Source organism: Panthera tigris, chromosome B1 (genome assembly GCF_018350195.1).
Source record: "Panthera tigris isolate Pti1 chromosome B1, P.tigris_Pti1_mat1.1, whole genome shotgun sequence".
In the NCBI taxonomy this organism is placed as follows: Eukaryota; Metazoa; Chordata; class Mammalia; order Carnivora; family Felidae; genus Panthera; species Panthera tigris.
Genome location: NC_056663.1, coordinates 162,733,422 through 162,855,317, shown reverse-complemented (window position 1 = coordinate 162,855,317; position 121,896 = coordinate 162,733,422). Strand labels below are relative to the sequence as shown.

Genomic DNA, 121,896 nt, shown 5'->3' with positions numbered 1-121,896 from the left:
AAACTCCTCTGAGGAATCTAGCTATGGAAAGAGAAGAAGGTGGTATTTTGAGGGAGCCATAGGTAGGGTTTTGTTTTTTTTTTTTTTTTTTTTTTTTTTTTTTTTTTTTTTTACTTTTACTTTACTTGGGCATGCTTTAGCCAATGGGAAGAAGCCATTAGATAAGGAAAGCTTGGAAGTGAAAGAATGGGAAGTATGAATGGATCCATGCCCAGGACTGTAACAAGAGCTAAACCTTGACCACAGAATGCTCACTTCTTCGGTGGACCAAGGAGTGAGTGTGAATGTGGATAGTAAATGTGTACTGCTATGGGGTAAGGAATGAGGAAGTTTCTTCCTGACAGCCTAAATTTTCTCAGTGAAAGTTCAAGGACAGGGAAATTTCAAAATAGCAATTGTGAACAACAGGGGATAAATTGATCCAGGACCAATGAAGACCTCAAAAGTTTGCTAAGATAAATGAGTAAATGATTGGTCTAAATGATGTAAACCTGAATGCAGGATGAAGTTATAATGTCATCAGATAAAGTTGGAAAGTTAGGAGGTGTCTATGGAATTTGGTGTTTATATAGGCAGAAGGGAGCATGGGAAGTTCTTTGTTTTGTTTTAGTAATCTCTACACCTAACGTGGGGCTTGAACTCACAGCTCTGAGATCAAGAGTCTCATGCTGTACTGACTGAGCCAGCTAGGTGCCTTCATCAAAGATTTTTGAGTAATGGAGAGATGAAGAGAACATAAGACTTTTGGGGGAGTAAGTGGGGGCATGGAGAAGTACCAATGGTCACAAAAATAATAATCTACGTGATAGATAGGGATGTGCCTTATTTTGAGGGTAGAGATTACAAAACTAAGAGTCGCTGAGGAGCTAGATCCTATAAGACTAGTGGTGATGCCAACAGGTGAATTAAGGGATGGTTAGTTCCTTTCCCCAAACTCACTCACCTCCCATCCTAATCACCCTAAATATACACTCTAAGTTAAAACAGGGTGCTTTCTATGCAAATACTGGTTTGACATAAACTGCCTCGTCCTATCCAGACTTAAAACGCCACACTTAAACGTCTCCTTGTATAGACATACGCTGCATACACTCCCACTGCATAGAGCTTAGAGGCTACTCAGATCTAGGAAATAAAAGACAGAGAGTCTGAGATAAGTCAAGAAATTTTAACTGGCTTTACTGGGTGGATGTTGTGATGCTATTGACCAAGAAAGAGAATGTGAGAGACCATGTTTGTGAAGGAAAATGATGAATTTTAGGTCCCAGGATGATCTATGTGGATTTGGGCCATTGGGGTTGAGAATGTGAGTCTGAAGCTTGGGAGGTGGGGCTGGGCCTCATTGTACAGATGCAGGCGCCATCTGTATGGATCTGTTGTGAAACAGCGGGGTCCCAGGAGAGTGGTGTGTAAGAAAAACTGGGAAGAGATCCTTGAGGAATGCTCTTTGAGAGGGCATGCAGAGGTGGGAAGGAGTGTCAGAAAGGAAAAGGAGAAAATGCCAGAGAAGTGGAGAATGAACAGAAGACCACAGCTCCTGACAGCCCAGATTGGACAGTCACACTAAGGAAGAAATAGTTGAAGATAATGGCAGAGGATCTTTTCCTTGTACAAAACATATCACGTCTCTTCTTGAAGACTGATTTTTAATTTACTGTTTGGTCTACAAAATGGTCCCTCTTTTAACATAACTTATGGGAAAAAAAAAAAACAATTTAGAGTTACTCTGAATCCCCCCCAACTTTGTAGTTTCATGATCGACCTCTCAAAAGCTGTGATGACTTTTGTGCAGAGCCGTTCTGTCCGGTGCTTCGGTCTATACTAAAATGCTATTTGAGTTCTGTTTGACTTTCAAATGTCCTGGTCTCTGTCGTAGTAGAGCTGGTCCTCACACAGAGAGCCAACTCCCAACAGGTTGTTCTGGGTCTGCATTTGAGTAGAGACGTTACAGTGCTCCTTTTCTGACTGCGACACATTCTGTGAATATGTACCCCAGTCTCTATCACCAAAGGGCTCCTGTGCTCCTACTGAACTGGTTTCATTTGGAGGCTCTTGTAACAACGGCCCCTGGCTCCTGGAACTGTTTTCAGTATAATCCCTCTCTTCTCTTTCACACTGAAGAGCTGGCTCGTCACCACAGGACTGTAACAATAGAGTTTGGCTTATAACCTTCCTGGAATCATAGTCCTCAAGAGGACGGATCAACCCCTCATTTGCATCAGTGTCTATCGGGTGGGAATTCATGTTGACCCCTTCAGGATTTTGTGGTGAGGGTCTTAAGTTTTCACCTGTAGTGACCTTGAGAGGAGTATCATTTTGAGCTGTGTTTCTCCCCTGAATGCAAGGTTCGTATTTGTAAATATCTGAGTCTCTTTCATGACAGTCACTCTTATCAGAATCTGAGGGAGCTTCAGGAGAACATGATGGTTTTTGTGGTAAGACACCTACACTGAAAAATTCTAAGTCTCTAAGTGAGCACTGCCACTCTACTGCCTCAGATTGGAGAGCTGTGGCATAATCATAAGTGACCTTGCCTGCGATCTCGTCCCTGAGGGGACTATTGCCTGGTGATCCAGGCAAGGTCAAGGCATCCTCAACTGTACGAGTGTTAGAGGCACTTTCCAGATGAGTCTCGTATAAACCAGAGTCTGGTCCAAAAATGAGAGGTTTTTCAAAACGATCCTCCTGATTCTCACATTTCCCCAGAATCTTCTGGAAAGTGCTGTAGGCCTCAGGATCCTCTAATGATGTAACATTGTCCTTCCTCACCCCTGAGTCCTTGTCCTCTGGGGGCCCGCTGGCCCTGTGGCTCTCTTCGCCATGTGCCTCTTCTTCGGTCACATTTCTTTCATCATCTGAACTTGAACTGAGGGTAAATAAAGACCCTTCATCAGAATCGTAGTTGCTGTCCAGCTCGCACCGAGGGTCACAAGGAGCATGTTTCTGCTCTGGTTCCGTGTTAGCGGGCGTGACACGCAGGTCACGGCCCCATCCCGGAGGAAGGACTGGTGGGGATGGGTTCATCTCTCCTGGGTCACTGAGTGTGACCTCGCTGGAGCAGGCGGGAAGCCCCTCCTCAGCACTGGCCCTCGTGAGCCTCTGCTGCTGTGTGTCCAGCAGATTCGTGTAAACGCTCACTTGCATTTCCTCCGAAAACTCCGAAGGTAACCATTCGGTGTCCCCTCTTTTCTCGTTCTCTGCAGTCCTCTGTGCTTTCGTACATGCTTGCATTTTAGAGAGAGAAGCTGTCATTCCTTGTGAGAGTGGTGCGTTGAATTCATCCGAATCACTATGAATTGATCCAGAGACAGTTAGCAATCTGCCAGCTGCCGCAGGAACACCCACTGAGTGCTCGCTGAGAGAATCTTCCTGGGCCACCGTCGCATAATTTATTTCTCCAAAAACATCTTTCTGGTAGATGTGATCCTGTCCTGCAGGAGTTGGTTCCTTATGATCGGCATTTGTCTGTCCTCGGAGAGTGGAGCAGGCCTCGCTGTCACTCAGAAGTACGTCATCCTTTCCACTCCCAGGGCCACTGTGGTCCCCGCACGGTCCCCTGCTCTGCCGGCTGCCAGAAAGAATTCTGTCGGGGAGGGCAGCAGCATCGGGGCCTGCAGGGGTCTGCTTCTCACGGAGGGGCAGGTCTGTCCTCAGGCCCTGGGTGTTGCCTGCAGCTTCGATGTCCATACAGAAGCCCTCGTTGGAGTACGCGTTATCTGAACTGGGCCTTTTGTGTCCGCACCTCTGTTGCCACAGTCTGTCCAGGAAAGGCCTGGCAAAAGCCCCCAGGCAGAAAGCCACGAAGAACGTGATGAACACCGCCAGGCACACCGCCAGGGTGAGGTCCTGGGAAGCCTCCTCCTTTACGGGGCTCCTGACCCATCTCGGCAGCCGGCTCCGCTTCTCACTGGGGTGGGTGCCGGCAGGGTCCTTGCTCCCCGGGGTGGAAAAGTGCTCGGATGGTCCCTCCTGGGGCCGCTCGGCTCTGCCTGCTATGAGGCTTTTCATATGATTCATAGTAACGAGAGGAAGGCGGGTGTCCCTGGAAATTCTTTGGGGAGTCCACCGGTAGGCCTCCTCGTTCCCTGCAAGTGGGGTGGGGGAAACGCACAGTGAGTGGACACTGAAGGAGGGCTCTGGTGGCTTCAGAAGCTTGCGTGAGTCCTCCTCAGTGCCCTATCTAACTACATCTGAAGCGTATAAGCAGCCTTACTGATGGATCAGGCAACTGTCTAATGCCAATAGGATGTCTGCGGCTCCCTGCGCTTGTGCACGTGGCTGTCTGGCTTAGGTCTGCTACTCGTAGGCCCAGGAGGCTGGGTGTTTCTTAGACTTCTTGCCCGACTGCTGCCCAGGGGAGGAAAGAAGCCAGACTTGAGGGGACAGCTGCGTCGCTCCTCCTTCCTCCGCATCCTCCCCTGCCACACATTTCCGAGAACGTTCCATCAGGGCCCTGCAAGGCCTGCCCTGGCTCTGCCCACGTGCACCATTATCTTTCCCACGGCTAACGTTAAGACTTCTCTGTGGTCTTCGTGGATTTCTTCTAAACCTGGTAAGCACGGCCTTGCTTGTCCTTTAGTGCAGCCGTGAACAGAACAGAGCCCAGGGCTCACTGAAAAACACTTCCCATCCCACAACCAGGAGGGGTTTGGGATCTTTAGCCAAGATAGTTAATGGCAAAAAAAGGTTTTCAGAATGCTCAACTCTAGTAATGTGGTCTAGCATTTGGGGAAAGTGTCAGGGAACAAATCAAAGAAAAGTATATTTTTGAAATATGTATGTTTTGTTTATCTATAGGAATATCTTTTCAGAGGGTTAGGAAGTATTTTATTTTATTTTATTTTATTTTATTTTAATTCCGGTATAGTTAACATACAGTGTTATTTTCAGGGGCAAGCACTTTAAATAATCATGTTTCACATTTTAAAAGTTCGTTCTTTGATCAAATATTTGTTAAGAATTGGGATAAAAATGCGACATTTTGGGGCTTTCTCTTCTGGTGAAATTTCTGTTTTTGACCAAATCTAATTGTTTCTGAGCTATTTAAACTAGGTTTCTTTGACCCTGTGAAGAAAATTATTCATGAAGTGAGAGAAATAGGTAGCAGTGATGATTCTGTGACACAGTGTGTGGCTGACTTAATGCCATAATCAACATTTTTGCTTTAGGGAGACTGTCACCGTTTCAAATGAGACTAAATTTTTCATGGACTTTTTTTTTTTTTTTTTTTTTTTCAGTTCGGCTGGAACATTTCAGGAAAAAGAGGCACCACTGACTTACCTACAGACTGGCTGCAAATTATATTCCATGTTTTCCTCCAGGATTCAGAAATGAAATTTTGGAAGGCTGCCACACTATGGTCACACTGCCATCGATTATCAGCCAAGTCCACCTCCAGATGGGGAAATTCTAGAGCAATGAGCATCATTGGCAGGATGGTGGTGAGAACATTGTTGCTGAGGTCTACAACCTGCTTGAGAAGGAACAAATTTAGAACAGTCTGTGAATAAAAGACATTTGGAGACAAAATAAACAATACAGATATTGCGTACATTGGTATGGAGACAATATGAATTTTGTACTGATGTGAGAGTTAGAGAATACTGGGTTTAAATTTCTGTTCTGCCCCTAGCAACTCTATCAGCCTCAGCAAACTGTTCACTTTTTAGGAACCTACCCCCTAGGGTTGTTGTAAGGATTAAATGAATGTGAAAGCTTTAAGTATTGTGCCTACCTATATTAGATGCCTAATCATTTTCCCTTTCTTCTCTACTATGATTTGAACTATTAGATAAAACTTAGACTTCCTGTTGTTATCAAGGTCTAGAATTAGATACTAGATCTAGAATTTCTAGAAGCACTGTGATCTTGAAAGTGACAGAAGATGCTGGATGATGAGTGCATAGAACACAGAACTGTGGTTGACCAGAAGTAGCAAAGAGATCTTTTGCATCAACTATTATCTCAAGGGTAGTAGTACATTTCCCTGCATCCATGGATACCTAGTATACACAAGATGACTAATTTTTCTAGTTTGATCAGAAATGAAGGGGAGAGACGCCGGGGTGGCTCAGTCGGTTAAGCGTCTGACTCTTGATTTTGGCTCAGGCCGTGATATCACAGTTTGTGAGACAGAGCCCCACGTCGGGCTCTGTGCTGTGAGCACAGAGCCTGCTTGGGATCCTCTCTCCCAATCTCTCTGCCCCTCCCCTGCTCCCACGTGTTCTCTCTCAAAATAAATAAACATTAAAAAAAAAAAAGAAAAGAAAAGAAATGAAGGGGAACCTGGGAAACAAAAAGGATTCGGTGGCTCTAGAAACACAGAGCCAGATCTGCTGAAGTTGGATATGGCCGTGACACGATACGGCAGGAAGAGCAGTTGGGTGTAGCTCTAGCTACTATTGGCCGAGTGCTGCTGGGTACCAGGCCTTCCATCAGGCGCTTCACATGCATTATCTCCAATCCTCCCCAAAGCTTCCTCAGAGGAGGAAACTGGGCTAGGTCACACAGTACTTACCACCTAGCCCCTGCTACTAGGGCCTGGTACATGGCAGGTACTCAGTAAATAATGGAGAAAGCAATGAATGAATGAAATGGCAGAGTTGAGAGCTGATCTAGCCCCACAGCCGTGCGCCTTCCACTCTGGAAACGCTCTCTCAGAGCCTGATCTCCCACTGCACTGGAGTGCAGGGCTGGGTGGGTGGGGGGAGGCAGCGGGAGGCAGAGGTGGGGCTTGAGGAGGCGCAGGTAGTCATTAGAAGAACAGAAAATCGTAAAAGAGAAAATGCAAACCTTGCTGGAAGGAAAAAAAAAAAAAAAAGGAAAGTGGGCCATGGATGAAAGCCAGAGAGACTGAATGTTATCCAGGTCAATTGTTTTCTAAACATCAGGGGAAAAAAACAGCACTGATATCTTGGGCTATATAAATTCCTAAGACCACTACAGGTAGAATCGGAATTCTCCCTGAACTTAGGTAGTGAGGGCAACCTTTCCAGTGTTGAGTAACCAAGCAGTCTTGACTCCCAAGGGAAGGTTGCCAAAAATAGGAAGTAGGAGACCAGGAGGGGGATAGGGAGAAAATTAAACCACTTTGCTTGGCCCGGCCTGGCCTGGGACCAATAGCTTTCTTCTGTACCCCTCCTCAGCAACAGAGTGAAATCCTCTGATGGTTTTCAGCTGGTTACTTTCTTTTTAGTGCATTATCTACATTTTTGTCACCCTAGCATCTTATTATATTACAAATCATGGGACTGAAAACAAAACTGAAGCAAGGACAGAAAACGAATCAAATGATTCAGGAGGAGTAATTTCTGAGAAAAGATGAAAGCAGAACAGTCCAATTTGGCTAAAGAAAGAAGCCATCCACCAACATCTGAAAGGGGTGTACGTTACAGAAAGATTGGGAGGCACCTAATATAGCTCCACAAATCACTGCATCTAGGAAGAACGGGAAAGATACAGAATGCTAATCTGAAATGTCAGTTTACATAGATCTCATTCTATCTAAACACGATGATGACTGTATGCTTTGAAAAATCTATCTGGCTTCTGGAAAGATGCCCTCACGGGAAAACACATAGCATAGTGCAAGTATTAAATACATCTCCTGAAAAAGAAGAAAACATCTATTTTAATATTCAGCTTTCTGGTACCAAATATATCCATCGAGTTCCAAAATCAGTTTTTAGAGTTCTTGCCAAACACGGAGAAGGGATAATGGAGAAGGAGAAATTGTATGATTCTGGGCAGGTCAGGTGAAGCAAGAATTACAGAGGATTGAAAACATTTCTGGGGCTGGTTTTTAGTTGGCCTGTAGCATCTGTTGCATGCGAGCTACGGAACACTAATGAAGCACAGCAAAAATGCACAGGAGATAAAAACAGACATAGGGCAATTACATACACAAATACACTTATAATCAGTATCCAGTGTGTTAAACGAGGTTCCCAGGCAATCTGGCAACCTATTTGTGGTGAATCGGGGAGCACTTTCTCATCTGCTCTGATCAATACTGTGGCAAAGATGGTCCCCAGCGATCGTGCCTCCTGGTATTCACACCCTTGAGTGGTCTCCTCCCCTAGAGCGTGGGCAGGGCCTGTAACTTGGTTCTAAGCAACAGAATATGGCAAAAGCAATGTGATGTCACTCCCATAATCACATTGTATTAGATTGTAATGTTTTTCTTGCTGGCAGGCTCTGTCCTTCAGGCTCTAAAGCAAGTTGCTATGCTGTGAACTGCTCTATGGAGAGGCCCCCATGGCATGGAACTGAGGGGAGGCTTCGGCTGACAGCCGGTAAGGAATTGTTCAACAGCTCACAGGAACTGAGTCTTGTCAACAACCACATGAGCTTGGAAGTGAATTCATCTCCAGCTGGACCTTCAGGTGAGCTTCCAACCCTAGCCAACACCTTGACTGCAGCCTCTTGAAGTAGCCTTAGCAAAGGACAAGGGACCCTGCCTGGCTTCCTGACCCCGCAAGTTATGAGATAATGTGGGGTTTGGGACTGCTAAATTGGTAGTAATTGTTACACAGCAATAGGTAACTAATACACCTGTTCATGATCATCTACTTATTCATTGCTTTGCTCGACAAGTGTTTTAAAATATGTGTTGTGAATTAGACATATGCAAAGCACTAGAAAACAAAATAGATTATGGCGTATGTCCTCAAGGAGCGTAAGGATTATGGGGAGGTAGGCATTAACAACTAACCATCCCTAAAACTAAATGATGATTTCTGTTGTGATGAATGCAATAAGGAAAAAGCATAGCATATTATAAGTGTATATAAATGGGCAACTAATTCAATCTGGAGGCCCCGGGAAGGCTTCCTTGAGGAAGTGACATTGGAGGGATTCATAAGAGTTAGCTCTTCCAAAGGATCAGCAAGTGGGGAGGCCTTAGTGTGAAGACAGAAGGAGTGCAGTGAGCAAGGGGAGAGTGGTTTGCAATGAGGCTGGAGAGGCAGGCGGGGGCTAAGCTCTTGTTGCGAAAGCTTAGGAGGGGTTCTAACAAGAAGTGGCACAAGCAGATTTGTATGTTAAACTAGTGGGATACCGTGGCCACTTTAGAATTTCTATATGTAGTCTATGATTATAAAGAGCTTGGGGCGCCTGGATGGCTCAGTCGGCCAAGCATCTGACTCTTGATTTTGGCTCAGGTCGCTATCTCGTGGTTCGTAAGATCAAGCCCCGCATCAGGCTCTGCACTGACAGTGCGGAGCCTGCTTGGGGTTTTCCCTCTCTCTCTCTCAAAATAAATAAATAAACATTAAAAAAGAGAGCTTGCTATATTCCAAATACTGTTCAAAGCACTTTATGTGCATTCAAACATTTAATTCTCACAACATTCTATGAGAAAGGAATGAAGTCATCTCTGTTTTTTCAAATGAGAAAACTGAGGCACGGAGACATTGGGTCACTTGCCTAAGATTGTGGGGCTGCAAAGTGGCAGAGCTTCGGTTTCAACTCAGGCAGCTGACCCCAGGGTCCACTCACCTCACCACCACTTTACTGGTCTCCCTTCAATAGTGGAGGGACTTGGGGGACCCTGGTTGAAAGGGGGCAGTTGGAAATTTGTCTTGCAGCAATACTTGAATAACACTTGTCATAAAATTGAGAAAAATCAGCTATGGTGCTGCTGTCTAATCTGACGGCCACTAACCACCCATGTGGCTTTAGAGCACTGACCTGTGACTAGTTAAATTGGGATATGGGTGTGAATAATATACACCAGGGTTTAACAATGTGAAATAGCTCATTAATAATTTTTATATTGATTACATAACTTTATATTTGTAAAAAATAATATTTGGGTATACCGGGTTAAAAAATATTTTACCAGGGGCACCTGGGTGGCTCAGTCAGTTGAGCGTCCAGCTTCGGCTCAGGTCACGATCTCGCGGTTCGTGGGTTCGAGCCCCGCGTCGGGTGCTGTGCTGACAGCTCAGAGCCTGGAGCCTGTTTTGGATTTTGTGTCTCCGTCTCTCTGCCCCTCCCCCACTCACGCTCTGTCTCTCTCTCAAAAATAAACATAAAAAAAATTTTTTTTAAATAATAAAAATATGCATTACCAAACGAAATTCACCTACTTATTTTTACCTTCTGAATCTAGTGACTAGAGCCTCTAAAACTGCATACCTGGCTCACAGTGTGTTTCTCTCGAACGATGCTGGCCTACATGAAGAGTGAGGGTGACAGAGGATACGGGGCACTAAGTCTCTTCCTGAGACATCGCTAGATGTCACACTGGAGGCCCCTCAGCCTCTCTAAAGGAGTACTGTGGGAGGATTTTACAATATCCCTCAGAGAAGAGGGAGGTGGAGGACAGTGCTTGGGGAAGGGACGGAAGCTGCCGGGCCCAGAGCAGGGCTTTGGGATGCTTCCCCCTCCCAGCTGTCAGTTCTTCAGTGAGATTCATTGCAAAGTGCCTGAGAGACAGGTGTTCTGGCTCCAAAATGTGACGTAGAGACTCCAGGATGGATGGGTCTAACGTGCAGAACAGTATGTGGCATGTGGTAAGTAATGTACAAGCATGAGCTGTTGTTACTATCATTTTTGTATTTAGTGCCTAGCTTGGGTTTGGAAGCAACAGTGTCACAGGCCTTCAGGGCCCCATGTCATCCTGGGTTGCTGACATCTCAGCATTGACCAGCGTGGCTCAGGGGAACCTCCCCAAGTGCTCCAGATTGCACAAGACCCCAGTGGCCTTTGACCCACCTTGCAGCTCAGGGAGGGGGCCTCGATTATAACTCCAATTTAATTTCTTGCCAGCTGGTAAGTGGTAACTTGGAACTGGGTTTAGTTTGATTTAGAAAAATAATGTGCCAATTCTTGGTGCTGGGTAATATGTTTGAATAACACTCATGTCCATGACTGAGGCATTTGATTTAAAAAAAAAATGTTTTAAATTAATCTTTAATCTTTATTTTTGAGGGAGAGAGAGACAGAGTGAGAGCAGAGGAGGAACAGAGAGAGGGAGATGCAGAATCCGAAACAGGCTCCAGGCTCCGAGCTCCCAACGTGGGGCTCGAACCCACAAACCGTGAGATCATGATCTGAGCCGAAGTCAGATGCTTAAATAGACTTATCCTTTTTGACTAACAGCCAGTACTCCTGGGTATGGGGAATATTTCAATAGAAATATTCTTCTAATGTAATTGCCCATATGGCTACATATTGGAATACTCTAAAAGTCATTTTATAACCTGTAACTTCTTGAGGTCCTTGAAGGCTCCTGGATGAATTCTGAATATTTTGTTGCTCTTTAAGTTGAGGTTCTCCAGCCGTAGGCAGTTACGAAAGTCAGACAAACCTATCTGTGATATCCCATTGAACGACAGGTCCAAACTCTGTAATGACTTCAGTTTCCACAGTCCTGTTAAAAATAAAAAGCAAATTAAAATATAAATGGGTGATATTTACTGTCGCATTGTTTATCATGGTGAAAAAGTGGAGTCACCCTACGTGGTTCTCAGTGGAGAGGTGGCTGGACAAAGCACGGTACAACTGTACCCCAACATACTGTTCCGTCTGAAAGAGAAGGGGGGACCGAGGGAGCGGGAGGGGAAAGGTCAAGTTGCAGAGCAGCAGAGAGTAGGATTCCAACATTCTTGGGGAAAAAGCCACATGCAAACCAGATACATATGTTCTGAGCAAGCAGAGAAAAAGCCCAGGAAGGAGATGAACCAAACGATCAGTACTAGGAACACTCCAGAGGTATTGTTGATACTATGAACATTACTAGGCATTCATGTATGTTTCATAGGTAGTAAGTTGTAGCTAGATTTTGTTTTCTGACAAAATAATCTAACTGGGTTTTGGTCTCTGTCTTTGTATTTCACTTGACTCCAGAGAGTAACCAGGAGGCCCATTTGGTCCAGAAAATAAAGGCGGAGAAGGAGGTGCCTGTCCTCGCAGACTTCCAAATTCGATTACTCGTCTGAGTCTCATAAGGCAGCCCTTCATTTTTACGTTTCCTTCCACTCTGTTCTCACATGTACTTTGAGTCTTTAACCAACCACTACCTAATAGAGCAGGCTGGTTCAATTCCAGAAGGGTTTGTTCCTCTGTACTGTCTGCAAGGACCTCGTAATCAGACTGACCATGCAGAGAGAGGATGACCTACTTCAAATAGCTGTCCATCCATGTTATCATATGTTCACATCAGCCATACAGGTGAAATAAGAGATCAGGAGGACAGCTCAATCAAAACATTAAGAGCAAGGCACATAGTGCTGAGGACAAATAGAGCATAGAGCCCTTGTGTCTGACTGAGTGATAAGACATACAAGAAAAAGTTTCCAGTTATACAGGCAGCTACATCCTCACCATCCTACTATAAAAGTAACTGTTATTTGTCCATCAGCCTCTCCATTAGGTGACCAGTCCCTTCAGGGCAGAATTCACATCTTTGTGAACTCCTGCCATGCCTGGAATATAATATGTATTCAATAAGCCAGAGATTACGGTGTTTGACCTCAGAGATTTAAAAATTATTGAACTAACAATAAAGATGCAATACAAAAATTTGCATTTCTAGCTTCTCTTGAAAAAGCTGAAGTTCCAACTGGCACAAGACAGTGTTTGGTGAGAGCCAAATGAGGGCTGCCTGCTTTAGATGGGGCAGACACTTACAGAAGATGATTTCTTTGTACTCATGCCTCTATTAAAACCGGGAAAACAAAGGATAGGTCAAGAAGCTGCCTGTTTAAAAAAAAAAAAACAAATGGGAGAGAACCAAGGCTGATATTCAGCTGGCAGATGCTACTAAGAAGTGCTTCCATATTGGTTTGTAAATAATGATTGCAGAGCTCTCCTGTGATGCCACATGACCCTAGGCACCTCAGTGAGTCCCCTCCCCTGCAATGTCCACCCCCCACCAAAGCAGGACTCTGCTCCATCACGATGGCCAGGAGGCATGCAACTGGAAAGCCCAGGCTACAGTCCAGTTGTTAAGTATTTTGAATATAACCCCTGGAAAAAAATAAGTTTCTTCGTGGAGTGAAGAATATTCCTACACATTTTCATTTACAAACATATGGGTCTGCGAGAAAAAAAAATGCAGCATAAGACACCAATATGAAAGCAACTATAGTTTCCTTAACATTGTCATGACGCTTACCTGGCCTATATATGGATGTGAGCCCATAGTTCCCTATAGTAACTCACTGCTTAACTGAATTGAACGTGTACCCTAGGAGTCCAGTGGAGGGAAGAAATCATTGTAAAACTCCTATGTAATTGTACACTCTCTTTATGCCCTAAGCATGTCACAAACATGTCCTTTTGAGCCTCATAAAGCCCTGGGAGCTGTTACCGTCTTGTAAATGACAAAACCTAGGCGCAGTGAAGTTAGGAACTTGCCTAATGTCATAGTAGGTGGAGCTGTGGAGCTCGGATTGAAACTCAGATCTCGTAACCATTACTGTTTAACCATGGACACTTCATAAAAAAAAAAAAAAAAAAAAAAAGACACGGGCAGGCCCATGTTTAAAGAAAAAATATGTAGTGGCAAATGAATGGCAATACTAGCACAAAGATCAGGGGAAATTAAATGAAAGAATACTGTTGTAAGTTTCTTGTGTTATAGGCAAGTGGTATAATACCACATAAAAAACAGACTGTGATGTTAGGATGTATATCAAAAACCCCAAAGCAACCCCTAAAACAGCACAGCAACAGCAAAGAATTATGGCTAGAAAGCAGATAAAGAGGATTAATTTCAAAAATACACCATTAATGCAAAATAGGCAAAGGGAAAAGGGGGAACTAAGAATAGAAGGAACAAATGGAAAAAAATATAAATATGATAGGCATAAATAATAGTCTAAAAACACCAATTAAAAGGCAGAGATACTCCGTTTGGATAAAAATTCAAGGGTCAACTGTATGATTCCTACAAGAAACCCACTTTAACTATGAAAACATGAATAGGATACATGTTAAAGGATGGAAAAAATAGTCTTTCCTGCAAATGGCACTGGAATAATTGCATATCTTTAAAACTTCTATATGCTATTCATACTATGTACAAAAATTAACCCAGACTATTTTAAAACTATCATAAACCTAGCTGTGAAACCTATATTTAAACCTACATGTAAATAGATCATAAACTTAAAATGTAAAAAAGTAAAGTTATAAAACTTCTAGAAGAAAATATAGGGGAAATATCTTTGTGACTTTGGATTAGGCAAAGATATCTTAGATATGACACCAAAACACAATTTATATGCTAACAGATGAACTGTACTTCCCCCAAATTAAAAATTCTGCTCTTTGAAAGACATTGTTAAAATAATAAATACTCAAGCCACAGACTGGGAGAAAATATTTGCAAATCACGTATCTGTGAAAAGTCTTATATCCAGTATATATAAAGAACACTAAAAGCTTAATAGTTAATTAGTATGGCTGAAATTAAAAAGATTGACCATACTTCGTGTGGGTAAGGATGTAGGACAACTGAAATTCTTACATAATGCTAGTGGGAATTTAAAATGACACTGTGACTTCATACAACACTGGCAATTTCTTCAAAAGTTAAACATCTACTTAACATACAAATCAGCCATTCTATGCCTAGGTTATTTTCCCAAGAGAAATGAAAGCATATATTGGCCACAAAGACTTTGTTTCATTATTCTTTTAACATCAATAGAAACAGTAGTGATGATCCCTCTTTTACGTCTGAGACTGGCCATTTGTGTCTTATTTTTTTTCTTGGTTAGCTTGGCTAGAGGATTATCAATTTTATTTATCTTTTCAAAGAAACACATTTTGGTTTTGTGGATTTTAACTGTTTTAAATTTCATTGATTTCTGCTGCAATTTCTATTATTTCTTTTCTTCTGCTTGCTTTAGGTTTACATTGATCTCATTTCTTTAATTTCCCTAGGTGGAAAGTCACATTATTGATTTTAGACTTTTCTTCCAATGGGTGGTTTTAATGCTATAAATTTCCCTCTAGCCACTGCTTTTGCCACATCCCACATATTTTGATAAGTGCATTTTCATTTCACTTAGCTTAAAATATTTTCAAATCCTTCTTGAGACTTCTTCTGTGATACATGTCTTATCTAGAAATGTGTTGTTTAGTTTCCAGAGATTTGAGGGTTTTGCAGCTTTCTGTTACTGATTTCTAGTTTAATTCCATTGTAATCTGAGAGTATATTTTGCAAAGTATACACATACACAAACACACTCTATATAGAGTAACACTATACACACACACACACACACACACACACATACACAATGGACAATTATTCAGACATCAAAAAGAATGAAATCTTGCCATTTTCAATGACATGGATGGAACTAGAGTGTATTATGCTAAGCAAAATAAGTCAGTCAGAGAAAGACAAATACCATATGATTTCACTTAATATGTGGAGTTTAGGAAGTACGATTTCTGTTTATTCAAGTTTGTTACGATGGGTTTTATGGACCAGAATATGGTCTGTCTTGGTAAATGTTTCGTAGAAGCTTGAAAAAAATGTGTATTCTACTGTTGTTGGAGGGAGTATTGTATACATGTCAATTAGATCAAGTTGATTGGTGGTGATATTCAAGTCAACTGCATCCTCATTGATTACTTGCCTGCTTAATCTATCAATTGACAGGCGAGTGTTGGAAGTCTCCAGCTACAGCAGATTTGTCTATTTTTCTTTTCAGTTGTCAGTTTTTTCCTCATATATTTGATTCTCTGTTAGGTGCATTCATGTTTAAAGTTATTATGTCTTCTTCAAAAATTGGCCCCTTTATCCCCTTTATGTAGTGCTTGATCCCTGATAATTTTCCTTATGCTCAAGTCTCCTTTGTCTAAAATTAATGTACCTCCTCTACTTTTCTTTTGACTAGTGTTTATCTAATGCTTTATCTTTCTCCAACCCTTTAGCTAGCATCTTTATTTATAATAGCTAACAAAGATAGCCTAAGTGTCCACTGACCGGTAAACGCATATCCACACAATGGAATTCTGTCACTGAAAAGGAATGAACTTTTAATACATACAACACCATGGATGAATCTCAAAATAATTATGCTGAATGCAAGAAGCTATACCCAAAATAAAAGTACATATCATAGGATTGCATTAATATAAAATTCTAGAAAATGTAAACAAATCTATAGTGTGAGAAAGGGGATCAGTGGCTACTTGGGCAGAGGAGAGAGGATGAGTAGGAAAGATAGATTATGAAGAGACACGAGGAAACTTTTGGGTGTGATGGATAATTCCTTATCTTGATAGTGGTGATGGTCTCGCAGATCAGGGTGGTTCAGAAAGTCAGAGGACGGATCAAAAGAGTGCTCAGAACATGGAGAAGCAGGAGGCTCCAACAATGTCTAGACTTACAGAAGCCTGAGCAGCGGGGACAAGATTGTTGATGAGTGCTCTGAACTTCACATAAACTCTGAACTTTTGCAGAAAGAGAAGGGAAATCACCCTCAGTTACCCATTGTGCCTCAAATCACAGAAGTGACCATCATAGCAAAGACTGGGATGGGAAATAGAATTAGAGCCTCAAGGTGATCAAAAGGCACTAGAGGGGTACTGCCATTTTTGAGCACCTATTGTGTCCCAGGGACTGAGAAATATTTTACATACACCATCACTCTGTGTGTTCAAGTATTTACAAACACCATCTCTAACCCTCGCATCCTCCCTGTATATGCCATTATCTTCAGTTAAAAATAAGAACCAAGCAGTTTTTCATAGCTTAAGTGACTTGTTTAAGGTCAATTAACAGAAGTCTAATACTTATGTTAATTAATACAAGAAGTATAGAAGCATAGAAGAGTATAAGAGTAAATAAGAAGGGTGGGACCAGAACATCCTAAGCATAAGGGGGGGGTGTGGGGATTTTGAAGGCAGAGAGTTACGAGGATACCCCCTTATTTGATTCCCTTCATAATATCAAGCTAAGATCCCCAAGAGGAAGGAAAACTTCTGTAGATGGGAATTAAGACTGTTGAGTTCAGTTATGCCTCCTACGTGAAGAATTTCCACCTACTTCCAATTTTAGAGAATTAAGGTTTAATTTTATGGAAAGAACTAGTGCGGGTCCTATAAATGACTTTGTTTGTTTAGGGTCTCCCAAGACAGAGTTGGGAAATTTGAGTAAACTCCAAGATACTTGGCTGTGAAATTATGGAAAGAGCCTAAAATGCCCATCAACTGATGAATGGATAAAGGTGTGGCTTATATATACAATGAAATACTACTTGGCAACAAGAAAGAATGAAATCATGCCATTTGCAGCAACATGGATGGAACTGGAGGGTATTATGCTGAGTGAAATAAGTCAGTCAGCAAAAGATAGATACCATATGTTTTCACTCATATATGGATCTTGAGAAACTTGACAAAAGACCATGGGGGAAGGGAAAGGGGAAAAATAGTTACAAACAGAGAGGGAGGCAAACCATAAGAGACTCTTAAATACAGAAAGCAAACTGAGGGTTGATGGGGGGTGGGGAAGAGGGGAAAGTAGGTGATGGGCATTGAGGAGGGCATTTGTTGGGATGAGCACTAGGTGTTGTATGTAAGCCAATTTGACAATAAATTATATTAAAAAAATAAGATACTTGTCTGTGTTTCTTGATGGGGGAAAATATGTTCTTTTAAAAATTTAGCATGTGAATCAATGTTGAGGGGATGCTCAGGTGAATGAAAGAGGCTGAGAAGTACATTCATGGCTGGGGCTTGGACATCAGAGGGTAGATTCCATGTTTCAGGAGGCTAGAGTCAAACACTGGGAAGAAAATATGGAGGCACTTTTGTGGGGATGGAATTATTTATTGAACTGCTTTCTGATGATCACATAAGCCATGGGAGCCAGGAATCTGATTAGCCTTTGCATTTAAGAAGCCAGAGGTGTTTTATTATTTCTAAGAAATTATTTCAGTGTCTATTAGAAGCAAGACCACAGAAGGTATGCCCAGACATTAAATTGCCTTAGAAACATTCCTTTGGACTATCAACCTCTTTAAATGCTCTCCTAAGAGTGATAACTTGATAATGTAAAACAATGATATTCAGGGGTTATTGCTTTGAGTTCAAAGAGTATTAAGAATTGGAAGAGTCTGGAATGGTCCTAGACAGGTACTGATTTATAAGGTCAGCCCTCAATGTGGTCTATTTTATATACATGAGCCAAAGACCTTGCCCTCTTAGCTTAATGAGATACATTTCATTTTGTTATTTTAGAACCCGACTTGGTTTTGAGAATACAGCTTGTTGGTATTTCCATAATCCAATAACAATCAGCAGGCAATATTCAATTCCCTAAAAATTAAAAGAGTACTAGGGTTGCTTGGGTGGCTCAGTAGGTTAAGCATCTGACTTCAGCTCAGGTTACAATCTCACGATTCATGAGTTCGAGCCCCTTGTCAGGATCTGTGCTGACAGCTCAGAGTCTGGAGCCTGCTTCGGATTCTGTTTCTTCCTCTCTCTCTGCCCTTCTCTCAGTCAGGCTCTCTCTGTCTCTCAAAACTAAACAAACATTTAAAAAAATTTAAAAGAATACAACATACTTTTGTTTTTACCAAACAAATTTTTAGTGTGTTAATGTCAGGCTGTCAAATCTGGTCAACCTAATTGGAATCCCAGTAAAATGTTGGCCCTTAGACATTTCCAGGCACTCCAGTCACGTGATGAAGGTGGGATAGTATAACTGGAGATTGATTCCACTGTTGTAAATGTTTTAAAACTGATTTTTCTGTTATTAATGCTGCATTCCAAAAATATAGGAGGAAGGTGGCATCATTAGTAAGGTTAAAGTCACGGCTAGCTACTGTTTTGTAAATTGCATTGGCTGGCACCTCCTCTGGGTGTTTTTCCCAACATGAAGCTTGTGGGTGACATCACATGTGATTCTGAAGATAGGCGATCAGTTGACACTGGGTTAGTCAGTGTCCGAAGGTGGGCTTTCCTGAAAGCAACTTTTCATTGGTTCTATAAACTGTCACCATTTTAAGTCGTGAGGCATGATTTATAAAAGTACGCATGTGTTACAGGCCAGTTGCTTGATTGCTACTTTCTGAGAACCTCTAATTTATTATTCTTTTAGATGAGTGCAAGCACTTATATAAATAGTTAAACACAAATGATTCTCTGCTTGTGAATTATAGTGGGCTAGGGGTTCCATCTACTACAATAGTTATTTAACATTTCAAAAGATAGCTTGAGATTTAGACAAAACGGAATTTATAATTACAATTTGTTTCTAAATAGACTGCTATTCTCAACTTGTGCCAAGAGAGTAAAAATAACTAATATTTGCAAAGCACTTTACAAGTATACAAAGGACTTTTCACACACTTTAATAGCTACCATTTATTATGCCAAATACCATGTTAAGTTAGGTTCTGGAAATACATTTTTTCCTTTACTAATCCTCACAACAATTCTATGAGTAAATTACATTATCCAGATGTTACCTTTAAAAAAAGTTTTTTTTTTTTTTTTTTTTTTTTTAACGTAGGGCTCAAACTTACAACCCCAGGATCAAGAGCAGCATGCTCTACTGAGTCAGCCAGGCACCCCCAAATGTTACCTTTAAATAGGGTTAAACAAAGGAATAAAAAAAAAGGGGAGGTCAGAAATAGAATGGTACTCTAGGAAGCACCTCTCATTTACCAGCTTTTTCTCCCCAAGATAGGATTTCAAAATCAGAGTCAGTAAACCACAGTTACAGAATCCCAGAACAGCAAAAGGATGTTACAGGGGACTCAACTGAAATGTATGATGATTATGGGAAAATAATTCAAATCACACAATGCTATGGATAAAAGAACTCTGAATTATATCCAGTTAGATTCAGGGCTTACATTGGTCTTCCATCATCTATTGGTTTCATTAATCTCTCTATGGTTGCATTTGCTAGACTTCTAATAGAAACTCAGATACAGGATTTGCTCATTTCACATTTTTCCCTCCTTTGCAAGTTTAATATTTTTCCTGGTATTTTGGGAGGCAGAAATTGAACTTGGAAAACAAAGATGGGCTGTATGTGCATCTTACAGGGGTGTTGGGTCCTAAATGGAATTGTATTCCCTCCAACCTCTAATTAGCTCTGGGGAATTTGTCCGCCTTAAGGAGATATGTTCAGTGGTGGGGTAATATTTTGAGATATTAATCTTTTATCTCTATTTCTCTCTTTCCATTTCTCCCCATTCAAGCAGAAGGTAGGTTCTGACCCCAGGGAGTCACAGTGGGGGGCAGAAAGTAGAGGAGTCTACAAGTCTTCCTGGTTTTTGTTTTCTAAAGGCCTAAACCTTTAGAGGAAAAGAATTTCTAGATCTAGATAGAGGTTGTTGAGTGTGTGTGTTTTTTTAAGTCTATTTATTTATTTATTTTGAGAGAGAGTGAGAGCGGGGAGGGGCAGAGAGAGGGACAGAGAATCCCAAGCAGGCTCCATGCTGTCAGTACAGAGCCTGATGCAGGGCTTGAACTCACAAACTGTGAGGTCATGACCTGAACTGAAATCAAGAGTTGGACGTTCAACCGACTGAGCCACCCAGGTGCCCCTAGACAGAGGGTTTAAAAAAAATAAAAAGTGGGAAGAATCTTCTCCAAACTGAAAAATTTTAATGTTCTCTGCCTGACAGGAGTAAGGGATACACACATACACACACACACACATACACACTCATGTACACACACACACACATATGCACAAACACACACACAGATACTTTGATGCCTTGTCTGAGTAGAAGATTCTAGATAGAGCTGTGGTACAAATTTGGAGAAAGGCAGAGGAAAGCCCATGAAAGACTGATGTCAAGTGCAAGTATCTCTATATCCCACCCTCAACTGAATGGGGGCTCAGAATCAGAAATTATGTTGACTTATAGACAATAGAAGGTTAGTACAATTGAATTTGTGGGGTTGAAATTCACATATACCATACTAGCTAAAAAATATGCTATATCATATGGATATATGTAGCTATAATGATGATCAAAGAGTTATAGCAAGCAAAATGGAAATAGTCTAAATATTGTTTGATCGATCCAATTATAACATATGTACATATAAAAGCTATTCAGTTATTTAAAATATTATTTTTGAGATTCCTTAATTATATAAAGATGTTCAAAATATACTGTGATATGAAAATATGAATTATTAAATATTATGCAAAGTATGATCCAACTTTGAAAGCAAAATATCTATAGACACATAAAGAAAGACCTTAATATATACAGTTGGCCCTTGAACTATACAGGATTTAGGGGTATTGACCCCCAGCACAGTAAAAAGTTTATATATAACTTTGACTCCCCCCAAACTACTAAAAGCCTGTCATTGACTGGAAGCCTTACCCATAAAAGAAAGTCAAATAGGGGTGCCTGGGTGGCTCGTCGGTTAAGCATCAGACTTCAGCTCAGGTCATGATCTCACAGTTTGTGGGTTCAAGCACCGCGTCGGGCTCTGTGTTGACAGCTCAGAGCCTGGAGCCTGCTTCGGATTCTGTGTCTCCCTCTCTCTCTGCCCCTCCCCACTCACACTCTGTCTCTCTCTCGGTCTCAAAAATAAAACATTAAAAAAATTTTTTTTTAAAGTCAAATAATATTTTGTATATGTATTATATACTATATTCCTACAATAAAGTAATATTGAGAAAACGTTATTAAGAAAGCCATAAAAAAGAAAAGATATACAGTACTCTACTGTATTTATATATTTAAAAAATCCATGTATAGGTGGGCCTGCATACTTCAAACTGCATTGTTCAAGGATCAACTGTGTTACACGAGGGTCTTCAGTTTAAAAAATTTTTAATTCCTAATGCTCTACAAATAATAGGTTTTTTAAAAATAATAATACAAAAAATTATAAAATAAGGTGCAATTAGTTTATACTTTACACTGAAAATCCTGCAAATTGTTTTTATGGAAAAGCTTAGGGAAAGGAGACTCCTTCCCCTTCTTACACAATTCTGTTGATATGGTGCCTGGGATAATCATTCCTTCACTTGCCAGGCTATTATTTTCAAAATGATGCTTAAAACAGACCAGAAGCTGGAGAAAGAGCAAATCAATGAAATATGAAAGAATTGAAAATAAGAAAAATTAAATATGCATAATTTGGGATGGAGGAAAAAAATGACAATATCCTTACACTTTCTTTTTTAGTATAGCGTCTCATATAAAGTAAGTACTTAGCAAACAGTGACCAAGCCTAAAAACAAACAAGGAAAGGAAATTGTTTTAGCACTCTTGAATATAAAAAATGGCAAAGGAAGCTAGGGATTATGAATCTGACACATTTTCTTATTAAAACATTGGTGATTCCTTAAAGAGCTCCAATGTGTAGACTACTGAATGTCAGAATGGATGAAAATTTATTATAACAGCAGGATATGTGGAGTATCCTGTTAGAAACCAGGATGAAGAATTCTGATTTTGATCTGAATCAGAAACTGTACATATTGATTATATAACATCAGCATATTTCTAGTCTACATTTGGAGGGCAACTAGACAAGCAGAAAATGTATTCTAAGAAAAGAAAAATTATAAATATGGCAACATACTTAATTTGAATTGTGCTAAATATTGAAAGTATATGAACTAGTTATTCCTTAGTGCTTTTCTATATTAAGTAACATGTATATGATAAAGTAATTTAAAAACCTGATTATTTAGCACTTAAATAGTTCCTAGTATCTCTCGACAAATCTACATCACATTAATGTAAGTTATAATAATGGGAGATTAAATTGCATTCACTATGAATTCCACATATTATAACTTGAAATTCCACTAAGGAACTCATTTATTTGTTCTGATAAAATTGGTTTACTTTCAGCTATTTCCTCAAATCTGAAAACCACCATGGAATTCCAATGGGCATAAAACATGAACTCTCCACATACTCATTGTTTCTTGGGCTAGTCCATCTTTTAAAATTGTACTTACCCTTGGGAATGTCACGGAGTTTGTTTCTTCGAAGAATTAACAGCTGTAGAAATGCAAGCCCACGTCTCAAGCTGCGTCTGCGGCGTTTCTGCCGTGGTGACTTAGGACTGGGTACATCCAACCAGACGGAGCAGAGGGAACTGTTGCTGAGGTTTAGTATTTCCAAAGCATGGAAGTGTGCAAGGGGGCTTATGGTTATTTTTGAAAAGAGATTGTTACTGAGGTCCAGATGTTTTATATTGCAGTCTCCTTTTTTCATGGGGGACTGTAAGAGAGCCCTAAAGAAACGGGCACTTGTATCCCCTGTGGCCGCTGTCTGTGGTCTGTCCACAGGTGTATCATGCACTCCAGTAAAAGAACAATTTGTCAGAATATATCCCTTCCGTTGGCACTCAGAATTGAATGAAATACTGCTTTTCCTTGATGGGTTTGCCATTGTTCCAGTAAAATAAAGACCTATTAGCATTGTTATGGCTCTGAAATGCAGGTTTTTCATAATGCCTAGAGAAGGGAAAATGAATTGACTTATTCAAAATAACGTATGTAAAAATTAACAGTGAATAAACAGAAAATTCAATTTTCAATTTAAGATTTAGGAAAATTATCTTGCCTTGATTGCCAATTTAAGTGAAGGATTTCTTAGAAATTGGGGCATTAAAAAGACAGCTAAAAACATGTTATAGTTATAGTCTACAATTACATTTATGTGACATCTTAAAGTAAGAACTCCCCTGATTTTTCAGAAAATACATATTCACTTGGGCCTCACCTCTGTGTCTGCTTTTCCAGGAACATTCAGCCTGCGGTTTTCTTCGGAGTGAGGGAAACCTACCAAGATTAAAGACTTCTGTTTTCTTGTTGGTCATTAGTACTGAGCAAAGTCTATTACGCTTATCTACAACCTGTAATCAGCTATGTGGTTTATTATGTGAGTAACAAGCCATCCGGTTACACTAAACTGTGAACTGTATGGATGGAAAGTTCAACTCACAAAGGAGACTCTTGATTTTTTATTTTTTTGATATGAAATTTATTGTCAAGCTGGTTTCCATACAACACCCAGTGTTCATCCCAACAGGTGCCTTCCTCAATACCCATCACCCACTTTCCCCTCCCTCCCACCTATCAACCCTCAGTTTATTCTCAGTTTTTAAGAGTCTCTTATGGTTTGCTTCCCTCCCTTTTTTTCCCCCTTCCCCTCCCCATGGTCTTCTGTTAAGTTTCTCAGGATCCACATAGACTCTTGATTTTTTAGCATTAAATTTTTTATAACTTTTCAAATTCTTTTGAAATTATTTAGATGCAACATAAACAAAATGGGTTATAAAAAGGATGTTCTGCATCAGAACCACGAAGATGTAATAAGATATAGAAACATACGTATCTTTTTCACCAAAGATTGAGAAGAAACTGAAAATTTCAAAATAAGCCTCTACAAATTACAATGGCCAAATGTATGCACAAAAATATTTTAAAGAAAATGGGATAGTAAACTCCTCAAAAGACTGTATGCTCCCAGAAGGTCCATGTTTCTTTCTCTCTCTCTCCCTCTCTCAATTCACAAAAGAAACTCTTGCTTGATTTTTTTAAGGACTAGAAGAACTACATATATAAATCTCTCCCTGCTGTCCCCCAAGTTTTATATTTTCAATAGTCTGTCATCTGTCACTATGTTGTTTGGATGAGTAAGTGCATGGAGTGAAATTTAACATGTAACTTTTAAACTTTAGTTTTATACAAGGTCAATTCTCCTACTTTTGAAGGGCACCTATATCCAGGTACACATGGCCACGAAGCGTAAAGGTGCCCTACAGCATGGAGGAGTGATTTATTTTTATAACGTGCCTCTCAGACAATACCAGAACTTGAATTAATCTGTACAGCCAGAAAGATATTTCTGTATTCAAAGCTGCAGTCATTGTAAATACAATTGTATACCAAGTTAATGTAACAATATGAACAATAAAAAAAATTTAGTCATTATTCACAGGCACATTACTTGAGAAACATGTGATTGAAAAATACTTATGGGGGCGTAAGTTAGATTTTCATTGACCTGGTTCCTTCAAAGTTGAAGAGATTTATATACTAATAGATTTGAATTCAAAAAAAAAGCTAGATAAGGATAATTTTAGGTCTTAAAGTGAAAGATGCTAATTTATAAAGAAAAATTATATATACTACAAACTTCTATGTATTAGGTAAGGAACCACAGTGAACTCCAGAAAAACTTTCCGACGAAACTGGACACAATTAGGTAAAATGTCAGTCTTTAAATGGACACATTCAAGGCTAAGTATGAGGAAGCAGTTAGAGATACTGGGTGTGTCAGAGGGTGAGAGAGGGAGAAGACAGTAGAAGAAACAAAGTACAACAGAAACCAAAGAGGCAATTCTTAAAAAAAGAAGTGAAAACAATTAAAAGACAAAAGCAGAAGGTAGTTGTAGGAGGAAGGTGTAGGAGGAAGGCAACAACGGTAACAGTTTCTAAGGCATACCTTGTGGTTCTTAGGTAGTGTGCCAACAGTCTTCTATCTGGATCTAGCCAGGTGGGGATTTAGACCTGAGCCTTTGAGGCTCCACCCATCTGCCTTTGGAGCCTGTCTGCCCACCCCGTGGCAAACCTTCGCCCTTTCATCCTTCAGGCTCTGGCCTCTTGCCACAGTGACAGGGCACATATTCCCCTGGAACACTGAGGGAGGAGCCACTCGAGAGACATTCTGCAATGCACAGAGGGTAGGACTGTCCAGACAGGAACTGGACAGCTTCGAACTGTAAGCTCCGGGATTCCAGAGAGATTATACAAATACCAATGTATTTAAGTATTATCAAGCTATAATTAAATCCATCATGTTTGAACGATTAAGTAGGAACCTTAATTTAAACCATTAAAAAAATCAACAGCAAACAATTTAGAGTCTTTATTGTAAACAGAGATCATTAATAGTTATTACAAACTGAATTGACTGAAACTCAGGTTAGCAATCCAAAACAGAGTTACAGGGTTATCTTTGTATGGCATAATTTGTAGTCTTTGCCCCCTCAACACTTCTTAAAAGACTACTAAAATTATCAGCATTTCAATGGTTTCTTTTCTGTCAAGTTTAGCACTGTAACATTCTCATCCTTTAAAAAAAAAATTCACTCAAAACTAGGCAGAACTTCCACCTTTCATCAAAACTATCGCACAAAATTTGTTTTCTCATAATGCAAAAACAATACAAATATTTTTAAATCTTGCAGCCCATAAATAGGCAGTCCCTCCTTGTGTTGTTTTACATTTTCCTAACTGCCCTTTGGACGGTTTCTGAAGTACTCTGCTTTCGTTTCATCTGTCCCTGTTGTCACTGTAACCTACCTCCGGTTAGGTTAAACAAGCACGTATCCACGCCCCTTCTCCTGGGGTCCTGTCTCCGTCTACCTTGCCGGAGTCTGCTGCTTGTCATGTCCGTGCTCAATGCAGGGGAGGTACAACCAGCAGAAATAGGCAAAGCTAACGTTTCAGTTTATAGGAAAATACCATCTGGTGGTGAGAATGCGTAGCTAAAGCTTTGCCATTGTGCAAAACAGATCACAGGTAAAATGGACGGTTTGTTCTTAATCTCCTTTCCGGTGAATTTTCCAGGACTACATCTCAAGGAAAAGGCAAGGGTTACCTGCAAAATGTCCTAAAAAATATGTTACCTGTTACCTTAACAATCACTTCTATAAAAACATCAAAATATCCTCTCATTAAAAGCACTTAATGGAGATGTATCAAAAACACAAGTATTTCTCAAAGAGGAATAAAAATAGATTGTTTCATGAATTATATTCAATAAATAATACTCTGTAACATAGTGTTTTGTAGTTTTTGTAAAAATATTTAAAGAAACCTTCAAAACCTAAATAAAGCAGACAAATAAAGAATGTAAAATTAAAAATATACTCAGCATCTGAATGAAAATTCCAATGGATTTTTCTGAGTATCACTCAAATATTAAATGACACTGAATATATTCAAATAGGATTTGAATATCGTAACACTCAGAGGTCATAAAGTTCAATTTTTTCCCCTTCCTTTAAAAACTGCACTCAGTATTACATAGTAAGTCAATCTATTTTAAATACTTTAATGACTGTTCATAATCTCTAAGGCATTTGGTTGTCCTATCAGAGGGAACTGTGATTGTAGTGAATGCAAATTGCTTTTTGTATTGATTTTCTTATCTACATAGTTCAAAGACCATGACAGAATACTGTTGTACTTGAATGCAGAGTGGGGCTTACAATTCATCTCTACTGCTTATTTTACAGTAAACTGTTTTTGAAAACTCCATCCCTGGTGTTGTGTGTCTGATGAATACCAGAGAGTCCCTTTTAAGTCAAATATAAAATACCTTAAAAATCAACTGGCTTGAGGGTTGATCATGATGATGGGATTGTAATATGAGGAGCAGAGATCAAGTCTCATACTTACTCAAAAATTACTTAAAAATTATTTCCTGTATCAACACCCTTAACTCCAGCGTTTCCCAACTTTGTTCAAGGCATGGCGCACACTGCAAAGGGGACTATTTGTAGGGCTTGTGGCTGTGGCAACCTTCCCAGCCATCCCCAGCCACCAGGACTTGCCTGGGGCCACGTCCTCTCCCTTCTCACTGAGCTCCCCTGAGGGCTGAGTGTATAAGTTAGCAATCCTTTTAGCCAATTCAGGTTCTCCAAAGTGCCAAGGCCCATCAGTTAGGAAACTGGGGTAACCCACCCCTACACTAATTTGACTTCTCTAAATTATAATTTTGGAATTGGCTTAAGCTAGTTTAAAACCTGATAGCTGTTGGCCATTTTATTTATTTATTTTTAAACCTGAGTAAGCATAACTGTTTTGTTTGATTCTTATCTACTTAGGTAAGTTTGAGTTACTCTTCATTCATTTTTCTGGAGTTTTAAATAAGTAAGACTTCAGTGCAGATAGTGAACAGAACATGGGAGTTGGAAGCAGGTACATTTTCATTTGAATCCCATGTGAATTCCAATCTCAACCCTGCTCTTTTCCATGTGACATCAGGCAAGCTTCTTAACTGTTCTGATCCTCAGTTTCCTAATGGGTAAAACTGGAATAGTAACACCTACACGCAGAGCTGTGGTGAGAATTAGAGATTGCACACACAAGATGCCTGGGACAGTGCCTCGGGTGTGTAAGATGCACAGATGACCGCTATCATCGTTTGCTATTTAAAGCTGAGATGGTGTTTCAATTTCTACCACACTGTGAACACGACTTATCAGTATTTAACAAGTAAACATTCTATTACAGAGTATTTTCATCCTTTCAAAACTAAGGAACCATAGTTTCATGCCAGATCACATATGTGAAGTTCTTTAATGACTTCACTTGCATTGAGAATATAGCTGAAAATTAATGCATCAAAAATCTGTCTTTTCTCTCGGAAGCCAAAAGACAGAGCATGTGACATTTATTAATGGTGGCCCTTTCAACCATCTTAAGTGGGTATATCCCCGTTAGTTACCAAAAGCTTTCTTATAGTGAGTGGCCTAAAGAGTTATCCTTTAGACCAGGAAGAGTGGAGTTTTAAAAACACTTCTTTAGAGATTAATTTTGCTTCTATTCACTTCTGGTAATTATTTTAGAGAATTGCCATTTGAAGATCAGTGCAACTTAATGAAATGTGCTAAAATTTAGGCTCTCTGAGAATCTTTTCAATATGGAGGTCATATAATAGATACAATAGTGCTCTGTGGATAAAATAAGAGTTATTGCAAACTCTCTAAAAACATGATTTGCATGCACACTCTTAAAAAAAGGTCAAGTCAAGATATGAACATATTGGTGGCCTCGCGGGTTCTTCTAATGAGTGTTTCCACAGGGATTGTCTGAGATCTGGCAGCCCATGTTCTGGCCTGTTACTTGTACTTTGAAGAGAGTTCCATCTGCACACATACAGAGCTTGTAGCGTACCCAGTCACCGGTACCAAACTGGTCCCCACTGGAGGAACTAGGTAGGCGAGTTGTGCTAACCATCACGGTTCCATTTAGGATGATGCTGTTCTCCTAGGAGAAGAATAGTAATACAATTTGTTTACCTCCACAAGTGGTGACAGAACAAAGTTAATAAACAAAACTTAGAATATTAACAAGAAAAATATGTAGTAAGAAACAGTAAAGTCATGACCAAATCAACAACAAAGAAAACAAAACCAATGTCAAGATTCAACTAGTGACCTCTTAGTAATAGTTCACAATGTAGATCAAATACAGTTATAACACTCTTAAAATTATATCAAAATTCCTAAGTATATGGGACTGATACTGATAAAGTCTCAGATCATTTTCATTTGTTACTTCCTAAGAGAGTTTTTACAAATTTACTAATGATTGGTAAGTTCCTGATGATAAGAAAAAAGGCTTGTTTTTCTCTCACAGAAAATTAATTTTGATTTCTAATATTTATGCAATGCCACAAATGAAGTTTCAAACCAAATAATTCTGAAGACCAGGCATTCAAAGAAAACTGCCTGGAGGTTCTCCAGGCTGTTTCAGGAACGTTTAGGTCTTTTCTTTTTGGGAACTCCTAAGCCTCTCCCTCCTTTCTTTCTTCTTTTCATTCATCCAGCACATAATTATTAAATGTCTACCATGCGTTAGACACCATTCTAGGTGCCGTCTACAGCAGTCAAGAGACAGGTGAGCCCAAGTTCTCACACAGTTGACATTTTAATGGGGGAGGGGCAGACAATAAATACATGAACAGGTAAAACAAATAAAACATCAGTGGAGAAAAATAACTCAAGGTAAGCAGAGAGAGAGAGTGACCAGTCAGGAGCTGTGTTTACACAGGATGGTCAGGAAAGGCCTCTCTGATAAGGTCACAGTGCAGTGCAAACTGGGTGATATGAAGGAGAAAGCCATATGGGAAACTGGGGAAGGGCACTGCAGGCAGAGGAAACAATCCATGCAAAGGCCCCGGTGTGAAGATGTGCTTGGTGTTCTAGAGCAGGTGGAAGCCAGTGGGGCTAAAGCAGAGAGCAGGTGGGAGTCGACTGGTAGGAGATGAGTCAAAGAAATAACTAGGGGCCAGACATGTTAGGAAAGGGAATGGACTTTTGGGTTTTATCCTGAATTCTATGGGAAGCTGCTTGGAGGGATCTGAATACGGAAGTGACGTGATCTCTGAGAAAGGGTCATTCTGGCTGCCATACAGGGAACGGACTACAGGGGCGAAAGTGGAAGCAGCCAACAGTGCAGCAGGAAGCGGTGGGTTTATACCATGAGGGGTGTTGTTGCTGGTGGTGGTGGAGGCAGTGAGAAGCGGCCAGACTCTATCTTTCGAAGGCAGAGCCAGGAGGCTTTGCTGATGGGCTGACGGGCGCCATTTCACAAGAGGGGGACACTGAAAAAAGAAAGGCATGTTTGGGGAAGGAGGGAGGATACGAAGATTTTAGACTTGTTGAATCTGAGATGTGTATTATGTCCTGGAGTGGAGAGGTAAGAAGGCAGCTGGTGGGTGTGCGAGTCTTAGTTCAGAGGAGAGATTAGAGTAGGAGTTCCAAATGTGAGAGTTATCAGGTTACAGAAGGTATTTAAAGCAATAAGACAAAGTTGGTTATGAAGTCACGGAAGCGGCTATGGACTAGTGATAGTTATGCACAGGATATAAATACAATCCATATGTGATGAATTTTGAAATTTTGTTCCAATGTTGCCATCTTGTGGTCATTTAATTTTCCTTTCTTCTAACTGCTAAAGCAGTTACTTCTTTAAAAGCAGTTTGATATTCTTTTTTTTTGATAAAATTTTTTCTTTTTTATAATTAGCTATACACTTAAAAACTAACCACTGATGTTAACTGAATTATAAAGCTAATTATCTTTTTAATACTGGATTTTTTTTTCTAACTGTGGAGAAACTGGTATGTGTTTATGTGCATTTCAAAGTATTTTAATATTTCTCATACTAACAACAGTTAGAATTTTCAGATAGGAAACAAGGAGTTAGCTGGCTTGCTAATGGTTATATACATATCTCTCACACCTCTTGCTTCTTTGAGTTTCATAGCCCCCTGTGACCATTCTTCACCATTACTCTCTTAGAGGAATAGCTTCTTACTACAATATGTGCAAAAAATACTCAGTATTGCTATTGAGTTTCTAGCAAGAAACACATTTTATGTTCATCTTTCTTTCTTTTTTTTTTTTTTTTAGAAATTGGAATATGTGCTTTCAGGGAGAAAAGCTATTTATGAAAATGGAAGAACTTAATTTTTCAAAGCTTATTTTTTCTAGAACTATGAAATTAAACTTAAATAAAAGGAAAAGAATTATTTTATAAGTCCTGGGGTTCAAGCTCACTTTTGCCATATTTTATGCTTGGTAAAATAAATTTAATTAGTTTCAGTTAAGTTGCATATAGCAGGTGGCCAAAGACATTTTGAAGAAATATGCTTTGATCAGAACTATAAGCAGGTAAGCCATTTTTTTTTTAACGTTTATTTATTTTTGAGACAGAGAGAGAGCATGAACAGGGGAGGGTCAGAGAGAGGGAGACACAGAATCCGAAACAGGCTCCAGGCTCTGAGCTGTCAGCACAGAGCCCGACGTGGGGCTCAAACTCACAGACTGTGAGATCACGACCTGAGCCGAAGTCAGCCGCTTAATTGACTGAGCCACCCAGGCGCCCCAGCAGGTAAGCCATTTTTGGACTTCTGGCTCCCTTATATGAGATATGTTACTTACTGAAGTTCAGATATAATCTGTGAAGTACAAAATTTCACTTTTCAATAGCTATAATAAAGGCAAAATCTTTTTCCTTTCTAGTTAATAATAGATGGGTGAATAAAATACATTTTGTACACTTGCTAATTGATTTTCACATCATTAGATACAAAACTCATGAAAGGATATGAACAACCTTTAACTAAAAAGTAAAACCCCAACAACTTCAGAGAACGGATACTTCGAGAATTCCCACTTGGAGAATTCTTTCAGAATTTTAAAAGATTACTTTTGTCTTTTAAAATAATAGAGGAATCATTATGTAAAAATTTTTTTTTTTTAGAAAACAGCAGGCAGGCAGAAAGATAAATAAAATTAAAATTAGCTGTTAGCCTGCTACCCATAGCCAGCCACTGTTGACATTCTGGCATAGTTTTCCAGGTTTTTATAAACGCATATATGTTTTGCAAAATAAAAATGAGATATTTCACAAACTGTAACTTTCTTTCACTTCAAAGTCCATTTTGAACATCTTTCCATATCAAAAAATATACAACTACATTATTGTTTTTAATAATGGTATACTGTTCCACATATGGATTTATGTACCCAAGAATCTAATAATTCTCTAAAACTCTTAATACTCACTGCCTTTAACTCCATATTACCACCCATGTGAAATTCAATGGTTTTGCCCATAATGAATACACCTTCATTTCCACGCACAATAGCACGCCCGTCAACTTTTATGTTTAAATCACTAGTAGCATTGCTGGTAATCTGAAAATTAAAAAAAGAAAGCAATAAACAGCGTTTCTAAATTAAAGTGAGAATTATTATCAGAGACAGAGGAACAGGAGTTTCAACCATGGAATATGAAAGGCAAGTATTTTTGGTCACGTTTTATAGGTGTTGAGATAGACGTGACTTGATAATGATCAGGTGACAAATCTAGAACAAATCGACCCTTCCCATTGTTCCAGAATTTATCCTTTCACATCACTATAAAACAGCAAAACTCCCCTCCCGCTTTGTAAATTCAGACAGTAATTCTCTTCCATTAAGAAAGCAAACAAAATAAATCATACCCTTTCAGTAGATGCTTTTTGAACATTCAAACTTTTCACTCCACTTGGCAAATGAAACTCATGAGTTTCATAGTCTGTGCTGAATAAGATATTCTGAGTCCTCGGGTCAAAAAACTGCATACCAATGTCACTTGTAATAGAAGTTTTGTTCTTTTCTACACTGAGCTTTGTTGTCCCTTGCTGAAAAACAATCTTCAGAAAAACACTTTATCATAAATATGTTTTCAAAGGAGACTGCATCCAAAACTCATCAAGAACATTATCAAAAACACTTTATAATAACAGCCTAACTTCAAGTAATTTTAACTGCATCTGTCTGTCCCCTCTCTATCCACTTGGGAAAAGAGGGCTTTAGAATGAGGGCTTATGTGCTTGTTTGCTTACGCTGCTCTGCACAAATCCATGGGTCACAGGGCATATAGACCTAGGCCTAAGATGGGCGGGGGGTGGTAAGAATACCTCCTTGAGGTTCTATTCCATCAAAAACCTATGTTATAGCAGCCACTTGGCATGGGCTGCCACAGACTAGACTGGCATATTCTCTTCCAGCCTCCAGAAAGAAGAGGGTATTCCAACCTGGGAAGGTGCTTCGTGTGCTGGTTACCTCGTGTGGAGGAGAGAGAGTACATTCTGTATTCTCATAGTAATTAATCTACCACAAAAAAGGATACCACATTCAGATATTAAGAAAGCATGTTACATTAATAGATTGTAAGACCAACAATATTATTAAATAGGCTTATGGACAGTCTCTCAAGGAAAATACCCATTTCCAAAAATCAACACTGGGTTTTTACTAAGAATTTTTCTCTAATGTCCCTCAACCAATGTGGTAACTTACAGGCTGGTTGTTGCCCGTGATGACCAAGTTTTCATTCCGCCTTCCTCCTACTGTGCTCTTATAAAGAGGATGTATGACTCCCATGTCAGATACTTGCTTAAACCGAAGCAGGCCACTTTCGTGGAACTCCATGCTGTCACAGCCGTTTGGTCCGATGCGGATCACAGCCCAGATAACAAGTGTTATCTAAAAAAGGAAACAAGCCCCTTGTTGATAGGTCACGTACATTTAACATAACTGGAAAAAAACAGAAAAGATCATTGCCAAAATGTCTCATCAGTGATACGAACACATCAATTGGTTTTCCACCTATCAACGAAACCAACTTCATTTTTATCAAGGCAAATAGCCAAGAGTCAAAAAAAAAAAAAATGTGCTAAAAGAACAGTTTCTTATTTCTTCTGCTCCCTCCACATCTCGTCCAGGGACAACCACTTTCAGCAATTTTAGGTATTTCATCTAGAATTTATTTCGTATTTTTAAGTAATATGAGTATATTATTTCTTCACTCATCATTTTTAGGTTTTATCTATTCATTTCCTACTTTACCAGATGAGAATTTATCTCATTTCTTCTCCCCCAATCTCAAGTCTTGGCTAGATCCATGTTCAGAATTGTCAGGATTACGAACATGTAAGTATTTTTCAATCCTAAACCAAATACTGTAACTAAGAGAGCAGTTCGTTTCTTGTACTCTGTGTCTCCTGGAGTTTCATATTTCTCTTTCTTTAGCATCAGACCAAGGTTGGTGAGTTTCTTTGGAAGCCTGACTGAATCTTTTCAAAACCTCTGATGTTTCTGTAAAATGTCACTCAGTAAAATGTTCTGAAAGCCCAAACCTCTCAGATAGTTTATTCTACTGGGTCTAGTTTTCTGTCTCAGGAAATCTTGCCGGAACTCTTATATTCTTGGTCCAGTCTGTTAGCCCTGGGTCTGTTACACAACTGTAACCATGAATTTTTCCTTCACTTTCATGCTGGAACTTCCTTGTCTTTCTCCAGTGCTAGATACCCAGTTTGCTGTGCCCTTTCCTTCAGCTTTCTGGGAGTTAATGACTTCTTTTGGTGAGCACCTCCTCCAGTGGCCTCCTTAGAAAGAATCTATGTGAAGGAAATTTTGAGAGTGTGCATGGTTAAAAAATGTCTCTGTAAGCCCTCACATTTGGTGGATAGTCTAGCTTGATATATACATTCCTAGGTTTGGTGTTATTTTCTCTCTAAATTTTGAAGGCCCCTGCTTTCTGGTTTCCAGGGCTGCATTTGAGGGGTCCGATGCCTGTGATTTTGTATTCTTCATGCATAACCTGTTTTTATTTTTCCTGTGGAATATTGTAGGATCTTCTCTTTATCCCTGTTTTCTTAAATTTTACAGTAATTGCCTTGGTGTGCATCTTTTTTATGCATGACACTGGACCCAGAATGGTAGTTTTCGATCTGTTTTAGGAAATTTTCTTGATTTGTTTGGTAACATTCTCCCCAGTGTTCTTTCTTCTCTCTTTCTGAAACTCCTATTAACAGAATGTTACACTTCCTCGATTGATTCTTTAATTTTGTTGAACTTTCTGGAAGGGTTCCTTTTATCTTCCAATCTTTCTCTCTCTCCATCCACCCATCCATCCATCCCTGTGTATTTCTACAAGTTCTTCCTTATTCTTTAATCACTCCTTTTTAATGGCATGCTATTCTTGTTCCATGGATGTAATATACTCTCATTTCTCTGAAGATACTGATTTTAATTTTTTGTTTTCAGCCATTCATCACATTTTCTCTCTCTGAATTCTATTTCCCTACGGCTTGTGTGTTTTTGGTCTCCGTCATTTTCTCAGTTCTGGGAGCTTTCCAAAAAATCTATTGATCTCTGGTGGCTCAGTGTTCATATTTAACACTGAGGCTTAAAAAAGCGCATAGAAAGTTCTCTGTGTGGGGTGGGCTTGTGGTAGACAGGCTTCAGAGTACGAGATTAGGTGGCTTTTTCACTGCCACCTGCCAAGCGTCAATATCTACAGGTCTTTCCTCCACAGAAGGCTATTTCATGTCTTGCCTGGGGTACATGTGCCTGGTGCCGGGGAGCTGGAGACAGAGGACAGAGACAGCAGACAGATGGAGCTGGAAACAGTCTCAGCGCTTCCAGGATTCAGACTTCCCTGCTTCCGGAATGGAAAACCATCCCTACCCTCTTCTGCACAACAGTATCTTCAGGCAGGAAGAATCCCCTCCCTTCTGTAACACACTGTGTGGGGTTAGGAGGCATAGTGGCCTCACTGCTGGCTGGAAGGGTGAGGAAGGCTAGGGATCTCATGGCTCCTCCTATAGGTTTTTCAAACAAGCTGTTTTCAGTTCCTGCCTCACTCCTGCTTTTCAAAATACTTGTATTTCCAATTCCTGAGGCAATCCCGATGATTCTGCAAGGCACTTTCATGAACACACCCTGCATCCCCCTCCTCAACACACACAAGCAGTTTCTCTTCTCTGGTAAGTTATTTGCCGTTTCTCACCCTGCTTTTTGGTCTTCATGTATTATGGTTTAGGATTTCAGTTGCCTCTTGCTCTCTTTCCAGATATTTCTGTTTGTTGACATTGTCATCTTAGGATGAGCTTTTTAAACGGGATGGGAATAAAAAAAGTCTTCATTCTGCCATCTTAACCAGGAGTTTCCAATAAAATAAATTTCTAAAATAAGATAATTTCAGAATATGTGCTCCCAGTATTTATAATACCAGCTCTTTTCAATGTAAGGGAAGAATTCGACACAAATGTTTTGGATGTACATAAAATATAACGGGCTGGCTTGAAAGTACTGGAAGTCAAAAATAAAGTAAACGGAGTGACTTTAGAACTGCTGCAGCCCATGCTCACGACCAGTCTTAGTTATACCAAAAACTACCCTCTGAAAATGTCATCTACACACATGCCAGAGGGTTTCAAGTTTAACCCTCAGAGAGTTACAACCTTGGATTAAGTCTTCTTTCAAAAAGCAAGTATCTTAGGAAAAGGCAACATAGTAGGTCCTCAGCACCTTAGTGTAAACTGGCCTGCCACATCCTTTCATTCTTTGACAACAGAGACTTAAGACTATAAAATATAACCCTTTGCTGTCAAACAAGGGTTTACAATTTTAAAACCTAGTTGAGGAGGTAAGACTTCATGTAGGAAAAGCTGAATGAAAACAGAAAGGATTATTATTTTTTAGGACAGATGAAGGCAGTAAAGTCATGGTGCAAAGGTCTCTTCTGCTGAGTTGACTTTACCCTTGCAAAATTTAAGCCATTTAAAATACTCCATGAACATTTTCTTCTACATAAAATTAATACATGGCAATATGAGCATACTAGGTAACATTTACGACAACTCAATAAGAGGTGCAAACTTACTGTTTTAAATAAGTCACAGAGATGAAAAGTACAGCACAAGGAATACAGTCGATTAACACTGCAATAATGTTGTAATGTGACAGATGGTGACCACACTTACGGTGAGCACTGAGTGCTATACAGAACTGTCGACTCCCCATGTTGTACATCTGATATTAATAAAATACTGTATGTTAACTACACTTCGATAATAAATAAAAAAAGAAAAGGCTAGTGGGTCTTTCCTAAAAGTATTTAAAAGATGGAATCTCCTGTTGTCTTTCAAAGTATATATCAGAAGAAGGAACATCTGATAAGACGCACTCTTGGTTGTGAAATTAGGAAGACAGGATTCTGTCATATAATATTTTGGAGAGTAAGCAAATCAGGGGCTCTTTGTACAAACTGTAAAGGGTAACTGTGCATCTAAAAAAAAAAACCTTAAGAGATAAAACACGTATAGAAAAGCAGAAAGAGGGCTTCAACAAGAAATTATACAAAGTCCATGATGTCACTGAAAAATTCCCCATGGTAATTAAAACAAGAAAATTCTGGGGCGCCTGGGTGGCTCAGTCAGTTAAGCGTCTGACCTCACTCAGTTCAACTCATGATCTCACGGTCAGTGAGTTCGAGCCCCGCATTGGGCTCTGTGCTGACAGCTCAGAGCCTGACAGCTCAGAGCCTGTCTCCCTCTCTCTCTCTGCCCCTCCCCTGCTCATGCTCTGTCTCTGTCTCTCAAAAATGAAAAAACATTAAAAAAAAATTTTAAAAAAACAAGGAAATTCTGTGGCAGATACTTACGATTAAATTGATGACAGCCAGGATAAACAAGAGGATAATCACACAGATGGCTAAATTGCCCTTTCTCCCTCTCAACCCCGTCTTATGGAGGCGATCTTCATCAATTGGAATATATCCGGCTTTAAAATTACTATTGTGCTCCTTATTGACATTCCTCCTCTCGACAGCCTTCTCACGCATGGACTTCTTTACGGGACCATTGGAACTTTGCTGAAAACAAAATACAGCACAATGGAACAGCCATACCCACTCCTTTCGACGCATTTATTTATGAAGTGCAAATTCCTACCTAAAGAAAGCTGAACTGGTTAGTGATATATTTGCCATAAATAAACTTTAAGGTGTTGAGTTGCAAGCTCCAACTCAAGACATTATTTTGCTTGGAGGGATAGTAGAGAAGAACTGTTAGTGAGACTATTTGATAACACATCTCCACTCTCTGCTCTGAATAGTCCCATTGTCACTAAAGTGCACAGCTAGCTCATTTGGGGGAAGAGTTGACACAGACATTCCACAGTCGGTAATCTTTTTTTTTTTTTTTTAAGTTAATGACTTACAATGATTTGTTTCATTATATATATTTTTTCATTTATAGGAAAAGAATTTGGAAAGTCTGACACACTTTGCTGTTTATGACCCCAATTGGCTAAAGATAATATTATCTTAGATCAGTAGTTTTCAAAGTATGGGCAGGGGGGCCCCGGAGGAGCCCTTTGAACTCTTTCAGGAGACTGGAGGGTAAAAACTATCTTCAAAACAACACCAAGATGTTATTTACCTTTTTTACTCTCCTTCTTTGGTGAATGTTCAGTGATTTCCAGAGGCTAAATATGTGATGACATCACTGCTCTGACAACTAACGGAATGTGTGCTTGTGTATTCCTGTGTTTCAAATTTTCACAGGTTTAATTTCTAATATAATAGATATCAATGGATATAACCCACATAAACAAAAGTTCTTTGGGATCCTCAGTAACTTTTAAGGGCATAAAAGTAACCTGAGACCAGAAAGTTTGAGAGCCTCTAACTTAGACTATGGTTGAATGACATTTTTGGTAATACATCAGAAACACAAAATGGGTAGAAATGGATACTGCCCAACTTACATATATTTTAGAGTTCTGAGACAATTTATTTTTTGAATAGGCATTTATTAAACATTTTATGCTTAAACACTAGTAGGAATACAAAAATAATATAGGACAGGATCCTTATCTTCTAGATGTTACACATGTTATTAAAACAGTTAGCGATGCAATAAATTATTCTGTATGTTCAGGTGCCAAAATCAATAGTCTGGGCAACACATGCTGTGGAGTCCAATAAGAGGAGAAACAGGATGGCTTGGAGTATTTTTTCAAGGAAATAGGAAGTAGGTGGTCAGAGCCGGCAATGTAGGGAGAAGAAAGCTGCAAAGTAGGGCTGGTTGGGAAAATTCCTGGCCTGCTGGGTACAAATTCCAGTCTTCCTCTCTGTTTAACTTGGAGTCACTGCAGGTTTATGAACATAAATGACATATATTTCAGGATCCTAAACATGCGGGTGTTTGTAGGAGAGATCGGAACAGGAATACCAGTTAAGTAGGGTGTTGGGCGACGTTGTCATAATGGAGGTTAGAGGTAATGAGGTAATGAGGGCCTGAACTAAGGTGGGATGGAAAAAGACAGATTGAAAAGATACAAAAAAATAAAAATAAAATAAAAAATAAAAACATACTTCAAGAGAAGAGTTAACTGAATCTGCAGCCAGCTTCAAACAATCCCGTGTTTACTGAATGGTGACTAGTGAAGTATGGAGAATGAAGGAGGGAGAAGATTCTACATATGCTGCACTTAAACTGAATGAGAAATAACCTCGTGACTCAGAGGCAAGGGGAAGGCAGGGATGGGGTATTAGGTCAGTCAGGGCTAGAGACAGAGATTTGAGATCCTTAGCCTTGAGGTAAATTAAATCCACGAGTGCATCTTCTTACTGTGCAAAACAGTATACAGGAAAGAGAACAAAGAGCCAAGGACATGGTCTGGGGAAAATTTAAATGTGCAGCTATAGTGGGAAATGAGGACTACAATGAATGGTAAGAGAACCAAGCATGTGCTCTGTTGCTGAACTTGCTTTGTTAAGAAGTGCTTCTGTGACTTTCAAAGATGAACTCTAAGTAGCAAATGGGTAAGCAGGAAACAGCCTGAAAAGATGCCACATGTGTGTATCTATTTTTGAGTCCAGAAAGAGAAAAGAGGAAAGAGAGGACTGTAGCTAGAGAATTACGTACACTCAGAAGAAAACTGTGTTTTCAGTTTTGCTGTGTCTTCCTCTCCTCTCCGTGCAATTTGGGGGAAGACTCGCCTATTTGACCGCAGAGGGAAAGATGCCAAGCGGGGCAAAGGCCAAAGGTCTCAGAGCGGGGCAGGATAATGGAGGAAATGAGATCCTTCAGGAGGCAGGAAAGAAGCTGACACAGAGTACATGAGAAAAGATAATCTTTAAGGATAGGCTTCGCTGAAACAGTTCACACCCAGAAGAGAAAACATCTTCTTCTGGGATGGAAAAGGCAAGGTCATCTGCCAAGGAAGAATGGAGACCGCTACTGGAATCTTATCACGGCGGCCGAGGCAGCAGGCTGGTTAAGGGATTGTGGAAAATGGAAAAGGACAGGAATAATCATTGTGAGTAATGCGGCAGGTAAAATTTTTTTTTAATTCCACAAAGCGGTAAGGAAGGCTATATAGAAGATGCCTCAATCTACTACCAGATTATTGCAGACCTCTTAGAGCTGAACGTTCATTTTGAAAGTATTTGGGCTGAAGGTATAGAATACCTTAAGGAAGGTGTGCTTTCTTCTAATTTTCACAGACACAGTAGGGGCAACTTAAAAGTCAGGGCTTGAATACAGGTCTACATAGGAGAGGGGGCAAAACTGATCCCTCCTGGGAGGCATTCTTTACTCTTCTCTGCCAATTCATGTACATCATTATATTCAATTTGATGCATTTATAATTCACTGAAGAGTTACTATATGCCAGAGGCTCCAGATCACCAAGACAAGCAAGCCATAGCACTGCCCTCAGTGAACTTCCTCACAGGCCAGGACAGTGGACAGACAGGTCACTAACAATGTCAGTTCAACATGGCAAGTGCAGGAGTAGCAAATACACTACTGACACGGCACAAAAGAGGAACGTAACTCTACTTAGCAAGCAGGGGCATCAGGTGAAGGTTTTTAAGAAAGGCTGAGATCTCACTCGAATTTTGGGAGGATAAATGGGAATTAGCCAGGCAAAAGTGCAGAGAAAGGTATTCCAGGCAAAGGGAACAGCATAGAAACTGTGACTACAAGTCACATCAGTATGAACTGATTTTGGTAGTTTCTGTGGACCGTGAAAAGGAGGAGTACAGAAATGGGGCAAAGAATAAGGTGCGAGATGTGGGTAGGTGCCAGTAAATGAATGGACGTAAGTTACCATGTCAAGAACAACAGACTTTATCCTGAAGGTTATGGGGAACCACTGAAGATTTAAAATAGGTTAGTGATACAATCAGATCTGCGTCACAGCAAAATCAAATTCATGTGCCAAAAAGAGATCAAGTGCAACAGAAGAGTTCAGAGATGAAGATGTCAACAGCAGGTTTATCTAACAGTCCAAAGAAGAGCTTGACTGAGCTTTAGATGAAGAGATGACGGGGAGAGGCATTAAGAGGAAGATTCTCTCTCTCTCTCTCTCTGCCCTTCCCCACTCATGATCTTCGTCTGTCAAAATAAATAAGAAACATTAAAAAAAGATGACGAACTACAGAACCTGGTGATTGACTGGCTGTATGTGACACAGACGGATCTAAGGCGACTCCCAGGTAGGACCTGCTACATAATGTGTGGAATCCAGGGACAGCAGAGCATTAAACTAAGTGTGGGTCCTTTCTGAGCTCCCTTAAACTGGCCCTGCTCTCAAGTTTCTAGCTCGGTTAACCAAGTGAATGGATGGTTGTAGCCCTTTTTTAAAATTATTATTTACTTTTTTTTGAGAGAGACAGTATGAGCGGGGAAGGGACAGAGACGAAGCAGAAAATCCCAAGCAGGCTCTACACTGTCAGCACAGAGCCCGATGCAGGGGCTCAAACTCATGAACCATGAGATCATGACCTGAGCTGAAACCAAGAGTTGGACACTTAACCAACTGAGCCACCCAGGCGCCCCTGGAGCCCTTTTAATGGTAAATATGATGAGATCCAATTTTGTACATTTTTCAGTTTGGGGTGCATGTGGAAAATTCAGTTCACGGTGGAGACATAAATGCTTTACTCTGAAGTGACACTAAGGAATGGGCCGCTCTGCCCAGTTTCTGTGTAAAGCGAGAATAGAACCTTGGTGGAAACTCCAGAGCATTCATAAGTGATGTGGATGAAAAAAAAGAACAGGCTGAAACAAGAGCTGATAAATCAGGAGGGAAATGTGGAAAGCCAAGGAACAATTTTAGTCTCAACAACTCCCAAAAGCTGTGTCTCCGTTCACTTTCACTCATTCCTTTAGGTTTTATACTGTTAGATCTGTAGCTTGCCCCTGTGGCTGACTTTTCTGCACTTAATCTGACTTGAAGCTCCTTGAAGGCAGATTTCATGTCTTCTGCTTTCTATGTCCCTTGGAATGACTGTTCCGGTTATGTATCTCTATTAGGTCCCTAAAAGCAGTCAATTAGTTAAGAAGGTCTTTTCTGGGAACAGAATGCTGGCAACTTGACTCCAATTTATTCTTCCAACGATGTTGAAGAATGAGACTTTTTCAAAGGAAACTACCATATCATAGTTTTGTAAAGGGAATAACAGTTAAGGAGAAAGTGACTATGAAAACTATTTTTATTTTAACAAAGACCCTAGCAACGACAGGTATGTATATGTAACAGATGCATGCATATATGCGTATACATATGTAGAGCTCGCTTTGGGGAGGAATAACAGCCTTTTAAACTACTCTAAGTTACAAGTTTACCATGCAGATCAGGAAATACTTGAAAAAGATTTAGTAAATAATTTTAAACCAACTGGACAGGAGGCAGTTTTAAACTGGTGACTAAATCTCTAAAACCAAAACGGGAGGAGAAACCTGATGTCTGCATATCGGGGATGGCAGACACAAGAAGTGGCCGCAAGCTGGCACCCAGGCAACAGCTGACTGTTTCTTGGCGGGTGTCAGGGAAGCCTCCCCGCTCACAGGCTGAGGCTATTTTTACCCGAATCTTCGCTGGCCACCGTGCCGGGCACGTCTCCGGCACGTCCTGGCGCAGGCTCCCGCCTGCCACGGCCGCCTCCCCGCCCCTCAGGCGGCGACCCCTCCTCAGCCCGGCCGGGGGGCAGCGGGTCTGGCCGAGGGCCGCGGCTTGCTCCCCCTCCTCGGCCCGGAGCCCCTGCCCGCCGTCCCAGGCCGCCCTCGCCAGCATCCCGGGCTGCGGACAGCTCCTCCCGCCCGCTCCGCCCCCCTGGAGCCCGGCCCCCGGCCCCGGCGCGCCCTCGCGTCCCGGCTGCCTCCCCCGGCAGCCAGCCCCGCGGAGGGCCCCACCGGCAGGACCCGGGCCTCCCCTGTCTCTCCTGCCCCCGGCCGCGGCGGGGCTCCCAGACCTGCTCGGCCGCCGCCGCCGCCGCCGCTGCCGCCATCTTCCCGCGCCTGGCGCCGCCGCTCTCAGCGCCGCGGCCGCACCCCGCGCGCCTGCGCCTGCGCCTTGGCGTGGGGTGGGGGTTGGGGGAAGCGCCGCTCGCCGGCTTCGAGCCCCGCCCCTCGGGGGGAGGTTTGGAGTCCCGGGCGCCCCTGCATCCAGGGCTGTGGCTTCGGGGCGCGTCTTCCGGGGCACAGGTATTCACGCCACCTCGGGCCGCTTCTGGGTTCTACCCAAGGGGCGCTTCAAAAGAGGAGGGCGCCGCTCCCTTCCCCCTACGTTGCCGTCACGGAGAGCTGGTGCCGTCCTCCTTGGTTGATGGGCCGGGGTCTCCCTGGCCAGGGTGGGAAGGGGCGTCTTGGAAAGGACCCGGGGACGGGCGGTAGTGACAATATACACGGACGTTGACAAGTTGCCAATTAGCTAGCTAAAATCTTGGAAACTGAGCGTCTTCAAGGAGGACAGAAAATCGCTTTAGGGATGCTTCTTAACTTCAGAGGGCCTATGAAGTCTGGCGCTTTCTTCTGTGGTACTGGGGGTGGATTTTCCATGTAGTAATGGAGACAGTGTTGTCAGGGGCGCTACGTCTGGGGAACCTAATTTAACAGATATTCTCTGCACACCCGGAACGTGCCATCCAAAATGCACAAGTACTTTGAGTTTACATTCCTTGTTCCTTGTCAGTGTAATCCAACACTCCTCTTAGTTTGCTGTTACTTGTTTTTTTGTTTGGTTGACTTTTTAAAATGCAGTGAGGGCAGTAGCAACCAAGGTTGCTGTTCCTCAGGTAGCTGAAACAGACTTCTAGAAAGCATCTTTGGGCCCCAGGGCTGTCTAAGTCAGCAGGAAACACAAAGAGACCAGCTGGCAATAGCTTTCTTTCTCTAGGAACTAGGTCAGTTTTGCTTTTTGATGACTGGAGCTGTTATTTCGCTGCTCTGCTTGCTATACATCAGAAATTGCTGTGAAGTTTAAATTAGGTAATCTGTCGCATAATAAATCCCTCACAAACTTTTCCCGTCTCTCCTGATTTTGGCTGATGCCAGTAGCACACTGGTCATCAATCTCTGTGTATCTTCTTTCCTGAATGCTAGAACCACTGACTCACATCTCTCTGCTCAGTCCTGCTGGGATCTCTAGGATAAACCTGCATCTTAACCAGGACGACTGTAAATTACAGCCCAAAGCTCTTGGAGTCAGCAATAAGTCTTCAACACTCTGGCTCTGGTCCCAGAGCTGAGTTATCAACTCAGATAACTGGGCTTTTGACTGATCCTCAGCTCCTGTCTCCAGCTCTGGTACCACAGTCCTTACATCCTATATGTTTTGCCCCTTTTTCCTCTGCTTGGAGAGAGCTTCTCTTTCTCTCTCTGGCAAGCGCACTCTTATTCATCCTCCAAGAATCCGTTCAAATGTCACATTCCCTCTAAAGCCTCCCCAGGCTTCCACAGGCAGTTTTTAGCTGGTCCATCCCCTAATTAACTGTGCTGTCTTTTGTAGCACTTTATGTGACATTGTATTTTATCTTGTTTACCTGTCTGATGTCACCTGAAAGATGGGGAGCTCTATCTGGAAGGCTCATGTCTTACATATCCTTTTACTTGCAATGCCCAGCATAGCGAAGAAACTTCGTAAATGTTTTAGAAATCTGCCTGACACCCCACTTTCTAAGACCAGAAGCCCTGCCTTTATTTTGCCAACTTCTCTTCCACTTAGGTGGTGAAATACCTGACAACTACTTTTCTTGATGCCAAATGCCCCCTGACTCTCTGAAAAATCACCTTTTCTTGGAGTCCTTATTGCTGATCTCCAGCTGACAGGACACTTCACAATTCTTCTTGATGTCAATTGCTGTAGTCTTTAAAGAGATTCAGTATACTCACATGACCCCATAGTTAATGTGGGTCATTCCCAAATGTGTTATCTTCAAGCTTTTTTGGATCTTGTTTTGTAAATAACATGTAGAGTCTACACATACCTGGGAATGTCTCTCTAATTACCCTGACAATCTCATGTTTAGGTCATGTTATCCCCATTTTACAAATGAAGAAATCAAGACTCATAGAGGTTAAAAGCCTACCAAGTTTTCAACCAATACAGAGCCTGGATTGAATTTAGGTCTATCTGACCTACAGCCTTTGCTCTTTCTGCCGCATAACACAGTCTTTAATTTTGCATTTCCTTTTGCCTGTGGGCATGCAAACCAAGGCTAGAGTTCTGGTCAGATTATGAAGACAGTTATCCCTTCATTCACTTTATAATGCGTTGAATAGTGTCCCCCTATGAAGATATCCAAGTCTTAATCCCCAGTACCTGCAATTGTGATGTTATTTGGAAATAGGATATTTACAGATATAATTAATTTAAGGATCACCCTGGATTTAGGTTGGGTTTTAAGTCTCATGACCGGTGTCCTTAAAAGAAGAGGAGAGGACAAAGACACAGAGGAGAAGATGATGTGAAGACAGAGGCAGAAATTGGAGGGGTAATGTTTCTACAAAGCAGGTCATGCAAAGACTTGTCACCAGAAGCTAGGAGAGAGGCCATGGAACAGATTCTTTCAGAAGGAACCAACCCTGCTGATTTTCTGAATTCTAGCCTTCAGAACGGTGAGGAGATAAAGTTCTATTGTTTGAAGCCATCAAATTTGTGCTAATTTGTTACAGTAGCCCTTCAACACATCCAAAAACTGAACTGAAAATCTTTCCCCTCGATCTGCTCTTTGTGTATTCCTTAGTGAATGGCACTGGCATCTGGTCAGAAACCTTCAAAGTCATTCTACACTATTTGTAGTGTGATCTATCTTCCTTCCTTCCTTCCTTCCTTCCTTCCTTCCTTCCTTCCTTCCTTCCTCCTTTCCTTTCCTTTCCTTTCCTTTCCCCTTCCTTCCTTCCCTCCTTCCTTTTTCCTTCCTTCCTTCCTTCCTTTCCCCTCCCTCCTTCCTTCCTTTCCCCTTCCTTCCTTCCTTCCTTCCTTCCTTCCTTCCTTCCTTTTCATTCCTTCTTTCCTTTCCTTTCTTCTTTCTTTCTTTCTTTCTTTCTTTCTTTCTTTCTTTCTTTCTCTTTCTAGAGTGTGCAAGTTGGGAAGAGGGGCAGGAGAGAGAGAGAGAGAGAGAGAGAGAGAGAGAGAGAGAGAGAGAGAATTTTAAGCAAGCTCATGCTCAGTGTGGAGCCAATGTGTGGCTTGATCCCATGACCCTGGGATCATGACCTGAGCCAAAATCAAGAGAAGGACACTGAACCGATTGAGCCACCAAGGTGCCCCTGATCTTTCTAAAATCATGACACTCTTCATCCCAAACTTTAAAATCCTCCAATAACTTTCACAATGAAAATTAAATTCCTTTTATTAGCACATAAGGTTTCGTACTTCCTGGTCCCCGTCTACCTTTTTTTAGCCTCATTTCCCGCCTCTTCCACAAACTCATCCTCACTCCAGCCTTGTGCGGTATTTGCAGTTCCCATCTATTTGCCTGAATGCATCAAGTTCTTAGTATCTCTATGCTTTTGCATATGTGGATATTTCCCTATTTTATCTAGCTATTCTCCTACTTGTCCACCAAAACTCAGCTTAAGAGATACCTCTTCTGGGAAGCCCTTCTTAATCTTTCTCCTCATCACAAAACTCTGATTTTTGTGGCCCTCTGTGTGATCCTCAGCAGGCCTCTGTGATCACATTTATCCTTGTACAAGGGAATTTTTTTAGTTGCCCATCTGTCTTATTTATGAATGCATACCTCCCTAAATTCTAACCCTCTTTAAAAGACCAGCCTCAGTCCCACTTCCTCCTGAAAATTACAGCTAATCATTATTGCTTTCTCTTTGTAATTGTTATGGCACCGATTTGCTATGATGCCCCCTTGATACTTAATAATACACTGTTTTGTGTTATTTTACTTTTCGTGCATGTATGGTTCACTCCCAAGTAGATTATAAATTCATTACAAAGCAGGGGCAATGGGGTACCACTTTTGTGCTCCAAATCTTGAACACACTGGGAACCAAGTACGTGATATGTACTTAATGACTCTGATGAGTGAATATGAGATTAATTTGTCCTACTGGGTAAAAAATATTACTAGCATCTAAGTGTCTTTGACGTATGTTCATGCTGATGCTCACTGTGCATTACATCAGAGAAGAACGTCATTAACCCTCAAATCTGTGTCTCCTAAGCATTTCTCTGGGTCCAGCACGGCCCCAAACTTCACTTCTAGGAGCTCCAACATGATATAAAAAAGAGACTCAAACATATCATTTTTCTGTTTACAGCTGTTTGCTGCTTCCCCATTGCCTACAAAATAATGATCAATTTCTTTAGCCTCATATACAGGACTTACCACAGCTGAATCCAGGACTGTCTTCCCAGTCTTGTCTCTGATTCCCTGAATACCCTACAGTCACGCTGGATGAGCATTCATCATTCCCTGCCTCTCCAGGGAATTTCATGCCTCTTTGCTACTGTCCATTCTGTTCCACCTTCTCTTCTCGGTGAACTTCTCTCCATCCTTCCAGAGCTGGCTCTAAATGTCACTCTCTTCCATAACTTCCTCTGAGCCTTTCTTTAGGGGCTGGAGGAGGAAGTAAGGGAAGAGTCAGTATTTCCATGGAGTGTTTTATATATTATTGTAACGTGTCACATTGACCTATAGTTGCGTATCTGTCTTCTGAAAAGATTGTGAGATGCTCAGGAGCAGGAACCGAGTCTAATCCTACCTTATGATTAAGGCAGATGTTTGGTTGCACGAGAAATTCAGTAAATTCTGATCAAATGTGATGAAAAAAGCCTATTTCCACATTCTTCATTTTAGGGACTGCCTTCGTGCTGTCCCAGATCCTCTCTTGTGATGCTTAAGGACATCTTACAGTGTAGACCATACCCATAATGCACATTTGCAACAGCTTAACATATCCTAAGTACACCCCTTCAATGGCCATTTTCACAGAGCCAAGTATTTGCCATGGCATTTAGCTGGCAGAGCTGAAAAGGTTGAAAGCAAGGATGCCTCAATATTCCATTATAATAATGGAAACCTGGGTTAGATATGAGGGGTATATTGTGGCTCTCAAAAATCACACCAAATCAGCTTTCTTTTTTTTATTTTTATTTTTAATGTTTATTTATTTTTGAGAGAGAGTATGTGTGCGGGACGGGCAGAGATGGAGACAGAGGATCCTAAGCGGGCTCTGCGCTAACAGCAGAGAGCTCGATGCGGGGCGCGAGCCCACGAACCCGTGAGGTCATGATCTGAGCCAAAATCAAGAGTCAGACGCTGAACCGAGGGAGCCACCCAGGTGCCCCTTTCCCCCGCTCCTAATCTGTATTTGCTACAAATGCTCTGAGTTATTTAGGTGCTAAGGTGATACAGTTGTGATATATTAAAATTCTCCTCTTGACCTCAGCCGTAGCAATCTCTTACTCGACACATCCCCAAAGGCAAGGGAATTAAAAGCAAAAGTGAATTACTGGGACCTTATGAAGATAAAAAGCTTCTGCACAGCAAAGGAAACAACCAACAAAACTAAAAGGCAACCAACGGAATGGGAAAAGATATTTGCAAATGACATATCGGACAAAGGGCTAGTATCCAAAATCATTAAAGAGCTCACCAAACTCCACACCCGAAAAACAAATAACCCAGTGGAGAAATGGGCAGAAAACATAAATAGACACTTCTCTAAAGAAGACATCCGGATGGCCAACAGGCACATGAAAAGATGTTCAACGTCGCTCCTCATCAGGGAAATACAAATCAAAACCACACTCAGATATCACCTCACGCCAGTCAGAGTGGCCAAAATGAACAAATCAGGAGACTATAGATGCTGGAGAGGATGTGGAGAAACGGGAACCCTCTTGCACTGTTGGTGGGAATGCAAATTGGTGCAGCCGCTCTGGAAAGCAGTGTGGAGGTTCCTCAGAAAATTAAAAATAGACCTACCCTATGACCCAGCGATAGCACTGCTAGGTATTATCCAAGGGATATAGGAGTACTGATGCATAGGGGCACTTGTACCCCAATGTTTATAGCAGCACTCTCAACAATAGCCAAATTATGGAAAGAGCCTAAATGTCCATCAACTGATGAATGGATAAAGAAATTGTGGTTTATATACACAATGGAACACTACGTGGCAATGAGAAAAAGTGAAATATGGCCTTTTGTAGCAACGTGGATGGAACTGGAGAGTGTGATGCTAAGTGAAATAAGCCATACAGAGAAAGACAGATACCATATGGTTTCACTCTTATGTGGATCCTAAGAAACGTAACAGAAACCCATGGGGGAAGGGAAGGAAAAAAAAAAAAAAAAAAAAGGTTAGAGTGGGAGAGAGCCAAAGCATTCTCAGTTTGAGAACAAACTGAGGGTTGATGGGGGGTGGGAGGGAGGGTAGGGTGGGTGATGGGTATTGAGGAGGGCACCTTTTGGGATGAGCACTGGGTGTTGTATGGAAACCAATTTGACAGTAAATTTCATACATTAAATAAAAAAGAAAAGAAAAAAAAATAAAATAAAATATTCTCCTGATATACAAAAAAAATAAAAATAAAAAATAAAATAAAATAAAATTCTCCTCTTGTTTTTCTGATTTAACCAATAATGGACATGGAATAATTTTACGGAAAATTCCCGAACTGTGGCTGTGAGCAGGGATTGCTTACTGGTACGACACAAGAAATATCCCTGCGTCTGTCCAGTGGTGGAAGCTGCCCTCAATTCGGATCCCAACCAATTAGTTCTTTCTCCAATGGGTGGTGGGTTTTCTTCTCCTTTTTAAATCCTTTTCCTTTTTTTTTTTTTTTTAAGTTTATTTACTTATTTAGAGAGAGCACATATGCATGCATGTGAGCGGGGGAGGGGGCAGAGAGAAGGAGAGAGAGAATCCCAATATCCCAACGTCTGTGCTGACAGGGCAGAACCCAATGGTGGGCTCGATCCCATGAACCCCAAGATCATGACCTGAGCCGAAAGAAAGAGTCGGACACTCAACAGATGGAGCCACCCAGCCACCCCTGAATCTTTTTTCTTTTTAAATCTTTCCTGCTACGTAGCAGAGAGCAAAAAGGACCAAGTGAAGCTGATAAAATGAGTACGGGGAGCGCTCAGATTAGAGAGCAATGAGTAAACTGGCAAATGAGCGTCTTGCTACCTGTGAGTAGAGACAGTGCTTCAGCAATGCCAACAGTAAAAAAAACTGCAGTTAAAGGAAATTTCTTGCAAGTGGGTGAGAAAAGTTTAAAAGACTCTCTTCAGGTGGTAATAGGTCCCAACCTAAAGAATCGAGGTCCTTGGGGCGCCCGGGTGGCTCAACTGGTTAAGAGTCCAACTTCGGTTCAGGTCATGACCTCACGTTTGGCGGGTTCCAGTCCCGCATTGGGCTCTGTGCTGACAGCTCAGAGCCTGGAGCCTGCTTCGGATTCTGTGTGTCCCTGGCTCTCTGCCCCTCCCCCACTCGTGCTCTGTCCCTTTCTCTCTCTCTCTCTCTCTCAAAAATAATAATAAACATTAAAAAAAAAAAAGAGAAGCGAGGTCCTAATACAGACAGCTGTAGGGCAAGAAGAGCACAGAGCACAGAAGGGGAGCAGGGGCGCCTGTGAAAGCATCCAGGCCAGAGCAGTAAAGAGTATTCTTTTAGGCACACTAAGGGTGCACAACTGTCCTCAGTGAGGAAGAACTGGAAATTATGATGAGGATCCCACTGTATATCCTTGTAGTTTATTGCGTATATTTATATTTAGTGTAGCATGGAACCACATATACTCCCCTCACTACGCTGAATGGCTTCAGTTAACCTTGTTGGCTTCTTAAAATCCCAAATTTAAAATCTGCTCGGCTGATCGATGCAGGTAAAATTCAGAGTGGACAAAATGAAGGACTTTCAGAAAGTCTGTTCCATCCAGACATTTATTATTTGACACTTCTCTAGAACCAATGGCTCCTGGCTGGGTGGTAGAATTATGATGCCATAAAAACAACCAACTGGCTATTAAATTTGCTTTCTTTTGTCTCAACAGGATTATGACATCAGGTAAAAAGCAGCCAATCATCTCCTCCCTCCCTCTCTCTTTTTTTCTCTCTCTCCCTTTCTTTCTCCCTCTCTTTCTTTTTTCTTTTCTTTCTTTTTCTTTCTTTCACTTTTTATGAACAAGTCAGCTCAGCAGACTTTTACAGAGGGCCTAGAATGTGTCTGTTAATGTGCTGAGGAAAAGCTAAACAAGCCTCTGTCCCATTTCTTCAAGAAGCTCACAAACTTAATGGTTGAACATCCGACTTCGGTTCGGGTCATGATCTCGCGGCCCATGGGTTCGAGCCCCGCATCCGGCTCTGTGCATCAGCCAGCTCAGAGCCTGGAGTCTGCTTCAGATTCTGTGTGTGTCTCTCTCTCTGCCCCTGCCCCACTCATGCTCTGTCTCTCTCTCTCAAAAAAAAAAAAAAAAAAAAAAAAAAAAGAAAGGAAAGAAAAGCTCACAAGCTTATCCACGAGGCAGACAAGCAAGTTTAGAACAGTGTGATCATTGCAACAATATTAACATGTCCACAAGTAAAAGAAAGAAAGCATGAAGAAGAGCTGGATGAGCTCTGAGAGACTGGGGGTCGTGGGGGGGAGTTTGGAAGAATTTGTCAGTTTCAGTTGGGTTTAAATTTATTAAAAGTGCAACTATAGAGAACCCCCTTGTCTATTTCCTGGAGATTAGGTATATTAGTTATTCCAGCAAGCCTGCAGAATAAACTGTACTCAAGAAAAATGCTCCACTTTTGGTGACTGACTAAATGCTCTCTGAATCAAGGCCTGGCCCAAACTGAACTTGTGAACGAAAAATTGGAATAAAGGGTGAGATTTGCCCAGTCTGAACCTAACCAGTATGTTAAAAGAAACAAACAGAGAACAACCAGCGCTAAAGGATGTCAGAACTGCAACAGATCTTAAAGCTGATCTAGTCCACATTTTTCAGTATGTAGATGGGGGAAAAATGGGGTTCAGAGTGATTAAAGACTTATGTAAAGTCAATGGGGCACCTAGGTGGCTCAGTCGGTTAAGCGTCTGACTTCGGCTCAGGTCATGACCTTGCGGTTGGTGGGTTCGAGTCCTGTGTCAGGCTCTGTGCTGACAGCTCGGACGGAGCCTGGAGCCTGCTTCGGATTCTGTGTCTCCCTCTCTCTCTGCCCCTCCCCTGGATGTCTGGATGGAACAGGCTTTCTAAAAGTCCTTCATTTTGTCCACTCTGAATTTTACCTGCATCGATCAGCTGAGCAGATTTTAAGAGACAGTCATGCTCTGTCTCTCTCTGTCTCAAAAATAAATAAAAACATTTAAAAAAAAAAGACTTATGTAAAGTCACAAGAAACCTGACTACTTGGCAGAGGGTGACATAAAGCAAGAATGTCCATCATGATCCAAGTTTATTGTTCTTTCAACTTCTTCAAAGTACCGGATAGTGTACGACAAAAGAAAAACTTGTTTCCTTTTTCTTTCCAAATAATCGCCTCGTTGATAATATCCTAAAATAATCAAACTGAGACAAAAGTAGAGCATCAAAGTATCGTCTAAATAGAGCTTTGACTAATCTGATAGTTCTTCCATGTATAAAAAAGTAGGTTTTAAAAATAGAATTTCTACATAATTGTCTGCATAGTTGTAATCTGAAGCATATGGATTCTTCTTTCATTAGCAACACAGACTGTTTGCACTCCAGGCTCTAGTTCTCTCTTAGATTGCTAGCCAGCACCCATCAAAAGCTCTCTGGAGGGGATCATTATTAAGGGCACTTATGAGGATGTCCACTTGTTCTTATTCTGGTATGGAAGTTCCAAGTTTGTATCAAGTAACATCACCGGAGAGCTAAGAAATGGGATGTCAATTGCTTGGCCCTCTCTTTGATGACAGGTGTTCTAGCATTACCCCCTTGGCATTGATCAAAGAAAGGTGACTGCAAGAGACAATCATATCAAGACTGCTTCTGTATTTTCTAGAAAAAGTGGGGGAGGTATCAGAGACACCGTCATCTGTATTGCTCTAGGCTCTTTGGAAAAGGGTAAGCATTATTGTGGAATCGGTACCAGGCACAGGTGTTTCCATTCAAAGAAGTGGTATGTGTGTGTACTTTTAAACTCAAATAATAATAATCATAAAAGTCATTTTCCTTTCCATGTTGGCTTCCACGAGGTACAGATTAAATGTTAAATGAAGCTCGATCTTAGTACACAGGTTTACATTGGGGGCATGTTTGCTTTTTCCACTAAAAAAATATTTCTATAAGTCTTTTACTGTAAGTTATCTCAGGTCCTCTTTTAGATGTAGTGGGGAGTAAATAATGAATAAATACATAACACATTTCCTCTGTTTTGGGTCATTGATGACTATGCAGCTTTGTTATCGATAAACATGAAGTTCCTACTACACATAAGCACATGCTCCAGAGTTCTGGGGAAACCAAGAGGTACACGAAATGACTGCAGGCCTTAAGGGTCTTGAATCCACCTGTAGGGCTAGAGCATATGGAGAGATAAATAATATCAGGTAGCAAATTCTAAACAGATTTCAAAGATCCATTCTATCTGAACACCCTATAAGACTACTAAATTAGTCATTTGGATATTTGGTCAAAAAGCATTCCGTTTTGAATCAGCTTAAATATTGATATTTTGGCTAACATTTTTCTGAAGGTGGCAAAATTCTCGGGTAACTTTGCTTCTGAATAAGTTTTCACAGAAGTAATTAGTGTTAATGGTAGAAGTTCAGAAAACCAGAAAAGTACAAAGGAGCAAATTAAAATAATCTACAATAATGCTTTGGGTGCTTATTGTATAATATAACACATATACAATATATATAATTCCGTGTCCTGCTTTTTTCACTTTATATAGTGAGAATTCCCGGGTACTAGATGTTCTTCATTAACAAGATTTCTTTTTCTTTTTAATGTTTATTTTGAGAGACAGAGAGCACAAGCAGGTGAGGGGCAGAGAGAGAATCCCAAGTAGGCTTCATGCTGTCAGTGCAGAGCCCAATGCAGGGCTTGAACTCATGAAACATGAGGTCACGGCCTGAGCTGAAACCAAAAGTCCCAGGCCTAACTGTTGGAGCCCCCAGGCACCCCTCTTAAGTAATAAGATTTCTATTGTGCAACGTTTCATTGAAGGATTTGCCCAACAATTACCCTATTGTTTCCAACCTAGTTTTCTTTATTAAATATAATACTGTGATCTACATTGTAGTAATAATGATCATGCTTTTATGAAGCACTTACTATTGTATATGCCAAGCACTATTAAACACTTCATACAAATCATTTTGGTCTCTTAATAATCCTGTGGATTAAGAACTATTATCCCTTGTTTGTAGGTAATGTAACCAAGGAGTAGCAGTTAAAGAGCCCACAGCAAGGAAGAGAATTTAACCCCTAATCTGACATAAGTAAATATTCCAAATTGTTTTTTATGAATAAGTAAATAGGACTGTTCAAAGATTCCCACTGCCTACTGAAACATGCAGTTATTGGCTCCAAATTAAGAAATTTGTGGGATTTTTCTCCATTCTCTTCCTCCTTCTTTTTATTTTTTTAAAGGAAGAAGTTTCTAATGAATATTTAGTGGGTTTTTCTTTTACTTTAGTAATTAATAATCTACTATGATAAAGTATGTTACGTACCCTTAGAGCCCTTATTTTTTCTTTTGTTTTTACTGAGAAATAAAGAACATATAACATTCTACTAGTTTCGGGGGTACAACATAATGATTCAATATTTGCATATATTCTGAAATGACCCACACAATAAATCTAGTTAAAATCCATCGCTATGCATAGTCACAATTTTTTCCTTGTGATGAGAACTTTTAAAGTTCTGATTTTGTTGGCTACAGAAAATAGTAGGAACACAGGCTCCAAAAACGAGCCTCTCAATTTTATTTATTTATTTATTTATTTATTTATTTATTTATTTATTTATTTTACCAGCCTCTCGTTTTTATTGGAGGACAGTAAAACTACTGTAATTAAGAGACATAAGAAAAAAAAGAGGTGGTAAAATTCTGAGTATTACTGTCCTGGGACATGAGCAATGTTCATGTATTTTCAAGTACCTACAGAAAGAGAACTGAACCAAACTAGCTAGATGAGGCCCGGCTCCACTCCTGCTGTTGTAATGACTAGAAAAGGGTGGTTTACACTCAGCTCATCATTTGATGCATATAAAAGAAGGGTTTCTAAAGTGCTTTAAGGATGGGTGAAACGGTTTCATTTCTGAAGTAGTTGAAACTATCCTTGTGGCCAACACACCCTTTTGACCTAGTGCCAAATTGGTTTGATTTTTCAAAAAGTTTCAGTTAGAGAAGGAGAATTAAATGAAACTTTGGAGTGCTCGACGATTCTAAAAATATTACCAAATCTTTCCTAAACTCGAGGGATGAACTTTAGTTGGTGAACATCTTGGAGCTTGAGATCTGCCGACTTGACCCACCGAATCCTAAGTGTTACAAAGGAACCACTGAAGGTCTGAGAAGTTAAATAAAGGAAGGGGTGAAACAGGTGCTTGCCTAACCACAATGTCAATGGACAAACAACCTTTGCCTTCCTAAGAGGCCTCCGGTTACCTCCAGCCCACCCTGCGGGTGCGTCTTAGTCCATCGAGGGACGGAGGACGCGGCCTCCGTAGTCTTAGCCTCTCCAGCCCCAGAGCCCACCCAGAGTCTCAGGGGCCTCGGGTGGCCTCGCCCTCGGCTAGCAGTAGTAGCAGCAGCAGCAGGAGCAGGAGCTGCGCCAGGGCGGGTGCCAGGACCCAGGAGCTGCCAGGAGGGCGGCTGGGTGGGCCCTGGGTGGGAGCTGTTGTCCCTGCAGCTCGCAGAGGCTGGCGTTGCCAAGGCGCTCGGGGCGCGCGTCCCTAGCAGCCGCCCGCCCACGTCAAAGTTTGTTTAATAATCGCCCAGGTATTTATGCCTGCGGCTCCGGGCAGCCGCCCGGGAGCCAGGACACCTCAGGGCAGCGGATAAGGCGCGGCGGCTGTGGCCTAGGGCACCTCCCCCCCGGCTTCCCGAACCCTGCCCGGTCCGACCCGAGGGGGAGGATGGAAGAACCAGCCGCGCTCTGAGCCCCTCAGGAAAATAACACCCTTCCGGCCACATCACCCCCGGTCGTGCGGAGGCCACCGCCTCGTCCCCTCCACGTCTCCATCTCCCAAAACAGGGCCGAGTGAAAAAGGGAGCGATGGCAGAAAATCTGAGAAAACTGGTCTCGAGCGAAACTTTACAATCGATGCACGACAAGCTAGAGTCCTGGCTGAGGGACTACAACGTGAGTCGGGGTGGGAGAGCCCCGGGAGGCTTTGATTCCTTTGCAGAACCTTCGGCCGGGGTTTCTTAGGGCTGGCTGGGGGAGGCCGCTTAGCAATGGCCAGGAGGTTGTGATTCCTAACCGTGACCCAGTCTCGGACCCGGATCGCGGGAAGGAAGGAAGGGCACCGGTCTGCTGGTGCCCTTTTCTCCCGTCGGCGCCAGGCGGCGCAGGGCTGGCATGGCCTGCGGAGCGCACTCTGGAGTCCCCTCGCGGATCGCACTCTGGAGTCCCCTTCCGGAGCGCTCATTCCGCCCAGCGGTAACCAAGGACGCTGGCGGCCCTAGCAACGGGAAAGATCCGCGGTCCGCCAGAGATCTGCCCCAGCCTACCACTTTCCTTTCCATCCCCTCCGCCAGCAATCCACCTCCCTACCCCCAACTCGAATTAGTTTTTTACTACACCCCTTGTCCTGCCTTTCCGCAAGTCCCGGAGGATACTCAGGGGTTGTATCACAATGTATTTTTTTTTATAAAAATACTCCCAGGAGTTGTTAGCCAGAAGTCAGTGAAATGGACACTTGTCAACGTTGCTGGTTTCGTTTGTGTACTGATCTGCATGGCAGGTAGGGCACAGTTTCGACACCAAGGCAGACGTCCGGAGGCCTGTTGCCAAGGCATTTGTAGGAAGCAAATATTCTGTCGTCGAACCCATAAGCGCTCTTCAAGTCTCATTAAGCCTTACCCCCACTGTGGTTCGCGTTAACCGTCCCTGCACATTAAGTACAACTCAGCGTTGCACTTGGTGGATTTGATCCGTCCGTCTTAAATAGGACAGTCCCACTCGTGTGGCGAGTGCAGCGGTCAGGCAGACAGAGCTGGGCACTCGTGGACCCGGAATCATCCCCCACCCCCACCCCACTCGAGTTCTAGGTCTGGCTCTAGATAGAACTAGCTGAACGACCTGGGGCAATTTATTTCACCTCTCTGGGTCTCAGTATCTCATCTGTTACATAGAAGGGACTCAACCAGATGATATGTAGAATTCTTTTTCAGATCTCAATTTTTAAATTTATTTTTATTAAAAAATTTTTTAATGTTTATTCATTTTTGAGAGAGAGGGACAAAGCATGAGCGAGGGAGGGGGAGAGAGAGAGGGAAACACAGAATCCAAAGCAGCTCCAGGCTCTGAGCTGTCAGCACAGAGCCCGACGTGGGCCCGAACCCACAAATCTGGAAATCATGACCACAGATGAGGAAGGCTGCTCAACTGACTGAGCCACCCAGACGTCCCAATCTCAATTTTTAAACAATTTAAATTGGTTTGTTTCTGAAGTCCCACCAGGAAATTCAACTAGATGCTATGTGAGTCTCTGGGCTATCCCATTCACCCTTTGACCAGGGCTCCTATGGTGGACGGGAGCTCAAAGAACACCAACAACTTCCCCCTTGCCCCCTTACTAGGGTTCAGTGTTTACCACCTTTACCCACTTCTAAAGAACGAGCTCTGTGACTATTTTCTCCCCATCAAGATTGCAGGCAAATTAAAATTTACTCTTAATACATCTTACAGCATTTTCTTTCTTTTTTTCTTTTTCTTTTTCTCTTGTTATTACCCTGTGGCTTAAAAAAAGGTTTATGTTTAACATTAAATAAATGTTAAGTGTTTAACAAAGATAACACTAGCGTTTGCGTCAAATTAAGTGATTGTTTTAGAAACTGCTCAGAAGTACTGAGAAATGCCAACGTTTATCACACTTAACTTTCTCAGTAACGGTGGTCCATCCCACTTGTCTGTTGTCACCGAAAGCATTTCAGTTAGAATCTCTCCCCTGTGCCAAGTCCCTCCCTCCACCTTTATAAAGACTGCACTCTTCGAGACCAATGCCTTTTCAAAAATTCTACGGCCATTTCCCCAGGCGATCGTTTCTCTCTGGCTCTCTAGTGTCTCTGTTGCATTTGACTGAGGACACTGCCATTCTTCTAAGGCTCTAATAATTTCTCTCCTTGCCTTACCCGCTTCCCTCCTCTGGCAGTTCGTCAAGACTTTAGGAATCTTCTCTTGGGCCTCCATTATTGCATATTTAATTGCATATTAAATTGCATATTTATTGCATTATTGCATATTTAATTGCATATTAAAACATATGGCCATGAACCTCATGTCTGTATTTTCAGTTGTGCTATTGTCATCTCAAAACCAAATCAATCTAAAACCTACCTTAGTCTTGCCCATGGCTGGAACAGCGGCCTCTTTCCTGACTTCACGGTCTTCATCCTGTCATACCCCACAAACTTTTCACCAGCTTAATTGGTTGGCATCTACTTTGAAATTCTCACAGAACCCTTTTACCACCTCTGCTGTAACCACCTTTGTCTACCTTCCATCATCGTTCATCTAGATTATTACAAAACTATCTCAAGGTGATTCTTCTAAATGTCAAGTCAGATCAAGTTACTTCTCTGATAAAACCCCCAGACTTTCTGGCCTACTCAGAATAAGACCCAAAATTCCTGCAATGGCCATCGAAATCCTACACAACTGTGCTCCTTTAGACTCTGACCTCATCTGTTGCTCCCTTAATCTACTCCAACAATACTGGTCTTGTTGCTCTAGAGTAAAGCTGTCCAATAGAACTTTCTATTAGGGACACGTTCTATACAGGCACTGTCCAATATGGTGGCCTATTTTCGTACTTGAATTGTGGCAAGTAGAAACGGAGGAACTGAATTTTAAATTTCATTTAAGTTTAGTTTAATTCCAAATAGTCACATATGGCTAGTGGCTACCCGATTGGACAGAAGAGTCTAGAGCCTGCCAGCCAGGCTCCTGCTTCAGGGCGTTTTGTACTCACTGTTCCCTTCTGCCTGGAAAGCTTTCACCTGTGCACATTTCAGTAGGAGAATAATGTCTTCACCTTATCTCCCCCTTCAAGTCTTTGCTTAAATGTCACCTTCTCAGAAGAGACCACCCTCTTCACAATTGCAGTCTCCTAGCCCCGTCCCTGGCACTCGCTGTGTGCCTTCTCTGCTTTATTTCTTCTGTAATAGCTACATCTAATTTTTACTTGTTCTTTTATGTTACTGTCAATTTTTCTCCCTCCTCTTCCCACTAAAATGTAAGCTCCAGAGGGCAGAGATTTCTCCCTTTTCTGCTCATCACTGTATTCTCAGCACTTAGAATAATGCTTGGCTCCCAGCAGTTGCTTCATAAATAATGACTGACTGAATGCCACAACCATTCTCCCAGACACCTGGGTTCTTGGACTCATTTCTCTTCTTGAAACCTCGTATCCAGTGTAGAGTTGAAAGTGATCCCCAGATATCTTTAATTCAGCCTTTATTAAAACTGAGTTGATGGGGCGCCTGGGTGGCTCAGTCGGTTAAGCGTCCGACTTCAGCTCAGGTCACGATCTCGCGATCTCACGGTCCATGAGTTCGAGCCCCGCGTCGGGCTCTGGGCTGATGGCTCAGAGCCTGGAGCCTGCTTCCGATTCTGTGTCTCCCTCTCTCTCTGCTCCTCCCCCGTTCATGGTCTGTCTCTCTCTCTGTCTCAAAAATAAATAAACGTTAAAAAAAAATAAAAAAAAAAATAAAAAAATATAAAAAAAAAACTGAGTTGAGGGCAAAAGACATGATTTCCAATTAGGGGCATAATTCAGAGGGTGCAAGTGTTTTTAACAGTTTTTCCTTGCATGTGTATCACTAAAGAGAGAGGGTAAGAAAATGTCTATATACTACTTTACTAAAATTTAGGTTACATCTAGACTTATTCCGTGTCTTGTCACCTGCAGTGTGGGTTTGGGTCAACTGCTAAGAGCTTTCCTGTAAGGCTGCAAGTTTGTTTTACTAGTTCCAAGGACTTTTGCCTTGAAACCTTAAGGTGAAGAGTATTCATTGTAGCAAAGCTATATTTGTTAAAATGTTGGTGGTAGAGGTTTGTTCACTAAAAGTTTTAAGTTATGTTTGCTGTGGAAAGTTGATTTTGCTGACTGTGACCACATTGATTTAGTTCTAATTAACTCAAGCAAAATAAAAGGCCATAAATACTAGTCTAGAATTAGGGATGTGATCCAAGTTACCCCTTGGGAAACTGTTATTATTCAGTGAACAAGATCAATGATTTGAGCAGATGAGTTCTAAAACACACTGCAGGTCGTTTTATTTTTCTTCAAACTAGCTAGTATTTGGATTAACAGTTGGATCCTGGCTAGGTTTTCTTCTAACTTTCCCTCATCTAATTTCCTTCATATGGATTCCTATCCCTTCTCCCTTAATCTGTCCATCACCGCTATCTTCTCACTCTGTCCTAAGTATATTGCCAGACACAGTAAATTCTTTAAAAATGTAATTTTCTGCCCCAAAGCCTTTGGTTTTTATTTGTTGGCTGTTTTTTTTTTTGTAATTGTTTTAATGTTTATTTATTTTTGAGAGACAGAGAGAGAGAGCACAAGTGGGTCAAGGGCAGAGAGAGAGGGAGACACAGAACGTCAGGCTTGAACTCACGAACCCTGAGATCATGATCTGAGCCTAAGTCGGCAGCTTAACCTACTGAGCTACCCAGGTGCCCCTGTTGACTGGTTTTTAATCTTACAACATCCAGCAATCTTCTGGGGCCTTGGCAAAACCACTGTTTGCTTGATTTTTTAAAAAACTTTATTTATTTAAAATTTATTTATTGAAAAAAATTTCAAGAAGGAATAGTTTTCAAAACCCCACTAGAGAAACATAATAAAAACGACAGCAAACATTGCCAATTCACTTTCTTTCAGTTATCAAAGAGAAGCTGATTATTGTATTGCTTGGCCTTTAAAACTTGGGTTCCATCGGCTGTTCAGGGACAGCTTGGTGCAAACTTGTAACTCTCAGGATTGTTTTTTCCTCCTTTGTGGCTATTGAGAATGTTGGTGAAAGCCATCGATAATCCCTTCTTGTTGAACCAAAACCTGAGCTAGTTATTAAGAGCTTAAGAATTCACTCAACAAATGGTTATTTAGTTTCTGCTACCTGTGAACCTTTGGCCTAGACACTCTGTATTTACAGCTTTGGCGGTGTACTTTTATTGATTAGTTTATTCAACAAAATATTTTTTCAGAGTTTATGATATGTCTATCTGTGCTGGATGCTAGGAATAGAAACGTCAGTTGCATCTTAATGATGAGGTTCCAGTTGGAGCGGAGGATGAGGGGTAGAGGACGCAGCTTGTGCAAAAAGCAGGGAGGCATGAAGAAGCCGGCCTATGTAGGGGGCCTGTGAATAGTTCACAGCAAGGAGTGGAAGTGAGATGAGGCTGGGGACGTGGGGTGGTTGCGGCCAGAAGGTAGAGGCCTTGGACAGTGTGTTAAGGAGTTTGGACTTTACCCTGGGGGCAATGGAGGAAAACTAAAAGCACCATGCGGTGAAGACACATGTTTGGATTGTTTGGAAAGGTTGCTCTAGCTGCAGCCTGATGGGGAAATTGGAAATTCTAGGGAGGACGGACAGAGCTGGGCAATATTTTAGGCAAGAATCAGCCCCTTGTAAACTATGCTGGCACATTCAGTAAACAAGGTCCGACTCTGAGAATGGTTCTGCAGATTCAAGTAAGAGTATGTGGCCCCAAATGCCCACAATTGATCATGCAACATCTGTATGGTCTTCTTGGTCAACTTTGTGAAAGGGTCAAACACCCACCTATGCAGAACTGGGTTCTGATTATTAATGACTCTATAGAGATATTAAGATGAGAAATTAACCTCTGTCCAATGTCAGCAGTACCTGGAGAAGGTCAGCTCTGGGCTGAAACTCTCCTCCTCCTTAGGTGCTTTTCTTTCCACGCAGAGTCTTGTGAACTAGGGAGCTACCTTTGGTCAGATGCTCTGAGATTTATTACTTTTTAAAATGTACTGTATGTAATTATAGGGGGCAAATGGTAAGTTCTTACTACACCCTTGATAACCCCATCCTTATGATAGGACAAGATTCCATTTCTTGAAGTAAATTAATAGACACCAAGACATTACATTCTGGGAACTTTTGATTATTTGATATGTGAATGGGGATAATAGGGAGAGCTGATAATGCTTCCTCTTGAATTACTTTCTTGTGTTATAGAAATCTGCCCTCTTAAGCAACAACAGCATATCAACTACCAGTACATAAAAAGGAGATTGCAGGGGTGCCTGGGTGGCTCAGTCAGTTGAGCGTCCAACTCTTGATTTCTGGCTCAGGTCATGATCCCAGGGTCATGGGATTGAGCCCTGTGTCAAGCACCGTTGGGCTCTGTGCTGAGCGTGGAGCCTGCTTAAGATCCTCTCTCTCTCCCTCTGCCCCTCTCCACAGCTCTCTCTCTCTCTCTCTCTCAAATAAAAAACAAAAACAAAAAGGAGATCTCAAAGAGGCATCTCCTCGGTTTTCAGATAATCTTTGTGATTGAAATAGATGTTGTCTCCATGCCAAAATATCCCTGATTCTCAGTACAAAAGGTTGTTGTGGTTACTATGGTGTCACCAAACAGACTCCCTGGCTGCCTTTGCCCTTCCCCGTAGTGAACATACCTCTACATTCTTGGGGATTCTCTCTAATTAGTAAATTTATAGAAAACATTTCTTTCCCTTTATCTCTTTCCTCCTATGCTGCAGTGATGAATAAAACCCCAAATCTTAGTGTCTGAACTTCGGTAAAAGAGGTTTTTCATTCCTGCATAATATGATGGCAACTCTTCTCCACCATTGGCTCCGTGTCAGGTGCCCTCCATCTGGCGGAGCAGCCATCACATCGCGGGACCTCAAAGATCTGTAGGGAGAAAGAGAGAGCGCACTGAAATTATACACACCACTTTCACTCATCTTCCCTTGACCAGAAGAATTGTTATGTGGCTCCAGCCTCATTGTAAAGGAGCCTGACAAATGGAGAGCAGGTGGAATATTTATTTGGGGCCATGGTTTCTGCCACAGCAACTCATGATGAATCCGTGGTTGTGAAAGAACTTGACAAGCGATTGAGGCAGATTATTTCAACAGAGGGCCAGATTATTTTATTTTTAACAGGGGGCTGTTGACAGTCCTTTCTTATTTTCATCTTGGACAAACTTGTTAATGGCAACATCATCACTGTTTAATATTTAAGGATAATAATGAAAGAAATCCAATAGATATATTAACCGCAAGTCAAGACATTAAAATCCCAGTGGTGAGGTCTAAATAGAAGCTTTTGCTAAATTGTTGGGGTATAAATAAGCCTACTCCTCTTGTACCCGAAATTCAGTATTCTGGTTTTAAAACATTGTTGTGGAGCTGGTGCGTTGTGGTAAAGTCAGCCATGCTGTTAACATTGAAGGTTGATTTTGGAAACAGAGCTATTTGAAAGCCTGCCTGCATAGGGAACAGCCACTTCCCTGGAGGACCAGTTGTAGCCTGTTATAACCCCCATCATCAAGGCTTTCAAAGACTTGAAAGCTTGCAAAGCACTCTTCATGCGTTATTGCCTTTAAACCTTATAAGAACTTATGAAATAGCAGGTTTTATTTTCTACATTTTACAGATGAGGAAACCAAACCTCAGGAGGGCAGCTAACCTGCTTGAGGTCACTGCCGTAGAAAGGGTTGGACTTGGATTTGAAACCAGGTCTTTTGCTTGCCAAATTCATTCTCTTCTCTCCTCCGGGGGGAGGGAAGGTGTAATAAGGAAATTTCACTCACTTGCAGTGCCCATTTCCTGCCATCTTTCTGTGCCTCTCCCCTCTCGTACACATGTGCTGGACAGAAGGAAAAGAGGAGGTAGAAATAAGGTTTTTGTTTCCCATGTGTGAATTTCCATGACTGGCTACAAGCAGCTACATAATGCTATCCCTCAGGCTAGACTCTACACGATTACTGTTATCGTTTCTTTTCCTTGCTCATCTACTAATTCTCTAACTGGCAAGTTTGGAATGGCATTTTTGTATGTAAAATTAGTTTTCTTAATGTTTATTTATTTTTGAGAGAGAGAGAGAGAGAGCAAGTGGGGGAGGAGCAGAGAGAGAGGGAGACACAGAATCTGAAGCAGGCTCCAGGCTCTGAGCTGTCAGCACAAAGCCTGATGTGGGGCTCGAACTCATGAACGGTGAGATCATGACCTGAGCCGACACTTAACCAACTGAGCCAGCCAGGCTCCCCTTAAAATTCTTTTTTTTTTTTAAATAAAAGTTTAAAAAATAAAGTCAGGTAAATAATGTAATGTTGCAATAGGATTCATGTTTTTTTTTTTTAAATATGAAATTTATTGTCAAATTGGTTTCCATACAACACCCAGTGCTCATCCCAACAGGTGCCCTCCTCAAAGCCCATTACCCACTTTCCCCTCCCTCCCACCCCCCATCAACCCTCAGTTTGTTCTCAGTTTTTAAGAGTCTCTTATGTTTTGGCTTCCCCTCCACCAACCTTTTTTTTTTTTTCCCTTCCTCTCCCCCATGGTCTTCTGTTAAGTTTCTCAGGATCCACATAAGAGTGAAAACATATGGTATCTGTCTTTCTCTGTATGACTTATTTCACTTCGCATAACACTCTCCAGTTCCAACCACGTTGCTACAAAAGGCCATATGTCATTCTTTCTCATTGCCACGTAGTATTCCATTGTATATATAAACCACAACTTCTTTATCCATTCATCAATTGATGGACATTTAGGCTCTTTGCATAATTTGGCTACTGTTGAAAGTGCTGCTATAAACATTGGGGTACAAGTGCCCCTATTCATGTTTTAAAGGAATGTTGCGATGAATCCTTTGTACTGTTAATTCTTACCTAATATATATGAAGTGTATTTTGTGTGTGTGAGACTGAGGTTTATTTTTTCTTTTTAAAGTTTATTTTGAGAGAGAGAGAAAGTGAGTGCGATTAGGGGAGGGGCAGAGGAAGAGGAAGACAGAATCCCAAGCAGGCCCTGCACTGTCAGCACAGACTCCGATGTGGGGTTTGAACTCATGAACCACCAGATCATGACCTGAGCCGACATCGGATGCTTAACCAACTGAGCCGCGCAGGCGCCCTGAGACTGAGGTTTCTTAGAAGGGAAATCAGTGTATTTTGTGCTCTTCAAACTTCAGTTTGAAAGTTGATTAAAGATATGCAGCGATATATTTTATTAACGCAGTGATGGAAAGCTTTTTCTTTTTCATGTTGTGGAGGTGCTTCAAGGTCAGGAGTAGAACCAAAGGCGGGAGAGAACCACTGGTAAAGGCGTGGGTGATCAGGCTGAAATGTTAACAAGTCAAGGCTGCTCGGTAAAAGGCGTGTAAAGACGGGAAAGGGTAGGTGGTGGTTCTCGCACATGCGTCACGTGTGCAAAGTCAAGGCTGGGGCGGAGAGAGTTGCTGGAGGGAAGCGCAGGGGAGTACGGCCCGACAAGTCACTCGGAGGCATGTTATGAAGGATTTGGGAAATCAGGCAACATTTAGGCTTCATATTATCAGGAGCTTCTGTTTGGGCAAGAGAGCAAGGACCTTGAAGGGATCGGAGCAAAGCCACTGTCCTACTGCTCTCCTTCTCGCACCTGGGAACTTCTTGAAAGAGTCACGTGTCCTCATTGTCTTTGCTTCTTCTCTGCTCCCATTTGTCCCTCAACCCCGTGCAATCTGGAAATGCAGCAAATATCCCCACGCCATTCTGCTGTCACTGCTCTCATCGTGGTCACCAGAGGCCACTGGATGGCCAAGTCCTACTTCTTTTTCCCAGTCCTTATCTCCTTGATTTCTCTGCAGCAATTGATGCACTGAGTTCTATGGCTTTAGCTACTTCCCAGATGCCGGTGACCCCCAAATCTATCTCTAGCTTGCGGCTTTCTTCGGAGCTCCCGACCTGAGTAACCACCAGCTTTCCAACCAGGACCCTGTGGACACTCTACATCCTCCAACCCGACATGAACCCAGCAGGACTAGTTTTCCCCTCTCCAGCCTTGCTGCTTCTCCCACTTGGGTCCTCTGGTTGGGCAATGGCACCGCATTCTCCGCTGTGGTCCAAGTCAGAAACTTGGGGCCCCTTTCTCCATCATGCCTCCCAAATGGGTTCATCACACTCCCAGGATTCTACCTTTAAATACCCACCGAATATGTCCCATATTTTCCCCTCTTGCTACCACTGCCCTTATTCAAGGGCCCGTCATTTCTTACACGGGCGGGAAAATCTAGGGTAAGTTAGGGCACGCCGCAAGCAAACTTCGTTGCGGAAATATCTGTGCCTGCAGGGAGTAGACTCACAGACCCAGGAGATGCATGCTGTCCAGAGAACTCTGCCCTTGACCGAACTCACGGTATGTGAGTTCCACTCTCACATACCTTCTCCTTCCACTCTCTCTGTCTGCTGAAGGCTTCCAGAGCCGCACCTCCGACCCCCACCGCTCGGCTGAGATCCAGATGCCTTTCCTGCTGCTCTTGATACAGTGCCATGGATTCGAGCTTGGCTCTGTGTCAAAGGCTGCAGGAACGGGCTTAATTTCCAGCTCGACCACATTTTCTCCAAATTACTTAAGATCTCGTTTTGTTTTGTTTTTTTTCTCCTTGGTGGGTTTGGGATCACAGATGGTACCCATTTTGTAGGGTTGCTTTGAGGATTAAATGAAACTGTATTTAGAGCACTTTGCACAGGGCTTGGCTGGCACGAAGTAAGCGCTCAATAATTGTTGGGTACAATTACTAGACAGCTCTCTCTGAAGGTCCTGCGGGTGCCCTACACTGTCTGAAAATCCCTCTGACACCTATCTGTTTCCCACCCATCTGTTCCCACCTATCTGTTTCCCATCAGAGCTGTCTGCTTCTGCCAGAGTGATTTTCGTAAAACGCAGAATAAATGGGACCATGTCACCACCCTCCTCTACCCACCCCTTCAATCTTTCAGTGATGGGCTGGAGCCCACAGCCCTTCGTGGGGCGTATAAAGTTTATCATTATCTGGTCTCCAGACCCTGTACTCCACTTTGCTACCTTGCTGCTCCTTGTCTTGGTACCTGCTGTTCCTCCTTTTGAAATATCTTGATTTCTTACCCCTCACTGCTCACTAGGGTGCGCTTTGCTCCTTCTACAGCTCACCATCCCCCTAGAGCACTTGGCACACTCTAAGGTGACCATTAGTCCTCTCTGGGCGTCTCCCATTTTCCATCTCGTGTCCCCAGCTGGTGCTGTCATTGACAGCAGGCAACTTTTAATTTTTTCAAGGTAGCTTTGTTTCCTGAGCTAGCATCCCAACGCCTTATGAATGATAGGAACTCAATGATTTATGAAGGAATGAGCTTTGGAATTAGGAGACAGCACAATTAGTTCATATCTTTGCTCTATTCATTTTGCGGGAGTGATTGTTAGAATAACGTGACTCTATTGTGTCTGGCGTGGTGCTTTGTGTTAGAAGCATGTTGTGAGAGGTCTTGGGATCAGAAGCTCTCTCCCACTGTGTATTCTCTTCTGTTATTTAAGTTGTGTGAACAAGCCCCCTTAAGAAACATTCCTGTGGGCACCTCCTTTGTACCGGGCACTGGGCAAGGGATAGGAGCATATGGTAATAATACTACAGCAATACTTTGAATTATTATGCACCTAAGTTAGCTCGGGAGATCGGCCACCTCCTAAGTATGAGTAAACAGGGGTTCCTATTTAAAATATCTTTTCTAAGAGAATATAGTGAATAAGTGTAAAACTATATTTGAATCGAGGCTTACCTTATCCTCTACCATTGCCCCCTTCAGTACCACACTCTACCTCATTGGTACAGATTGTTGAGTGCCTTCTGTCTCTGAGACGCTAGAGAGGCATTGTTGGGATTTAATTCTCCTAACACACTCTGCAAGGTGTCATCCCCATTTTCCTGGAGAGGAAACGGACTCAGACAGATTAACTAACCTGTGCAGGATCGCACAGCATGGTGGCAGGTGACAGAGCAGAGAAAATCGCTCAGGTCTGCTGGACCCCCCGGCCCCATTCTCTGTCCACTTAGCAAATGGCATGACCCAGCCAGAGGGCGAAAGGCTGTTCGCAAGCAACAGGTTCACTGTGATGAGTGCAGGAATGAAACAGCAAGGTCAAGGAGCAGCTGGTTCAACAAGGGAGGGATGGACACAGCTGTTCAGCTGTAGGTTCCAAGTGTTCTGATTATGTCAATATTTACACCGTTAAGTTATTCATTCCTTCATTCATTCATTTGTCAAATATTTTGGGGCCCTTCCATTTGTTATGCATGCTAGCGGCAACTGATACAAACAGGCAAAAGACCAAGCAACTTTTTAAAAGAGCTCCTAGTGTCTTTAGGAGAGGGGGATAGAAGGATGAGACAGAAGCAAATGGCTGCGTCCGAAATAGGTGCCACAATAGAGCTTGTCCCCGGGTGCTATCCACCGGGCATGGACGTAAACCAGAGGTGGCACCCAGGTTGCAGTGAGTCCGTGCCATCCAAACTCCTCCCTGGCCCTCTAGGGTCTGTCCTGCCAACCCTTCTCACCTTCGGTGTTTCTGCCACACGCGCTTACTTTTGGTTCCCAAGGTGGCTTAAGTTGTTCCTGCCTCTGCCGCGGGGCCTTTGCCCCTGCCGTTTCCACAGCGTGGCACAGCCTTCCTTCAGGAATCCGTGGCCAGACTTGGCTCTGTGCCTCTCCCTCAGGGAGGCCTTTCCTGCTGGCCCTCCCCATTCACTCGTGTCACATCATCCTGTCCTCCCTCTGCTCCTGGCACTTCTCATGATCTTAAGAGCATGGGCTCTGCAACAGGCTGCCTGGGCTCCAGTCTCAGGTCTGCCATTTTCCTGGCTAGGTAACCTCGGACAAGTTATTTAGCCCCTCTGCACGTCAGTTTTCTCATCTGAAAATGGGGATGTTAACAGTGGTACTCCTACCTCACAGTGTAGTGTTGTGGGGGTAACCAAGCTTATGTATGCAAAGCATTGACCCTGCCCGGTGTGTGGGAGGTATGCAATAAACACAGAGGGCGTGAGTCTTCTTGTCATTTTTCCGTCCAGTACTTACTGGGTTTGACCACAGAGACCATAAAATACAGGGCTGGAGTGCCATAAGTGACCAGGCCAGCACAGCCTCTGTCCACAAGGAGCTTACTGCCCGTCTGAACCACTTCTCTTGTTGACACACGTATGCATTTGACCTGTAGCCTTTTGCCTGCAGGTTATCTAAACTTTTCCTCTTTGTTCTAGTTTTTGTTTTTTTTTAATATGTATTCATTTTTAGAGACAGAGAGAGAGAGAGAGCGCATGAGCAGGGGAGGGGCAGAGAGGGAGGGAGACACAGAATCCAAAGCAGGCTCCAGGTTCCGAGCTGTCAGCACAGAGCCCGACGCGGGGCTCGAACCCACAAACTGTGAGGTCATGACCTGAGCCGAAGTGGGCCGCTTAACTGACTGAGCCACCCAGGCGCCCCTTTGTTCTGGTTTCTAATCGTCTTCACACCCTGCTTCCCGTCTTGGGATTTGTGGCGCCCAGGAGGGACCCACTGCTCGTGCCTTACCATGGCTAGAGATAACACATAAATCTATGCCTCTTTACACCCACGTGATTTGTTTGCTCCTTGTAGCTGTGTTCCTTCCTTTAGTGTTAGAATCAATGAGAGGTTTGTCTCGTGAGGAAATGGTAAAAACCCACCAAGGAGATGAAAACAGCAGAATAATAGTTAAAAGCCCACCTCTTCGCTTCTTCATGTTCTGTTGTTTCACAGCCATTGGAACTGCCCTTTTCCCCATGTCTGCCCACCGTCTCCTGGGCTAGATTTCACTTCCTCTCAGAAGTCTTCCCCGATCTTCTGAGACCATGGGCTCTGGAGTAGACCTGGGGCTCACCGGTCTGGTGAGACTTACTATTCCACTGTGTGTAACTGTCTACACTCTTCCCTCCCCTACTAGTCTGCATGTGCCATATGGCCTGGGCCATCTCTTTCGCCGTCTCTTCTGGGTCACACCTCGAAGTGGCACAAATCACTTCCTGTCCCCTTGACTGGAACTCACTTACATGGCTGCACAGACTGCTAGGGAAGCTGGGGAAAGCCATCTAGCTGTGAGCCCAGGAGGAAAGGGAAACAGGTTTTGCTCAACACATGGCGGTCTCTGTACATGGGAGCCCACCAGGGCGAGGCAGCCCCTGCGTAAAGTCAGGGTAGCCCCTGTCTACCTGCGGTGGGTCCTGGAAGGGGAAGGAATTGCACTGATCTTCTGTTTTGGCTTTGTAGACAAACACATGTGATCAAAATCTCAATCGTTGCCTTGAGTTCATTGAACAAATTTCCAAAGTGCAAGGACAACTCTTCAGGATCCTCACCACGGCTGCCCAAGAAGGTGAGAATGGCCTGTGCTTCCCCATCTCCCTTCTTTTGTTTCTCTTCTCTGTACTCTCTCCCTGTGTGGCTAAACTTCTCTCGCTGACCTGATTTGTGGACTCTTTTAGGAGGACACAATGATGGTGTGGAAATAATCAAATCGCGCCTTTTGCCTTGGCTGGAGGCCTCCTTTACTGCTGCTTCCCTGGGAAACACTGTTGACAGCAAGGTCCCCTCTCTACAGGTAAGCACGCTAAAGGATCACCCTTGACTTTCAGCACCCAGATCAGGCTCTGGGAACTCAGACATGTAGAAGATACAGCTTTTACCCAGTGGGGGACTCAGCTCTAGTTAGGGGATTAGGACACAGGTACCAAAGGTGAGTTTCTGTTTATAGTCGTGTGTGGCATAACGGGTTGAGGTGTCTCTTCAAACAGACCTGCATTCAAATCTCAGCGTTGCCTACTTACCAGTGGGGTGACCGCAGACAAATGAATGAGCCTCTGCTTCCTCAGCTGTAAAAAGGGACTGGTGATGTCCTACATGTAGGACATTGCCCACACTAGGCATTAAATAGGAACTTTTGGATGACAAAGTAGTCACACCGACAGTTGGGGTACCATGGGGCCTCAGAAGAGAAAGAGACCACCAGATGGGGAAAGCTCCCTGTTCTGAAAGAGTGAAATAACACTGATGGAAAACTTCCAACATGAAAAGAAAACTTAGTTCTCAGAGGCTGACAAAGGGCATCATAATTTGCGATCGATGCTGGTGATTTCTGTGGGAAAAGTGTCAGCTTTGGAACAGTTGAAGCCCCACACTGGAAAGAGAATACATAACTCGTTTAAGGCATTGGCATCATTAAATATTAGTCAACTTGATTTTATTTATTTATTTATTTTATTTTTATTTTTAAAAAAATTTTTTAACATTTATTTATTTTTGAGACAGAGAGAGACAGAGCATGAACGGGGGAGGGTCAGAGAGAGGGAGACACAGAATCTGAAACAAGCTCCAGGCTCTGAGCTGTCAGCACAGAGCCCGACGTGGGGCTCGAACTCACAGACTGTGAGATCATGACCTGAGCCGAAGTCGGCTGCTTAACCGACTGAGCCACCCAGGCGCCCCGTGATTTTAAATATTTATATGCATTTACATAAGTTCTTTTCTAAAATGAAAGCATTTAGAGCAGGTTTTTCTTGGCAGCCTTAAGAGGCCGTGGTGGAAAGTTTCCTGCCTGGAGGTCACTGGGTAGAATTCTGGTTGCTCTTCTATGGTCGTGGGTGGGTTATCTAACCTTCCATGTCTTAGTTTCCTCATTTGCTGAATGGGGACAATGCTTTTGCTGACCCGCTAGGGCCATTTTGAAAATTCAATGCGATAAACATGCAGCAACCACTGACCTAGGGTAAGTACTCCATAGATGTCAGTTGTTATTAAGCAAGTTTTTCACCCCTGAGGATTTTCCTGTGCCGCTTAGATTTTTACCCCATGGGTGTTATTCTGAGTATAAAGACATGGGATGATATTTCAATGTCTTTTTAAAAAATTGAAGTGTAATAAAATATGGTGGTATAGTTTATCTGCAATGAAATCCATAGCTTGCTAAGTGCATATATCCATGTAACCCACACCCTAGTAATTTATAAAACATTTCCATCTCTCCGGAGCATTCCCTGTGTCACTTCCCAGTCATCTCCCTCCTCCCCCACGGCAACCACTCTTCTGATTTTTATCATTCTAAAAATTTTTTTTTAACATTTATTTATTTTTGAGAGACAGAGCACAAGCAGGGGAGGGGCAGAGAGAGAGAGGGAGACACAGAATCCAAAGCAGGCTCCAGGCTCTGAGCTGTCAGCACAGAGCCTGACGTGGGGCTCGGACCCACGAACTGTAAGATCATGACCTGAGCTGAAGCCGGACACCCAACCGACTGAGCCGCCCAGGTGCCCCATGATTTTTATCATTCTAAATTAATTTTGCCTGCAGTAGAACTGCATATAAATGGACCTATCCACGCGTGTTCTTTGCTGCTTGATTTCTTTGGCTCAGCATAATGTGTTGCAACCCATCATGCTGTTTCCTGTATTCAAGCCTATTTTGATTTGTGTATCATTCCAGGACACGTTTGATAAGGAGAGACATAAAGATCGAGATCGGGACATGCAGCAATTAGACTCTGAGTTGAATTCAACTCGTAATCAACTCAACCAGGTTCAAGACGAGTAAGAGGAATGCAAGTTATCTTTTTTCCAAGAAGAATTGTTCTTAATTTTTAAGTTTAAAGGGAAAATAATGGCTCTTGTAAAATGTAGACATGTGCAAATAACTAGTGTGTGTGTGTATGTGTGTGTGTGTGTGTGTGAGAGAGAGAGAGAGAGAGAGAGAGAAGGAGAAAGAAAGAGAGAGAGGAGGGGGCCCTACCTCTCTTTCCACCCTCATCTCTTGCCAAGGTCTCCTCCCCTAGTCTGTTGTCTACTCCTCACCCTGAAGCCTTTGCCTGCGCTCCTTCATGAACATGGAAGCCTTCCTTTGGTTCTTTGCATAGCTCGTTCTTTATCTTTCAGGTCTCAGCTGAAAGGAGATTTTTCTCAGAGTCTGTCTGTGACCATGTATATCGAAAGGTCTTCGTTTCCCCCCTGTAGTTCTCTTTCACAATGATCTGAGACTAGCACTTCCCACCATTTGGAACGTTAAAACATTTCTTTGCACGTTTATGATCCACTTGGCTGGAAGGTCCAAAGGGGTGCTGTCTTGTATTTGCTCTTCTGATATTTGCTATCCGCTATTCTTGTTGTATCTTCATCACTCAACATCATGCCTGCCACGTGGTACATTCTCAATGAATGAATAAATCCCTAATTAAAAAAAAATATGTTAACTTGCTTAAAGTAATGCTTGGCTCATGGATGTATCTCCTTTTCTTCTCTCTGTATATCATTCAAGCTGACAAATTACCATGTATACTTGCTTGTATGTACACGTACAGGTGTTCACACCCGTGTGCCGTGTCTTAAGAGAAAAAAAATCACTACTTTATTCATTTTTCATATTCTCCTTCCTTTCTTGGTATTTTTGCTTCTTTTAATTTTCTTCCATCTTCTCTGGACAAAAATGTTCACTTTTCTCTCCACGTATACTTTAAAAAAACCTGTAACATATTCACCTGTGAATGAAATCACAGCAATTTCCTTTCAATCTCCAGTAGCCTTATTGTGAAGTTATTGCTACTTTGGCTTTTTTTTTTTTTAAGATTTTAGACATTTTGCTCATGCATTCATTTTTCATCTTGAAAAATATCTACTCTGTTACAGGCATTGTTTTAGGTGCTGGGGATAAAAAGGTGAATAAAAAAAAGTTCTTGCCCTTACGTGGTTCATGGTATGTTTGTAATGAGACTGTGTAAACCAAGTGTTGGAGGTGTCAGGAGAAAAGGAGACACACTTTGCTCGAGAGAGTCAAGGGTGGCATTTGCATGGGCATTCATAGGATGAGTGGGTTCTTGTTAGGAGAGGAGTAGGAGGAGGAGACCCAAAGGAATGTTGGGTAATCACACTACCTCCTGTTATTGCCTGATTGGCTGGGAACTGTGGGGATTTGGTAGCAATCCCACTAGCTCATTATTTCTCAATCTGCTTCACTGTCTAGGGGAGAATCCCAGTGTTGGACCCTTCTTCTTCCATCTAAAGGGAAGGAAGAAGACAGGTGTGAGTGTAGATAGCAATTGCACTCTCTTAGCCCCAGGACGACTATGAAGAAAGAGCCTGGATATTACAGGGAAGTAGGGTCAGAGAAGTCAAGAGACCTTTGCCAACCTATGATCTCTTGCTGGACTAGGGCAACTTAATTGAGAACCACTGGTCTCCATCCAATGTCATCCGCACACTCCCATTTCTTTTGTAATTTTAGATAGACCTAAAGACATAATATGATTTATTATGATTTGCCTACAATGGAGAGAGTCCTTGAAACTAACAGTGACCTAGCTATGTTGAAAACTCAGGAGACTCGTGCTCAATACGTGGCGCGAGTCAGAGGCAGATGACATGGAATGCTCGGTAGTTAAGTGTGATTGTGGAAGACTTTCTTTGTAGGTGGGCAAATAATGTTTTCTTCATATTTAGGAAGTCAGGGACAATTAAGTCAAACGCAACTCTACGGTGCAAAGTAATGAGCACACTGCAGAAAATGGTATTCGTATATTGCAAATTAGCATGAGTCTATTGCAGGAAATGGAGATCTTATGGGGAGACACAGCCTGAGGATTTGGTGTAATTAGAGCAGATGAATCAGGAGGGTGAGAAGGAGGAGGTGAACAACTTTCTTTGTCCTTTACAGTCTAATGTTAATAATTATTACCTAGTCTTTTAGTGGTAGTAGCTCTGTAATGTCTTTGTGTCTGACATTCAAAAGAATACTAGCATGTTTGTGCATACACGTACATCATAATATTTGCAATAGCATCTGATTGAATGCAGATGTCTCACAATTTGATCTTGTTTATGTTCAATTTATATCATATGCCAAAAGTTCCCGGGAGAACCTGTATCTTGATTCAGAAAGTGTGCCGATTTTGGAAAATCTGTCTTTAGTTATACTGATTTCTCTTACAGTCTGGCTGAAACTGAAAAGACTCTTGAAGAAACCAAGAACAGATCGGCCATATCCCTTCTGGCTGCAGAGGAGGAAATAAATCAGCTAAGAAAGCAGTAAGGGAAAAAAAAAGACAGGATTATGGCAGCCTCTGATTGATCATTGAGTTTAGCTTTTTGGTGCTTCGTTACAATATGAAAGAAGCTATTCACAAAGAAAAGGCAGCAGTATTTTTATTAATGTTTTACATACTTTCGCTTACCACAAAAACATTACCTATCTACTATAGAACATTTTCTTTCTTTTTTAAACTTAGTTTTTCAAATTTACATCCCAGTTAATTAGCACATAGTGCAATAATGATTTCAGGAGTCCAACCCAGTGATTCATCCCCTACGTATAATACCCAGTGCTCATCCCAACAAGTGTCTTCCTTAAAGCCCCTTGCCCATTTAGCCCACGTCCCCCACCCTCAACTCCTCCAGCAACCCTCAGTTTGCTCTCTGTATTTAAGAGTTTCTTCTGTTTTGTCCCCCTCCCTGTTTTTATATTATTTTTGCTTCCCTTCCCTTATGTTCATCTGTTTTGTCTCTTAAATTCCACATGAGTGAAGTGATATGATGCTTGTCTTTCTCTGACTGATTTTACTTAGCATAACATACTCTAGTTCCATCCACGTAGCTGCAAATGGCAAGATTTAATTCTTTTTGATTGCTGAGTAATACTCCATTGTATGTATATACCACATCTTCTTTATCCATTCATCCATTGATGGACATTTGGGCTCTTTCCATACTTTGGCCATTGCTGATAGTGCTGCTATAAACATGGGGGTGCATGTGCCCCTTCCAAACAGCACACTTCTATCCCTTGGATAAATACCTAGTAGTGCAATTGCTGGGTGGGAGGGTCGTTCTATTTTGCCCTTTGCTCATTGCCCCACCCTTCTCGCCTTTGACAACCACCAGTGTGTTCTCTGTATTTATGGTCTGTTACTGTTTTTTGTTTGTTACTCATTTGTTTGTTTTAAAATTCCACATATAAGTTAAATCTTCTGGTATTTGTCTTTCTCTGTCTTATTTCACTTAGAATGATACTTTCTAGGCCCATCCATGTTGTCACAAACGGCAAGATCTAGTTCTTTTTTTGTGGCTGAGTAGTAATATTCCATTGTGTGTATATATATATATATATGTGTGTGTGTGTGTGTGTGTGTGTGTGTATACATACATATGTATATATATATATATATACACATATATAAATATAAATATATATGTGTATATACATAATATATATATGTATGTATATATATACATATATAATATATATATGTGTGTATATATACATATATATAAAAATATATATAAATATATATGTGTATATACATATATATGTATATATATATACACACATATATATATGTGTGTATATACATATATATACACATATATATATGTATATACACACATATATATATACACATATATATATGTGTATATACATATATATACACATATATATATGTGTGTGTGTGTATATATATATATATATATATATATATATATATATGCCACATCTTTATCCATTCATCTATCAGTGGACACTCTGGTTGCTTCCATATCTTGGCTATTGTACATAATGCTGCAATAAACATAGGGTTACATGTATCTTTTCAAATTAATGTTTAGTTTTCTTTGGGTAAATACCCCCTAGTGGAATTTACTAGATCATAAGTTATTGCAAGTTTTAATTTTTTGAGGAATCTTCATATTATTTTCCACACTGGCTGCACCAGTTTACATTCTCACCAATAATGCACAAGGCTTCCTTTTTCCACACATCGTTGTCAACACTTGTTCGTTCTTGTCTTTTTGATTCTAGCCATTCTGACAGGTGTAAGGTGATATAGCTTCCTTGATATTATTTTTGATTTTTCCCCCCCAGAAAGGAAGTGGGAGTTGTATTAACACACACACACACACACACACACACACACACACACACACACAAATACCTTTCTGTTGCCTTCAAACATGTTCCATTGTTCTGATTTCTTCAGGAACACCTCCACACTATAGCTGGGAGTAGTGGTCAATTTTCCACTTCTATCTCCCCTCTTGCCTTGGTTTTCATCTCTTATTTCCTATTTGAAAGACCTTCTCAAATTCTGTGATCATATAACTCAGTGATTTCCAGTAGCAGCGATTCTGTTCTTTACTGTTGCCAGTGCAGCTTTTAATTCTGCTATTACATTTCTAGCTTCTCTGTGTACTTCTCTCGTTTTTCTGGCATTATTTTTTATTTTTTCAATTATTTGTTTACAGCGTAGTCTTGGCTTTGGGAGTAGAACCCAGTGATTGATCTCTTATATATGACGCCCAGTGCTCTTCCTGAAAAGTTCCCTCCTTAATGCCCATCACCCATTTAGCCCATCCCCCTACTCCCCTGCCCTCCAGTAACCCTCAGCTTGTTCTCTGTATTTAAGAGTCTCTTACGGTTTGCCTCCCTCTTAATCTTAGCCCTTGTCTTTTGACCTTCTATCACTGTCCTTTTCATCACAGCATATACTCTTTGTGTGGCTTTGCTACTGTTTTAGTCACACCTGTTTTTATCTTTATAAGAATGCCAATTGTATTTCTGAAGCTTTGTTTCTAGAATACATTATTTTTACAAGTTCACTGTTCCACCTAGTATTGTGGGTCTTATTCAATCTCTATTGTTATTTCCACCCCCCCCCCCCCCATATTCCATCTGTTCAGAGAGTCAAAGAGCTAATGAAGATAAGACCAGCTCCTGGCCCTAGGTTTGGAAGGTCAAGTGCTTCCAGAGTTCTGTGTGGGACCAGCCAAATGTAGAACAGGAGGACTATAGGCACACTCTGCTTTTGTTGGAGGATCTGTGTGCATATTCTTTTTTCAGCAATCTCTTTTCATGCAAGTGGCAGAGGGGGGTGGCATTCTGACCCTGGCAATTCTGCTCTTTTCTGATTTGTGTTTGTACCTGTGTATTTCCATCGGAGTTGTGCAATGTGGTAACGGGCATACTAAGCAGAGCAGCCTCGGTCATTAGGTATGCCAGTTGTTATTACCTTTCCTCATCCCTGCCTCCCTCTCTTTTCTTTCCTCCTTTATTTTTTTTATTTAAAAATTTTTTTTAACATTTATTTATTTTTGAGAGACACAGTGTGAGCAGGGAAGCAGTAGACAGGGAGAGAGACACAGAATCTGAAGCAGGTTCCAGACTCTGAGCTGTCAGCAAAGAGCCTATTGTGGGGGCTCGAACCTGCGAACTGTGAGAATTGTGAGATCATGACCTGAGCTGAAGTCAGACGCTTAACCGACCGAGCCACCCAGGCGCCCCTCCACCTTGATTTTTGTTTGCAGGCTTAAATCTCTTCAGGCCCAGGAGGAAAGCCGCCACAAAAACTTAGAACACAGAAGCCCAGAGCACTGGAGTGTGGACTCCAGAAGCTCGGAGCCCAGGACCTCAGAGCAGAGGAAGTTGGAGCAGCGGGTCCTGGACAAGAGGAGCACAGAACACCGGACCGAAGTGATATCCGATTATGAGAAACAGCTCCAGACGCTGAAGGACGAGATAGCGGTTTTGTCCGCTGAAAAAGCTGTACTCCAAGGAAGGTCGGACAAATTCTTATAGATCTTTTCATTTAAGCTCCTTTCGGTAGTGGTCCAAGGGTGGCTGGGAAAAAACGTGAAATGACAGCCTGAACCCAAACCCCTCCAATCCGGGAAACTTTGAATTGTGAAGGGATTGTGTGCTCGAACTGCACCCTTCCAGAGAGAGCAAATGCCTCCTGGATTGCCAGAGCTCGAGCACCAGTTAATTTGGGGCTGACATTGAAGCCCAAGGAATGAAACTGAGAGATATGTGAGGGGAAAGTTCTTTGGCTTGAAAGCCGATTTGGGTGGGGCTGTAATGTATGGGTGGTGCCCTGGCTGAAAGAATGTTCCCTGATATGAGGGTCCTGTTCTCTGAGACCTGGGAGTCCTCTCTCTGGGATGACGACCTGTCACTTTACTTGCTGTATCTCACTCTGTTTCATGGAGCGTGTAGGTAAGTGTTCTTGTGACATCCCTTTCTACTGACGGACAGAATGCTAAGACCCGTCATTCAGAGTTAACTGAGGACAAAGCAGGATGTTTGTCTTGGAGTGTTTTTCCTTGTTCTTTTTTTTTTTTTTAAGTTTATTAATTTATTTTGAGGGGGGGGGGGAGAGAGAGAGAGAGAGAGAGAGAGACAGAGAATCCCAAGCAGGCTCTGCACTGACAGCAGAAAGTCCAATGTAGGGCTCGAACTCATAAACCATGAGATTATGACCTGAACCGAAGTCAGATGCTTGACCCACTGAGCCACCCAGGTGCTCCTGGTTGTTCTTTTTAACACCTGCGACCTCCCTCAGCCCCACGGAGTGGCCTGACTCAGGCTAGCAAACCACTCCCACACCTGGTCCCCATTCCCCTAAATGCCACCTTAGTTCTCCAGTTTTGAGAGTCACTCTGTTATGTTGTGGTGGCACCAGCTTGTACTGGCCCCCAGGAACTGATTCTGTGCATTTCTGCCTAATAACTCCCAGTTCGGGGTGATGTCACATTAACAGCTTGAAACTGGCCACCATGGGAATATTTCTTGCACCACGGAAATCGTCAGACACACTGCCATTGACAGAAGGAAGCAACAGCTTCCTTCTCCACCTTCAGAGAGGGCTTTGTATTACCGTTTGCTTCACAGTTTCTTCTGTAACACTTCTCTCTCTGGGGGCCCCTTTCCTTTGACAATTTATACTTGATAGCAATACGTTTCACTGATAACAGGGCTCTACCATTCACCAAGTACGTCCCCCTGTTTTAGCTCACCGCCTCTTTCAGCCCCCCACTCCCGCCCAGAAATAGGGCGAACATGCTGTGGGTGAAAACTTCAGGCTTTGGAGAGACGAGATGAGTGCAAACGGTCCCACTGCTATGGAAAGAGAACTCAGATCTTTCTCTCTGTTCAGTGTTCATCCCGTTTTATATCATAAGGCCTCTGCGGATATGCTAGTGCCCCAAGATTGGGGTAAGAAACACTGACAAGCTGATCTCTTTAACTCCGGCTCTCACTAGCGGTGTTACTTTACTTTGGGACCCTATTAACTTTTCGGAGCCTCGAGTTCCTCAGCTGCAAAATGGCCCACAACCAATGTTGACCTCCCGGGGCTGCTTAAAGGATAACATGAGGTGCGAGCTCACCACGCAGATACAGAGCGTCCGAGCGCGTATTTGACGCCTTGCGGAGAGGTCGCCGAGACAGCGGCTCTCCAGGGCCCGCAGCCGGGCGCGGGCCTCCCTGTATCTTGCAGCGCCTGCGGCAGGACCGAGGGAGGCGTGCGTCAGACTGCTTCTCTGGCTGCTTCTTGCTTGTGCACAGGTCGGTCCGGAGCCGCACTCCCAGCCCTGCCCCGCGCAGCCGCAGCCGCAGCCGCAGCCGCTCCGCCAGCCCCTCCACCGCAGTGGCCAAGGTCAGGAGCCCGTCGCCGAACCGCGCCAAAGCGTCCAGCGTGGCGCGCAAGGCTGCCCTCCTGTCCCGGTTCAGCGACGCCTATTCCCAGGCCCGCCTGGATGCACAGTGCTTGCTTCGACGCTGCATCGACAAAGCTGAGACGGTGCAGCGGATCATCTATGTCGCCACCGTGGTAGGTGACGCTGCGGCGGCTGCGCGCAGAGGCCCTGGGGCGCAGCGGGGAGACAGCTGTGAACAGGACGGCCTAGGAGGGCTGGTTGAACCTGGGGTCGCGGGAGGAGGGCGGCATGTCCATTTGCCGGCTGGCTGGCTTCCTGCCTTCCTTTCTTCCTTGGCAGATATTGGGGATGCATAGTTTTTCACAATCACGAACTATTCAGATATACTGATATTTCTATCGACCAGATACTTGTTGAAGAAATATCCATAAGTACAGGATTATCTCAAATGAGTATATGCTGCGCCGATTTGCACTGAAATTTCCAATGTGTGCCTACGTGCACCAGTGGGGAGATGTTACTGCTGATGGCTATCACGTGGTTGATCTTTTGTTCTCAGAACAATCAGAAGGCTGTGCTTGTGCTAACTCTTCTGTTTACTTAACTGAGAGTAGTTACTGAACCTGCTGGAGTATCAGCTACTTGAATATGGCGGATTAAGAGTGCTCGTATATAATCCTTAATTCCCAAAGCAAACATATTCGTTCTAAGAGCCCGTTAGGAGAAATGAGTCCAGTAGGAGTCCATTCTGACAAATGAGAACAGTCAATATTTAAAAACAAAACAAAACGCTGGTGGGACAGCAGCATTATCAGGGTCCACTGAACTTTATTCTATGTTAATTTATTTCAGAGGTCAGCAAACTATGACTTGTGGCCCAGATCTTGTCCAGGCCCGTATTTCTAAGAAAAATCCCACTAGACAGCTAAGAATACAAGAATGGTTTTACATTTTTTAACAGTTGCCAAAAAAAAAAAAAAAAAAAAAAAGGTGACAAGACATCGTATGTATTTTAGGGAGAGTCTGAAATATTTACTCTCTGGCTCTTTACAGAAAAACGTTTGCCAGCCCTGGCTTATTTCATTAAGAAGTTAGGGTTCTAGGGCGTTTCACGAATAACTGAATTTTCCCAGTGCCTACTACATAACATGCATTTAATAAATATTTGTTGAATTAACGTATGCCAGGAAACATACCACAGACACTTGATATGTAAACACTAGATTGGTAATTTCATTTCTTGACCAGTAATATGATACTGCTGTGGGATCATAGACTCCATTGGCACTTTTTAAGTGTTTATGCAACCCCAGGCCATCTCTTTCCTTAAACCTCTGCACTGTCCTGCCTCCTGCACTCAGGATTCCCGGAACAGTGATCACCTGTCTGGGAATTAGTGAAGGTGCATAGTCATATATGTATTTGTGTACTTTTCAAAATTGAGGTCTGTGTTTTCTCCCAGATTAAAATTAGTTTTGATCAACTGTGTTTAGTTATCGGAGGACCCATTTGCTGTTGAATCTTTGGTGGGTATTCTTTATTCCTTACCTTGGCCCTCCTTACTTCCCTTCTTCCATCTAATAAATCTGCTGCATTTTTTATGTGCAGGAGGCATTCCACGTAGCTAAAATGGCATTCAGACACTTCAAGATCCGTGTGAGGAAATCGCTGACACCATCTTATGCAGGGTGCAGTAACTTTGAGGATGCCGTCTCGGATTATATCATTTGTCATCTTGATCTCTATGATTCCCAAAGCAGTGTTAATGTAAGTGGTGGGTCTCTTAGTGGGACTGGTTTTCTGTTGCTGCTCTTTACATGGAATACTAATAACTCAGAAATCCATCCAGTGCTTAGTACTGCTTTTATGTAACAGAACAGCGTCCGATTTACTTTGTAGAACCCTGCATGCTTGGCGGTGTCTTAGACATTTTACGGGGGAAAAATAGTCCGACCTTTATAGTTCTCTTCTTTAGACGAGCCCTTAAGATTGGGGATAGAATACCATGGTGCTTAAGAGCCATGGCCTTGGGGAAGACAGGTGTAGATTTGCACTCCTAGTTCTGCCACTTGCTGGCTGTGTGACCTTGCACGTTTACTTAAAAACCTCTTTGTGCTTCAGTTTTCCAGTCTCTATAGCAACAATGGTCATCACCCTCATAGAGTTCTTGAGAGGATTAAATGAAAAAAAGCAAGTAATTTGCTTAGCACAAGACTTGACACATGGTAAACGCTCAATAAGGGCAAGCTTATTGTTATTGCTGTTATTATAGATTATGAGCAAGTTGGCACATCTCCTACCTACCCAGAATAGAAACATAAAGAAATAATAAATAAAAGCCTCAAAGGGTGTTTTCTTTTGTTTTTGTTTTTGTTTTTTTTTTTTTTTTGGGAGGGAGGGGATTCTCTTGGCCCTTTTGTAGGTCCTCTGCATCATCTTTCCTCCTTCTCTAGCAGTGAGCCTTTCTCCTTTAACACATGTACAGCTTTTGTAGTTTACGAGCTCTTTCCCACCCCCCACCAGTCATAACCTCTTTCGGATGATGGAGCTTCTTGTCACAGGTTGGTAACAAGGCAATGCCATCTCTTTGTTTTTCAGGACGTGATCCGAGCCATGAATGTCAATCCCAAGATTTCATTTCCTCCTGAAGTTGACTTTTGCCTCCTCAGTGACTTCATCCAGGAGATATGCTGCATTGCTTTTGCAATGCAGACTTTAGACCCACCCCTAGATATTGCATTTGGGGCTGATGGAGAAATTTTTAATGATTGCAAGTAAGAGACATAAGAAACAGAAGCTAAGGGATTTAAAAAAAAAAATCAGTCTGTATTTCCTGGAAACAATTTAGGGCAAAGAACTCTGGGTGGGGAACTCAACAGATGTGACCTGACTTCCAGGTCCTGCCGTATACTTCTCTGTACTACAGGGCAGAGCCTTCTCCTGGGGTTTATTTTCTTTCTCAGTCAAACATGATTCAGAGGTGATATTATGATTTCCATTGAAGGTATTGGTCTTGGGCAGAACTAATGAGTACCCGAAGCCTGTCTGGAACACTTTTAAAAAGGGTGCTATAAAAATACAAGTGTGTATTACTTTTTATTTGTTTCTACTGAATTATTTAGGCCAGGTTTCTCAAAGTATGGCCTATGGATCACTCGTGTCAGAATTACTCAGATCTTGTTAAAAAGGCAGATTCCTGGATTATACTTCATGGTATTTTATGCAGTACGTCTGGGATGGGGCTCAGGAATCTGACATTTAACAAACACCTATATGTGCTCCTTATGCACACTAGCATTTGAGAATGACTACTGTAGACTTTCTGGGACCATTAGATTTCTTTTTTTTTTTTAATGTTTATTTATTTTTGAGAGAGAGACAAAGTGTGAGTAGGGGAGAAGCAGAGAGATCCAAAGCAGACTCCGGGCTCTGAGCTGTCAGCAGAGAGCCCGACGTGGGGCTTGAACTCATGAACTGTGAGATCATGACCTGAGCCGAAGTCGGATGCTTAACCGACAGAGCCACCCAGGCGCCCCAGGACCATTAGGTTTCTATCAACTTTCACATGATAAGTATTTTTTATAAATCAGAAGAAATTAAATGAACTTAACACATTTTACTGAAATTTTCTGGGATCCAGTGATATGGCTGGGGACTATTGGGAGGAGGCCAAGCTTGTGGTTAAGAACACTCTGAGGCTTGAGGTCTGAGGCTCTGACATCAAGCTGCCTGGGTTCAAATCCCATTTCTGCCACCAAGTAGCTATATAATCCGGGGCATGGTACTTAATTTTTCTGTTCCTTAGTGCCCTCTCTGTCAAATGGGAGAAGTAATAATACCTGTTTCCTAGGGCTGGAGAAGGTTAGTTGAGCTCATTCAGATAAAGTACTTAGGACACTGCTTCGTCTGTAGTCAGCACACAGGAAATGTTAGCTCTTGGGTCTTTGTTCAGCCCGTAGAGTCATAGGGTGGTGGTGGCCCAATATCCCTACGAGCTTGTTAACGACAGAGACTGCATACCTTTCCGTCATCCCTCTTTCGTCATCCCTCTTTCTTTCTTCTTTTCTCCTTTGGAGAATGTGTTGAACCACACAGAAATATTCATCCACTTTACCTTGTGCAATCTGCACACTTCACAGACCTTGGGGGCCTCCGGCTTCTATGCTTTTCATCAGCGGGAACATGTTGCCCCTTGGGGCACTCTGTAGCTGATACCTCTGGAAAGCTCTAAAGCTAGAACTGGAGTTCCTAACAATGCCTGAGGATTTGGTTCTACTTCACGTACTTCAGAGAACAAGTGTAATCTTTTTTTTTTTTTCTTTTTTAAACCCTGGCAGCCTTTCACATATTCGAAAGCAATTGCTCAAGTCTTCCTTCTTCTGGTCTCATGGCTTTGGGTTTTTCCATATAAAGGGGGTTTGAGACTTCTTGACAAATAGATGGGTGTCTTTGGCCTATGCTCCATGCTCTTGTGAATATTCCTTGTCACGTGTCCACACTGAAAGTAGTCCCCTGTTTTGAGCTGAGCAGCCTGGAGGGACCAGTACCCTTATTCTCTATTAATTCCGCTAATTTGTACTTGTTTTTTTCTTTTCTGTTTTTTTTTTAAATTTATTTATTTTGAGAGAGACAGAGATAGTACGAGTTGGGGAAGGGCAGAGAGAGGGAGAGAGAGAAATCCCAAGAGTCTTCGTGCTGCCAGCGCAGAACATTGGTATAAATTTTTATTTTTTATCACGCTTAGTCGAGGTAAATATGGATACCGATTCTGTTATTGAAGAGATGGTTGCGGGCTTTCAGAATAGGAACCGGTGATAACAAGCACCCGACCATGGACTCACATAGAACAAGTCATGTCAGACTGAACTTATTCCTTCCCTTCTCAGGATTGTAAGAGTTACAGTACAGGAAAATTCTAGAGATGGAGAGCCTACAACATTGAGCTGAGCAGAGGTGGGGCTCGAACTCATGAAACTGCGAGATCGTGAGCTGAGCTGAAACCAAGAGCCAGACGCTTAACTGACTGAGCCACCCAGGCGCCCCCCCAGAAACATGTTATTTTTACTTATACTGTGGTTAAGTCTTTCGTTTCTCCTATCTGTGCAATGATACACTTCTTAGACTCAATTCAGGACCTCATACGTATCCACATTACATGGTATCTTATGAGATTCAGCTTATTGTTCCTGCCTGTTGAGCTAATTTTTTATACTGTCATTTGTTTCTTCTTTCCTACCCATCCTTAACCTTTGAGTGATTTTTCTATACTTCGTGCAATCATTGATGGAACATGTTATTTATCAAGGGATTGAGAGAGAGCACCTTCATTCAAGTTCTCATTGATTCATTAAGTATCTTACTTTGGATATGGGCCACTTTGTAATTCACCTACTTAAGTCAGTCATCCACCTATATTTCTCTTATTTTGCCCACGAAGACACCATGAGAAATGTTGTAGGATGCCTACCGGATTTCAGATGGTCTCCATCTCTAGTGTTTTCCTGTACTGTAACTCTTATAATCCTGAGAAGGGAAGGAATAAGCTCAGTCTGACATGACTTGTTCTATGTGAGTCCATGGTCGGGTGCTTGTTATCACCGGTTCCTATTCTGAAAGCCCGCAACCCTCTCTTCAATAACAGAATCGGTATCCATATTTACCTCGACTAAGCGTGATAAAAAATAAAAATTTACACCAATGTTCATTTCTCCAGTGATGCTACATCATTGCTTAACTTCTCTTTCTTGTTCTTTTGTGTGTTTAAAATAGGTACCGTCGCAGCTATGACTCCGATTTCACTGCTCCCTTGGTCTTCTATCACGTGTGGCCTGCTCTCATGGAGAATGACTGTGTCATTATGAAGGGAGAAGCTGTCACCAAGAGAGGGGCCTTTGTACGGTGGCCTTGCATAGTGACAATTCATCCCAAGTGTTTGATTCACAAGTTCGAGAACATTTATAAACCCAGAGATTCTATAGAAGCAGTTTATAAAGAGTTGCTTGATAAGGTTTCATACAAAGGAGAGGAAAGGGACTGGCTAGGAAAGAAGAGATACTTCTCTTTGTTTCTTCCGTGATTCCTCATAATTTTCTGGCAGCAATTTCTTTGTTGCTTTCTTTATAAGATGCAACTCATCATATTTGCCTCCTCCTTAGAAATATTATGCTGTTATAAGGGCAAAGCTCTTTGAGCTCATCTTATTGGAGGCCCTCTCTCATTCTAAGCATTTGGAAGTGATCAATGAACTTTCAGGAAACAGTTGGCCAAAGTTTCACTGACAGAGAACCATTTTGGGAAATGACGAATGTACTCTGTTTTCTCTCCTTGGTATGATGTGTAGGGAAGGGGGAGGGATGGAAAAAAGAAGGCAGAGGAGATGGGGAGAGAGCAGGCAATCAGTTTTGGAGGGTTGCTTCCTATATACATTGGTTGTAAAATGTTTTTAACATGGTAAATAATTGGGCAGCCCTCAAAATGGAGTAGTAGGTGTGCAAGTGTGTGAGTGTGTGTTGTGGTGAGTGTTGGGTGGCCACAGGGGCTTGGGTATTCTGTATAGTTCCCATGTGGAGTTTTAACCCTGCCCTTCCTAGAGAGAGTTAAGTAGATTGTGAAGAGAAGCTCCTCAGTCCAGTGCAAAGCCACTGTCTGGGTGGTCTCAGTTCCTGTTCTCTTTGAACAAGAGAATAGGGAAGGGCTTCATAGCAGCTTTTCACACATACACTGGTGAACAAGAGTGGAGTATTTTAAGAGAACTTAAGGGTGTTTGCAGCTTAAACATTCTACTATAGTGAATGGTATCTCAACAAAATATTTTGTGCTATGAAATGGGGGGGTGTTGATCTGACAACAACCACACGGGGTCTGTGATGAACGACCTCACAGAACGTGCTCCTTGCTCCTACAACAATCACCGTTTGTTAATAAATTCCAACTGGAGATTCTCTCCAGTGATTCCAACTGGAGATTCCTCCTTAGAAAAGGAGGGAGAGGAAATAGCCGCTATTCATGTATTCTACATCAAACAGGCATTTCAACTTCCTTCCTTTCCCAGCTTAAACTCCTAAAACAAAATACGAAGATCCTAAAAGGAAGGACTTGGATTAAAGGAAAAGGATTTAGTTAATAGATGGGCAGCAGTGGTGGTTCATTCCTTCCATACCTTCCTCCCTCATTCATGAATTCATCTCATTCAACAATATTTATTTTTTCAATAGTTATTTATGACCCAAGCACGGTGTTCAGGTACTGGGGATTCAGCAGTGAACAAAAGAGGCCCAAATCCTTGCCCACGTGGGGTTTACATTCTCCCAACACTTGCAAGCTTGAATGTAGGTCTAACAATTTACTCATCAAGACAAAGTTCTAGCACCAAGAATTTGAATATTGCAAAGTTCATTGTAATGGAATTTATCTGAGAAATACTCTCAACTTATTGTCAAATATTGGGTAGCTGTAAGAAATGAAGAGTGTATCCCATGCTGATTGCTGCCCAGTAATGGGCAAGTGTAATCATAACAGCAGAACCTCTCATTCTGTGGGGTAGACATTCGTCTTAGGCCATGTAAGTTTTCACAAACTATTGACTATTTCTCTCTTTTTTTAGTGGAATTCAGTGCGACCTGTAAGTCGATGTCGAAGCAGGAGTTTAAGTCCCATCTGCCCCCGTAGCCATATTGGTTTAAGCACGGTGCGTATCTAACCATTTTTACACAAAGCATCTTAATGGTTGACACTTTTTTTTCCTCAAAAGTCACCAATGCCAGAGGTGATTGTATGTCTATAGGTAGAAAGAGAACTCGTTGCGATAATCCCAAACTAATTTTTATGCTACCTTGGCCTAAGGCGTTTATCGTTCTAGAAAGAAGGAAGTAGCGGCAGTTTTTTTCTTAATTACTTCAAAGAATAATAGTTTTCACTTATTTCACAGTTTTATTTTTGCTTTGGAATGAAAGTGAGCTAATAGATAAAGTCTTCTGAACAGAAGATGGGAGTGATCTGGGCACAGGTCCTTGATTTCTCTTAAACAGATTGCATGAGTTTGGAGAAATTGCTCAAATGGTCTAGATTTCAAAACTGTGTGAAGGGCACTGCAGGTATTAATTTTCCACCAAACTTCAAAGTAGGAAGAATAACATTAGTCTCCTTGAGTATTAGTTCTTGGGGGGGATTACTAGTATCTCTTTTTAAGAAAAAGAACAGCAGGGGTGCCTGGATGGCTCAGTCGGTTGAGCGTCTGGCTTCGGCTCAGGTCTGATCTCACTGTTTGTGAGTTCAAGCCCTGCATCGAGCTCTGTACTGATAGCTTAGAGCCTGGAGCCCACTACAGATTCTGTGTCTCCCTCTCTCTCTGACCCTCTCCTGCTCTCACTTTGTGTCTCTCTCTCTTAAAAATAAATAAACATTAAAAAAATTTTTAAAAAATAACAGGAAAAACATTTCTGAAAACCAAAAACATTGTTGTGATGTATCACTGTTAATTTATTCAACAAATAATATTTAGTCAATGCCTTTTGAATATAGGGCTGGACCACGTCATGTGAACACCAGATAGGCTAACAATTTGCTGTTTCTTCAAATAGAAATTCTTTAAGTATTTGTTCAGTCTTGTTTTAGGGAGAGTGGTGGAGAAGGAGAACCAGATCTGGCAGGACTCCACTTCTCTGAAATCTCTGGCAATGCATCTCTAGCTATAAACTTCTGCAACTCCCTCCATAAAACAAAACCCAAAATAACTGCCATCCCACTCCATTAATAAGATCTACTTTTCTGGGTTTAGTGAGCATCTGTTACTTCAGCATGCTCTTTATCAAATACTCCTCTGTTTCTAATGGATGCTAGATTTGGAGGGGGACAGAAAAATGATGAAAACATGGTCTCTTCCCTGAATGGGTTTCAATATAGGAAGATCGATATGATTTAAACAGAGTGACTGAGTGTGGTTTATGCCACAGGCCATGCAAGAGGCACGAAGAACTAGAGCTATGAGAGGAGGTAGGAAGTCTTTCTGTCCTTGATAGTGAGGAAGGGGATCATGGGGATCTGACTGGTTAAAATGGTTGGAATTTTAATGTGCTGGGACATTGAGGAGAGATATCCAGAAAAGGGAAATGGCCTGAGAATGGAAAAGGCATGTATCTGATACAGATCTTCTGCTTTTGGAGATTTTATTTTATTTTTTTTTTACTCTTTTTTTTTTTCTTTTTCAACGTTTTTAATTTATTTTTGGGACAGAAAGAGACAGAGCATGAACGGGGGAGGCAGAGAGAGAGGGAGACACAGAATCGGAAACAGGCTCCAGGCTCCGAGCCATCAGCCCAGAGCCTGACGCGGGGCTCGAACTCACGGACCGCAAGATCGTGACCTGGCTGAAGTCGGACGCTTAACCGACTGCGCCACCCAGGCGCCCCTGCTTTTGGAGATTTTAATATCACTTACTTATCCATATTCATGAATAAGTATTTATAGTAGGTAAAAGCAAAAGGATAGTGCATTTAGTGGACTGATAAATGAAAAGGAAATCTTGAGAGTTTTATCCTGGAAGAATCACAATCCCCTTATTCTAAGAGGGCATGGCTTATCCAAAAAAGCAATATTAGACACCTATAGTGCTTATAGCCATGGCAGATTTTTCCTCTGGATTCTCACTAGAAGACTTATTGGTGGGCAATGTCCCTCTAATAAAGCCCTTTTACATGTTTCACACACCTTCTTTCTCTTTCCTGCTTTGTGCCCAAGGAGAACCAAGTAATTTAAACTTTAGATGAGAATAAAATATATTCTTCTTCTTTTATTTTTTTTTAAATAGGCTCCATGCCCAATGTGGTGCTTGAACTCATGACCCTGAGATCAAGAGTTGCATGCTAAAAAAAAAAAAAAAAAAAGAGTTGCATGCTCTACTGACTACGCCAGCCAGGCATCCCTAAAATATATTCTTTTCTTTTTTAATTTTTAAAAATGCTTTTACTATTTTTGAGAGAGAGAGAGACAGACAGAGCATGACCTGGGGAGGGCCAGAGAGAGAGGGAGACACAGAATCCAAAGCAGGCTCCAGGCTCCGAGCTGTCAGCACAGAGCCCGACGCGGGGTTTGAACCCACAAACTGTGAGATCATGACCTGAGCTGAAGTCAGAGGCTTAACCAACTGAGCCACTCAGAAGCCCCTAAAATATATTCTTAATGGTGGAACTGCTGCCCCCTTTCTGTCTCTGCACCCTCCTCTTCTTACAATGACTGGATACACCTGCAAAATATAATACAAATGTTTAGAGTGGTCTAGTTTTTGGCTTATTCGAGGTCTTGATGCATCCAGAACAGCTGTCATCTTTGTTAGTGTTTATTTATCTAAAGTTTGTGAAAGTTCAGAGCAAGAATGTTGCTTGTAGTCTGTTATCTCTGAGCCATAACAGGTTTGTAGGTAGAGGTGTTGGCTTTTGCTTAGTGAAAGCAAAGGTGAGTTTTGGAAAAATGATTCTTTTCTGGCTCCCCAGGGATCTTCCTTAATGGGGCAGGGTTTTGGACACATGACACGATTCATATAAAGATCTGTCAGAGAGTATTCTGTCATTTTAATTTTAATTAATTATAATGCCATTAATTATTATTTTCTGGAAAGCGCTGAATTCAGCATGGCCATTCAATGGCCACTGAGCATCCAATCTCCCAGTCTTCCACAGCCATTAAAACAACAAACAAACAGACTAGGCAACTGAGTCCAGATTTCAATCAGTGACACAGTTTAAGCCAAATTGAGCACCCGTTACTTCAGGAAATATAAGAGGAATCGTATTGCTCAACCTTAGGGGTGACATCATCGTTCTAACGTACCTCAGAACAACTACCTAGCTGGTTTTAGGAAGAAAATGTGAAAAAGATTCATTCTTTGAGCTCTGTCTACTGTGTAATTAACATTACTCTTTTGTATTTTCCAGGTATCTCGAAGCCGGAGTCCTTCTCCAATAAGATGTGGATTGCCGAGTAAGTGGGATGGTTTAGACGGCACAAGTTTTGTACTTTTCAATGCTCTTTTTGGTACTCAGCGTTGTGCTGCAAAATGAATGTTTTGCTCCTAGGGAACATCTTTGAACCCCCCCACCTCGTCCTTTTCATTTCTGGGCCCTCTCGTTGATGGTGCCCGAGCAGGTCCCACGGGTGACACAGAAGGAACTCCCAATCGAGAGGTTTTATTGATGTAAACCCAGATTGACCACCCCAGTTTCATTTAGATCCTTCCAAGAGATATTCTGAGAAAGTGTCCATAATCACAAACTGTTTGTTTTTCTCCCTAGGGTTTTAAAACCACCAGACATGTTACCTTGCCACAGGACGTCTGCAACAGCCAACTTCCCCCGTGCCTCTGTCTCCTGTGTCTGCCTCAGAACTCACTTAAGATAATGTGAAAAGGCAATTCTGTGTATCACTCCACACAGAGAGTTAAATGTTTTGGCTTAGCGTGTTTGTAACTTTCCGATATATTGCATAATTATTTTATAGACACAAATTCCATTAATTTGATAAAAACCATTGCATAGGTGTTTAGGATCATATTCATTTGAAGCAAAGGCCATTGCAGAGGTTTAGGGATTGCCTCCTGAAATGCTAGGATCTTTTGCAGCGACTATACAAACGCTGAGCCTGACCTGAGCTGACAGAGTCAGTTTAGCTTATAAACAGATCGTAAATATTATAGTGGCTGGTATAGCTTTGAATCGAAAACACTACTGGGTGTTCTAATGACCTTTTGTTTGGAAGATAGCCCTCATCTAGGCTGGGGAACTTGGAGTAGGTAGCAGGGGCTCCAGGCTACATGTAGATGGTGATGATTTCAGAGAATAGAGTTCCCCGGCTTGCTTCTCTATGCTATCCGGCTTCCTGCTATGAGGATGCCCGGTTTGGGTTAGCTGGGTGCCAGCATCAAAGCTACTTACCTGAGAGAATGTTCTTGCTTCATAAATGTGGAGCAATGATTGGGCCACAAGCCAGTTTTGAGATAAGTGGCAATGACCTCATGTTTATTTCGCGGGAATGCTTTATACAGTTTAATGTACATGTTAAGTACAGAAGCTCGCTGGGACGTGTGTTCTACCTAATTCACCTGGTTGGGTGCAAATTCAGACCCCCTAGGAACTGCAGCTGACTAAACATACCTAAACTCAAGGCTTAAAACTAGGGGTACCATTTATTGATTTTGAATGGAGCAAACATACCTCGCTTTCCTCCCTGTGAAGGACTGTTGAAAAATTCGAGTTCAATGTACTACTGGAATGTAGCTTTCCCAAGATAAGTGATGTTCTTTCTGCTTCTCCCTGCTGCCCCACTTGCCTGTGGCCTTAAACACGGGCTTCACAAATGACTGCTTTTACTGTGTGCCTTTTAGAGAGAAACTCTGAATTGGCCACAGCTCAGTCTCTGCATAAACCCAGTGCCTAAACCGGCACCCAATGCTTTTTAGGTGAAAAAACCTAAAACAAAACAAAACAAAACAAAAACCAAAAACCAAAACCAACAAAAACAAAGCAAAAAAACCTTCTCTGAAGCATCTTGTCCCTTTTGCTGGTAGCTAGAGATGATGGGAGAGACCTTCTCTACCTCTGTCTCTTGGGTCCAAAGATCACCCACTCATTCAGAACTGTGAGGTTAATTTTTCTCCCTCTGTGTATTTTTATGTAGTCATCACGTTGAGGCAAGGCAGCATGCTGCAAGGAGAAGTTGGTATCCAGGTAGTTCCACTTCTGACTTGGTTATCAGTTTGCCTTTGTGACCTTGAGCAAGTTACTTCACCTCTCTGAGCCTCAGTTTGATTGTAGAGCGAGGAGGTTGAACGAGATCAGTGGTTCTCAACCCTCCTAGATTCAGTGCCCCTTTACGACAAATATTCTGATCATTCTGAGATAAAATTCAAAGTTGTTATGATCCAAATGCATACAGACTTTTAAACAATGAGTACAGTGTCCTAACTAATACAAAGCAAAACAAAGGGAAAGCAGTTTTTAATGATAAGTATTTCAGTAAACAGGCATTGCCATTGCCATTCTAGAAGATAAGTCATCAGATGCCTACACCTGTGTAGAGTCATGAGCTACAAATTCTGGGTCAGTGTGTGCTCACACCACAGCAGTGTTGGATATGATATTCTAAGATGGTGGACAACTCTTGGTAAAGTTTTAGACGAGAAACTTAGTTATACCTTGATCCACATCGTAAGTGCCTTCCTGGAAAAGTTGGTTACATTGAAACCACGCAACTATTACTTTGTGTTGTATGTTAAAGATCATTTCTAAAATCTCACTGAGTAATGAGAATGCATTTTTAGGTGTTGAATGGGGGAGCGCATACGCTGATTTGCAAAATGTTCACATGTGGCTTAGTTGATTTGCTCTGTACCCTGTCTGGCCACTTGTCATCTCTCAAGCCTCTGATGTGAACTGTAACCACACAGGGAGTAGTGAAGAGTCAGGAATAACTTTTGGGAAGGATCTACAAAGCCAGAGGAGGCCGACCTATACTCATCTCATCTGGGCATTCACCTTAACCTTAGTAACTTTGAAATGTGAGAAAAGCTCTTATTTTGTAGCTGGTAAATGTCCATGTCTATCCTATTGGTTTAGCATCTAAATAATAAAATCAAGAAAAAGAGTGCTTCTGTATCTGTAAATGCTTTCTTTCCAGATCCCCATGTTCAGCGATATCCTTTGCTCATCTCCATTCTGTAAGGTCGGAACCAGGGTCACAGATTCATTTAGTAGATAATGGACTCCGCTCCTGCTCTGGGGTTGACCCTGTGAAAGCTGCAATTTTACGTTGTAGCTTAATTGCCAGTTTTAGTTAATACGATTCACAATCCCGTGTCATCATAGTCAAGATTCTGTCTCTGAGTAGTGCTTGACCATTTTAATGGAGCTTGCACTTGTTTGATTTGCCCCTGCAGCAAATTCAGTCATGTGTTCAACTTACAGGTAAGGAAGCTGTGCCCCGATACGCCATGCTGCCTTCTTCCAATGCCTTTTCTTTCAGAATAACATTCTATCCTGTCTTGTTTTGTTCTGCCATGGCTATTACATCAGTTCTTTCGTTTATTGGTTCATTCACTCACACACTCATGAATATTCAGTACCTATTACTAGGGACATAGTGGTGGACAGGGTTCTGGCCCTTGTGGAGTTCAATGTCGTGTGCAGTTGCACTCTTTGGTGATTTTCTTGTCACAGAGAGCAGATACTGATGGAAGACAGAGAAGAAAATGGGATCAGTACAACGTATCCATTGAAGAATTCAAATACGTCAATTGCAAATGCCCATATATAAGAAAGTTATGCAAGGAAGTAGGAGAAAAGTGGTGAACTGCGTAAGAGGATATAACTTGGCATAATTCAGTTATGTCATTCACAGGTAAAGTACTCAATCTTTCAACAAGTATCTACTAAGCCTATGACCCCCAGGATCATTAATAATAAAATGACTATGGCGGGGGGAGTAACTCACTTATGAGTTAATTCTAACACTTACCATGACCACAGCCGTGTGTTCCACCTGCTATATTCCTAAGCAACAGGGCAGTTTGCAGACCATTCTAATTCATTTCTAGGGACCCCACGTCCTTCATGAGCTAGATTGCGGCCAACAGTGTTCTATAAAGTTTGAGTTGAGTAAGAGATTTCTTAGTGGTATGACTTTGGATAATATCACACCTATAATTAAGGGCAAAGCGTTATGGAGCTTTTAAGAAAACTAGTATTACAAACTGCATTAGGTCACTGAAATGTGAGCCCAGGAACCATATGGGTAAGTGACATTCGGGGTTTGCCATTGAAATACCAAAGCAGTGAAGTGTGTTGGCTTTAATACAGTGAGTGAACAGGGGCCTTGAAAATAAAGCAGGAACTAATTTTCTTCAAAATGAAATGTAACGGGACATTTTATGCTTGAAACGTTGCCCACTGGGTGCCAGCATGAATATTATACTTTCCATAGTATCACTGGCAATTACTATATCAAAATTGGGCAGCTAACCTAATTTTCTATTGGGTGGGCAACAAAAGAATATGACACATAGGTGTGTTATAGCTTTATTTCAGTAGAGTTTAAGCCAAACTTGTAGTGATGCAAACAAAATAATGTATTGAAATGTGATGTGAAATATATTTTAGAAGAGATCTTTAGTAATTGGACAGTTATCAGAAGATCTTGAGTGTCATTTGATGAATCAGAACCTTTAGCAATTGATATCTGCCCTTGGAATACTGGGGCTGGAGCATTACATTTCCCTTCTACTGAGTCCCATCTTCTTAGACAAGGGAACAAGTTTCGGAGCTATGTCTTCAGAATAACACAGTGTAGGATTGGCTCAGCTGGGTGAGTCACAAGTTGAAGCAAGCAAGAATGGAAATGTCATTCATTTAAGAAGACTTTGCTGATGTTGGTTAAATGATGTTCCAGGCACTGTGTTAGGCCCTGCGAATACAATGGTGAACAAGACGTTTGGTTGTGAAGAGAATGTGCTCAGCCCTCATTGGCAGCGTGTACCTATGGGATGGGTCTGTGGTCCCTCTCAAAGATGGGCAGTGGCTGGTAATGATCTTTTGCTTGGGAGATAGTCTTAAGTGCATGATGGTGATGGTGGGTTGCATCAGTTTTCTTTGGGAGGTCATCTTGAGTCCATTGTGGTGATGGTGGGTTGCATCAGTCTTCTTTGGGAGGTCATCTTGAGTCCACTGTGGTGATGGTGGGTTGCATCAGTCTTCTTTGGGAGGTCATCTTGAGTCCATTGTGGTGATGGTGGGTTGCATCAGTCTTCCATGGCACTGTCACCTAGAAGCCTAGACTTGGTACCCACTGATAGTTCATTAAGGGAGGTTTCCTCAGCATAATGTAACATATGAGGAGAATGCTCTGAGAAAATACATGTGCAGCTTACATCATGTGGCAAGTAGGGCATAAAGGACTTTTTACTCATGTTTAGAAAGGAAACATGAATGAGAACCAGACAAGATACATTGTCAAGATTGAAGAATCTATTTTCCACAGAAGTCATTTCCAGAACCCTCTCAGGAAGGCCTCCCTACTCACTTGCACTTTCTTGGCACATTCTTGACATTTACATTTTAGAGCTTTCCTCAGACTTAGGTCTTTGAAGGAGGCTAGAACGCCAATGACTGGGAGCAGTAACCCAAGAGCACAAATGAGGTGTTTGATTCTTTCTTGACAGTCATGTGGATAGAGGGAGAGACAAGGGATGATGAGGGCACTGAGTCTGTGACTGGTTTTGGGAGGTTATGGAATGAAAGGGGTTTTCCCTTTGTATGGGGTGGTCGAAGGCATGGAAACCAGGTTTCACCTACTCTACTACTGTATTTGGTGTGAGTCTTACTGGCCAGTGAGGGTTCTGTCTTTCCAAAGGCAGCTTCATCTTAGAAATGGTTGCTACAGACTGGATATTTGTATCCCCCCAAGTTCATATGTTGAAACCTAATCCCCAAAATGATGGTATTTGGAGGTGGGTCCTTTGGGAGATGATAGGTCATTTGGATGAAGCCCTCATGAATAGGATTGGTGCCCTTATAAAAGAGATCCCAGAGAGTTCCCTCATCCCTTCTGCCATGTAAGGACACAGCAAGAAGATGGCTATCGATGAAGGATGAAGTGGGTCCTCACTGGGGACCAAATCTGCTGGCACCTTAATCATGGATTTGCCAGCCTCCAGAACTGCAAGAGATACGTGTTTGTTGTCTAAGGTACCCACCGTGTGGTATTTTTGTTATTGCATCATAAATGGACTAAGACAATGGTTACCTTTGATCTAAGACCCATTTGCATCCATACACTAGCCTTTTGCTGCAAATCACTTGCCTTGGTGTGATATCACTGACCTCTGATTTTTTCTTGGTTTGATTTGAAATCGCCTAACTGAAAATAAAAAGAGGGGAGGGGAGGAAAAATAAAAAAAAAAACTTTCTGGTTTTCTTTGATTGGAAAAATAAATTTTTTCCGGATGTTTTAAGAGTGATGGCATAATTTAATATTTATACTTTATATCAATAATTCGACAGAGAGCTAAAGGAGGCCTTTGTTTTCCCAGAAAATCCTCTGGAATACTAATAACAATACTTCATCTGACATTTACTATTAGCCAGACATTGTGCTAAGCACTTGGTGTTATTAAGCCTATTTTACAGATGGAGAAGCTAAGGTCCTAGGTCATTAAGTAACCTAATCCCAGTAAATGTTGGAGAAGAGTTCAAACCCAGGTTTTCTCAAGTGGAACGCACCCTCTTTGCACTGAGTCTGTGGGATACTAATAAGATGTGGGGTGAAAAAAAATATCCTGTGGCCCTATCAGTTTGGAAAAATGAGTTAAAAGGTGAGTTGAAGAAATCTTTTCTGCCAGACCCCGAAGAGCCCTTCGTTGTCTGCTGCTTGTGGGACACTTCAGGGAGAATGTCACGTGCAGCACTCTCCACATTTATTTCACCATGGGACCTTTCTTTCATGGAGCTCTTGTAATTTTTTCTTTTTAGTGTTTATTATTGACAGAGAGAGACAGAGCATGAGTGGGGGAGGGTCAGAGAGAGAGGGAGACACAGAATCTGAAACTGGCTCCAGGCTCTGAGCTGTCAGCACAGAGCCTGATGAGGCTCTTGAACTCACGGACAGCAAGATCATGACCTGAGCCGAAGTCGGCTGCTTAACCGACTGAGCCACCCAGGCGCCCCTCATGGAGCTCTTATAAAGGTATTGTTCTACAAGACCCATTTCAGGAAATGCCTCCTTAGGACCTATTTATTCTTTTTGAATTACAGATGCCACTGACCATTGGAGGTTAGGCTTTATCAACTTTTACAATAAGAGGAAGAATCTTGGTTTTATCACCTGTTATGACTTTCCCCCCAATAAATTAGTTCCCAAATAAGAGGCCTGAAATGAAAATCTCTATCCATTATACCTCTGTTTATCCTTTCTCTTAGTCTTATTTTCTTCACCCTTCTATGAATTGTATCCTAAAATAGAATTCCCTTGAACCCAACATCTATATCAGGGTGGTTTTTCTAGCATTCGTGATTTTCCTTAAACCCTGACCACATTAGACCTTTGCTTCTTCATTTGTGTTTTGTCTCTTATTCTCTCCTACTTTCACTCTTTTTCAGGGTTTCAGTTTTCCTAGCTAACATTCCTAATGCACATTCATTTACGCTTCTTAAAAACAGGCCGTTAAACTTTAATGCCATTATGAATCAGTGAAAGAGACAAATGAATATTCTTCAAAATTAAAACACTGAACAGCATTCCAAATAAAGATGCATATAATGCATTCATATAATGCATTAATTCTATGAAAATGTCAAGTAATTATTTTCTAAAATTTTGAATATTTGGGATGACAGTTCTTAAAATTATACTTAAACTTCCCATAAGCCTGAGCTGTGGACATACTTGTGTCCTAGGTCACTTCAATAAAAATGTTGACTAGTATTTACCAAATTTGTCCGATGAAGAAAACCACTGGGCATGTTCACCAGGAGACAGATTATTGGGCTCCACTCCAATCGTACTGAATCAGAATATCAGGTGCATCTGTATTTCTAATATCAGCAGACAAGTAGTCTATATCTGGCTTTAATGATCCATAAGCAAAATATTGCAGAAATAATTTATTGCATATATTATGCTGCCCGTAACTTTTTAAATGGAAAATAATGTATTAATTTAAAAGCCTCTGAGAATTTTAAGTTATTTGTTATATTCTAGTAATAGGTAATTATGGAAATTTAGCATAGTCATTCTTTAAAAAAATTTTTTTAATGTTTATTTTTGAGACACAGAGAGAGAGACAGAGTGGGAGCAGGAGAGGAGCAAGGGGTGGGGGGACACAGAATCTGAAGCAGGCTCCAGGCTCTGAGCTGTCAGCACAGAGCCCTGATGCAGGGCTCGAACCCACGAACTGTGAGATCATGACCTGAGCCGAAGTCGGACACTTAAACGACTGAGCCAACCAGCCGCCCCTAGCATATTCATTCTTTATCTGCATATATACATATAAAATATGGTCAATTGTGGGCTATACAATTAGATTTTCAATAAAAGAAAAGAATGCAAAACAATAGAAATTTTATTTTTCTTCCCTAGAGGTTAAATCATTCTCCCTTGTGTTTCCTGTTTGGACAGCTTCTTTGTTGACCTGTCAGAATATGTATTTCTTCCTAAACTCATAAGTTACTCCCTTCAACCCCGCAGATCCATGTTCTCTGTGTTTAACTGAGAGAGTCATGGTTAGAATAATGAGTCCCCACCGGCCATAGTTTGCCTAGTCATGGTTGTCTGCCAAATGGAGCTAGTCACCTGGATGATTCAGACTTAGGAACATCTTTATGATTGTTCATATGAGTCTCTACTGAAAAATCTAAAACGGAGTGAAACTGACATCCAAGTGTTAGACCTCACAGGTGGCCTACCTCCTCTGGGATTTTCCCAAACATTGACTAGAGGAGAGAAATTTGGCTCTTTCTGTTTACTTTGCAAGGTACCAAATGACCCCAGAAGAAGATTGGGAGTAAACCTGTTTCAACTTCCATTCATGGAAACTAAAGCATGTTTTCTTCTTTTCTTTTTAGAGCCCGGTGGAATCTCTCATCGAGGCAGGGTCTAAGTTGAAAAGCAAGTTCTAAATTAGCTCCAGAAAAGATATATGGATACAGAAGGGCCAAATGTAACCCCAGGTTGAATGTGCCAGGATTTGAAACGCGTGGGCTAATAGTTCTAATAGCGATGCTTTGGTGGAAACGATAGATTTTTTTCTTAATGTTTTTATTGTCTGATTTCAGCTTTTCTTCGTTGAGTAGCCAAAGGTGGTAATGTAAGACAAAACAACATTGATTATTGGACACTAAAGTTGTAGAATTTCTTGAGATGATTTCTCCCTTCCTAACCAAGTTGATCCACTGTTGGAGGAAATTCTGGGGACATAAATCAATTCTAGGCTTTGGTGCTTTCTGGGTCTCTTTGGTTTATTTAGGCTTGGTGTTTTTCCCTGGGAAATGTTCTGGATTTAGCCACGAGATGGCAATGTTGCTTAAGAAGTGAGATGAGACCTGACCTGGCAAATTCCTTAGATAAAATATATAACTTAATTACTAGTTTTACTGCTCTCCACAAATTTGGAGAATAACTTAAATTAATGGAGGATGGCCAGGCATTAAATACAGGGTGTGATAGAAAATGTGAGTGTTAAATAACTATATCATTATACCTGTTAAAGGATTTTGCATTTAATACCCAAGTCTTGGGAAGCAATTCCTCTGACAGAACAAAATTTTTGTGTGTATTAATTTTAAAATCGTCTTACGCAATCTAACACCATCATCTTGTCAACTTAGAGTTCTTACTGAGACATAATTCAGTTTGTTAATAAATGTTTTGAACAAAGGTCTTTGCCCTTAAACTGGGAAGAGGAGAACTTGATGGCTTTTTTAATGATCTTCTAAGATTTCCAAGATTTTTCAAATTATTTAGCATTTCCCATGGTTCCAAATCCCCAGGTCTTGGGTATGGAGCTCAGTTTCAGAAACCCTTAGGGTTATTCCAAGAAAATATTTTAGTTTTCACCTGGAAGATGGAATAATATGGCTAAGAAACCCTCGTAAGAAGTTGCAGGGACTCACTAGAATAATATTGCCAGGATGTTTGAGAAAGCCACAATTCTGTACAAAAGCAAGAAAAATTTATAACATTAATAACTATTTTCTTTTATTTAAAATCACCTCTCAGAAGCAGAAATGTTTCCTGTCAAAAATGAAGATTTACAGGCACCAGGGTGGCTCAGTTGGTTAAGTGTCCCAACTTCGGCTCAGGTCGTGATCTCACGGTTCGTGGGTTTGAGCCCCACATTGGGCTCTGTGCTGACAGCTCAAAGCCTGGAGCCTGCTTCCATTCTGTGCTTCCCTCTCTCTCTGCACCTCCCCTGCTCATGCTCTGTCTCCCTGTCTCTCAAAAATAAATAAACATTAAAATAAAAAATTTAAAAAAAAATGAAGATTTCCATTTTGGCTCCTCTAAGCCTGATTGAACTATATTTTTTCTATGTTACTTTTTAACAAGATAATTTTTCAGAAACATCAATCTTTAAATTTATGTCTTTACAGTCAGTGAATTGATAGTTAAATGTCCCTCCTGCCAAGGACCACACACCTAAGTTTAAGTTAAAATATTAGTCTCCAAGCAAAAATTTACAAAACACTTCCTACTGCCCCCTTCGCACTGAGGCTTTAAACCCACCTCTTAAGGGGATTGAGACTTTTGGGAAAGGGCCTCAGTCCCCAGTTTTTCTGGCATCCTCAGAGATATAACAGTCATAAGATAGTGTCACTGGGTGGCTGAGGGAGAAAGGAAACTCTTCCTGGGTGTGGTAGAGCATCCACATTATTTGTATTTAATTTTAACAAATAGATATTGTGTGGGACTATCAGGATTGCAGAAGTCCTCCTGGGGAAGGTACCTTTCTCTCTTAAAAAAATTTTTTTTTTAAATGTTTTTATTTATTTTTGAGGCAGAGAGAGACAGAGCATGAGCAGAGAAGGGGCAGAGAGACCACGGGAGACACAGAATCTGAAGCAGGCTCCAGGCTCTGAGCGGTCAGCCCGACGCAGGGCTCGAACTCACACACTACGAGAACATGACCTGAGCCGAAGTCGGATGCTCAACCGACTGAGCCACCCAGGCGCCCCAACCTTTCTCTCTTAACACGAACAGTGTCATAGAGCCTTTATCTCATGGCCAATCCAGAAAAGGGAAAGGAAATCTTTCAGGTGTTGAAGATGTAAGGAAAGGGGGGTGAGGATTAAAGGGGAGGTTGAAGAGATCTTTCTGCTAGTTTTGCTGGTGGAGATGTGTCTCTCAGGAAGGCAGGAGAGGTGAAGACAGACGGTCCATATTCGGTGCTACAGATTCTGCTCCTCACAATCTGAAGGAGCCCCTCATTAGGATCGCTGCTACTTCAAGTGTCCCTCTTCAAAGAACTTGGACCAGAATGTAAATCAACGCGCTGATTCCTTCATTGACAAAGTCTTGCGATTAAAAAAAAAAAAAAATTGCCTTAACTAGTGTGCTTAGGGACACAGCTGATTAAATTCTGATGCAAGCTCTGTATTTCATGGTGGACCTACGATCAACAGCTTATGGACTGGCAGTCGCACTGAGGGGCCCTGATTAGACTATAGTGAGAACAGCGTTCCCTGGAATTGTGCATTAAACGAAACAGATCATTTCTTTTGAGAGGGACAGAGCATGTGCGTGCACGGGAGGAGGGGCAGAGAGAGAAGATGAGAGAGAGAATCCCAAGCAGGCTCCTCACTGTCGGCGCAGAGCCAGAGGCAGGGCTCGAACTCCCAAACCGTGAGGTCACGACCTGAGCCCAAATCAAGAGCTGGATGCTTACCCCACTGAGCTACAGGCACCCTGAGACTCTTTTTTGATGGGTAAAATGGGATGCTTATATGAGAACTAAATTTGAAGCAATGTAGAGCAGGGTGCTAAGTAAGTGTGTGGAGAACCCAAATTTCTATAGAACATCAGACGTGCAGCTGTAAAAGTTAAGCTTTCTCTTGCTGAAGATGCTGGGCATCTCACCTCTCTGCATGTCTCACTCCAGCCCTATTCCTTCCTCCCAGAGGGATGGGGCTCCTTTCCCTGGTTCCCAGGCTTTCAGTTTTCTGGCCTTCGGTCCCCAGGCATGTGTCATTGTGGACACTTCTAGGAATCCTGGGATTTTACTCGTGAAAAGCCGCCAGTGAGGGTAGGACACTGTTAGCCAAGGAAAACCCGCTGTAGAGCATACGGGTTACCAGGTCAAACCTGGTTCTCCTCTGGGCTGTGGCGAAAACACATCACTGCTGTTTCTTTAGAAAGAATTAACATTTTTGAAAAGTAGTGGTTATAAATTATGCATAGGAAAGAGGACTGAATAGCATGTTGTTTTAACAGGAAAGGAAGCAGACATCTTAAAAACACGAGTTCCCTGCTGCAATACTATCCTTCTAGTTTGAAATATTCTACACTATTATAATAAAAAAGCGAAACATTTATGATGCAGAGGAACTTTACCTCGAAATCTTTTCCCCTACCGCCTAAAGAGCTCCTCAACATTAAGGACAAAACCCATGGACCTATTCCTTCTGTAATGAGATCTCTCTGCAAAAATTCACCCCATGCTATGTCTATAGAAGTGATCAGTGTGTGGGGCGCCTGGCTGGCTCAGTCGGTTAAGCGTCCCGCTTCGGCTCAGTCGGTTAAGCGTCCCACTTTGGCTCAGGTCATGATCTCGCGGTTCATGGATTCAAGTCCCGCGTCGGGCTCTGTGCTGACAGCTCAGAGCCTGGAGCCTGCTTCGGATTTTGTGTCTCCCTCACTCTCTGCCCCTCTCCTGCTCATTCTCTCTCTCTCTCTCTCTCTCTCTCTCTCTCTCTCAAAAATAAACATTAAAAAAAATAAAAAATAAATTAAAAAAAGAAGTGACCAGTGTAATTTCTGGTCTGGTCTGATCTGGCCTGGAGCTTTGATGATGGGAAGAGAAACTCCATTTTCCTCTTTGTATAGCCGGTTCTTGCAGCAAATGGAAGTGTTTGCGAGAAGTGTTTTGTCTGGTCCTAACAGAATTCAAAAGCTAAAGGCATTATCCCTTCTACTCTGCAGATGCAAAAGCTTAGTGAAATTCGAATGGTCTCAGCTCCACCCCTCCTTTCCTGTTAAAATATATGACAGCAAAGAGTCTCCAAACTTACTGTGTTAGGGGAACCTTGGAGAACATTTGCCTCAATGATGTGTTATTTTAATACCTGGTTCACGAAATCCCTTGCCTGGCTGGAATCACTTTTAATAATTAAGAACTCAATTAACTCAAATATATAAACACAGGGAATGTGCAAGCTCGTGTTTCACTGGAAGCCCAACCTCAGTGCACGGCGGACGGTTTATGGGCTCTTACCTTCTCCAGCATGAACCTGCAGGGGCTTATTACGCAGCCTCTGCATGTCTGACGGCCATATGCTTTCCTCGCTGCAACTTTAATCAAGACCAGACTTAGCTTGATGTGAAATAAGATCCGAAGGCCCTGAGAAGTCATCCTCATGAAACTTGAGCAGCTGGAACCCACAGAGTGAGAGAATGTGATTTAGAAACATCATTTCAATGCTAGATTTCCAGTGCCTCTTAAAGGAAACACAGCTCAAATCTTTGGGCCCTGGAAAAGTTGCATGGATCTTGGAGCTTCCTGTGAACCTGAACCTGGCTATATAACTAGGGTAGGAAGTGAGAGATGGATTTTTGGATGATCGTATGGTTGAGTCTTCAGTCAGTGGGTTCAATGGGGCTTATGGATGGTTTTCCAGTAAATTAGCATGAACGTTATTATAAGTCAAGCCCGTTATAGAACAATGAACGTTATTATAAGTCAAGCCCTGTGTGTGAGCTTTTTCAAGATTTGATTTTAATTAGATCAGATCAACAGAGGTACAGTGAGGTCTCACGAGAGCTGGGGAAGCTGCAAATAATTGTTCTTGGCACAACATGAAGTGAGGAACAGGGTCTGGAGCTTTAACAGAGTTTGTGGATGCCTGGGGAGAATAGAACACTGAGACAGAGGGCAGCTGGTTGTTTCTCCCAGGCCTTGGTGTGTGCGACCTTCTCTGTCCAAATTCGTACTCCTCATCTGGAGTGAGGAACTTCAGTATATCTAGAGAGCAGTGCCCATGATTTGTCCATTGTCCCTGAAAAAATGTTGTTGTTTTTTTCCCTTTCTGTCTTTGGTGGCAAAGCTGGAGCCTCACATTCATTTGCCCAGTGGAAAGAGAATCAGCTGGAGACATTGGGTCCTTTCCTCCAGTCCTGCTACTTCCTATTTGATGACCCATATCCTTTGTCTTTCATTATTTGTCAATGGAGGTAACAATGTCTCCAGACCTACCTCAAGTGAGACTCACACGAGCCAACAGATATGGAAGGAAGCAGAGCATGTTGACCCTCAGATTATGAAAGAATTTTAAAGTTATGGTGAAGTCATCCATGGCCTCTCCTTAATCTGACATGCAGAGAAAGTTTATGTTGTTGAATATAACTGGTAAGTTCTGACTCAGGAACTCCTCTTATCTCTAATTCCTTTGGGGAATGGGAGTTGATCTGGCCCAATCTAATTTAAAACTTGGTCTGATTCCACGATTTAAAGTGATTCATGTTCAATCCGGTGTCTCAGGGAATAGCCTCCTGGTATTTCAGATCTCTCCCTTCTTTCCTCTACTGTTCTCCAAGATGGCACCCAAGTGTATGGAAGATAAGCTTCCACAAACATATGGTCTTGTAGGAAAGGAATCTTGTGATCTTGTGCTAGACTTTTGGCATGTGTGGCTTATGTCTAACCCTGAGGTATGGCCTAGCCCTGTCCTTTAATGTTCTGCTGGCATCTCTGCTGATGTTTGTGGGTTCTACATATGTAGCCTAGTCTTTCTCAGATAGGTCAGGGTCTAGAGGATCTTCCCTGTCTTCCCTCATCCCTATCATCTTTTGAGGAGTCCTTCCCATGGGTCCATCTCGTTCTTGGCCCAGGTTGTCTAGCCTGTAGTAGGGGCAGTGGGTGTATCTGTTTCCCCCAAGAAGGTGGGCATGATGGCAGACCAGCTGGTCAACCTAGCATTCATGAAACACAGAAAACAAGGGTAGCTCAGAATGGCAAAGCGAATGCCCCCTCTGCCTGAGCATTCTACATGTTGTCTCTGGGGCCATCAGAGGTGTAGGGTTGCCTTACAGAGCAGTCTCTAGTTAGGTCTAAATGGCCTGAAAAACAAGAGGTCCTCCTGACTTACCTACTATGCCTTCTCTCCCATTGGAAGGAGGGGGATGGGCACATTTCTGACCTTCTGTCTCCCCAACCACTGTCTCACCTGCCTCACCTTGTAATCCTTCTGGGCTGATGGAGCACGCTTTTCTTTTACTCACTCTTCCTGTCTGCTTGGGCTTCCTTGTGTCAAACTCCTTCTGCGGGTCTCTCCTGCAGTCTTCTCTTCACTTTGCTCATGTTCTCTTTTACCAAATTAGTCTCTATTTTCTCCCAGATTACCTAAGAAATAAATATCATATCCATTTAGCTTTTTGTGGAAGGATGCACAAGAAGTGTTTAATAGTGGTTACCTTTGAGGAAAATGATAGGGGTGAAAATTAAATAAAATTAAATAATTTTAGTAAAATGAAAAATGGAAAAAAAATAGAAGTTTTGAATTGCGTAGAATAGAAAGTGAATCAAAAAATTAAACTGCTGTGGTTATATTAAATGTGGCCTTCCATACCCGTTTTCCCCACTTTCTCAGGGGAAGTCTGAGTGAGGTACTCTGCTGAAAAACTACATTTCCCAGTTTTCCTTGCTGCCAGTGTAGCCCTATGTCTGTGATCTGCCCAATGATGTGTAAGCAGAGCTGGTGGGTGGGATTTCTGAAAAGACTCATTAAGAGGAGGTAACTAGACCTTCCTCTTCCTTTTTTCTTCCTGTCACTGTAGGATTTCCAGCAGCCTTCTCTGGAATGGGTCCTTAAAGATGGAAGTCACAGGCTGAGGATGGGGGCGTAGGACAGTGGGAGAGGCAGGGATCTTGATGACTTCATGGAGTCACAATATTGTGCTGGAGAACCTATCTCCAGACTTCTTTTACATGGGAGAATAAAGTCTCATGTGATCAATATACTTTTTTTTTTCAGGTCTCAGTTTACTCACAACTGAACATAATTCCTAACTAACATGGTGGCTTAATTGTATTTGCTCTGAAAAATGATTTATGAAAATTCATCGATATTGCCATCATTCTAATTAAAATGTTTCTTGACATAGTGTCAAGAGCTTGAGATAAAAATTTCCACCAGGTCTGGGGCGCTTGGGTGGCTCAGTCAGTTAAGCATCTGAATTCTGCTCAGGTTATTATCTCACAGTTTGTGGGTTCGAACCCCACGTTGGGCTCTGTGCTAACAGCCCAGAGCTTGGAGCCTGCTTTGAATTCTGTGTCTCCCTCTCACTCTGCCCCTCCCCTGCTCACTACCACACACACACACTCTCTCTCTCAAAAATAAATAAACATTAAAAAAAAAAAACTAAAAAAATTTCCACCAGGTCAAGATGACACAATGTCTTGTACTCCAAAGATATAATTTTAAAAGTAAAGCTCAGTAAAAGTTCAATGCAAGTTAAAGATTGTTGTTATTTATACCTCATTGGGAAACCTCAGACAGATTCCTTTTTCTGTCATAAAACTACTTATGCAAATCTTGAATCATGAAGTTCTCTAATTGCAGAGACTGCTGGGAAAATACACACATCATGGCTTACACATTCATGCTGTCTGGACACCCTGTCCCTCATTTAGGGTCAAATACCTGTGGTTTGCATTTGCCTGGGGCAGGCAAATGGAACCAGATGGGAGATTTCAGCGGGAAATTCTTGATTAAACACAAAGGTTTGGATATCATCTGGGGTCTCCTGGACCCTTATAATCTTGGTGACAGTGGCCTAGGCCTCCAAAGAAAGACCTCAAATAAAGTTCAATATCTACCCAAGATTCTGCAATTCACTGTCATCTCTGGCTCTGATTTCCTGTATCTTCCCCATTATCAACATCAGTCACCAGAATGGTATATATATATATATATATATATACACCAAGGATGAAGCTATAATGAAACACCACAATCACCTGAAGTCCATACTTTTCCTTAGGGTTCATTCTTGGTTGTACATTCTGTAGGTTTGGACAAATGTGTAATGACCTATATCCATCATTATGTCATACAGCGTATTTTCATTGCCCTAAAACTTTTCTGTGCTCTGCCCATTCATCTCTCCATCTCCTACCCTTGGCCAATATTGGTCTTTTTATTGTCTCTACTCTGTTCTCTTTTCCAGAATGTCATATGGTTGGAATCACATGGCAGGTGAAGCCTTTTCATATTGGCTTCTTTCACTTAGTAATATGCGTTTATTTTAAAAGTAAAGCTCAGTAAAAGTTCAATGGCTTCCAAAAGGCCAATGCCTTCCATGGCTTTTCATGGCTTGATGGCTCATTTCTTTTTAGCACTGAATAATATTCCATGCCTGTATGTACTATAGTTTATCCATTCACCTTGAGGACTGGACTTTGGCTGATAGGTGGTATCCCATTGTTGTTTTAATTTGCGTTTTCTCTGATGATGTGATGAGGAACATCTTTTTGTGTGCTTATTTGCCACCTATATGTTTTCTTTGGTGAGGTGTCTGTTAAGATCTTTGCCCCATTTTAAAAATCAGGTGGTTTGTTTTCTTCTTGTTGAGTGGTAAGAGGTTAGTTGTATATTTTGGATAGTAGTCCTTTACCAGATGTGTCTTTTGCAAATGTTTTCTCTTAGTCTGTGGCTGGCTTGTCTTCTCATTCTCTTGATGGGTCTTTTGCAGAGCAGAAATTTTAAATTTTGTTTTTTATTTTTCTTAAGATTTTTTTTTTTTATTTTAAAGAGAGAGAGCGTGAGCAGGGGAGAGGGGCAGAGGGGGAGAGAGAGAGAGAGAGAATCTCAAGTGGACTTCATGCTCAGGGTGGAGCCTCATGTGGGGCTCAATCACACGACCCTGGAATCATGACCTGAGGTGAAATCAAGTCGGACGGATGCTCAACCAAGTGAACCATTCAGGCACCCCTAGTTTTTTATTTTAATGAAGTCCAACATATCTGCTTAAAATTCTTCATACTCTACCTCAGGACTTCCCAGGTGTTCAGCACTGTCCTGACGCAGCAAGATATGTTACCATTTTATTCCAAGGCCCAAGACCCTGCAAGATTCCCAGCCAGAGTCAATACTATCTCTTGGGGAGAGTAGAGTGAAAACTTAAATAGTAGTGGGGTCAGACCGATAATGTAAATAAGCGAATATGACAAGGTCCAATATAATAGGGAGAGGTGAATACTCTAGAGAAGTACAATTTCATGCCCTAACGAGGCAGCTGCTATTCAGTTTTAGCCAATTATTGCTGTTATTGACTAACTGTGCCCCACCCCCCTCATTCATATGTTGAAGCTTTAACCTCCAATGTGACGATATTTGGAGTTGGGGCTTTTAGAAGGGGATGAGGATTAGGTAAGGACAGGACAGTGACATCCCCACGGTGTGCTCAGTGGTGTCCTTATAAGAGGTGGAAGGAGATCAAAGGTCCCTTGTTCTCCCATGTGAGGACACTGGGAGAAGGTGGCTGCCATCTGCAAGCCGGGAAGAGAGTTCTCACTAAGAACTAAGCCCGCTGGCACCTTGATCTCAGACTTCCAGCCTTTAGAATGTGAGAAGTAGTCTGTTGTTTAAACCACCCAGTCGATGGTACATCATTACAGCAGCCCAGTTGCTCTGTGACTAACACAACTGTCTAACACACTTGCTGTGTGAGAAGGCAGGCCTACAATTGCCACACCCTACAATTTTTAAAAGAAAAGCTAAAATTTTCTGGTACCCCAGTGGCTCAGCTGGTTAAGTATCTGGCTCTTGATTTCCACCCAAGGCCACGATCTCATAGTTCGTGAGATGGAGACCTGAGTGGCGCTCAAGAACCCACTTGGGATTCTCTCTCCCTCTCTCTCTGCCTCTCCCCCTTGCTCTCTTTCCCTGTCTCAAAATAAATAAACATTAAAAAAAAATAAAACAAAAATACAACAGTAGGTGAGCCCCAAATGAAGCAAAGCTGTAGACTGAATGCGTCCTCTGGGTCGCGACTTGCAACTTTTCCTGTGGTAGTTCAGCATTCTTCCTCTTCACGCCTGAGTTTCTCAGACTCTAGCGCTTATTAGCTGTGTGTCCTTGAACCAATTAACTTAGTGTGTATGAGTGCAGTTCTTTCAGCTATACAATCAGCAAAAAACAGCACCCTGCAGTGTTAAATGAGTTAATTTAGAAAAAGTAGCACGGTACGAGACACACAGAAAATGTTAAAATAAGCCCATTGGAAAAGGATGCATGCTTACGACTCCAACTACATGACATGCTGGAAAAGACAAAACTATGGAGATGGCAAAAAGGTGAGTGGTTTCCGGGGGTTCAGGAGGAGGGAAGGAGGGACAAATAGGTAGAGTCAAAGGGATTGTTAGGGCAGTGAAACCATTCAGTATGACACTGCGTTGGTAGACGCCTAACATCATACATTTGTCAAACAGGTAGAATGTGCACCACAGTGAACCGTCATGTAACAATGGACTTTAGCGGATGACAATCTGTCTATATTAGCTCATTGATTGTAACAAGATAGCACACTAATGCAAAATGTTAATAATGGCAGAGACTGGGGGTAGGATGTGAGATCATGTGGAAGAAAATGTTAAGATGGTTTATGATTTCTGACCATGAAGAGACTATGCTAATTACGCTTGCACCAGTGAATTCCTGCTGCGTACCAAGTCACTCCAAACCTTAGTGGTTGAAGTCCGTAACTAACTCGACTGCTCACGAGTTGATGGGGTAGCCGGAGGTTCTGATGATTTGGGCCAGGGCTGGCTGATCTCAGCGGGGCTCGCTCATGCATGTACAGTCAGCCCCAGATGAATAAGCTCCTCTTGGCTAGACTTGGTCACAAGGGGCCCTTGAACCAAGTACCACAGGTACCAGCTGGGTCACAGCCGGTACAACTGGGCTGACTGACCACAGGCCACGTGTTTTCTCATCCTCCAGCAGGCCAACTCAGGCTTGTACACATGGTGAAGTCAGGGTCAAAGTGAAGGGAAGTATGCAAGGACTTGCACACCGACGTTTCTTCTACGTGCTACTGGCCGGAGCAAGTTACGAGGCCAAGCCCAGATCCAAGGCCTGGGGAAACGGACTGCACCCCTTGATGGCAGGTGCTGCAATCTGGCAATGCAATCCCATCGCAAAGGGCATGGATACAGGGAGAAGAATAATTGGAACCATTTCCCGCCCCCCCCCCCCCCGGCAATCTATCAAACTCAAGATAATGGACGTTTTCTTCTTACCCACCCCTTTGTGGTCGCTCCTCATCCATGCCCCTTAGGATCTTTTCCCAGATTTCATTGACCAGATCACTGGCACATTTTCTTTCGTTTCCTTGGAGGTTTGAATCGGAAAGTTAACTTGACCAGAGCCCATGCTTTTCATCCAGAGAGACCAAGGAATGCAAGAGGCACTCAGGTTGGCAACCAAATCTGCGCTGGAGAAACACGGGCCCGAAAATATGGAAGATCTTGGGAAAGGGACCCATAAACCTGTCACATGCCCTGTGAGCGTGTCAACAGGCTCTAATTTTTTGTTATCAGGAGCAGTGATTTTTGTTGCTCAATTACATCGGAAAAAGAAAATTTGACTCAATTTACCACAATTTACGAAGCCCCAAGACACCCACACATGACTCATAACCTTTGCAGGCGGAAGTAAGAGTGGCGGCTGCCCTGGGAGTAAATACGGGACACACGGCGTGCTGCACTGGGCTGCAGACATGCAGGGACATTTGAGGAGAAATGTTCATACAAGTCATGCGCCGAGGGCTTCGGGCTACTGTTTACTTTTGTGGATAAGCAGTGCATAATTTACCGGGAAAGCATTTTTAACAATCCCAAACACCCACACTGTGGAGAAATAGGTTTGAAGAGTTTCCAGTTTTGTAGCTGAATTTACAGTCTTAGCCCTACGAAAATATTTAGAATCCTCTTCATTGACTCAGTATTTCAAATATTCCAAGGGAAGAACCCCCAAACACCATTAGCTGTTGAAGGCAAGTATGGAGTCCGCCCCTGCCCCAGGGTGTAACTGACATCCAAATGTCTGTCTTCCCTTGACCCCAGGTGTGGGAGACTCCTCTGGGTGAGGTGGACCTCTTTTTATCTTCCGGGGTTGGGGGTGCTGCATAATCCAGCCTTTCTCTCCTTATCCCACTTCTTAAGTTCTGCCAGGGAGGTGTGAACTCTCAACGAAGTTCCATTTCTCCAGTACTGCTTCAGGATGTTGCCAGAATAATACTGTCCAAAGTGTATTCCATGGAACACAAGCCCCATGACATGATTCTCAGCGAGGTGTTCCATGGTCAGGTAATTATTGAGAAATGGTGTAAACCATATCCCTCTCTCAGAAAGCTGTAATGCGTATTAGTGAGTAAAAGCTCTGAGGAGTTTCCCAGTAAAGACATCTATTTATTTTTTTTTTAGTAATCCAGTGTTTCCCACTTGTTTACCCAGGGAATCATTTTAAGAATAATTATAATGTGGGGCGCCTGGCTGGCTCTGTTGGCTAAGCATCCGACTTCGACTCGGGTCGTGATCTTGTGGTTCGTGGGTTCGAGCCCCGCGTTGGGCTCTATGTGGACAGCTCAGAGCCTGGAGCCTGCTTCAGATTCTGTGTCTCCCTCTCTCTCTGCCCCTTCCCTGCTTGCTCTCTGTCTGTCTCTCTCTCTCTCAAAAATAAACATTAAAAACATTTTTTAAAGAATAATTATGATATAATAGGTGTTATCACTTAAATAACAAACATTCATTTCTCACAGATGTCCAAGATCAAGATGCCAGAAGATTCAGTGTTTGGTGGGGTCACTTTCCTGGTTCATGGATGGCCATGTTCTTCTCACTGTAACCTCACATAGAGGGGTGAGGGAGCTCTCTGGGTCTCTTTTAACATACTTACTATTACTACTACTATTATTATTTTAATTTATTTTTTTAATGTTCATTTTTGAGACAGAGAGAGAGTGTGTGAGCAGGGGAGGGGCAGAGAGAGAGAGAGAGAGAGAGAGAATCTGAAGCAGGCTCCAGGCTCTGCGCTGTCAGCACAGAGCCCAGTGTGGGGCTCGAACCCATAAACCGTGATGTCGTGACCTGAGCCGAAGTCGGGACACTTAACCAACTGAGCCACCCAGGTGCTCCTAACGTAATTTTTAAAGTTTTAATTTATGTATTTTGAGAAAGACAGAGAGAGCACAAGTGGGGGAGGGGCAGAGAGAGAGAGAGAGAGAGAGAGAGAGAGAATCCTAAGCAGCCTCCACACTGTTCAGCTCGGATCCCAATGCGAGGCTCAAACTCATGAAACTGGGAGATCACCTCCCCAGTCAAAATCAAGAGTCCGATGCTTAAAGGACTGAGCCACCCAGGTGCCCCTGTGGTCTCTTTTATAAGGACACTAATTCCATTCATAGGACCCATTCATCTCCCAGAGGCCCTACCTCCTAATACCTTCCTATTTGGGGTTATGGTTTCAATATATGAATTTGGGCTGGACACAAGCATTCAGTCCATAACAACCACTTACGTCCTCGACTCATGGAGGTTTGGCCTTTCCCTTTCTTCACAAAAGTGCTTTCAGGGCGTGCCGTCCCTTCTCATTTCAGACAGGAGTCTCCACTGCCAATGTCTCTTTGCTGTGAGTAATGGTAACGTGCCTGGGTCAAAACCAAACAAAAACCCTGAATGACAACACATCCACAGCATTGAAATTGGTTCTCCTAAAGGCACATGTTTTCATTGAGCAATCAAATGGGGACAAAGAAACTCTTTTAGGCACCTGGACCATTTATAGCACCTTAGCAGAAAAAAACACACTGGCCGTAGCCTCTCACTAAATTTTGTATACCTAACCCCTGCACGCTGCCTTCAGAGAACAAGCGACTCTTCAGTGACTCTGCTGATGGACCGAACTCAATCCGTGTTTTCCAAAACATGTCCCACGAGATGATTTGGCCCTGAAAATTGACAAAGCTTATTTATTTTAAGGTGTAATAGTAAAAAGGCACATTCTTTTTTTCATGATTTGATGGATATTATTGCTTAGGACATGGCTAACATTAAGACATGCACTGATTTAAAGAAAACTTTATGTCAGTGAAAGAGCAATGGAGATGTAGATGTAATGAAAATCATAAAAATGTTACATGAATGTTTGGAGTTTAGGAAAACACTCAGTTTATCATACCCATTGTGAGTCGAGGCTCTGAAGCGGGGCGGAGCCTGGGAGAGAACAGAAGGGTGATGGCTGTTCCCTAAAGGAAGGAAGTGCCTACTTTTTCCCGATGATGGAAAATCATACACTAATCGAAACAAATGAACTGGAAACAACACTCTCTTAAATTCATTCAGTTTGCCAATTGGCCATAATGCTTTGTCAAAGAATCCTGGTGATAGCAATATAAATGAAACTGAAGATTCTTGCCTCGCCCTGAAACAGGATGCTTACTGCCTTCAGGTTGGGATGGGCAGGACTGAGTTGGGCATAATGTGACTTTAGTAATATTAAAAAATAAACAAAATTTAGGAACAGATCAGCTACTTTTAACTCATTTTTTCTTAGAAGCTTTCCCTTAAGTAAAATCTTATTAGTAAAAAAATCTTATTAGTAAAATAAAATTCTAGACAAAAATCAGATCAAAGTGGAGTCTGTCGATGTGATTGATGGAGGAAAAGGGCACCGGCAGAAGGGTTGAGCTGGGGGAGGATGAGCTGTTCCCTCTTGGCCTCATCTCATCCCCTGCTGTGGCCCCTAAGTACAGTTAGAAGAACCCCTAGATGAGATAGTTTCTAAGGTTTCCTGTAAGTGGAAAATTCTAGTTTTTAACTTCTTTGGTGTTGTGGGAATCAAGAATACCCACAGTGCATAAGGATAACCCAAATGAGTGTTTTTCTCATATTTTTCATGGAAACATCTAGTAACATAAGAAAGAATTAACATGCAATCCTATCATATTATGCCTGCCAAGTCTGAAAAGGTAGCCGAAAGCATCTTTTATAAACATGAAACTTACAGAGCTCCAAATTTATCTTTGGAGCCCCTAATCAATTCCTAATTGTCCTGCTGGTCAGTGGATGAGTGAGATATCATATTAAGTCTATAAATTCACGGAACTGGATTGAAAGGATGAGAATCAACTCTGCATGTCAGGGCAGCATTTGGTGGTTTCTCTACACTCTTGATGTAATATTTTGGTAATTTGGTTATATATATATGTATATATACATATATATATGAATATATATGTATATATATATGTATATATACATATATATGTATATATATGTATATATATATGAATATGAATATATATGAATATATTTATATATATGAATATAAAAATGCCAAATGTAGTTTCCCTCCTAGATCTTCGAGTGGATTGATGCTTCAGGCAGATAGCTTCCTGAGGCTTCATGTGTTCACAGAACACCTTAAATTTCTTGGAAATATGAGTCTGCCTGGTAGTGAATATCAAATATAAGGAGCAGTGTGTATATCTGGGGGGGATGTTTGCTGACATTAGCCGGAAGTGATGCATGTTTTCACAAGGCAACATTGTTTTCAGCTTAGACTTCTAGTGAAAAGTGACTCTTGTCAACAAAAGTGTTAACTACACCTTCCCATTTCTACAGGTGGCTGAATTGCTCCCTGCACAGTGAGCCCAGACACAATAACGTTCAGGTTAGAGGCACAATGAGGTCCGACATCGTAAAGCCATAGTAAAGATCTCCCAGAGCATATTGGAAAGAAACAAAGACTCCCTTCCTGAGAAGTGCCCAAGGGAAGAGTGAGCTCTCTCTGTCATTGGGAGTAAGGTCTCAGAAACCAGAATGGACATCCCAGTGCAGAGCACTGTGTGGTTAGAGCCAGGATTTAAAGCCAGGTCCTTGGGCTACAGAGCTCATAGCCGCCAGGCTAAACTCTTCTCACTGTCTTCCCTGGGTATACGTTGGCAATCCTTTCTATCATCTTCAGTCATGTTCCTTCCAGTGAGGTATTTATGCCACACTTTTTTTCCTTTGTTTAAAAATACTTCAGAATAAATCACCTATCGCACAGACATCTTGGTTGTGAATTATTACCATGTCTCACAAAATGGGAATTCCTTTCTGCTTTCTTTGTTTTTATTCATAGATGCTGACTGCCAGATTTTATGACCTTCTCTGCCTGAAAAATATTAGTGTCCAGAAGCTGGTTTCCCCATTGCTGACAGAAGGCAAACTAATTAGAAGTCTGTTGAGGCAAGTTTAATGGGGCAAAATGCATTTTTTTTAGTTCAGCCAAGGAACTGAGCCCATCTTAAGTAAAAAGTAAGAGTGTCTCCTGGGATAACAAATACATGAATTAGGAAATCAACCTTAAACCTCCCAGATGCATTGAAGGATGCATCAATGCATCTGGATGCATCATGGATGCTCCCAGAAGAATTAAAATGTGATCCTTTGGTGCATGGCTATACCACAGATGGAATACTTCATGGGTCAAAGAAATGGGGGCATCCTATAAATTCTGCTAAATAAAATGTCCACATTATACCCAGATAAAGTCTGAAACTGGTTGGGGAGCAAGGGTAATAGAAGCACAAAATAAGATTGGATTTACAAGTTTCTGGGGTAGAGGCTGTGTTATGGAAGCCAGGTGATTCTGAAATTTTCTTTAATGACTCTCGCTCCTTTTAATATAGCAGACTCTGGAGTCAGGCTGTCTGGGGTCTGATTCTGGTCCCTCAATTAACTGAGTGACTAATTTCATTAACCTGTGTTTCAATTTCCCCATCTGCAAAATGAGGCCAATGATAATATTTACCTTGTAGTGGTTTTCTCAAGGCTCAAATGAGTTAATATCCATAAAGTTCTTAGAACAGCAGATAATCTTCAAATTATAGAAACTAGAAAGTTTGAGGAAGAACCCTCATAGCGATAATATTCTCTATTATTTTTTTAAGTTTATTTACTTATATTGAGAGGGAGAGAGAGAGAGAGAAAATGCATGGGAAGAGCAGAAAGAGAGAGGGAGAGAGAATCCCAAGCAGGTTCTGTGCTGCCACTGCAGATCCCAATGTGGGGCTCGTTCTCACAAACCATGAGATCATGTCCTGAGCCAAAATCAAGAGTTGGACACTTAACCAAATGTGCCACCCAGGCACCCCTCTATTATTATTCTTATACTCTATAACGCCCATGTTACTTTTCCACTTGAATTGAGCAGGACCCTGTCACATAATTTGGAGGTCCAGTACAAATTGAAAATGTGGGTTCCCTTGATCAGTAATTATTAAAAATTTCAAGATGCTGACAGTAGAGTATTAAGCCAAGCAGTAGGCTCCTTAGAGTTGGGGGTAGGGCTGTGCCATTGCTGAGATCACATACCCATGAAGTATGTGATCTTTGGAACCAAATTATAGAAACTAGAATGCTTGAGGAAGAACCCACATACAAAACAAATTCATATAGTTTCTTACCTCTGGAAAAGTCAGTGAAATTTGTTTTCTTAAAAAGGGGATTATTTATGAAGAATAAATCCATTTGGGAACCTCAGAATTGTCCCTTCACAAAGCTGTGTACGGGCATCTCAGCTGAAATGTTGCAGCCTCCACTAGATTCACAGAGAAGGTGAAACATAAGTGTCATAGGAGATGATGCTTCCAGGCTCCATTTTTAAATTTTTTGCCAATGAAATAAGACAAAGAAATGCTCTTTTCCCCAAATGCTCTTTAAGCATCAACAATCTTTGTTGGTGTTCACTTTTGGTTGTTGATTGCCAGAAGATAATCCTGGCTTAAATTTCTCCACATCATACGTGTGTTTCCAATAAAACATTTTGAGCCACATGAAGAAAGAAACAAACAAATAGCAAATAATAACCTTGATGAGTGGATGAATAGCAAATCAAAGTTCTATTTATTTCTTGCCAAATTTGTTCAGTTTGGGGCTATGGTGAAGGTCACAATTACTTAAAACTTATTAGACAAGGGGCGTCTGGGTGGCTCAGTCGGTTAAGCATCTGACTTCGGCTCAGGTCATGATCTCGCAGTTCATGAGGTTGAGCCCTGCATCAGACTCTGTGCTGATGGCTCAGAGCCTGGAGCCTCCTTCGGATTCTGTGTCTCCCTCTCTCTCTCTGCCCCTCCCCCGCTCACACTCTGTCTCTCTCTCTCAAACATAAATAAACATTTAAAAAAATTTAAAACTTATTAGACAGATCGAGGCAATCAAGAGGAAATTGAATCCCAGAAAAAAAATGGATCTATGTCACTGGACCATTGGGTAACATATAAATATAAATATAAAGCAAATATATATATATATATATATATATACATATATATATATATATATATATAAATTATATTTAGAAAGCTCTTTACCCATTGTTGTTGAAAATTCTTTGAAGGCAACATCTGCTCACAATGCGGCAGCCATCCGTGGACAAATATTTTTCAGCTGGATTGTGTAGATTTCATCATATTATAAATGAGATTTAATCATTCCTTTATTTTCTTCAAATTTTTAATGTTTATTTATTTTTGACAGAGAGCGAGAGAGACAGAGCATGAACGAGGGAGGGGCAGAGAGAGAGTGAGACACAGAATCTGAGCAGGCTCCGGGCTCTGAGCTGTCAGCACAGAGCCCGATAAGGGGCCCGAACTCACGAACCGTGAGATCATGACCTGAGCTGAAGTCAGACGCTCAACCGACTGAGCCACCCAGGTGCCCCAGCAATTCTTTTATTTCTGTGTGTGTAACACTTTCAATATCCTTTCTTTTTTCGCTTAATAACATCAAGCACAGTTAACCACTTATCTTTATATGGATTCTAGCACTAAACAATTGTTTGAAAGAATAACAATTATTTTGCTTCCTTGTTTACCCAACAGTAACTTTTGACATTCACTACTTAATATTTGACCCAAAAGAAAAGAAGATGGGGCTGGGAAGAAGGAGAAAAGCAGAGAAAGAGAAGAACAAATAAATGGCCTGCAAATGTCTTGAATAGTTGATTATTATCTGTTAAAAATATACCCATAAAAAATTTTAATACACATTATGAAATTATTAACAGTTTTAATCCATATTATGAAGGTATTAGAAGACTAAACATTCACCAAGATACATTACAAAATTGGAACTGAAATAAGCTTTGCGAAATTCAGCAAGAGGTCTAAGAAACTCGGGAAAAAGTTCTTAAAAGAGAGTCTATATCTTTTTTTTTTTTTTGAGAGAGAGAGAGCACAAGTGAGGGGGGGTGGAGGAGAGGAGAGGAGAAGGAGAGAGAGAGAAGCAGGGCTCACCCAGAGTGGGGATTGATCTCACCTGATGCCAGTCTCGAACTCAGGAACCCCGAGATCATGACCTAAATGAAGTCAGATGCTTACTCAGCCACGCAAGCACCCCAAGATAGTCTATATCTTTGAAATTTAGTTACTTTACCTACTTTTTTGTTCTTGGTTGAGGAAGATGTGAAGTCCTTATTCTGGGTTCCTGAATAAATAAGCCTTCTCAGAGTTATGAGCAGAAATTCTCCTTTTCTTCAGCCCCCAGACAGATTTTTCAATTAAAGAATAGTAATAATGATTTTGATATAGACTTTCAAATTAATTTTTAAAAGGTCCCTGCTGTACTGGTTCCCTCATCTGCCCATTCTCTTCGACAGTTTTCCATGTTTTGTATCCCCCAGGCATGTCTTTATGCATACATGAGAATGTACGAATACAAATTCTAATCTTCACTATTTAAAACACACTTGCAAAAATAAAATTTTAATTTAAATTGCAGGGGGCAAAAGTCAGAATCCAAAATCAACTGACATTTCTAAAGAAACACTTGGATACAGTTCCCAGTATTCCAGAACCTCCAGACTTTTCCACTGGGCATTCATGGAAGGGAACATGAATGTCTACCCATGATGAAGGCTCTAGGAGAGTGCTGGTTCCGCCCCCCTGCCCCCCCATATCAGAGCATCTTGGAGATCTTTCCATATGAGTACACAGAGATATTTTCATTCTTTTTTTTTTTTTACAACTGCATATATTCTATTATATGAATGTACCATGCTATATTTATTCCTAAATATTAATATTTAGTATTAATGGTATGGCTTGTTTCAATTTTCTGATATTAAAAATAATGCTATCAAAAAATTTAAAAAATAACACTAATGCTACAGTGAATAAATTGCACAGGCATTATTTTCCACACAAACATTTTTTTTTTTTTTAACTTGACTGGAATTTTTAAGAACATCTTTATTGAGATCCTGCATTTGCAACAACGTGGATAGACCTAGAAGGTATAATACGAAGTGAAATAAGTCAACCAGAGGAAGACAAATACCATATGATATCACTCATATGTGGAATTAAGAAAATAAAACAAACAAATAAGAAAAGAGACAAAGAAAAAATCAGGCTCTTCAATACAGAGACCAAACTGGTTGTTGCCACAGGGAAGTTGAGGGGGCAGATGGGTGAGTAAGGTAAAGGGGATTAAGAGGTACAAACTTCCACTTACAAAATAAACAGGCCACAGAGATGAGAATACGGCATGGAGATTACAGTTAATAATATTGGAAAAATGTTGTAAGGTGACAGACGGTGACTACATTTGATGAGCACTGAGTAATGTATAGAATTGCTGAATCATTATGTTTGACAATTGAAACTAACATAACATTGTATGTTAATTATGCTCCACTTAAAAAAAAGGACATCTTCATTGAGATATAATTAACAATAAACTGCGACTATTTAAAGTGTATAATTTGATAAGTTTTTGCCTCTGTTTGACACTCCCATGAGATTATCATCACAATCAAGATAATGAACAAATCCATTAACTCCCAAAGTGTCCTTGTGCCCTTTCATAATCTCTCTGTCCTACTCCTCCCCTGGTACCCGGCAGGTACAACACTTACCTGCTTTCTGTCATAAATTCATTTGCATTTCTAGAATTTTATATAAATGAAATCATGCAGTATATACTTTTTTTTTTTTGGTAGAGCTTCTTTTTTTAAATTTTTATTTATTTTTTTATTAAAAAAAAATTTTAAATGTTTATTTGTTTTTGAGAGAGATAGAGACTGAGCACAAGCGAGGGAGGAGCAGAGAAAGAGAGGAAGACACGGAATCCGAAGCAGGCTCCAGGCTCCGAGCTGTCAGCATACAGCCTG

At 41.8% G+C, this 121,896-nt stretch overlaps 3 protein-coding genes across 8 annotated transcripts; 1 reads left to right on the top strand and 2 right to left on the bottom strand.

The window, feature by feature from the left end:
• Positions 1-1,671: 1,671 nt before the first annotated feature.
• LRRC66 (leucine rich repeat containing 66) lies at positions 1,672-25,555 on the bottom strand. Its single transcript, XM_007075899.3, has 6 exons — positions 25,431-25,555; positions 23,703-23,761; positions 22,934-23,434; positions 11,208-11,377; positions 5,281-5,470; positions 1,672-4,085 (listed from the first exon to the last, which is right to left on the bottom strand). Exons 3-6 carry the CDS (start codon positions 23,427-23,429, stop codon positions 1,852-1,854), a joined length of 3,090 nt encoding a protein of 1,029 aa, XP_007075961.3. The 5' UTR covers positions 23,430-23,434; positions 23,703-23,761; positions 25,431-25,555; the 3' UTR covers positions 1,672-1,851.
• Positions 25,556-25,838: 283 nt separating this feature from the next.
• Positions 25,839-56,190, bottom strand: SGCB (sarcoglycan beta). 3 transcript variants are annotated; one of them, XM_042984550.1, is made up of 8 exons: positions 55,955-56,190; positions 55,745-55,827; positions 47,702-47,932; positions 37,724-37,933; positions 33,574-33,759; positions 32,733-32,924; positions 32,293-32,424; positions 25,839-28,984 (listed from the first exon to the last, which is right to left on the bottom strand). In XM_042984550.1, exons 4-8 carry the CDS (start codon positions 37,901-37,903, stop codon positions 28,781-28,783), a joined length of 894 nt encoding a protein of 297 aa, XP_042840484.1. In that variant the 5' UTR covers positions 37,904-37,933; positions 47,702-47,932; positions 55,745-55,827; positions 55,955-56,190; the 3' UTR covers positions 25,839-28,780. The 3 variants fall into 3 exon arrangements, with proteins under 3 accessions (XP_042840484.1, XP_042840483.1, XP_042840482.1); XM_042984549.1 differs by lacking the exon at positions 55,745-55,827; XM_042984548.1 differs by lacking the exons at positions 47,702-47,932; positions 55,745-55,827; positions 55,955-56,190 and adding an exon at positions 43,328-43,373.
• A 107-nt stretch (positions 56,191-56,297) lies between these two features.
• Positions 56,298-92,437, top strand: SPATA18 (spermatogenesis associated 18). 4 transcript variants are annotated; one of them, XM_042984545.1, is made up of 13 exons: positions 56,299-56,651; positions 70,794-70,899; positions 71,009-71,124; positions 73,002-73,105; positions 75,494-75,589; positions 78,860-79,111; positions 80,898-81,162; positions 82,598-82,756; positions 83,588-83,763; positions 86,759-86,882; positions 88,593-88,676; positions 91,918-91,963; positions 92,275-92,437. In XM_042984545.1, the coding sequence occupies exons 1-13, from the start codon at positions 56,565-56,567 to the stop codon at positions 92,280-92,282; spliced, it is 1,623 nt and encodes a 540-aa protein (XP_042840479.1). In that variant the 5' UTR covers positions 56,299-56,564; the 3' UTR covers positions 92,283-92,437. The 4 variants fall into 4 exon arrangements, 3 of the variants coding, with proteins under 3 accessions (XP_042840479.1, XP_042840480.1, XP_042840481.1); XR_006217017.1 differs by lacking the exon at positions 92,275-92,437 and having other exon boundaries at positions 56,298-56,651; positions 86,759-86,932; XM_042984546.1 differs by lacking the exon at positions 75,494-75,589.
• Positions 92,438-121,896: the final 29,459 nt, after the last annotated feature.

Bases quoted from the DNA above. Each gene is read 5' to 3' on its own strand.
- LRRC66 (XM_007075899.3), bottom strand. From the start codon at position 23,429: ATGAAAAACCTGCATTTCAGAGCCATAACAATGCTAATAGGTCTTTAT. The intron at 11,378-22,933 runs GTAAGTACAATT...TATTTTTAACAG, and splicing joins ACTCCGTGACATTCCCAAGG to GACTGTGGAAACTGAAGTCA. The intron at 5,471-11,207 runs GTTATAAAATGA...CTTCTCAAGCAG, and splicing joins AGGACCTCAAGAAGTTACAG to GTTGTAGACCTCAGCAACAA.
- SGCB (XM_042984548.1), bottom strand. From the start codon at position 43,363: ATGGCGGCAGCGGCGGCGGCGGCGGCGGCCGAGCAG. The intron at 37,934-43,327 runs GTCTGGGAGCCC...TTTTGTTTTCAG, and splicing joins CGGCGGCGGCGGCCGAGCAG to CAAAGTTCCAATGGTCCCGT. The intron at 32,425-32,732 runs GTATGATTTATT...TTTAATTTTCAG, and splicing joins AAAAAGCATCTACTGAAAGG to ATTACCAGCAATGCTACTAG.
- SPATA18 (XM_042984545.1), top strand. From the start codon at position 56,565: ATGGCAGAAAATCTGAGAAAACTGGTCTCGAGCGAAACTTTACAATCG. The intron at 81,163-82,597 runs GTAGGTGACGCT...TTTTATGTGCAG, and splicing joins TCATCTATGTCGCCACCGTG to GAGGCATTCCACGTAGCTAA. The intron at 88,677-91,917 runs GTGCGTATCTAA...TGTATTTTCCAG, and splicing joins GCCATATTGGTTTAAGCACG to GTATCTCGAAGCCGGAGTCC.